At 47.1% G+C, this 142426-nt stretch overlaps 4 protein-coding genes across 6 annotated transcripts; 3 read left to right on the forward strand and 1 right to left on the reverse strand.

Moving 5' to 3' along the window:
• Positions 1-4114: 4114 nt before the first annotated feature.
• Positions 4115-11084, reverse strand: ZNF319 (zinc finger protein 319). The gene is made up of 2 exons (XM_051974563.1): positions 10892-11084; positions 4115-8115 (listed from the first exon to the last, which is right to left on the reverse strand). Exon 2 carries the CDS (start codon positions 7815-7817, stop codon positions 6111-6113), a length of 1707 nt encoding a protein of 568 aa, XP_051830523.1. The 5' UTR covers positions 7818-8115; positions 10892-11084; the 3' UTR covers positions 4115-6110.
• Positions 11085-16906: 5822 nt separating this feature from the next.
• On the forward strand, positions 16907-26955 carry USB1 (U6 snRNA biogenesis phosphodiesterase 1). 3 transcript variants are annotated; one of them, XM_051974564.1, is made up of 7 exons: positions 16913-17260; positions 18112-18272; positions 18606-18789; positions 20492-20543; positions 21108-21215; positions 22222-22305; positions 22507-26955. In XM_051974564.1, the coding sequence occupies exons 1-7, from the start codon at positions 17031-17033 to the stop codon at positions 22609-22611; spliced, it is 924 nt and encodes a 307-aa protein (XP_051830524.1). In that variant the 5' UTR covers positions 16913-17030; the 3' UTR covers positions 22612-26955. The 3 variants fall into 3 exon arrangements, with proteins under 3 accessions (XP_051830525.1, XP_051830526.1, XP_051830524.1); XM_051974565.1 differs by lacking the exons at positions 22222-22305; positions 22507-26955 and adding an exon at positions 21701-22211 and having other exon boundaries at positions 16907-17260; XM_051974566.1 differs by lacking the exons at positions 22222-22305; positions 22507-26955 and adding an exon at positions 21576-21783 and having other exon boundaries at positions 16910-17260.
• A 1312-nt stretch (positions 26956-28267) lies between these two features.
• On the forward strand, positions 28268-59877 carry MMP15 (matrix metallopeptidase 15). Its single transcript, XM_051974568.1, has 10 exons — positions 28268-29086; positions 45568-45716; positions 46237-46359; positions 47031-47338; positions 47717-47878; positions 48445-48698; positions 51539-51677; positions 53947-54097; positions 55015-55130; positions 55410-59877. The coding sequence occupies exons 1-10, from the start codon at positions 28931-28933 to the stop codon at positions 55880-55882; spliced, it is 2031 nt and encodes a 676-aa protein (XP_051830528.1). The 5' UTR covers positions 28268-28930; the 3' UTR covers positions 55883-59877.
• Positions 59878-80473: 20596 nt separating this feature from the next.
• Positions 80474-82030, forward strand: LOC127552356 (peptidyl-prolyl cis-trans isomerase-like 4). The gene has a single exon (XM_051982914.1). It carries the CDS (start codon positions 80479-80481, stop codon positions 81922-81924), a length of 1446 nt encoding a protein of 481 aa, XP_051838874.1. The 5' UTR covers positions 80474-80478; the 3' UTR covers positions 81925-82030.
• Positions 82031-142426: the final 60396 nt, after the last annotated feature.

Below are 142426 nucleotides of genomic sequence, written 5' to 3' on the forward strand. Positions count from 1 at the left end.
CCTTGGGCTTTCACAGAAAAGTCTCCTCCTGTGTAAAATGCTAAGAGCCCCGATCTCCGCGTCCTTGTGGACACCAAATCAGATAATCCTGTAGAGTGCTTTTCAAAACCTTAACATTCTTGCTGCTAGCCACGATGCCTTAGACGTGTCCCTGTTACCCACATACAGTCTGTGTGGAGAAAGTCAGCCAAAAACGAGGGGGAAGAGGCAGCCCGGCTCCCTTCTCAAGGACCTTTGTTCTAGGGACCATCTCTTCCCAGTTCTATCCCACGGCACTGGCAGATAGGCAGGGAAACTGAGGCACGGGTCACGGCTCTGCTTCCAAAGCTGAAACAGCCGCCCTTGGGGCTCCTGGCTCAGGGGCAGATTACTCAGCCTCGGGCCTACCTAGGCTTGCCTTTTTGCCCCTAAGAGGAAGGTGGAGGTGGAGCTCGCCCTTCTTCCTCCTCAGACTAATGGCTTTCCGAAGCCTCAGAACAATTCCCAACAGTCCCAGCCAGACTGAGGCACTATTGTTTGCCTTCTGCTCTGCTATTGTTCCCAACTTCCCTTTCTTATAAGCAGTCACTGAGCTGGAGAGTCCCTGACCAAAACCCCGAGAGTGGGGTGGGCAGAGGGCCCTAGCCAGCGGCAGCCTCCAGCAACCACTCCCTGGGGAGGCTGGGGGAAAGGAAGGGGCGCAGTGGGAGGAACAGGACCGGGGAGCCCCGGGGCTGGCCCGCAGGCAGTCGCTGGCTCTGTCTCAGCTTTGGCAAGCCCGTGGCCAGCAGCTGCTCGGCATCAAGTCGTCCTCCAAGGCGGGTCAAGCCGCTTAAAAGCCCCAGCGGTCCCCAAGCTCCCGGCCTCACCTCTAGTTCAGAGGAACCACGGCAACATCAGAGTATTAGCCAGCGGAAGACACGAGTCTGGGGACCAAAGGAGCCTGAAAGTCAGCTCGTCCAACCCAGCCTCGGTCAATCCTCCCTTGGCCGAGGGCACAGTGACCCAGAAATACTTAGGCTGTGTTTGCTTCAGTTTTGCCATCTATAAAATGGGAATGATAGCACCTCTCTTCCATTATATGATGTATGTGAAGCACTTGAGTCAGTGGGCACATGCCAAGTGCACTTATTAGCTGTTATTGTTGATCACTGATTCCCTACACCAATTACTTCCCTCAGTCTTGTCCCGGAACCACGAGGGGGAAGAAAAATCATAAAAAAAGAAGGGTTCCTCACCTCAGGGACTCAGGGTCACCGAGCCCCACCGTACGTGGAATCACAAATAGTCCCATTTCACCACTGCCAGTGTGTTCTGTAATGGGGGCCCAGAACCCCCCATAACTTACTGCTCAGGTGGGTCTATGACTCTGCCCTGTAAAACCATCTGTCCGGTGTTTTACCTAACCTTCCAAAGAAGAAATTAATGGCCCTAGGCAGGGCAGGCCTGTATCCAACAAGTGGAAATCAATGACTCCTAAACTGCTCCCTTAAGGGCTGAAGCGTTCTAAAGCACAATGTTCACTTGGAATGGAGTCCAGCAGGGAAGGCCTTCTTGGAGGCTGCTGGGCTTTGCACTAAGGTCTCCTCCAGATCTAGGGCACCCCCTCCCGCCCCCGAAGGCTTCAGCCTGGCAGACCAGGGGTCCGCGCCCAGCTCTGCCCACCCCCCTCCACCCGTGCCCTCGGCTCTCCGTTGGAGAAAGGACAGACAGATGACAGGTCCTCCAGGACCGGGTCACCGCTGCTTCTAAGGAAGCCAAACAATACCACACAGGACTGTTCTGAGCCCTAAGCAGGCCCAGGCAGTCTTACCTGACCACACATTGCTTGCTCTGCGTCCACATAATTTTGCACCTGATCATTTCCCAAGGAACCAGTGGAAAGAGCCCGAAAGCCAAAGGGGCTGAGTTCGAGTCGTTCCTTGGACACTTCACCCCTGTGCACCGATCTGTCTCCTCCTCTGTAAAACAGAGCTGGCCCAGACGGCCCCAGAGCTCGGTCCCGGACTATCTCCCATAGGAGCCAGCCCAGCGGAAGGCTGGTGGAGCTGGGGCTTCTTTGCCCCCAGGCCAGCCCGTGCACTCTTCCTTCTGCCAGGGACATGGGGCCAGGCGTCTCCCTCCAGCCCTCGGTCCCACAGCTGGCAGCGGAGCCAGGATTACCATTGCACTTGCCGCCTTCCAGCTCCGCAGCCCTTCCACCTCACCTGGCCCGGGTCCCAACCATGAGCCGGGACGCTTTCCCACCCCCACTAACAGCGAACCCCGAACCCTGTGCCAGACGTGGTGGCCCCAGGATCAGAGAACCCTTCCTCTGCCCCTATACTCCCCCAACTGAACCTGCCATGGACCACTAACCAGGACCGGAGCAACCTGAGACATAAGACTGTCAACACACTAACGGCTCCCAGGACACCCTGTGTTCAAACCCTCTCCGGTCACCCATAGACAACATAGCTCGTAGAAGGCTGGGAAAAAAATGAGTCACGCTAACAACATGGCGTTGCCTGGGGGCAGCCTCATCTCTTCCTCTGGGCTGAGTCCAGGGCAAGAAGCCTCTGCCGACTCCAAGTGAGGGAGGCTGCCTTGGGCAAGGGAGCTCGGGAGCACTCCCAGCTGAGAAGTGCTCTGTCACCCAGCCCGAGAGCACAGTACCACCAGGCCAAGCAAGCGGCGACGAGGGGGAGACATGCAGGAGACCACGGGATCGGGCTGCGGGTCAGAGCGCCCCTCCCTGGGCATTGGGCCACCCCCGCCCAGGGCAGGCCAGGCAGCACTCCATCTCAGACCTGGGACAAGCCCTGGGTGGGGCCTTTGCAACAGGTGTTCTTGCCGCGCATCCGAGCAAACGCCTTTGTCAGAGAAATTACCATTCGAAGCCACCCCCACAAAAACAAGTCAGCGTGGCCAAAGATGCGGGGGGCTCTCCTGCCGAGAACTGCCTGTGCTGCCTGTAAATTCTGTCAAGTCCACCCCGAGACCTTCATTCGCTTGCAAAGGCTGAGTTCCTGAGTCCAGAAGGCTTATCAATAAGGTACACACAGCCCAGGCACAGGCAATGGCTTTTGCTGGTTTTAGTTACAATAACCTTGCTCAGGCTGCTCCTCCATGCAAACGAGGCAGGCCTGGAAACCTGGGGTGTGGGACAATGCCAGGTAAGGAAACACACGGACCAAAGACCAACTGAATGGCTTCAAAATCGTGCTTAGTTCTGACTCCGATCGGAAGCTCTTTCAGTCAGTCGGCCAAGGAATCCGATGAAAGCTAGCGCTCGTATCTGAGCATGTCATAATTGAATGTGGGCTTCGTGAAATTATGTTTTATTATCAGTAAATGGGTGATTTGTATACCTATATACCTGGGGTCACATAAAACTTCTTGAGTGAAAAAAGAGGTCATGAGTGGGAAAAGTTTAAGAAGCTCTGCTTTAAACAGACTTTCCCCAATTCAGTCTCAGTTGTCATAGTAACCTTCCTAATGCAAAACCTCAACTATTCACTTCCTCCAGTAATCTACCCATTCTTTGTCTAGAAGATAAAAGTACAAACTCTCCTTGGACATATTTGAAGGTCCCTGGGTCTTTTAAAGTTGGACTACTGCACTCCAACACGGGCTCTACTACTTACAGACAGTCATGTAGACCATGTAGACCGTCTCTAAGCTCCCTTCCATTCTAATTCCAGTTTTAGGATCCTAATAGCACTTCCACCATGTTTCACAATTGGACCTATTGCATCTTATTAAGTCAGAACCTTTCCTAGTTCAGACTCTGTACTTCCCGGTATCCTCAACATGTCCAGAGAAAGTCCCTAACAAATATTTGCTGAATTTAGAAGTATTGGGACACTTATTTCCACTTGCAATTTACCCCAAATGGGGCCTGTGGGGAGGAATGATTGGATTTAAAATCATTTGGTAATCTTTCTGCGCCAGGCACAGTGCTCCAGGTAGAAGGAAATGATCTTCTGATGGGGGAGCACTGGACCTCCTCATTACTGCCAGTTTGCTTTTCTCCCCTTGTAAGAATGACTTCAATAACTTAGCTTTCTTTTGAGATGGCTGTGGTTTTACTTCTACAAGCGTACCTTAAACTAAATGATAACAACAACCAAAATGGCTACCTAAAACCAAGGAATTCTTTTTTTGTATGTCTTTTTTATAGAAGATCCAAAATGACATGAAATTAAACTATACAACTTTGTGAATATTAACAAACTGCTTTTAGAAAGCAAAATGAAAAATAGCAGACAGCAACTTTTGTAAGGTCAGGTTCTACATCTCTTGAGGCAGCTTAAAGTACAAAGAGCTTAACAGTCATGTGGAAAGGAGAAGCCCCCCCCCCCCAAGGGCTGGCCTGAAAGTGGGGTTCATGGAGAGGAAGAGGAGAACTGTTTCCTTTTACACTCCCTAAAGCTGAGCGTGAGAACAGCTCCACTGGACACCTTGATCAAAATTGCTTGCAGTCCCCTTTCAAGTGTCAGGACCACGGACAGGTAGAGTGGGAGTGAAGAGAGTGGGATGCTGATTTAAAAATAAACATTTAGTCTCTCTCCCAGTTTGCACCAAATTTCCTAGTATTTTGTTGGGGGCACAAATAGGCCCAGCTTCATTGCTAATCAGTCAGTCTGAACAAATGGTTTCTGAAGAGAAGCTGAGAGGTCTACCTTACCATTAAATATGGCAGGAAGCATGCATGGGACCGGCTCTGGCCAGGCGGTTTTCAGGTTGGTTATTTGTCTTTGTTCCATTTAAATATCCATTTCCCCTTCTTCTACTCCTGCCCCGCCTCTACCCCCTTCCCTCCCTCACCCCCTCCCCAAGACTCAAAATGCCCCACAAGCAGCCAGAGTAAACGCCAGGAATCACCTCTCTGACCCAGGAGGCGTCCAGACCCGAATGAAGCATCCTTGTCTTGTGACAAATCGGGCCACCCAGGCTGCTGGCTATGGAATGCTCCTCTTGTCACAACTCAATACAATCATTCACATGGAGAGGAAAGAAGGGGTCAAGTGACAGAAGGACTACCCAGGGACAGCACTCACTCCTGATCCCTCGACCAGACTCTCCTTCAAAAGTTTGCCCTTCCCCGTAACTCCAAACCTACAAGACCAAACCTGGTCTCGACCATGAGGACAGGTGTTGGGGGAAGCTTAGCTCCCACCCGTTCAATCTGACTAGAAGCCTCCTCACATTATTATTTAAATAAGAAAGGGGCAGGAGACCTGATGCCCCTGCTAAGAAAGAAAAACAAAAACAAAAAGTCATTGGTGACATTCTGCCCTTGGATGTCCACGTGTTCTGGTCATCATACCCAGTGGTCCTGCCCTGCAAAGGTCTGCCACTTTAAGATGGCATGTTGTGAAGTGCTAAGCAACCCCAAAGTGGCAGGAGATGAAGCTGCCCTTAAAATAGGGAAATTGATCTTTGAACCCTCACAGAAGATAGGCTTCCTCCTCCATCAGGAAAAGCTCTCAGTCCTTTTCTCCCAACGCTAAGGAAGCTTTTGTCTTGTTTCCTATTTGAACAAATGGTTAAAACAGCGTCCTTGTGACAACTCCAAAGGAAGGTCACCAGGCTCTGGTAGGACTGATCTCCACAGGCCGAGTGCTTCCTCCTTCTAGAGCTGAAGAGAGTAAGAGGCGGCCCAGCCATGGACGGGGCAGCTCTGGGACACACCCTAACCCACCGCCCAGGTGAGCAAGGGCCGTGGCGGATTTCTCATGTGCCACATAACTATTCCTCATGGCTCTGTTTCATTTCTATTTCAGGTGAAAAAAGTCAGGAAGGGCCTGGCGAGCTGATCCTCCACTTTTGGGGCCCGGGGAAGAGGGAAAAACCGGTTTCTAATCTGGTGTGGCTCTGAATTTCTCTCACAGAGAGGGGGCAAATGGACCCTCAAAGGGCCAGTGCCACTAAAAGGCTGCAAACCTCTTTCTAGGGAGGGGGGACGCTTGCTGAGGCCCCCCTGCCCAGGTCAGCTCAGGCTCTGAGCCACGGATCGGGAGGGAGCGAAGGCGGATCCTCCTGCCACAGCACAGTGGTTTAATGGACACCTCAGTGAAGACACTGTGCGCTGCAGACGACTGCGGTCACACGCAAGGCCTGGGGGGCAGCCCAGAGACAAGGGCCCCTCAGGGCAGACAGGCGGCCACCTGGTAGGCCCCCTCGGCGGTGTGCTGGGTGCTGTGCTCCTGCAGCAGCCCCAAGTCCAGGAAGCGCTCCCCGCACCACATGCACTTGTACTGCTGCTCACGGGCGTGCACGCTGTGGTGCTTGTTGAGGTGCTCGCGCTGCTTGAAAGCCTTGTCGCACGAGGGGCACTTGTAGGGCTTCTCGCCCGTGTGCACCCGCCGGTGCCGCTGCAGGTCCGAGGCGTACTTGAAGCGCTTGTCGCAGTCGGGGCACTTGAGGGGCTTCTCGCGCGCGGGGTCGCAGCGGTGCTGCACGAACTCCGAGGAGGAGAAGAAGCGGCGCTCGCAGAGCGTGCAGCGCAGGGGCTTCTCGGCGCAGTGGGCCAGCTGGTGCTTCTGCAGGGCCGAGGCGCGCTTGTAGGCCTTGGCGCAGACAGTGCACTTGAAGGGGCGCTCGGCGCTCTGGGCGCACTTGTGGCGCAGCAGCTCCGAGGACTGGTCGAAGCCCTTCTGGCAGACGCCGCACTTGAAGATGCTCTCGAGGCTGTGCACGTGCTGGTGGTAGACCAGGTGGCCGGGCTGGGAGAAGCCCTTCTCACACAGGGCGCACTTGAAGGGCTCCGTGGGGGTGCTGGGGGCCTTGTGCGTGCGCCGGTGGCGCAGCAGCGCATACTGCTGCTTAAAGCTCATCTGGCACAGGTCGCACTGGAAGGGCCGCTCCTCGCTGTGCGTGCGCTCGTGCTGCCGCAGGTCGGAGGGCCGCCGGAAGGCCTTCTGGCACTCGCCGCAGCGGAAGGGCCGCTCGCCGCTGGGAGTGCACGCGTGCTGCAGCAGCTCCGAGGACTCGCGGAAGTGCAGCTCGCAGGCCGGGCACTTGAAGAGATGCTCCCCGGAGTGCGCGTACATGTGGCGCACCAGGTGCGAGCGGTGCTTGAAGGTCTTCTCGCACACGGTGCACTTGTAGGGCCTCTCCGAGCTGTGCGTGCGCTTGTGGTGCACCAGGTGGGACGACTGGCTGAAGCTCTTGTCGCACAGCGTGCACTTGTAGGGCTTCTCGCCCGTGTGGATGCGCTCGTGCCGCGACAGTTCTGACAGGTGCTTGAAAGGCTTCTGGCAGATGGAGCAGCTGTAGGGCTTCTCCACGGGCTCGGGCGCGGGCGCCGGCTGCGCGGGCTCCGGCGGCTTGTAGGTCTTCTCGCAGATGGAGCACTTCATCACGCTCCCGCTGTGCACGTTGTGGTGCTGGGCCAAGGAGGTGAGCAGCGAGAAGCCCATCTTGCACACGCCGCAGACGAAGGGCTTCTGCTCCACCTGGATGCACTGGTGCTCCAGCAGGTCCGTGGCCTGGTGGAAGATCTTCAGGCACTGAGTGCACTGAAAGGAGCGGTCGTGGCCGGGCAGGCACTGGTGCTCGTGGGGGCTGGAGAGGTGGGTCAAGTCATGTCCGCACACGCCGCACTTGGGGGACGGCTCCGCGGGGGCCTGCAGGGGTGGGTGCTGGTGGTGCTGCAAGTTGGGGTCGGGCTGCAGGAGGATGCCGTAGACGGCGCAGCCCAGCGGGTTCTCGGCTGCGCTCGGGGGGATCGAGTGCTCCGCCAGGGCGGGCGGGGGCTCGGCATGGTGCTGCTGCTGCTGCTGCTGCGGGGGAGGCGGGGGCTGCTGCGGAGGGGCCGGCGGGGGAGGCTGCTGCTGCCAGCTCTCTGACATGCTTGGGAAAAGGAAACAGGGTTTGGACAGTAACGGCTTCAGTTTCCCGCTTGAGGTGACAACACACAGAAAGAATCGGCCACGTGGAGGCGGAGGCAGCAGCCTCGGTCAGGAGCTAAATCTCTTTTGACATCGGAGGCATAGCAAAAAGTTCTTTACTAAGCTAACTCTCAAGTCACTGACCAAAAGGACATGCAAGCACCAGACAGTGCCCTGCAGCTGACTGGCAACAATTCCTTAACCAGTGGCTGGGCCGGCAGGGAGAGCAGGGAGAACTTGGCGCCCACGACGAATACTTCTGTAGGGAAGACAGAAAACACAGTCAAATGACACAGACTGGGAAAAATCAGAATATCACAGGGCAGTCAATGGCTTAGCACTCTACCTCCTTCCATTGTCTAAATGGAAAGAAAGTCTAGCAAAAAATCACAACCTGTAGCCAGGACTAGAACAAACTCCCATCAGGGAGCAGAGAGCAGCTTATGACTAAGCGAGAGCCACTCTCCTGATTGGCCACCATAAGCAGCTGCCTTGACATATGCCCTCATTTCCCCATCCTCAAGCCAGAGGACACCGGTCTCCCAGCAGCTTCCTTTGCAATACACACATATTCCCTTTAGACTTCCCTTGTGCCTGGTAATCGGCTGTCTCACAAAGGACAGTCTGGGCTGATCTGGCTACGATTCACAAGGGCTCATCTGTCCTTCCTCTTCCTCATTCTCTACTGGGGCATACTCTGTGAGTATAAATCAAGGCCTTTTAGGGTTTGAGGAGCAGCCTAGTCTCAGTTCCATCTCCTAATGATCCTTAACAACAGTTAAGGACGAAGAAGCTCCTTCAAAGCCAGCACGCCGCCACGGACATGGTTCTGTCAGACAAGAGCCTGGAACTTGACTTCACACACTTTCCTCTCCACAGTGACTTTGTGGCCATCTAAGGTAACAACCATACCAGAGGAAATGTCCAACAGGAAGAATATCCCACGGTAACATGTAAACATTCGCCAATTCCAGGTTTTCTCTGACTTCGATGCTAACATGTATCCATTTCATAATCCTGGCGTGTTTCCTTCAAAGCCACTTTGGCTCCCACTGGGTTCTGAAGGAACAACCAGACTTCACTGTCATACACTAATATCTGTTGGGGGGGGGGGGGGAAGGACAGAGGATTGCAGGGAGAAATCGGCAACTGAATACTAGCTCGCTTTGGTGCAAGAAGGCAGCAGCAAGTCGGAAAGAGGAGAATCGAAGGAAGTCCCTTGCACAGGAAAGCCGGAGTTCTAAGCAATCTGCTCTGGTTCTCAGAGTGGCTCCAACATAAACATCTCCCCTCAACATCTTGGCTTCTGGTCTGCCCTAATCCAGAGGTTCCACACACCTTTTTTCCCTATACAGCACCAGGAGACTCCGGGTGGCAGCCTCCAGAAAAGGGAGAAGCCAGCCCCCCACACCCAGCCCTCCAGAAGCCTTTTCTCTCCCTCTGAATCCCAGTGAAAGCTGATCCGGCTCCCCAGCCCCCACCCCTGCCCTGCCCAGCTGAGCTGCCATTGGGACAGAATCGAAAACAGGGGCCGGGAGGAATTCAATAAACACAGACAGCGGCGCTCCCAGAAAGCCGGTGAGGCAGCTTCCACCGGGCCCAAGTCAACCAACGGCCACAATAAACTAGAGGAAAGGCCTGGATCCCAGTCTGGGGCTTCTCCCAGCTAAGTCCTCCCAGGGCAGCGGCCTGAGCACACCAGTCCCGGCCCCAGCGCACCGGCTCCCGCTCCCAGCTCCCTGGGCAGCAGGAAATGCCAAGAGGCAGCACCTGGGCTGGGGAAGGCTCTAGGCAGGGGACTGTGGGCGCAAGTGCAAGGACCCCTGAAAAATGAGGAGTGGGAAGCAGGGGATTAAGGAAAGGGGATGTTTGAAGATGGGATCTGGAGATAGAAAGGATTACAGGAGAGGTGAGGTAAGAGGCAGTGAAGAAGAGGAAGGCTGGTGGAATAAGGGAAATGAAGAAGACTGGGGAAGGAGGAGGAAGGGGACAGAGAGAGGAAGACTGGGGGAGTGAGGAAGAGGAGGGGGGCAGAAAGAGGAAGGCTGGGGAAGGGAGAAGAGGGAGACAGAGAGAGGAAGGTTGGAGAAGTGAGAAAGAGGAGGGGCAGAGAGGAAGACGAGAGGAACAGGGAGAAAGGCTGGGGGAGTGAGGAAAAGGGGGATGGAGAGAAGAAGGTTGTGGAAAGTGAGGAAGAGGAGGGGACAGAGAAAGGAATGTTGTGCAAAGTGAGAAAGAGGAGAGGGACAGAGAAAAGTTGGAGGAGTGAGGAAGAGGGAGAACAGAGAAAGGTTGGAAGAATAAGAGCAGGACAGAAGGAAGAAGACTGGGGAGACTGGGGGGATGAGGAAGAGGAGGGGAACAGAGAGGAAGGTAGGGAGAAGTATAGAAAAGAAGGGGACAGAGAGAGGAGTCTGGGGGGTGTGGGGGAGATAGAGAACAGGGCTGGGACATTTGGGGAGAAGAGATGGGGAGATAAGAGGACTGATAAGGGTTTCTCTGGGGCCGGAGTCTCTCTGGGGTCTGGGGTCTCACTAAAGGCTAAGAAAGTGGAGGGAGGGGGGAGGGAGGGAGGAGGGCTGAGGGGTAGGGGGTCTCCCAGGGCAGGTCACCACTGAGGCTAGAGTCTCTCTGTAAGGGGATCGGAGTGTCTTTCTGGGGAGGAGGGTCGAGATGTTTCGGGGCCGGGTGTCTCTAGGGAAGCCGCAGTCTCTCTTGGGGGTGTCTCCCTTGGAAGGGTAGGGGTCTCCCTCGGGAGGCAGAGCTCTCTCACTCTAGAGGAGCTGGGACATCTCCTTCGTGGTCGGGACGTGGGAGGGGGGATCGCGCTCTCTCTCAGGGGGTGAGTGTCTGGGCTCTCTTTCTCCCGGGGGGGAGGAGGAGGAGGGCCGAAGTCTCTCTCTGTCCTGAGGAACTGGAGGGTCCGGGTTTCCCTCGGGGCTGGGGCCTCCCCGGGCGGGGGTTCGCTCTGCAGGGAGATCGCGGCACAGCACAGGGGGAAGGGGGCGCTGAGCCCGGGTCCCCCTCGGTCTCACCTGGGCCTGCCGAGGGTCCGGGGGTCGCCTTCCCCTTTGGCTTCCTTGCTAGCTGCCCTTTACTCCGACTCCTCCCCCTGTTAGTCCTCCTCCTCCGCGGCCGGGCCAGAGCCGGGGCTGGGCCGGGCCAGGCCGGGGTCGGGGGCGCGGCCTGCGGGTCCCTCCCGATCCCCGGCCTCGCGTAGCTGCGGTGGCGGCGGCGGCGGCGGCGGGTCCCGGGCGGGGCCTGGGGGTCCGGCGGGCTCCGGGCCGGGGGGCGGCGTCGGCTGGAGCGGGGGCGGGGGGCGAGGGCGAGGGCGAGCGTGCGAGGCGAGCGTGAGTGTGAGTGAGTGTGCAAGCCAGGGTGAGTGACGGGCGCGGGGCCGGCCGGGGCCGGGAGGCGGGGCCGCGGGAGGGGGAGAAGGGGGAGGAGCGGGCTACGAGTCGCGCGCGAGGGCCCAGGAGGCGAGGCCGCCCCCTGCCGGGAACCCGGCGGCGGCACAGGCCGCGGGGAGAGGGCGTGGCTACAGTGAGAACCTCCCTCGGCCCCGCCCTCTCCGCGGAACCGACTCCTGTGGACCGAGGGAGGAAGAAGAGAGGAAGGGCCTCGTCCCGGCCCCGCCCCCTCCGCAGAGCCGACTCCTGCGGAGGGAGGGAGGACGTCGCCCCGCCCCCTCCTCCCGCACGTGGTCCCTGACCGGGTCGATCTAGGGAGGGGCTTCCCAGCCACCACTCACCCAAGTAAAGCACATTTTCCTGGCCGTCTGTTAGTGATCCCACCACATCCCCGAGGTGCTTTCCTATAAAAGGCTCCGTGAAAGCACCGAACTCTCCTTGTGGTCGTCCCTGATCCCGGGGAACTTTCCACTGTGGGTGCTCCTTTCTGCTTTTCGTACTTAGTGAACAGAAAGGCCTTGGGCTTGACCTCCAGTCCTATGGAGCCAGCAGCATCCTTCATATTTTTTAGGATCAAGATTTAGGGCAAGAAGCATCTTCCAAGGCCTCCCTCGTTTAGAGAAGCGGAAGCTGAGTTCCAGGGTGGATTTAAGTGACGGAGGATCTTGGGATCCTGACTTCATCCTAGAGCTGCCTCAGAGAGACTATCTGGTCAGCCTCCTCCTCATTTACAAGCAAGGAAACTGGAGTTGGCTAAGAAATGGCAGAGCTGGGCGCCATTGGAACTCTGCTCCTTGGCTCCAGGTCAAGCATCTTACTCTGATACTTTGTTGCCTCCCCTATAGACATTTATTAACATTGTGGTAGTTATGTAGATTGCACTTGGTAGTTAGGTGGCATAGTATATAATCAATCTCAATTTAGACTGCCTTCCTTTCTCCTCCTATAAAATTAGAATGATAATTACAGCTCCTTTGTCCCAGGCTTCTTGTGAAGATAGAATGAGATAGTACTTGGTTTTGTTTTGTTGTTTCTTTTAATAATATTTTGGGTTTTTCCCAATTACATGTAAAATACTCAGTTGTAATGTCCCGACTAGTTCTCTGGAGGACCTCGGGATCAGCCGAGTCCTTGGTCTTAGTGGAGGAGTGAAGGAAGCAGGACAGCCACCACAAGGCTGGTCAAAGATGGAGTCTAGCATCTGAAATCTGGAGCCTGAAGTTTTCTCTGTGTCTATGGCTGAGAACTGTGGCTGGGAGGCTGGTTCAGAGTCCTTCCAGCCCTTAAATACTTCGGTACCATTATGTCACTACAGCACACTGAGCATTCCCGGCCAACTGTAGCCATTACATCGTTACATTACAATAAGTATGTGCTTAACTATAAGTACTGTGCTGACCTAGATTCAAATACACCTTTTCAGAGTTATGGCGTTCTGGCTTTCTACACTTAGTAAAATGTAAATGTAAAAATACGTTTCACCAAATTTTTCTTCCTTCCTCCTTCTCAAGACAGCAAAAAATTTGATATAGGTAATATATATTTCCACATTCATTATGTTGTGAAAGAAGAATCAGAATAAAAGGGAAAAATCACAAAAAAGAAAAGACAAAAAGTGAAAAAGTGAAAAGTGAATGCATCTTATCTGCATTCAGATTCCATAGTTCTTGCTCTAGATATGAGATATTTGTAAAGTCCTTTCTAAGGGGTCCTCAAACTACGGCTCACAGGCCAGATGCGGCACCTGACGACCCCTCACCCAGGGCTATGAAGTTTCTTTATTTAAAGGCCCACAAAACAAAGTTTTTGTTTTTACTATAGTCCGGCCCTCCAACAGTCTGAGGGACCGTGAACTGGCCCCCATTTAAAAAGTTTGAGGACCCCTGCTTTAAAGCATTATACAAATATTATTAGTCTCATGACTTTCTAAAATCTTCATATTCATCATGCTTTAAAGGACAATAGTCATTTACTATAATGTTGTTGTTGCCATAATCCAAATGTTGAGGATATGATTTATTTCTAGCTTTTTATTATAGTGTTTTAGTTCTATTTGGGCACCCTTTATTGAATCTTTGGAGCATACTCAGTAGAGAGATCACTGGATTGCTTTCCAAAAGGGTTCTACGGAGTCATCCCGGAAAAGAATTATGAAACTGTAAGTGGAGAGCTACAAGGGACAGAGAGGGCAACTACTCCAATTCCATAATTTCATAATTCAGGAAACTAAGTTACTATACCTGTTTTCCTATGCAAATGGAAAACATTTTCCCCATATTTTACTATATTTGTCAATGACTTCCCCACTTAGGAAATGCACACCAACAGGGCAATAAGGGATGAGTCCCACTAGCTAAGTTACCAGTTTTGATCTCTATAATCCCAAATTTTAGGGATTCTAACAACGTCACCAATAGCAAAAAGGCTGTCACCAAAATTCCCTTAGTTTTTCTTTAGGTCAAAGAGAATTCCTATCTTGACACCTGCACTGGGAGCATAAACATAATGTAAGATTCAGGGAAAATAAAACACACACAAAAAAGGGGAAAAAAACCAAGGATTCAAAACCTAAGTTCTAAATTTCTACTCTATTATCTTAGTATTTTTCTGACTTAGCCTTCTCTTTCCTTAAGTCTCTGAAAACAATCTTTTATCAAGATTTATAGAAAACTAACATATACAGAAGACCAAAAGCAATTCCTGACTAGATAGGTAGTCAAATGTTATATACACAGTTCATAAAAAAAAGGGAATATATACTATATATAACTATATGAAAGAATACTCCAAATCACTAATAAAAAAAAATGAAACTCAAAACCTGAAATTTCATCTCATTTCCAGTAAATTAGTCAAAAATGAATAAAGTCAATGTTGGAACATTAGTGGAAAGCTGGAAATATTCATGAGTGGTTGGTGAAGCTATGAAGAATCAGTAGAATGGCTCTAGATTACATAATGTAACAAAGCAATACCACTACTAGGTCTATATCACAAAGAGATCATAAAAAAGAAGGACACACATGAACAAAAATTCCAACGGAAATAACAAAAATAAAGACCCTATAAGCACTCAAAAATATTCACAGCAGCAGTGTTAGCAAAGAACTAGAAATTAGGGAACAGCTGAATAATTGTGGTACATAAATGTAATGGAATAGTACTGTGCTATAAAAATTAATATTTAAACAATAAATATGATGAATACAGGGAAGCACAGGAGGATGCATATGTACTGATACAAAATAAAGGAAGAACAAGGCTAATAACTTACACAACTGCACAATATAAATGGAAACAGCAACAAAACAATAGAAACTGCATAGTATAAAATTATCATGGCCAAATTTGATCCTCTGAAGAGACATTAGAAGATACTTTCCTATTTCTTTGTAGAAATGGCACATTGAGGATGTGGAATGTTACATATAACAAAAGACTTTTTTGACATATCCATTAGTTTCATGAACTTTTTCCTCTTTCTTCCCTTCCTTCCCCCCCCCCCCACTATTTTTTTTTTTAACTCTGAAAGGATCAGGCAGACCAACTGTTGCAAAATTATTTTAATTTTACTTTGACATAAAAATTTTGATTTGTTGTGAACAAAGAAACTGGATGAACTCTTGTCCATTATGGGAATTTTTCTTTTGAGGCATGGATTGGAATATATGCTTCGAGATTTTTAAAAATTCTGTGATCCTGACCTCAGAGAACATCTTCACAGATGAGAAAGCTGGAATTCAAAGAAGTAAAACAATTTGTCTGTGGTCACATAGGTGGTCAATGATGGAGCCAAGATGTGAATCCAGGTCTCTCACATACAAATCTAAAATTCTGATTGGAGACTGAAGGTAAATATGAGGGAAGAGGGAAAGATAAATCTAAAGCTAGATGATATTGACAGTAAAGTCAAAAAGAGGATCCAGTCCAAACCTATCAACAAGTATTTAATGGCCACTAATTATGTGCCAAGCACTGTACTCAGTTGTGGAAGTACAAAGTCAAAAATTAAAACAAAAACTGGCCCTCCCAGCCCCCCAAAACAGGAACTTATATTCTATTGGAATAGAAGCACACATATATGCTGATGTAAAGTACATTTTTTTAAAACCAGAGTATATGGAACTTCCTCTGCCAATGAAGGTTTTTACCTGCTTTGCAACTAATAAAAATTATGAATTTATTAGGACTTCCTGAGTCCTCCCAAGTAGTGGTGCCCTTTCTCAAAATACCTCATACAACTTGGTATTTATTTGCCTTCTAGGTCTGCTATATAGATTTCTACATTTGTTTGTCTTCTCCTCCACCCCTCAGATTTCTTGAGATTAGGAATTGTTTCATTTTTTGTATTTGTATTTCACTGCCTAATGGGGAGGGAAACTAATATTTATTAGAAAGCTTACTACATGCTCAGTCGTGTGCTAAACTCAACACATAATTCTCATGTTTTTCACAATTGTTCTGCAAGGTCAGTGCTATGATTATTCTCATTTTTGTAACTGAGACTCACAGAAATCACAATTCTTACACAAAGGGGCAGCTAGTTGGTGCAGTGGATAGAGCACCAGCCCTGAAGTCAGGAGTTCCCGAGTTCAAATCTGGTCTCACACACTTAATATTTCCTAGCTGTGTGACCCTGGGCAAGTCACTTAACTTCAATTCCCTCAGAGGGGAAAAAAAAGACAAAAAAAAAAAAAAAAAAAAAAAAGACTTGCACAAGGCTACAGCTAGTAATATCTGAGGCAGGATTTGCATTCAGGTCCTCCTGAGGATCTAGTGCTTCCTCACCATTGGATCACCTGGTTGTCTCTAGCACCTACAATGTAACAGGCTTCCAAATTAATTGTTCCCGGATTTGTCTAAGGTACTGAAAGGTTTGTGAATTCATCGTGGTCACAGAACTAGTATATGTCCATTGCAGACAAACTAAAAAATTCCTGATTACACGGCCAACCTCTCACCTGTTGCACCTCTGGATAGCCCACAAGCCCCCCCCTAAAGTAAGGAAAAACAGAGAAGAGGAAAAAGAGGGAGGAGAAAGGGGGAGAGGAGTAAAAAGTAAGGAAAAGAGATATAGGAGATAAGAGAGGGATGAGGCAGGTCAGAAAGCAAAGGAGGAGAAAAGAGAGAGATTGGAGAGGAGAAAGGGTAGGCAGGAAGGAAGGGAGAAAGAAGATGGAGAGAAGGAAGAATAGAGAATGAAGGGGAAGAAGGGAGGAAAGAAGAAAAAGGGAGGAAGAGAGTAGAAATGAAGAAATAAAGGAGAAAAGAAAGAAAAAGAAAAGGAAAGGAGAAAAGGAAAGGGGGAGGAGAGAAGGAAGGGGAAGAGGGGAGAAAAAAATGAAAAAAGAAAGAGAGAAGGGGGAAGAGGGGAGAAAAGAAGGAAAAGGGGAAGAGAGAATGAAGGGGGAGGAGGGGGAAAAAGGAAAAGGGAAAGAGAAGGAAGGGGGAGAAGGGAAAAAGAAGGAAAAGGGGAAGAGAGAAGGAAGGGGGAGGAGGGGAGAAAAGAAGGAAAAGGGGAAGAGAGAATGAAGGGGGAGGAGGGGGAAAAAGGAAAAGGGAAAGAGAAGGAAGGGGGAGGAGGGAAAAAGAAGGAAAAGGGGAAGAGAGAAGGAAGGGGGAGGAGGGGAGAAAAGAAGAAAAAGGGGAGAAGGAAAGGAGAAGGAAATGAAGAGAAGAAAGAAAGAAAAGGGGAAGAGAAGGAAGGGGGCTCGAGGAAGAGCTTCCAAGCTTGGGCTCATCTAGCGGTTTCCTCCTCTAGATAATGTTGAAGGAGCAAAGGGGCGCGGCGGTGGCGCGGGCTTTGGAGGCGGAACTTCCGGGGGCGGGCCTAGGTTTCTTAGGGGAAGGGAATGAACGAGGCACCCGTCAAACCCGGGAGCAGGAAGGGCCCATGAGCGCCGCACTCCTGGTGGGCTACAGCAGCAGCAGCAGCTCAGAAGGAGAGGATGAGTCCGGGTCCGGTGCAGAGCCTAAGGAGAGCGGCAGCCGTGGGTGAGGAGCCGCCTGAGCAGGCGCTGAAATGAAGCCTTTTCGGCCCGGGAAGGGAGAAACAAACAAACGAGCGTCCCTCCGTCGGAACCGGAAGCGGCTTTTAGGCGAGGGGAGGTGCTTCGGAAGGGACCGCCCCTGCCCCTACTTTGGCGCTTCCGAGCCCCCTGGGGCGGGGGGCCGGGCGGCTAAATCCTGGTCCGCTTTGGGGGCGGGGAGGCCGAGACGTGCTTCCGTTCTCTGCTCGGTTTTTCTCCATCCTTTAAAGCCCGGCCCATTTGCCGCCTCCTCCAGGATGCACTCCCTGAATTCCCGAGATCCGGGCTTGCTCGCGCCCCCCGCCCCTCTCTGGGTCGTTTAATTTTGGCATTAGAAGGCCCCGCTTTTGAACCTCCTTCTGCAGATGGAGAAGAGGCTCCTCGAGAGCAGGGGCCTGGGCTGGTCTAGCCTTGGAATCTCCCCAGTGGGCCCGAAGGCAGGACCCTCGGGTCCCGGGCCTCGTCGCGTTCCTAAGTGTCGGGGCTTAGATTCAACATAGTCAGCACCTGTTGGGAATGTCTCCGTGTGTGTGGAAGGGGTGGGGGGCGTGGGGAGCCGCCCCCGGAGCAGCGGCGCTCGGAGGCCGCGGCGACGAACCTTCGCGGCTGGCAGCGGGCTTCTTGTTCCCCAACAGGGCCATGTACCTCAGGACACCGGAGAGGGACGTCCCCTCTTCCCAGCCTGGGCAGCCTTCTTTTCCCCAGCACGGCCTGAGCCAGTGCCCCGGAAGGAAGCCATTGTTTATTGTGGGTAGAGCTCTAGGGATCCAGGATGGGTGAAGATGGATGTGTAGAGTATGTCTCTTCATTCCGCAGGCGTCCTCCCCCTCCCCCTCGGCTGCCCCTCCCAGACAGCGTCTTGAACATGTTTCCGGATTCAGAAGATGAGCTGGTGGATGATGTTGAAAAACACGGCGGGAGAATCCGCACCTTCCCCCATGAAAGGGGGATTTGGGCCACCCACGTCTGGGTGCCCTGTAAGTGACAGCAGGGCCCCCTTCCCCACCCCCGAAGCTTTTTCAGGCCTCTAAGGTCGACTTTTCTTGAGTGAGAATGGCCCAACGTGTCTGCCTGGCAGGCCCCGAGTCCAGCTTCCCAGGCCAGGGGCCACGGCCTCCGACCTCAGTGGCTTCCCTTCTAGAGGGGACGGCTGGGTCCTCGGTGACATCCTGCACTTGATATCCTTCCGGTTAAATAAGCGTGATTCCCCCTCTAAGTGACTTCCTTCTGAAAAGGGAGAGGAAGAGTCATCTTTCACTCCCGGGCATGTGTTCCTTTGTTCAGTGCCGGTCTGCTTCCTTCCCCTCCAGATGAAGCAAAGGAAGATTTTTTTGACCTGCTTGACATCCTCATGACCCAGGCCCAAAAGGTCCTGCCCAGGCTAGTAAAGATGGAGGAGTTCCACATCAGTCTGTCACAGAGTGTGGTCCTGCGCTACCATTGGATCACTCCCTTCATGCAGTCCCTGAAGGGCCACATGGCCCCCTTCTATAGGTGCGCTTCTTTCCCCCGGACCTCCATCTCCCCTCTCTGACCTCCTTAGCTGTCTCTCTGTTTTATACTGGGTCTGCAGTCCGGGGAGTACCCTAGGAATCAGCAAAAAGCTGGAGGACTTTCAGCCTTTGGGATGCTTCTCAGTCCTTTTATTTCCCAGAGCCAAAGGATGTAGACAGAATTTCATATTTTACGACACCCCACGGAGCGTGATGGAGTTGTGTTGGCAGGTCACAAAAAGAAGGGCTGAAATTGTCTTTGGTACCTCGGCTCCTACCCCCACCCCCTCAACACATGCACACTCAGCCTGCAAACGTGCTGGCACAAATTACGGCGTTTATGTTCTCATTGGGACCTAAAGGCACCCGAAGTCTGCAGAACACGAAAGAATAAATCTCTCAGCTGAGATGAGTTAGAAGTCAAGGATCAGAGTAGAAGGGATTATTCCAAAGGTAGTACGGACTGCTTCATTTGGGAGTTATGCAGAAACAAGGGTGAGACCTTGAGGTTCTGTGCAGTCTAGGTCAGTAGATGTGGGGGAGGGAGGTGGAGGAGTGTTCTGGGCACCACCCCCAAATTGTTTCACCTAGGCTTCCCTCTTCTCAGAAGAAGAGCCCTGTATATTGACATAAGTGGAGGAGAAAGAGGTCTAGAAAAGAATCCTCACCCCGGTCCCCCAGTGTGGTTCTGTAGTAGCTGGTGTAGTTGGAAGTCTGGATGAGGATCCCAAGATTCGACTGGATTCAATGAATGACATTGGTTGGGTTTTAGAAACGGGGAGACCATATCAAGGATTCTCACCTCCTTCTCCCAGTGCGTTTCCAGTCCTCAACCCTGGCCAAGTAACATTACCTCTGGCGTTGGGGCTGCCCAAGACTCAAAGCTTGGTTACTCACAAAGGGCAGGACCCTAGCCTGTCTCTCTTAGGTTTGTCTCTTTGGACAAGTTGGACAAAGTCATGCCATGGAATGCCCTGCTTGCCTTGACCCCTTCCTCTTTCTGTGTGACTAATAATGGAGGAGTCAGGAATCCCTGGGGACTAATCCCCTGTTTACCGATCTCTGACTCCCCCTGACCTATGGTTCCTTCACTGGCCCTGCCTTTTCTTGGTCAGTGTGGAATATGTACCTACACATAGAAACACCTGTGTTCATGTGTGTAAAGACATAAACACATAATTTCATATAACTTTTTGAACTTGTTAAAATTAATTTGTCTTCCTCTATCTCTGATAATCCTTCATCCAAACTAAATCTTCATTATCTATTTCTGTTAGCCTCGAAGGAACAAATTATTCTTTTGTCAACATTATTACCCACTAACGGTAGATGGGCTGTCTCCTCCCATTGATTCACACATAAAATCCAACCTTCCACTGTTTACTGAAATCTAATTACAGAATTAGGAAGTTGTTCTCACACAGTCCTATTTCTAGGGGTCAGAACAGATGTAAATGACAGTAGCAGGATTGAGTCCTTCCTACATGCTGATAAATTTGCCCACAAATTGTCTTTTTGGGCCTTCTTTGAGCATGTGCGGAGCCGGACAGGGATCCTGAGCTGAGCCACCGAGGTAGGAAGTCGGATGACTGCCTTCCAAGTGACTCCAGAAGCCTCTGTGTTGTTATTTAATACTAGATTCATTTTTCTGCTTTTTCCTTCCCTGAGAAACTGATGTTTTCATTTTTTCTTATAAATTTCAGGTTCTTGTTCACAGCCAACCAGGTGAAGGTTTACACAAATCAAGAGAAGACAAGTGTGTGTGTGTGTGTGTGTGTGTGTGTGTGACATGTATGTACACTCTGGAGGAGGGAGGATGGGCATGCTATGTCAGGCCCCTCCTCCCGAAAGTTTGGATCATTTATCGACTCTGCTTAGGAGAGACCAGCTCAGGACAGTGGGGATGCCCAAAGCTACAAGGATGGGCCCAAGTAACTGAGCATCCTTGGGCACGTCCGTCAGCCTCTTGTGGAGCCTCCCCCAGCCTGCCAACTTCACCAGGTGCTCGGGTTTCAGAGACTCGGGAAAAGTGGAAGGTGCTAAACAGATTAGTGTCACCCAGGCTCTGAGACGCCCCCCCTCCCCCAACAAGCAGAGAGGGCAGTTTTGTGAGCCAGGATGCATTTGGGGGTGGGCGTTCCCTTTCCTTTCCCCCCAGCTCTGAGCACGTCGCCTGCTAGCAGCCGGCCCTTGCAAACGCTAGCTGCCTGCCTGTGCCAGTAGTCCAGGCCAGGCCTCCCCTCCTCGCTTTGGGCCCGGCGCTAGCCTCCCTGCGGGATGAGTGCCGGACTTCACACGCTCCACCCCTTTTCTCTGAGCAGGACCTTCCTCGGGTTAGAGGTCACCGCGGGGCATTCCCACTTCCTGGACTTGGTCTCAGAAGTCGACAGAGTCATGGAGGAATTTGACCTGGCAACTTTCTACAAGGTGAGAACATAATGTGTAAAAGTGGGCCCCTGTCAGCCAGGGAAATGAAAGTCCGTCTAGTCTTTAAGCCCTCGTGTTCTGTGAAAAGGCACCAAACAGACCCTCTGGGGCCACTTGGGATGGCAGGGCTGGGGGCGGGGTTCCTGCGACATGGCTTCAGCCAGAGTAGGGACGAGCCAGGAGGGGCTGCTCCCCAGAGCCCCTGACTCTTCGTTGTTTGAAACAAAAGGCCAGCCGTGCTTCCGTGGTGTCTCCTCGCAGCACGCACGAGCACAGGGGTCTGCAGGGGTCCATGAGTGACCGAGCTCAGGTTTCCCCCAGTTGTCGCCGCTCTCCCAACCCAGCTCTCTTCCCCCTCAGGCCTTGGTGGATGGCTGAGGGAGTAGCAGGGGCCACACAGCCAGCCCCGGGAACTGAGCCCCTCCTACTTTGACAGGCCACGCTTAGAAGCCTTTTGAGCTTGGCAGGATCTTTCCCACTCATAGGGCAAGGAATACTTTACCCATCTCCATGAGGCTTTGTCCCAGGATTTGAATTCAAATCCTCCAAGTCACTCACAGCCTCTCAGACTCAGTTTCCACATCTGTAAATTGGGATTGTTATAAAGGGAAATCAGATAAGAAGAGTGAAGTGCTTTGCAGATTGCAGTGCTGGGCAAACGGTAGCTATTACCGTCACCATAGAAGTCCGTCACAGACCTTGGAATCTGGAATGGGACTTGCTTACTCACAATATGTACAGAATTTTTTATTGAGAAAAAAAGCACATTAAAAACATTTAAAAGTTCCTGGTTGTGTGCCCACCATCACCCACATGTTGGGTCCTCACTGCCCACTGGCCTCCCCCTACTCTTGACAAACCAAGGACCCTTTGGGGTTTGGGTCATTAAACCCAGTCCATCCTTCCTGTGGCCCGGCCGCCTTCCCGGCGTGGGCAGGACGCAGCAGTGGGCCGTGACTGGCCGCTCTGCCCTCGGCCTCAGTGTGTCCTTGTCCCTCTCTCCTAGGAGCCTTCCTTCCACATCAGCCTGGCCTGGTGTGTGGGAGACGCGCGGTCCCGGCTGGACGAGGGCGTCGTCCGGGAGCTGCAGGTGGGGACCTGGGCCGGGGGGAGGGGGGGAGGCTTTGACCCTCCCCAGAGGGAGGTGGCTGGGAAACATGTGGGCCCAAAGGGTTGGGGGGAAGGCTGAGGAGGGTGAGGGCTCCCCCCCGGGGGCCACCTTCCCAGCTCCACCTGAGGGGACAGCCTGACTTGGGGCGAGCTTCAGCCAGGGGCGCTTCGTGTTTGCCAGGAAACCGTGAACAGCTTTGACGACTCTGCCCCGCTGCTGCGCGTGCGGGCCGAGCAGGTCCGCTGCAAGTCCGGGAATAAGTTCTTCTCATTCCCGTTAAAATGAGAGCCAAGCAGTGAGCGCATGACCCTCCTGCCCTGGTGGGCCGGGGACGGAGCCTTCCTCTGGAAGGATGAAGGATAGAGGAGAAACAGCATGAGCCCAGCTTCGTGGTTCCCAGCCCATCCTGATGGTGAGCCCTGGCCCGGGAGCCCCACTTAGGACCGCGAAGGGGGCCTCTGCCCAGATTGGGGGCCTCCCCACCCTCTTCTTCCCAAGTAAGGGGCCAGTTCCCCCCGATGCCCAGCAGAGGGCAGGGCAGTCCATGATTCCTGTCCTGAGTCTTCGGGCCTGGTGGGGAATTTTTTGGGGTCACTTAGTGAACCTTTCAGCTGTTTGCATTTTTGTGCCTTTGGCCTCCGAACAAAATCTGAAAAATTATTATTTCCACACCTCGCCCTGTCCTGCTCTGGTGTCCAGGTGTCTTAGAGAGGCTCTGTCCCTGCCCTTTCCCAGAAACTCCCTGCCCCAGTCCCACCCAGGCCACCCCTGAGTCAAGGGGGCGGCTCTGCCCCAGGATTCTCCAGCACATCCCCCTCACCCCCTCCCAGGAGCCCCACCAGGTGCCGGGGGAAAGCTTGAGCAGATGCTTCTTGTGGGCTGGGCTGTCTGGGAAGAGCTCTCTGGATCTCCCAAGGCTTCGGCCTCTGGCTTCCCATGTTAATTTTCCAAAAAAGAATCTTTCCCATGAAGGCCTTCCTCCTGGTGCTCCAAAACTATCCCAGGTTCTGTCTCCTTGTCCCTTTCTGCCGGATGAGCAGCAAGAGACATTTTACAAGGAAGCGTTTAGGACCAGTTGAGGCCCTCACTGCTACTAAAAGAACCTGGGTTGTCCTGAACAAATCCAGCTGCCACCTGGGTGTCTGGTACTGGCTGGTGGGACTATATCTGGATATTTAAATGATGTGAACTGAAATGTTTGTTTCTGCTTCTTGGGTTTCGGGGATAGCATTTATCATCAAGGTGAAAGGAGAGACGTTTTCCCCTTTTTCTCTCACTGTCATCACCCCCACTGCTCCCAGGTGTCAGGAGTCTGGCCGTCCAGTTTCCTCACGTCCTTTGCGTTGGCCACCTTCCAGACTAACACAGGGTTTGGCTTTTTTAGGATCTATTTAGCTATCCTGCCACAAGCATTCCCGATGACACCTTGCATTTGTATGGGGCTTTCTTGATACAGTGGAAGAGCTGAGCCTTAGAACTAAGCGGCCTTCCTTTGAAATCTGACTGCTCTTTCACTGCCTTTGTGATCTTAGGCAAGTTTGAATGACTGTCTACCTCAGTTTCCTCATCTATAGAATGAAGTGATTGAACCCTATGACCTCCAAGGCCCCCAATTCTCCCACAAGCTTGGTAAGGTGACTAGGGTAAGAAGCATTATTAATCTCCATTTTACAGATGGGAAATTTAGGGTAAATAATTTGAGATCCTTCACTTCTTTTAAATGCAAAATTTTAATTCTTTTTCTTTAAATCTCCAAATACCCTTCTAAAGATCCTTCGCTTCTTAATATCAAGTTCACTTTATCTACCATCTTGCCTCCAAGTCCTGGCCAGGTCATTTTCTTTAAACAGTATCTCAAGGAATGGGGGCCTTGCTCCCCAGTACATGCAGGAGTGAAGGGCTTTATTTCATAAATCACCCTCCTTCATCAAGACTTTTCTCACCATCATTTTGGAATCTAGCACCGTTCCTTGTGCTAATGACAGCTCAAGGTTACCTGGTTACCAACCATACTCCTGGGCTTGGGTCAGAGAGAATGAAGCTGGTCTTTTTTCGTTGACTTTTCGGGGAGCTGAGCCTGTTCAAGTTCCACGGCAACTGGTACCCGTAGAAAGCCCAGACTAAGGCAGACAAGCCGAGTCCCAATTCCCTATTCTGTTTGATCCAGACCCGTCCTGGTCTCCCCGTTGCTCCTTTACCATCTGGATGAAAACAGTGTCTGACAAGTCATTGATGCTGGTGCTTTTCCACAATCACTTGTGGGCAGTGACTGGGAACACAGAGTCTGCAGAAGACAAACAAATCCTCTTAAGAGTGTTCTAGGAAACCGGTCCCTTTGGAGAGCCCTGCCTGATGTTATTAGGCATTTCCATTAACAACCCCAAGGATGGATTTTGCTAATCAAATTTGGGAAGGATGTGGAACTGGAAGCCCAGCTGTGCTGAATAGGGAATTAGAGTGCAGCATGACTTTGAGAAATGGGCCAAAATCAATAAGATGAAATTCAATGGGAGAATGGAAAGGAGCTGATAGAGGCAGGAAATAGGAAATTCACTCGGAGATGGGGAGGCTGGCCGGGCAGAAAAATGACAGAGCATCGGTGGGGGAGCTTGGCTTGTGCCCAGCTCAGTGGTCCCCTGGAAGAGACAGGATTCAGGGCTCTGCAGCTTATGTTAGAGGATGATAAAAAGACTTGACAATCGGGGATCATTGAACACCTCCGGAAAATGGAGAAAGAGAGCACAGAGGGAAAACAATAAAAAATTCAATTTTGTGATAGCCATTTTTTGGATCCTTTTTGTCATGGTTAATTTTTTTTTTAAAAAATCATGACTCTCCTCAGATGTTCCCTGCAGAGGAGGAAAAGCATCCTGGATTGTTAGAGAGCTTGGGGGGGAGGAGGGGGAGATTGGCCCTTATACACCTGGAAAATGCCATTCTCACACCTCCCCACCCCCGCCTCCGTGCCCCACCCCCAGCCCTGTATCCAAGAGAGAAATTAACACAACTTGTTTATTCTTTCTCCAAACCGGGAGCTGAAACAAGCTCCTTGGGGCACTGGCCCTGAAAGCCCAGCAGGGGGTGCTTTGTAAACAGCACAAATCTATGCATTGGGCTGGGCCCCAAAGCTGAGAGATCACTTTTTAAGTAGTTGTTCTCAAAACTGTGGCAAACAGCTTCAGAAAGGAAATCCTAGAATCAATAGAACATGGGGTTCTGGAAGACCCTGAGAGGGTACCTTGTCCTCCACATTACAGGATGGTAAATAATGCTACAGTTTCATATGGAAGAGGGATTCGATTTTGACCTAAATGATCAGAAGGGTGAGCCATGGGTTGGAATTGGCCAAAAAACCAAATTTAAGCTTGATGTCCAGTGAGAAGAACCACTTTCTAATCAGTAAAGCTATCCAAATGGGGACTGAAGTTCCTCTGGAGGCAGTGAGGGTCCCCCCCTCTCTCTGGAGATCTTTGGGCAAAGGCTAGGTGATCACTTGGGTAAACTGTAAAAGGCTTTCCCCCCTTCCCCCAGATCCCCTTCAACTTGAAAATTCAGTGATTCTCCCAAGATATTCTTCCCAGTAGCTCCTTTTTCTGCCAACACTGTAGCTAGGCCACTTACCCTCTCAACTCATCTATGCACTTTCATATCTGAAGTGCTGTCCCAAGAATTTGCAAATCAGCTCCTGCCCCATTGAGCTAAATAGCCAGTAAGCAAGATCAAAATCCTCCAGTTGGGTGAAAGGAAGGGAAAGTACATGTAATATGGCCTTGCTTTTCCCTCCAGGCACTTTCATCCATGGATCACAGTTTTAAGCCAGAGGGGCCATCTAGCCCTTCCTATAGGCACTTATTCCTTAATAGGGCAGCTTTTGGGAAACATTAGGTACATTCAGTGCCTTCCCTGATGACAATCCCCAGAAACCCCTCCCTTTGTTGTTGATTGCTAAAAGTTGGTATTACACAAGTGTTTTGTTCCATTTCCCTTGAAAAATGATATCCCTAGATTTGGAGCTGACCTCAGAAGCCAGCACCTTTTTACAGATGGGGAAACTGAGGCCTAAAGAGAGAGCAAGCGATTTGGCCAAAATCACACAGGAAATAAGTATCAGAGTTGGGATCTGAACCAGGTTCCCCTTCTCCAAGAATAAGCTCTCCTGAATTTTGGGGGCAGAACTGAGCTGCTTACATATTGTAGCCTCCTCTGCCTAGGCGGGGCGTGGAACACTACAGAAACTCTGCTCCTCAGCATTTTCCTGCTCATTGTCAAACATTTGTGAAACTGACCTCCAAAAATTTACCTACGTGCTCCCAATCCCTAGGACCTCTATAGACTGGGCAGAATGAAAATCTGGGTGTTTTGCCGTAGTTATCCTGTTGAGAGACGTTCTGTCCCAGAAATATAAGTCATCCAGAGGAGAGTTAACTCACAGAGCAAGAATTTCATCATAAATAAGAACTTTGCAAACTTTTTTGACCCAAAGCCCTGAAGTACACTGTTTATGATATTCAAAGCCCCTCTTCAGCAGTATAAATGAATAGCTAACTTCCATCGAACCAAATATTTTTCTCAATGTGGTTGATTTTGAATAAATGTTATTGTTAAAGATTAAAACATATTTCTGTCAAACCTGGAAGCATAAGTGGTCTGTTTCAGATGGTTTTTGTGCAAATTGCAAAGGAAGGGACTGGATTTGGAAAGCTTGTTTTACCAAAGAGCTGATTCCAAAGAAATCAAGGACAACTGTCTCCTTCGTTTCTTATTCCTCTTCATTAGAAGGCCCTGGGGAGTAAAATTAGTCTATTTTTGTTATCTTGGGAGGCGTCCTAGCTAAACATGCATGCAGCATAGCTTCAGTGGTCTGTGGTCTTTTTCTTCTTTTGACAGGTTAGTTTTAAACATACTCTGGAGGGGAAGAAAAAACACAATTTCCCAAACTCTCCCAGAGCAGCTCCAGATTTAGGGAAGTGGCCGCTGCTGGGGACTGCCACATAAAAGGGGAATGCAGCTCACAGAGCAGCAAAGAGTATCTTGTGGAAACTGACACCTGATTAAAAGGTCACACTCTTATGCCAGAAGTGAGTAGCCCAGAAGATAGAGGAAGACAGTAAAAGTCTCTGCATATTGTCAAACCATCCAGAAGAAAAGGGAGAGGAGGGGCAAGGAGAGAGCTCTTTATCGGGCCAAGTTCTTTCATTGGCTACTATTGTTTGAGTTCCCTTGGCACAAGAGCCCTAGCTACCGTTGTGGGCACCATAGGGAGGATGTGGGAAGCCAGCCCCTGATTTGGGATAGCCATGACTTTGGCTGGGCAAATTCATGGCTATTCCCTTCTCTGTCTCCCTCTCCCTCTCCCACCCCCGTCTCCCCGTCTTTCCCTCCCTCGTTTTCCAATGCCAGGTGGCGCAGGGGGACGGCGCTGCACTTGAATTCGCAGCTCTAAATTCTAATTCCATCTCCGATGCTTGCTACCCGTGGTGGTCCTACACCAGTCGTGTAACCTCTGTCTGCCTCCGTTTCCTTATTTATGCCAGGACTAGCATCGTTATCTGGCCCAGTTTAAAGGGCAGGATGGGCAGCAAAGGGCGAGGTTTTTTGTTTTTTCAATCATCCCTGACATTTCTCTGCCCTGAACCACACTGAAAAGCACCAGAGGGCTGAAGGAGGTGGGGGAGGGGGCGTTTCGCTAGTTTCAAGTTGAGGCCCCGCCCCTCTCGCTGGGCTCCCTGGGGATCCGGGTCAAACTATATCACACCACACTCTCCCCGCCAGGTCTCCGGGGGAAACTTGGAGGAGTTTTAAAGGGGTAGAGGTGCGTGGGCTCCCACCAGTCCACCTGCCTTTGGGGAAGTCCCGGACGCGGGGCTGCTGCAGCTCTGGGCGCCGCCTCCCAGCCGGGCCGGCAGCCCCCTCCCCGCAGCCTGGCCGGCCGGCCGGGTGAGCGCACGGCCCCTTTAAGAGCCGCGGAGGAGAGAGAGGGGGTGGGGGAGCGGGCCCCGAGCGCAGGAGCTGGCTCAGAGCTGCGCCGATCCGGCCCCAAGGACGCGCGGCGCTCGCTCGGGCTCGGGCTGCCCCTGCCCTCCCCCGCCCCGCCGGACGCCGTGGGGGGCCCCCTCCTCCCATCCCCCTCCCGCAGACCCCGCCGCGGGGGGCGAGGTGCCCCGGGCACGGGGAGGGGGCGTGCGCGCCGCCTCCGCGGGGCCCCGGGAGCGCACGCCTCCGCCTCGCCGGCCCCGGGCATGGACAGCAGCCGCAGGCGCGCTGTGCTGAGCCCAGGGGAGCGCAGCGGCTCCGGGCAGCCCCGAGGCTGAACCCGAGACAAAGGCGGCATCCGGCGGGGAAGGAGCCGGGAGAGCCTCCCGCACCTGGCTGGCCGTCGGGCTCGGCCCCCTCGCGGTGCCCTCCGCCGGGCTCTCCACGCCGAGCCTTGGGAACTCGCAGGGGACGGGCTCCCCTAGGGAAGAGGAAGGCGGGGAGCGGAGGGGTGGTCCCGGCCCCCACGCTCTCGCTCCAAGTTTTCGAGCCCCCCAGAGAGGAAACCTCCAGCCGGAGCATCGGGGCTCTCCGAGCCCTTCCGCAGCCCAGCCCAGCCAGCACCGCGAGCATGAGCAGCGGTAGCGGGGCCGGGCGGGGCGAGCCCCGGAGGCCGGGCTGGGCCGGGACCCTCCTGGGCACCGGGGAGCTGCTGCTGCTGCTGTTCGTGTGGCTGGGCCCCCTGAGCTGCAACGGGGTGGCCGGGGACAACGAAGTCAACGCCGAGGTCAGTAAGCACGCTCCCCCTTGGGGAGCTCGCCCCTCCAGCCTCCCCATCCGTTTCCTCCTTCCTTCGCTTTGATTGTCTTCTTAGCTAAACTTTGCATCCTGCTCACCCCCCACCGCTCTTCCCTTGCTTAATAAATGTTTGGATTGGGTTGATTCACCCGACCTTGGGGGAGGGGAGAGGACCCCCCTCCCCGGCCAGAGGGAGCAGCTTTCTCTGGGTGGTGGCCGGACCCCTGCGGCTCTGCCCGCTTAGCCCAGCCCGGCCCAGCCAGCAGGGTCTCCCCGAGGGACTGGGCTGAGGGAAATCCGCTCATCCTTCCCTCTCCATTGCCTGGACCGTTCTAGCCCGGGGGATTAACCTTCAGAGCTGGGCATCCGCCTAAACCTCTCTGTGCCCCCTTTCCTGGTAGCCGGCAGCCAGTGGGTGCTGCCTCCTGCTGAAAAGGCCAAGTGCCCCGGGCTCGCCCGGCTGAGGAGGAGGCCGAGCCCCAGTGCCGAGGGGCCGGCGAGGCGGGGGCTGCTCTGGTGGGCACTGGGCTAGGGTTGGGCCAAGCTGAGCAGGGGCTGGTCTAGGCCCCTGCCAAGGCCCTCCCTCCTCAGCACGGGGCTAGGCACCTGTAGTCTGCAGGAGAGAACCCCAGGGATGGCCCAGCGTCCTTCCTAAGCAAAGGACTAGTGGTGGAGGACAGGGGCTGAAGGAAGCCCAGGGGCGGGAGGATCCCAGGGCCCCTCAAAGCCGGGGAGCTCCTGCAGGCTTGGGGGGGCTGGGGGACATGCTGAAGCCCTCCCAACCCTGCCCTTAGGCCCAGGGAACGGGCTGGGGCAGAGCCCCTTCTGCAGATGCATCTGCCAGCGTGAGCACTGCCCTAAGCAGGCTCACGTCCTCCTTTCGAAGGACTCGTCCCTCAGAGCCGGAGAATAGACCCATTCATCCACCCAATGAAATGTGGGCAACACTGGGCTCAAGCCGGCGGCACTGTGTACAAATGGGAGCCTCCGTGCAGGTCCGACAGAGCCTGCCCGAGAGAGTGGCTGAGGAGAGTAAGTCGCTCCCTGCCTTCAAGGAGCGGAAAGTCTAACAGGACATGAGAGGGGGATAAGCACCAGACAGGCTTGAAGAAGTCACTAAGTCACTCAGAAGCCGGGAGGGTCCATCCCTGCTGACCCAGGGCGCCTGAGCTGGACTGGAAGGAAGAGAAAGGTCTCAACAAGCAGAGATAGGGAGGGAGGGAGTTCAGGACCCACCGTGATCCAAAGCTGGAAAGTCTGAGAGGGGGACCCCAAATGACCCAGCTGGGCCAGAAACGGAGAGGGCGGGTGCTCTTTCTTAGCTGGCTCCCTTCCCATCAGCTACCTTGTAGCATGCTGTCATTTCCCACCCCTACGTCTTTGCAGACTTTCCCTTGTATTTGGAACCCCCCCCCTTTTTTTAACCATCCCCAGCTATCTTGGATGCTCAGGCCCGGGGCTGGTCCCATCCCTCCCTGATTTGCCCCTGGCCATTTATTCTCTTTCCTCCAGCAGCAGAATTAGCCACTTGTCTCTATGGCTCCCCTCCCCCCAGTGTAAACTCTTTAAGACGGGGACTAGCTTTTGTTGGGTTGTATCCCCTGTCCTAGCTCTGTTCCTTCCCTGTAATAGGAACATGAGTGTTTGGATTAAAGGGGAGGCCCTTGGATGTCAGGGTTTTTAACCACGTCGGCAAGCAGGGCATTTAGCAGAGCAGAGAGAAGGCGAGCGCCTACCTGCGCCTCAGAGCCTTTTGGCAGCAGACGTGCACGTACCCGCGAGGGCTGGGCTGGGCCGGGGCCGGACACTAGGGGCTTTCAGGCAGAAATAGGCCTTCACCTCCATTTGGCCCCGGCGTGGGAGGCCCGGCCAGAACTCCATGTAGGGCTCCAGTTAAGAGCAGGGAGGCCCGAGCCAACGCCTGCTGCTCCCCACGGACCTGCCCCAACTCCTCCTCTAGCGTGGGGCCCGATCTCTGACCGTAGCCCTCCCTCCTGCACCGTCCCCAACTGGGGCCCAAATGAGAGCAGACTTCCCAGTGGGAAACAGCGCCCCCGCCCCTGTCCGCTGTAGCCAGCCCGGGGCGGCGCGGGAGAAGTCTTCGAGATTTAGGAAGACCAAGAGACAAAAAAAGGAGGAATCAGGACGCTGTTCAGTGACCGACTGTCCAGATGCGGCTTTTTAGAAAGGCTCCGGCTCCCCTTCCTGACTGAATCTGAACCGACCAGGGCAGTTGAGGGGGCAGGGTCGGGCCCCCCGGGGCCGTGTGTCCGGGTCTCGCCACCCCGGCCGGGGTCAGGTGGGGAAAGGCCCTTCCTGTGCGCTTCCCTTGCCCATTGATAGCCTCCCGCTAGGTCTCTGGAGAAGAGCCCAGTCCGGGGGTTTGGAGCTCGGGCCTGGGAACTGTTTCTATTTTCAGCCTCACACAGGGCGCTCCCTTCATTCCCTACCCTGCCTAACTTCCCGTAGTTCCCCTTCGCCCGCTTCGCTGCCGCCCCAGAGATTTTTCCGAACGAAGCCAGCTGGTTCCTGACCTATTTTAATAAACTCCTCTGGGGAAGGGCAGGGAATTCCTCCTCGGCTCCAGTTACACTGGAGAGCCAGCTGAGGCTCCTGGGGGGTGGGGGAGGAGACAGCCCCCCGGTGTGTGTGCGCTCTGGTGGCGGTAACGCGGCCGAGCTCCGGACAGAGCCCCGGAAGGAGGCCCGGCTCGCGCCGAGCCCCGCCTCACTGAGCCCCGGAAGGAGGCCTGGCTCGCGCCGAGGCCCGGCTCACTGAGCCCCGGAAGGAGGCCCGGCTCGCGCCGAGGCCCGGCTCACTGAGCCCCGGAAGGAGGCCCGGCTCGCGCCGAGGCCCGGCTCACTGAGCCCCGGAAGGAGGCCCGGCTCGCTGAGCCCCGGAAGGAGGCCCGGCTCGCGCTGAGCGCCGGCTCACTGAGCCCCGGAAGGAGGCCCGGCTCGCGCCGAGGCCCGGCTCCCCCTGAGCCCCGAAGGAGGCCCGGCTCGCGCCGAGGCCCGGCTCACTGAGCCCCGGAAGGAGGCCCGGCTCGCGCTGAGCGCCGGCTCACTGAGCCCCGGAAGGAGGCCCGGCTCGCGCCGAGGCCCGGCTCCCCCTGAGCCCCGAAGGAGGCCCGGCTCGCGCTGAGCCCCGGCTCACTGAGCCCCGGAAGGAGGCCCGGCTCGCGCAGAGGCCCGGAAGGAGGCCCGGCTCGTGCTGAGCGCCGGCTCACTGAGCCCCGGAAGGAGGCCCGGCTCGCGCTGAGCCCCGGCTCACTGAGGCCCGGCTCACTGAGCCCCGGAAGGAGGCCCGGCTCGCGCTGAGCGCCGGCTCACTGAGCCCCGGAAGGAGGCCCGGCTCGCGCTGAGCGCCGGCTCACTGAGCCCCGGAAGGAGGCCTGGCTCGCGCCGAGGCCCGGCTCACTGAGCCCCGGAAGGAGGCCCGGCTCGCGCCGAGGCCCGGCTCACTGAGCCCCGGAAGGAGACCCGGCTCGCGCAGAGGCCCGGAAGGAGGCCCGGCTCGTGCCGAGGCCCGGCTCACTGAGCCCCGGAAGGAGGCCCGGCTCCCCCTGAGCCCCGGAAGGAGACCCGGCTCGCGCAGAGGCCCGGAAGGAGGCCCGGCTCGTGCCGAGGCCCGGCTCACTGAGCCCCGGAAGGAGGCCCGGCTCACGCGGAGGCCCGGCTCCCCCTGAGCCCCGGAAGGAGGCCCGGCTCGCGCTGAGCCTCCGGACACTGCGGATTCATTACAGGCCGCACCCGGATCCTGTTCTCTAAGGGCTGGGGAGGATAAAGGCTCGGAGGAGGCTCCATCTCTCTCTCCCGGGCCTGCTGGAAAAAGTGCCCGAGGGGGCGTCAGGAGAAGGGTTGGATGTGTCTCCGCCTCCTGCTGCCTCCGGGGCCTCGAGCTCACTGGGTCTCATTGCCCTAACCTGAAAGAGCGAGGGCTGTGGATCCCATCTTCACTCGGCTAGTGTGGCCTTAGCCGCCTTCGGGAGGCTGGAGGGGGAGCACTGCTCCCCTGGGCTTGTGCTAGAGTCAGGAAACGAGACTCGGACCAGGGCCGTGTGTGGGGATGTCATCCGGGCAGCTGGGAGGGGGCCGGGCCTGCAGTCAGGGGAGACCCCAAGTCAAAGCTGGCACCCGTGGCACCGGGAAAGCACAGTTTCCTCATCTGTAGAATGGGATAAGAAAAGCACCCACCTCCTGTAACCGTCAGAATGAGACTACATTGTAAAGTGCTGAGCGTACCTGCCAATAGTAAGCACTAGTCTCGTTGTCGTTATTATCATTATTACCAGAGGCCCCTTTTTGACCGTTGGATGCGCTCCCTACTGTCCCTTTTCTTTCTCCCAACCCTAACCCTCTACTCACTCCCAGTTACTGATGCTTTCCCTCCCCTCTGAGAGTCCTTTCCATTTACTCTATGTATGTTTTCCTCCTGCCTCGAGGGTAGGGGAGGAAAGAAAGAAGCACTTATTAAGCGCCTCCTGTGTATTAGGTTTTATGTAAATATCGTGTGCTAGATTTTAAATATTATTATTTCATTTGACCTTTTATAACAAACCTGGGAAGCAGATAAATCCCCATTGACAGTGGAGGAAACTGAGGATTTAAGTTTAAATGACTTGCTCAGGATCACACAAGGAGGAAACATATGCGGCTGATTTGGAATCTGGGTCTTCCCGCCTTTGAACGTGGAGTTCACCATCCACTGTCTGGCCCGGCTTCCGCTGCTCAAGGCTTTGCCCTCCTTCGTCCCCAGCTCCTGGCCCGCTGCCCGACACATAGTGTGCCCTTCATCAGTGCTTGCTCCCTGACTCCCTGGCATCGTGTTCTGTGAGAGAAGCCGTGCCCCTGGCCGGTCTTTCCCTCGCCGATGGCAGCGCCCGGTAGGCCCTGCCTTTTCCCTCACCGTCCCCTGGGCCATCGGGAGAAGGATGGGGGCTGACTGGCTGCCTTCCCTTCCCCGAGCGAGGGCACCTCTGGGCGGAGAGCGCTCGGCCGGGAGCTGGAACAGCAGCCGGATTGCTGAGGTTAGTCAGCAGTTACTGATTGAGCTCTCCCGGGGCACAGCCTCTAGGATGCCCTGATGGACGGCGTGGATGTAGTTCCATAGCAACCATCCTGCTCCTGGAGCCGCTCAGCAAACATGGATTAAGTCGTTCCGAGGCCGGTCGCTGACTGACGGCCTGGGCCCCCAGTGATGGAGAGCGCTCTCGACGAGCTGGTATCCTATTGTGGAGAGACGAGACCAGGGGATTAGGCACCGACACCGCCATTCGATATTATTGAGCATCAAGCAACACGTTCCTGGGCTTCCTCCACCAAAAATGAAGAGATGGGACTCATCCGGGCGGAGAGGCAAACGTGGCCCTCGCCAACCAAGATGGAGAGGAAGGAGAATAACCCCATGCAGCCTCTGACAAAGACAGGATCTCGGGGTGTGGGGCCTAGAGAGCAGGCCAGCCAGCGGGAAAGCGTAAACCCGGGGATTTCCATGACCCAAGATGGAGATTTCCGTTCCCAGAGCCAGAGAGCTTTAAAGAGCAAGGGCTCCCTTCCTTCCTCGCTCACCTGCTCTGTGGATGTTTAATCCTTTCCCTTACTCCCTAGAATACAATCTTTCCTGGCCACCCTCCCAACCGCTTCAAGGGGAGGCTGGGGGAAGGGGGAAGTCACCCCAAAGGACCCCGGAAGATTCGATACCTCCTCTGCTGAGCTAATGCTGCTATGCCTCCTTGCCCTCCCGGGAGGAAATAATAAACATATGCTTGACTGAACAAGAAGAAGAGCAAGCTGATCTCAGGAGTTTCATGGAGAGCTAAGAAGGGACCTTTTCTTTGGCTAGGCGGCTGAGTGGTCTGTGGAACCCCAGCACGCTCCCTCCGGGGCGGTGCTCCCTGGCCCGGGGATCCCTCAGCAGGCTAAAGCCGAAGGCTCAGAGGCTGAGCTCATGCAGAGGCCGGGAGAAGGGACAGCTGGTCTCTCGATTCTGGCCCTCCTCGTTAAGGGCTTCGGTCCAGGCGGCTCACTTTGCTTTTTGGCAAAGACATCCTGGGGTGACTTAAGCCTCTCGTGGTTTTTTCTGCCAAACCAAATATTTCCTCCGGCCCCCAGAGGGAGGGAAAGGCCCGCTCCTTTGGCTGCCCCCCACCCCGCCGCCCCCCAACCCCCAGCCAGCCTCAGCCGGTGCCACTGGCTGGGGCTGCCCTTCGATGCCTCTCTGGGTGGGGAGCCAAGAGAGCAGAAACATGAACACCCTCACCCACCTCCAGTTTACTCACCCCAATGGGAGAGTAAGCGACCTTTGAAACTGGATAACCCCGCTAAGCAACGGGCAGGTTCTGTTTGCTTTACTTCTGGTTTTGGCTGCAAATTGCAACCGGGCCTCCAAGCACGGGGCTGGCTTTTTAAAAAGACAAAAATGACTTGGAATAGGTGAGAAACGGCCGCCAGAGCTGAACGATCGCCCCACCGCAAGCTCAGTGGACCCGATAGCCCCACAGCAAGCCCCACAACCTCCTTAAGGCCCTCGGGCCCTTCTTGCTTCTCATTCCCCTCCCTCCAAGGGCGGATGAGGGCCACTGGCCAGAGATCTGCCCGCCCGCCCTGCCAGGAGGATGCTCTAGGGAGTGAGCTTTGGGGAGGAAAGTCCGCACCTGAATTTTGTTTTTCTGAAGTCCGTGTGTGAACAGTGCTGCTGACTTGGAAGCTTGGGAGCGGGCAGGACTCGTTCCTGAACACCAGTGGGAGAGGCTGTCGTTCCGACAGAACCCGTCTCACCCCGTAGCACGGTACCTGGCACTTATTGGACTCGGAATAAATGTTTCTCTCGTCGTGGAGCCCAGGATCCTCAGTGTTCCTCCCTGGCCACTACACGGCACGGAATAGTGGGGTGAGGGAGGCCCCCGCATTTGGAGTTGTGGACTTATTCCCTTCTTGCAGCTCCCCAAGCCTTGGTTTCTTCCTCTGTAAAGTGAGGAGGTTAGATCAGATCATCTCTCGGGAGCCTTCTCAGCGAATCCTGTGATCCTCGGGCCCTCGCTGCCCATTGTCCATCTGCCTCTCGTGCACAGCTGAGCTACATCGCACACTATCGGTTGGGCCCCTCGGTCAGTGGCTGCTGGCGCAAAGAACTCTGGGGTACAAACCACTAACAGATGGTCCTGCATCAGCCTGGCGGGGCGTCTCTACTTTGGGAGGCCATTCAGCAGCAGCATCCCGCTCCAGACAGGGGAAGCTGGCTATCCTAGAGCAGAAGTGGATTAAAACATGGTCTGATCGGGACCTGGCAATTGCTCTGTCTGCCTTTCTGTTCAGATTCCCATCTAGTGTTCCAAAGGGAAGTCTGGAACATACCCTCCTCCCCCGACTAAGGTATCTGAGAATGGCCCGTGGGCAACAGCCAAGAGAAAATCCACTATTTCCTTATCGATAAACCTTATCAATAAGTGTGAGTAGAATATAAGTCTCTCGGGCAGGAGCTGCATCATTTTTTATTTGTCATATGGAATATAGTAGCAATATAATGCATATTAATACCCATAAAGAAATTCGACGTCTTTTGGACCAAGAGCAGAAGACCAAGGTTCAGCCTCCAAGCTTATTTAGAACAATGCTTATTAATACCCATAAAGAAATTCGAAGTCTTTTGGACCAAGAGCAGAAGACCAAGGTTCAACCTCCAAGCTTATTTAGAACAATGCTTATTAATATCCATAAAGAAATTTGAAGTCTTTTGGACCAAAGAGCAGAAGACCAAGGTTCGACCTCCAAGCTTGTTTAGAACAATGCTTATTAATATCCATAAAGAAATTCGAAGTCTTTTGGACCAAAGAGCAGAAGACCAAGGTTCAGCCTCCAAGCTGATTAATGCATAATCCCCATGGGTGTTTCATCTTAGCCCTGTACCCCAGAGTAGATATATTTAAAAATTCTCCTACAGAGAGCCATCCTGGAACTCATACTTCTGCTTTAGACATTGTTCCAATGTAAAACCGGGCTAAGAATATACCAGCTGGTCTGTCCAAGCTTTGGAAATAGAGAAAGGTATTGAGGTTTCCCTTAAGACCATCAATGGGCTTACTTGTCTTTTCTTGGAAGGGCATCAAGTGCAAGGAAGGATTTCATTCAGACGATGGTGATCAGAGTGGGAACAAGGAATACCTAATCTAAAAGATGAGTCAAACAAATGGAGACTGGGAGGGCAGGCCGGAGCCAGAGTAAATGCCAGGGCAAGGAGATATGAGACAATGGGCGACCATGGAAGCTTCTGAGCAAAAGAGTGACAGCTTCTGCGTCAGAACAAGGTCTTCAGAATATTTCTGTGAGAGATCTATGGAGTTTGAGTGGAAGAAGGAAGAGCTAAAAACAGAAATCCATTAGGAGATGAATACCATAGATTAAGCAAGAGGCAGTTAGAGCAGTGTTTTATATGAGTGGCAAGAAGGGGAGCAGTAAGAACTTCTGGGGAGAACTGAACAAACTTGGCCGGTGATAAATGTGATGGTTAAGAGAAAAGTCAAGAACCAAGGTCACGAAATGTGAGTGACCAGGAAGTAAAAAGGGTAGGGAGGGTGCAGGCTTAACGGGCAAGATAAGGAGTCCTAGCGGGCTATCTGAGAGATATCTAGTAGTTCTTTGTGCATTTGCCCCCTCCAGATGGCTCAGGCTGGGACTTGTGGTTGGCTTATTAGAACTTTTATTCAATCAGCAAGCATTCTAAGTATCCACTACGTGTGAGTCCCTGGGCTGAGTGCCAGGAATACAAATGCAAAGAATGAAACCATCCTTTTTTCGTAGAGCTTACATTCTGAGGAGATTTTATTTATGTGTGTGTGAGTGTGTACATAAAGTCATTATATATATATATGTGTGTATATATATATATATATATATATATACACATATACATACACTGTGTATGTGTAACTACATAGAATAAATACAGGATAGTTTGAAAAGGAGGGCAATCATAGTTAGGGGGATCAAGAAGGGTTTCATGAGAATTGCACATGTTTAACCTGTATCAGGCTGCTCGCTGTCTTGGGGAGGAGAGAAAGAAAAATTTGAAACACAAGGTTTTGCAGAAGCTAATGTTGAAACCTATTTTTGCATGTATTTGGAAGAATGAAATACTGTTCCATTTTTTTTGAAAGAAAGGGAGAAAGAAAGAAGGAAGGAGGGAAGGAAGGAAAGCGTCATGGAGAAGGGACATTTTAAAGGAAGTGAGGGATTCTGTGAGGTACGAGTAAGTAAAGAAGCGCTTGGGACATTGCCTGTGCAAAGGCACGGAGGGAAGAGGTGGAGTGATGAGTGTAAGGAGCGGAGGGAGAAAGCCTTCACTGACCATCCCAGAATTTGGGAAGGGGAATGGTCAACATGGCTAGAAAGATTAGTTGGGACCAGCTCTTTTTATTTAGAGATCAAACAAAAGAGCTTCTGTGCTACACGGATCATTTTGGCTACTGTGGGGAGGATGGCTTGGGCTGGTGAGGGAATTGAGGCAAGAAGGCCCGTGAGGAGGCCATTGCAGTACTCTAGGAGAGAGGTAATGAGGGCAAGAATCAAGATGGAAGTTGAGAGAATGAAAAGAGGGGGGAATATGTGAGAGATTATTATGGAGGGAGAGACAGCAAGATTTAGCAGCTGATTGGGTACATGGTATGGAAGCAAGTGAGCAACCGGGGATGATGTTGAGATTACAGAGCTGGGTACCACAAGACTTGTGCCTTGACAGAATTAACTAATGTTTGGGAGAGGGGAGAACCCACAGGGCAAACTAATGAGTTGTTCTGGACCTGTTGGTTTTCTCTGGGACCTTGCTTTTGGAAGTCCACTTGACAACTAGTGGAGGAGAACTGGAGCTTAGGAGACAAGGGCTAGGTGTGAAGGCAGTGATCGCCAAGACAACAGGGATTAGAGCTTCCAAGCCAGAGAGACTGAGAAAGAACAGTTAGAATGGCCCAGAGAGAATGAGAGCCTTTACGGCAGGGGAAGATTGTCCAGTGTCCAATGAAGGCCAAGAAAAGGTTGCTTGTCCCTTTGGAAAAGCTGTTTCAAGGGAGGGGTGAGCTTGGAAACTAGACTGAAAAGAATGAGAGGGAAAGAAGTGGAGGCAAGGATGGTGAACAGCTTTTTCTAGGTACTAGACAGAGGGAGAAGAGGGAGAGTAGGAGAGCTTGAAGAAAGGCTTTGGGGGGTTGTTTGTTTTTAGGAACGGCTGGGAATAGGTTTGAAGTCAGTAAGAAAGGAATCATTATTTTGAGAGATATTGAAGGGAGGGAATGAAGAATATTCTGCTGAAAAGATTGGAGGGGCTGAAACTAAAAATAAATGACCTCATCAGAGAAAAGAAGCAAGCTTATTAAGCACTTACTGTATGCTAGGCGCTGTGCTAAGTGCTTCACAGGTAGTAGGGGATGGTGTTGTTTGGGGCTCATAGTGAATGGTCTACATTTTAGTAAACAGTCTAAAGTCCTCATCAGGAAAGTTGGAGGAAGGAGGGAGAAGTACGAGAGAAAAAGAATGAATTGAGGAATAAAATAAATAGCCTTGCAGCAGTGAGAGCCCAGTTGTGGTTTGATGCCATTTCTGAAGGTTTGTGACTCTTTCTAGTTCTGGTCCTTCATTGGATGCCCTCGGTAGATCTGAGTCTCTTTGTTCCTCACACCCCCATATTTCTCCCATCTTCTTCCCTCTTCAATCGTTCAGTCCTGCCTGACTTTTCACGATCCCATTTGAGGTTTTCCTGGCAGAGACCCTAAAGCTTCGTCGTTTCCTTTTCCAACTCATTTTACAGACGAGGAACCGAGGCAGACAGGAGTAAGCGACCTGCCCAGGACCACACAGCTAGGAAGCGTCCGGGGCCGCATTTGGACTCGGGAGGAGGAGCCCCGAGACCCGGCCCTCGGGCAGCATGTGCCTCGTAGCCGCTCCCCGTGACCTACTGGCCCAAGTGACCCCTTCCCCAGACTGGTTCCCGTTCTCCTTATCTCGCGGGACTCCCCCTCCCGTTCCAAAACTCGCCCCCCCAGGCCTTCTCTTGGCCCAAAGCGCTCTCTTCCTCCTTATTGCCCAGAATCTTCCCCAGCTCAGGCGGCGCCTCCAGGAGAACACAGGAAAGTGGGAGCGCTTACATTTTATCTTTTCATACCCAGGCCCAAGCAGGCCTTGCCCATGATACGCCCTTAAAAGCTTTCGTTTAATTGATGAGTCAAACGATCATAAAAGATATCTCGGCGGTAGGAAGTGCTAACAGCGGGAGGGGGGGGGGGGCAGGAGCTGGGCCGGAGCCAGGGCGATCGATAGGGAGGGCCCGTGTCCGACGGCGTCGGAGGGAGCGTCGCGGCCCGAGTGAGTCAGTGTGGGGTGCGGGGCCAGGGAGGCACCGGGGGCCGGGTGGCACTCTCGGAAGCTCCGAGGGCCGGGGTTCGCTCCCTCAGGCCCCGCTCTCTCCCTGTGGTCCTCAGTCAGCTGGGGAGGGGGCCCTTGTCAGTCTACACCGGAGCCTGAGACAGGCAGGGGCCTTCCTGCCGGCCGCTTCCCCCAGGTGGGGGTGAAGAACAAACACGGGCGGGGCCTGTGAGAAGGGGCCGGGCTGCCGCAGATGGCAACCTGTGGCGGGCCCCAGAGCCCTCGTGATCCCTGGCTGACGGCCAGCGCAGAAACTGGGCAGACAGAGGGCTCGGCCTGCCCGGGCCGCAGGCCTGTCCTGGAGAAGGCCTGGAAAGCTTTCTCCTCCAGGCCCAGGCTGCTGGGGGCGCCCGCTGGGCCTTGGCTCCGGGTGGGTGGTGAAAGTCCTCAGAGGGACAGCGTCTCCCCCAGCCCGGGTCCCTCCGCATCCCGCCCCCCACTCAGACCTCAGCTGGCCTGGGAGCTCCTCTGCTCCGACTCTCGGGGTCTCTGCTGGCACAGAGACCACGTGGGGGAATTTGGAGGGGCCGCCTTCTCCCATCCCCCACCCCTGCTCCCAGAAAGGGTCTTCCTGGCTCAGGAAAGGGACAGAAAGGCCGATAAGCCTGGCCAGCCAGACCCCCGCCTCAGCCTCAGCCTGGGGGGCCGGCCCAGGCTCAGAGCATCCTTATCAGCCGCCGCTGGGGCTCCCCGGGCAGAGCGAGCGCTCATTGTCTCACAGGAACAATGAAGCCCTGGATCCGGCTGGGAGCCGCTGAGAGGGCTCTGCCAGTCAGGATGGGGAGGGGGCCGCCTCCGGGATGTGGATTATCGATCTGGTGTCTGTCCGCCCAGACATCCCCTCCCCAGCGCTCGCTCCTCCGACTCCCAGAGCCGCGGCCCCAGACAGAGAGGAGGGCTCCAGCAGGCTGGGCCGCGTCCTGGCCCTGCACAAAGGGCCCCCCCCCGGCCGGCCCCCTCGGGCCTGGGGGAGGAAGCGGAAGGGCTGGGGGCTTCTTCCTCAGAGCTTGTGGGCCCCGAGCGCTGGGGCAGCTTCAGTCCGGAGTGACTCCGCATTACATTTGTTCCCATCAGATTGTAGGCTCCTTGAGGGCAGGAGAGAGGGGTCCTTGCCTTTCCCGGAGCCTCTCCTCTCCAGCAGCCCGTGGGGTACAGGGACGGGGAGTCCCGCTTCTTTCCCTTCCCCCCGTGCGGCTTCGGGCGCACCCTGAGCCCTAACGGAGCATTTGGGGTGAATGAACCACGGGGGCCGCAAAGGCTCCTTCACCCCCGTCCAGGGAGGAAGCTGGCCCAGGAGCTCGGGTCTGTCCCTACAGCAGAACATCGCCATCTCCCGCAGGAGGAACAGTGGGGTGGGGGAGGGAGGCCGGGAGCCTCGAGTGGGAGGATGCTGACATCAGGGAAACAGGCACTTATTAAGCCCCTACTATATGCCCGGCCTGTGTCTAGCATCCGACTTACAAAGAAAGAAACAGCTCCCGTTGTCGTCCTGATGTTGCCATAATTGATTCAGGAGGAGGAGCTGCCTCCCCCCTGCCCTCCCTGGATGGGGGTTCTCCCCCAGGCTCCCCTGGTACTGCAGGGGGGTTCTCCCCGGGCTCCCCTGGTACTGCAGGGGGGTTCTCCCCGGGCTCCCCTGGCACTGGAGGGGGGTTCTCCCCCAGGCTCCCCTGGTACTGCAGGGGGGTTCTCCCCGGGCTCCCCTGGCACTGCAGGGGGGTTCTCCCCCGGGTTCTCCCCGGGCTCCCCTGGCATTGGAGGGGGGTTCTCCCTGGGCTCTGCTGGCATTGCAGGGGGGTTCTCCCCGGGCTCCCCTGGCACTGGAGGGGGGTTCTCCCTGGGCTCCCCTGGCACTGGCTCCAGAGCCCTCCCGGCGGTTGGAAGCCACCACCTTGGTCTTTCCTTCGGCTTTCCTGGGCGGGCAGGGGGGGGTGGCTGGGGCTCGGCCCTTTCCTCCCCCTGCTCATGTGGTGGGCAGATCGTCGGCAAGCAGCCACGCTCTATCACTGAGCTGAGGCTATTTTAAGCCGCTGCCAGCCCCGCTGATGGGGGAGCCCGGATGGCAGGCCGGCCCCGCTCTGAGTGCCGCCGAAGCCCATTTGCAGGATCTCAGAACGTTCACTGTGGAGCCTCCTGAGGAGGCCCTGGGAGGGAGGGAGGGGGAGAGGCTGCGGCGGATTCCCAAGCCCCCGGCCCGGCCCCCCAGGGCCAATGGGAAGGCAGCGCCAAGCCCGGTCCCTCGGCTCTTCTCCCAGTCCCAGCCTCCGCGGGGCAGAAACGCCCCCCTGCTTTACTCCCACCTCCCCCTCCCTTTCCCCCTCTCCTGCTACCTCAGGGCCGGGCTCTCCTCTGGGGCTAATTGCCGGGGAGGGGGAGACGACCCCATTTCCTCCAACTGGGGGGGCGTGTTTTACCGTTTGACCTCTTCCGTGACCCTGCCCCTCCCCCTTGCCTTTCGGAGACTATTAACCCCGTGCATTCCCTGGCTAGGAGGCGGCCATTCACCCCTCAGAGGGAGGCCAGCCCGGCCCTGCCACTGAGCGAGCTCCACGGCCTCGGGCCCTTCACCCCGTGAGGAACAAAGGTCCATCCGGCTGTGGAGCCCCCTCCTCGAACATAGCCCGGCGCCCCGGACAACGGTGCGCACACGGCGCCCTTGGCAGCCTCACAGCTCGGGGCAATCCTGGCTTTCCTAGAAACCCGACGGTTCCTGCGATTCCCTTCGCGGCAGCGTTCGCGCTATTGGTGGCCCCGACGCTCTCTGAGGTTCTCCTCGGGTGTAAGCGAGGGGCGCACGGACGGTTACCGTCCCGGAAGGGCTGGCGGGGGATGGAGAGCACCCGTCTCCCCTCCCAGCCCAGGCGGCTCCCTCCCTGGGCCTGACGCTCCTCGGGCTTGGGGGCTTCCTCTCTGGCGGATCCCGGTCATCCGTGCTCCCCTCCAGGGGCTCCGGCCGTCTCTGCGGCTGGTTCGGGCTCTGGCCTAAGAGGAAACCGGGGGCGTCCCTGCTCGGGAAGGACGGGCCCGAGTCCGTGGGCTCAGACACTGACCTCTGCCTCTGCCTCCTGTTTGTGCAGCCCTTAGCAGAGCTTCTGTTTTTATATTGTTACACCACGGTAGTAATACTACACTACTGTATTCTGTAACAGAGCACCGGGCAAACACTCGGTGCTCACTAAACGCCCACTCCCCTCCCAGCCCCTCCCTTCCGTACGCCGGCAGGCGGGGACTCGGACGCAGGGGCCAAGCGAGAGCCAAACCCACCCTTAGGAACCGCATCCCCTCAAGCTCTCAGGCTCCTTGCTGGGAACCATCCCCTCCCCCCCGGTTCTGGAACCTTCCCAATCGGCGGCGGCCCTGGGGAATGAAATGACCGGTGCAGATGAGCCCTGCCCCCGCCGGGAGCCGCCAGTCAGCCCCTCCTCCTCCTGAGACGGAGACGCCGCTCTCTGGGGCTCAGAGGCTGGGAGCCCGAAGACCCGGATTCGAATCTGGCCTCAGACAGTGGGAGGGTGTGGGGGGAGAGAACATGGTTAAGTGACCCTGACTTCAGTTTCCTCATCTGAGACATGGGAGTGATGATCCCACCCCTCACAGGCTGTGACGCGGAGCGGGGGGCGCTCCGGGCCTCTGACGCATCCCCTAGTTCGTCCTCATTATTACCAGTGTTCTCGTCCCCGCTGTGCCCACTTCGGAGTGAGTGAGAGGCTCAAATGAAACGAGGTTTGTTTCGGGCTTCGCAAAAACCCTCAAGTTGTACAGCAGAGCCGGGGGGAGAGGCCTTGGGGGCCGCTGTGAGCCTGGAAGTGCAGGCCTTCCGCCGGGCCCGGGGACACAGCCGCTCCCTCCTTCTGTAAGGGCCCAGCGCTCTGGGGGCGGCGGCCCTGCAGTCTAGCTCCTTCCCCTGCTCTTGTCGTTAGCCCCCAGCCCCGAGAAGCAGCCTGGGCCTGAGTAAGAATGACGCTGCTAACCTCCGGGTCTTCCTCCGTTTCCTCACCTGTAAAATGGGACAATAGGAGCCCCTTCCTCCCAGGATTGTGGGATCAGTTCCCAATTGAGTGGGAATGGGAAAAGCACACCTGCCCTTCCAGCATCGCCGGTGGCTGCGGGTCACGTTGCTGTGTCTTGTTGCCCAGCCAGGCTTCCGCTCGCCCAACTGCCCCTTGGCAGCTGCCTGAGTCCTCCTCCCCAGCCCGGGCCCTCCTCCCCGCCCCAGACCCTCCTCCCCAGGCCAGGCCCTTCTCCCTGGCCCGGGCCCTCCTCCCCAGCCCGGGCCTTCCTCCCTGGCCCTCCTCCCCAGGCCGGGCCCTCCTCCCCAGCCCGGGCCCTCCTCCCTGCCCCAGACCCTCCTCCCCAGCCCGGGCCCTCCTCCCCAGGCCAGGCCCTCCTCCCCAGCCCGGGCCCTCCTCCCCGCCCCAGACCCTCCTCCCCAGCCCTGGCCCTCCTCCCTAGGCCGGGCCCTCCTCCCTAGGCTGGGCCCTCCTCCTCAGCCTGGGCCTCCTCCCCAGCCTGGCCCTCCTCCCCAGGTCCGGGCCCTCCTCCCTAGGCCGGGCCCTCCTCCCCAGCCCTGGCCCTCCTCCCCAGGCCGGGCCCTCCTCCCTGCCCCAGACCCTCCTCCCCAGCCCGGGCCCTCCTCCCCAGCCCTGGTCCTCCTCCCTGCCCCAGACCCTCCTCCCCAGCCCGGGCCCTCCTCCCCAGCCTGGGCCCACATGCGTGAGGGAGGCCGGGCAAGGTCACCCACTTTCCCCTCCTGAGCCATCTGGGTCCTGAGGCCAGATATAGGTGGGGAGATGGCCCTGGAGGCCGGGGGGCCTGTGGCCTTTATCAGGCCTTTAACAGGGCTCAGAAGGTTCCCCGGAGGGACCCAGGGCCAAGCCCCATCTTGCGCGCAGCCCAGACCCCCTTCCCTCAGAGGGCTTGCTGGGCCTGGGTCGGGGATTCCCCCAGCGGCGCGGGCCGGGTGGGCAGCATGCTGAGGCGGGGGGTGGGGAGGGCGCTCTCTGGCACCGGGACGTTGCCTTCCGTCTCTGAGCGGCCCGGCCCTCGGCTCTTCCCGCAGAACTGGCTGCGCTTCTACGGCTACCTGCCCCAGCCCAGCCGCCAGATGTCCACCATGAGGTCCGCCCAGATCCTGGCGTCGGCCATCTCCGAGATGCAGCGCTTCTACGGGATCACCGTCACGGGCGTGCTGGACGAGGAGACCAAAACGTAAGTCCTCCCTGCCGGACGCCGTCCCTCCTCCTCTCGGGATGGCGGGAAGACCCGGCCCTCGCCCCCGAGCGGGACAGCCTTCCACCCGACCCCCCGCCTCCTCTGCCCTCGCCGTGAGCAGCCGATCCGCGACAGACCCACGATAAGCGCACAGTGGCCGGCGCCTCCGGGGGGTTCTCGGGGTCCCTCGGAGCCATCTACGCCGCACCCCCCACCCTCTGTCAGGAGGCAGCCGCTGGCAAGTGCGTGGCCCAGGGTGACGTCTAGGGCCCAAGCCCTGCCCTCGGGACACACGGGCTGCGGGGGGGCCTCCTGGTCACAAGGGCACCCAAGCAGTGAGCGGGAGGGGAGGAGACGTGGGAGGGGGCAGAGAGACCCCACAATGTGGGGGGTGGCGAGGATATTAATGTAATGGCGAATAAAAGTACTAGTAAGAGAGGTAAGAAGATTGGCCTGACTGGCATGGGGGGCGGCCCCGGCCCCCGTGCCCCTCCCCAGCTTGCCGGGTTCTCTGCAGGTGGATGAAGCGGCCTCGCTGCGGGGTGCCGGACCAGTTTGGGGTACGGGTGAAAGCCAACATGCGGCGGAAGCGTTACGCTCTCACCGGGAGGAAATGGAACAGCCACCACCTGACCTTCAGGTAGCTTCCTGGCCCCGCTCTGGCTGGCGAGGGGAGAGGGCCCTCACGCCTGAGTCCGGCCCCGGCTTCTCCGTGTGGGGGACGTGCCCTGGGCCCCGGCCTGCAGCCCCCGCTGACGGGAAGGGGCCGGGCGGCAGTCTCAGGCCTGGGCCCTCCCCAAGGAGCCAGGAGCCCCATCCTCGCCTTCACGGATTTAAATGATTGGGGGCCTTTCCCCAAGCCCCAGGGCCTAGAGCACGAAGATGAAACCCTGGAAATAGAAGATGGAGTGGGAGAATAGCTAGAGCAGACCCTGACTCGTGGCTCCCTCCCCAGCCTGGTGGGGCCCCTGGGGCAGAGGGACAAAAGAACCCGAGTTCAAATCCCAGCTCTGTGTGTCTTGGAGCGATTTATTAGCTCCCTTTCCCCTCAGTTTGCTCATCCTTTAAAGGAGAGGATTAGGCCCCTCCAGCTGTAATTCCCCCTACTTAGTGTTCCCCTCTGCCCTGGGATTCTAGCCCCCCAAAAGAAACAGGGTTCCAGAAAAGAACTGGGATTGAGGCTGCCCGAGGGAAGCCGGCACAAGAACCTGTTCCCTCCAAGCCCCCCCTGCAGTGGTTGCCCATCAGGCTGTGGGAAGGGGGATCCCGCCACGGCGGGCCCCTCCTTCCCACCGTCTCCATCATCCCTAGCATCCAGAACTACACAGAGAAGCTGGGCTGGTACAACTCCTTGGAGGCCGTCCGGCTGGCCTTCCGGGTGTGGGAGCAGGCCACGCCCCTGGTCTTCCAGGAGATCCCCTACGAGGACATCCGGACCCGGCGGCAGAAGGAGGCCGACATCATGGTACTCTTTGCCTCCGGTTTCCATGGCGACAGCTCCCCCTTCGACGGCGTGGGGGGCTTTCTGGCCCACGCTTACTTCCCCGGGCCCGGCATGGGCGGAGACACCCATTTTGATGCTGATGAGCCCTGGACCTTCTCCAACACCGACCTGCACGGTGAGATCCTCGGCGGGGGAAGAAGAGGCTGGGGGGCAGCTTGGATGGTCCCCATCGCCTAGTGGGGAGGCGGCTGCCGTGGAAAGTGAGGGTCACCTCCAAAAGCAGCCTTCTTTTTGGCCCCCCTTCATTTCTCCTCAAGTCACTTCCTTCAAAGTTCCTTCCAGCAAGTCACTTTTATGTCTGTAATCTCATCTTATCCTCCGCCCACCCCCCAAAAGGGACAGCGAGACAAGGATCCATCTTCCCTTTTGGCAGCAGGGAAACCGAGGCCCTCACTGGTGACATGGCTTCCCTAAGGAGGTAGACTGGAGCCCAGGGACCTGGAACTTCCCCTGAGCCCTGATTACGAGCAAGGCTCTCCCTCCCTTTCCCCAGGAAACAACCTCTTCCTGGTGGCTGTGCACGAGCTGGGCCATGCCCTGGGGCTGGAGCACTCCAACAACCCCAGCGCCATCATGGCGCCCTTCTACCAGTGGATGGACACGGACAACTTCCAGCTGCCCGAAGATGACCTCAGGGGCATCCAGAAGCTCTACGGTGAGCTTGGAGGCTAAAATGGGGGGTAGCCTTCCTTCCTCATCCCTCGATTCCTATTTCCCTGTTTATTTCTATCATAAAGTGAATTTGTTTCTCCCGGGCCTGAGCACATCCTGCTTTGCCATTAGATTATGAGCTACCCTAAAGCAGAGGCCATGTCTGTCTTCCTTCCCCTCTCCCCGGGGCGTTTGTCTTCAGGTCCCGAGCTGATTCCCTGACGGAGACTTTAGGGTCATCCTGAGCGGGGTCCAGCTCATTTTACAGATGAGACCACTGAGGCCCCGCGGGAGGAAGAGATTGGCCCTGATTCCCAGTGCACGGGGTCTCTGCTGTGGGAGTCAGTGGCCCCCTTCTCAGACACCCCCAGATCAAGGCTCATTGAGAAGACTCCTCACGGTTCTCATGAGAAAATGGGTTCGTGGAGGTTAAATGACCTGCCAGGTTCAGGTGGCTGGTAAAGAGTAGAGCCAGGTCTTCCGAGTCCAGTCCATCCCACAAAACCGTCCCTGGGCGTCGGGTGGTACTTCTTTCACATCCCTCCTTCGATTCCTCCCCTCATTTTTTAGGTACTCCAGACGGCCAGCCTCAGCCTACCCGGCCCCTTCCTACCGTCCCACCCCGACGCCCAGGCCGGCCTGACCACCGGCCACCCAGACCGCCACCGCCGCCGCCTCCGGGGGGGAAACCAGACCGACCCCCCAAACCTGGGCCTCCTAGCCAGCCACGAGCCACAGAGAGACCGGACCAATACGGCCCCAACATCTGTGACGGCAACTTTGACACTGTGGCCATGCTGCGGGGGGAGATGTTCGTGTTCAAGGTGAAGGGCCCCTTCTTCAAGCTCCCCCTCCTCGGGGTCCTTTCCTTCGCTCATCTGGGTGTATGGGCGCTGTATCCCCTAACAATGATCACTGGTGTCCTCGGGAGTGTCCAACAGAAGCCCTTTGTTAGGGGGGCCCGAGCAAGGGCCTCTCTCTGAGGCTCACAGGGCCTGACTCTCAGCAAGGGAGAAGACCCCAGTCTTCCAAGACCAGGGATGGGGAAAGGAAGGAAGATGCAAGACACAGAGCGGGATGTGATGGTGATGCTCTTAGAACTGTCCATGACCTTAGAAATCACTGTTCCTTTCCGTTAGAAAATTCAGTCATTTTTCTGGGTCTGGGTACATCCCACTTCCTCAGCAGGCCAGGAGCTGCCTTAGAGTACAAACTCCATCCCTGCCTCAGTGTGTATGGTCAGCTGCCAGCCAAGCTGCCTTAATTCCCTGACCATATAGACCCCGGGGTCAGTTACAGGACCATGAAATACATGTGTGGCCCTTTAGTGCAGCCCTCTCATTTGTAGAAGGAACCAAGAGGGGAAGGAAATCTGTCCTGTCTCTGAAGGGTTAAAGAGAGCAAGGTCAGATTTGTACCTGAGGAAAATTATTTGCACACAGTGAAGTGTTTAAATTGTTTTTGTTTTTTTTTTTTTTTTTTTTTTTTTAATTCTAGTTATCCTTCTTGTCAGGACTCCCTCTCCTCATCTCTCTTAAGCCTGACTTAAAGCTCTCCCTACTCCCCTCTCCTTTTCTTCTCCTTACTCTCACTTCTCCCTCTGCTCTCTCCTCCCCTTTCTTCCTCCTTCTTGTCTCACTTTTCTCTCTGCTCTCCCTCCCCTTTCTTCCTCCTTTTCACTCATTTCTCCCTCTGCTCTCTCCTCCCCTTTCTTCTCCTTCTTGTCTCACTTCTCCCTCTGCTCTCCCCTGCCCTTTCTTCCTCTCACTTCTCCCTCTGCTCTCCCTCCCCTTTCTTCCTCTCACTTCTCCCTCTGCTCTCCCCTGCCCTTTCTTCCTCTCACTTCTCTCTCTGCTCTCCCCTGCCCTTTCTTCCTCTCACTTCTCCCTCTGCTCTCCCCTGCCCTTTCTTCCTCCTTTTCACTCATTTCTCCCTCTGCTCTCCCCTGCCCTTTCTTCCTCTCACTTCTCCCTCTGCTCTCCCTCCCCTTTCTTCCTCTCACTTCTCCCTCTGCTCTCCCTCCCCTTTCTTCCTCCTTTTCACTCATTTCTCCCTCTGCTCTCCCCTGCCTTTTCTTCTCTCACTTCTCCCTCTGCTCTCCCCTGCCTTTTCTTCTTCTCACTTCTCCCTCTGCTCTCCCCTGCCCTTCTTCCTCTCACTTCTCCCTCTGCTCTCCCCTGCCTTTTCTTCCTCCTTCTTGTCTCACTTTTCTCTCTGCTCTCCCCTGCCCTTTCTCCTCTCACTTCTCCCTCTGCTCTCCCCTGCCTTTTCTTCCTCTCACTTCTCCTCTGCTCTCCCCTGCCCTTTCTTCTTCCTTCTTGTCTCTCTTTTCTCTCTGCTCTCCCTCCCCTTTCTTCCTCTCACTTCTCCCTCTGCTCTCCCCTGCCCTTTCTTCCTCTCACTTCTCCCTCTGCTCTCCCCTGCCCTTTCTTCCTCTCACTTCTCCCTCTGCTCTCCCCTGCCTTTTCTTCCTCCTTTTCACTCATTTCTCCCTCTGCTCTCCCCTGCCCTTTCTTCCTCTCACTTCTCCCTCTGCTCTCCCTCCCCTTTCTTCCTCTCACTTCTCCCTCTGCTCTCCCTCCCCTTTCTTCCTCCTTTTCACTCATTTCTCCCTCTGCTCTCCCCTGCCTTTTCTTCTCTCACTTCTCCCTCTGCTCTCCCCTGCCTTTTCTTCTTCTCACTTCTCCCTCTGCTCTCCCCTGCCTTTTCTTCCTCTCACTTCTCCCTCTGCTCTCCTGCCCTTTCTTCTCCTTCTTGTCTCACTTTTCTCTCTGCTCTCCCCTGCCCTTTCTTCCTCTCACTTTCCCTCTGCTCTCCCCTGCCTTTTCTTCCTCTCACTTTCCCTCTGCTCTCCCCTGCCCTTTCTTCTCCTTCTTGTCTCTCTTTTCTCTCTGCTCTCCCCTGCCTTTTCTTCCTCTCACTTCTCCCTCTGCTCTCCCCTGCCCTTTCTTCTCTCACTTCTCTCTGCTCTCCCCTGCCCTTTCTTCCTCTCACTTCTCCCTCTGCTCTCCCCTGCCTTTTCTTCCTCTCACTTCTCCCTCTGCTCTCCCCTGCCCTTTCTTCCTCTCACTTCTCCTCTGCTCTCCCCTGCCTTTTCTTCCTCTCACTTCTCCCTCTGCTCTCCCCTGCCCTTTCTTCCTCTCACTTCTCCCTCTGCTCTCCCCTGCCTTTTCTTCCTCTCACTTCTCCCTCTGCTCTCCCCTGCCCTTTCTTCCTCTCACTTCTCCCTCTGCTCTCCCCTGCCTTTTCTTCCTCTCACTTCTCCCTCTGCTCTCCCCTGCCCTTTCTTCCTCCTTCTTGTCTCACTTTTCTCTCTGCTCTCCCTCCCCTTTCTTCCTCCTTTTCACTCATTTCTCCCTCTGCTGTCCCTCCCCCTTCTTCCTTTTCTCTGTTCTCACTTTCCCATCACCTTCTCCCCTCTAGACAGAAAGTCTCTTTCTCCTTCCACGTGACTCATACGCTCCGTGGATCCAGTTTGTCCCAAAAGCCTCACGTTCCCATTTTCTCTGCTTCCTCTGGGAAACCGGCCAAGGGGACCCCAAGGCAGGGCCCAGACTCACAGAGCTATTCCTGCCACTTTCACAGCCCCCTGACCTCCTCCCCCGTTAACCCTTGGAGGTCCTGGGGCTGGGCTGTGGGGGTCACAGTCTGCTCTCCCCACTAGGGCCGCTGGTTCTGGAGGGTCCGGCACAACCGGGTGCTGGACAACTACCCCATGCCCATCGGGCACTTCTGGCGGGGGCTGCCTAGCGACATCAGCGCTGCCTACGAGCGTCAGGATGGGCGTTTTGTGTTCTTCAAAGGTGAGCTGGATGGCCGAGGTTGGCGGCCAGGGGACGGGCCTTTTCCCCAGGCTAAGGTCTCTGTGTCTGTCCTCGGGCAGGAAGGGGAGGGGAGGGGGCCGGACAGGCTGCTGGCTGCGAGTCAGCCTGGCTCCTGAGAGTCCCTCCTCATGTTTTCCCCATTATGGGCTAGATGAGGTCATCTCCATCTGTAAATGTAAAGGGAGACAAAGAGAGGAGCCAGACTTGGAAGGGGGAGGAAGGGAAGGCTTCTGACCTGGGGCACTGAGGGGGACTGGGCAGGAGAAAGCCCGGATCTCTCCTGTTCTTCCCTGCCCCATCCCTGGATGAGCTGCTATGGAGATACCCAGGAGGAATTCCAGCCTCTCTGCCCACCAGCTGGGTGAATATAGCGTGGCTCCCCTGCCTGGGGAGACCCGAACCCAAGGCCGTCCAAAGCAGACCCCGGTCTCTGTCTACCAGCCCCTCCACCTTTTCCTCCATTTCCCCAACAGTCAATCACCAACCACTGATTAAGCACTTTTATTGAGGCAGGATTGTGTGAAACATAAGGGGTACCAAAAAAATGGAGAGCCTGCCTGTAAGGAGCTTACGTCCTATAATTCAGCAGGTCTGAGACGTCTACGTAGTAGAACGAAGGAAATCTCTGTGGGGAAAGCCATTGGGGAGGGACGTCTGAAAAGTCCCCCAGAAGTAGTGCTTAAGCTGTCCTAAGGGAAGGTGGGGAGGGAGTGTGTCTGCGGACATCCAAGGCGAAGGGGCTTTATGTAAATCAGTATGATGAGCTCGGGGGAGTCGTGTGTTCGGTGATTGGGAAGCTGGGATGGCTCCAGGTTGGGAAGAGTTTCTGTTGGCTCCCGGGTCTTGAGGAGTCACTGGAGTCTCTCGAGCCGGGCTGTGACCTTTGCAGACCTGAGCCGCAGGAAATTAATTTTGGCAACTGAGGAGGACGGTTGGAGAGGGCGGAGGAGGAAGGCCAGGGATTGGTGACAGTATGGAGGTCGTGGAGGGTAGAGAAAGGGTGATAGGTCAGAGATGGCCTCGAGGGATGAGAACAAGATTCGGACGCGTGGCTGTTGGGTATGGGCAGTGGCCACGGAGAAATTGGGGACGACTCTGGTGGCAGACCTAGGATACTGGTGGGGACGTCACCCTGGGTGGTAATAGGGAAGTTCGGACAGTGAGCAGGCTTAAGAGAAAAAATCCTCAGCTCTCTCGGACGGGTTGTTGAATTTGAGATTCCCAGAAGATACTCGTTTGAAACGGCCAAGAAATAATTGGTAATATGGGAACGGAGCTCCAGAAAGGGGCTAGGGTTGGAGAAAATTGATCATAAAGATGATTATTGAATCCACGGGACGGAGGAGATCGCCAAGTGAGAGTCTGTCCTGCTTTTACCGGCCACTGTGCTCTTCCTTGGGGCCAAAATGACACAATCTTTCTTTTAAATACACACACGTGAAAGCTGCACTAATAGCCTCCTTGCGGGTGTCCCCTTGAATTTTAGGTTAGGAAAGACGTGAGTCTCCCCTGACCCGTCCTGCGCCCTCGCCCCTCATATCCCACCTGTTGACAAGTACATTCTGTTTCCCTCAGAAGAAATAAAAGGTGGTAGGTCTAGAGCTGGAGGGAATCTCCGAAACTCGGAAATGTCATGTTACAGATGGGGAAACCGAGTCCCAGAGTGACGTGGCTAAAGTCAGTAGGCAGTAAGAACCCAGGATTTGAGAGCGCCAGTTCCCATCCCTCTGGGCCCCACTGTTCTCATAACTCCTCCATCCTGCCTGGGGACCCCGTCCTGCCTCAGGATCTCGTCCCCTTTGCCTGGACCCGCAGCCGTCTATCTGGACTTCCTTCCTCTGCCAAATCCATCTTCCTGTAGGACCGGCCGCCCGATCACTCTAGAATCTTCAGCATCACCTTATTGTTACTACTGTTATCATCCTTACCAAGGATAAAACTACGGGCTTCTCTACTAGGGTCTCCACTGACCTTCTCACACTTATGTCATGTTACCCCATTACACACGCTCTGTGTCCAAGCCAGACCAGCTCCTCTGCCCTCATGGGAAACAGCTTCCCGTCTCCAGCCTCCAAGCTTTTGCACAGGCTTAGCTCTCGCTCCCTTCCTGGCCGCGGCTTCCCTGGCTTTTTCAGAGGCCCCTTGGGGGCCACCTTCTGAGGGGCGGAGGGGAGACTCCTCGGCCTCTGCCCTGACTGACCCCATCACGAGGCGCTGCTGGCTCATGCTGCCGTCCTTCCCTCCCCAGGGGACCGCTACTGGCTCTTCCGGGAAGCCAACCTGGAGTCCGGCTACCCCCAGCCGCTCACGAGCTACGGGCTGGGCATCCCCTACGACCGCATTGACACGGCCATCTGGTGGGAGCCCACGGGACACACCTTTTTCTTCCAGGAGGACAGGTGAGTGAGCAGCCCCACAGAGGCTGGGCTGTCTCAGAGGGGAGGGGAGGGGGCTCCGGCCTTCAGCTAGCGGTCAGAGCCTGGGAAAGGGACGGAACCTCTGAGCCCTCCCACATCTGCTCCTTCCCCTCCAGGAGCCTCTGAGGGGTCCATGTTAATCTCAACTCTGACCTCCAGACCACACGGGATCTAAGTCCCCTAATGGGGGTGGGGGGCTGGGGAGGAGAGGCAGCTCGGCTTGGGCAGAATTGCAGAAGTGTTCCCTTATCGAGGGGTGTCCGCTCAGGAAGGGGGGCTGGTCTTACTTTGCAAGAGCCGGGTTCCACATCTGCTCGATTATTCCCAAAGGACTGATGGGTAACATGCCCTCCAGAGGCCCTAGGGATATCTAGCTGAGAACAACTGATGACCAGCATGACCAGAGCCATCAGGCTCCTTTGCCCTGACTCTATGCACCTTGGCCAGGCGGGCAGGGAGCCTGGAAGCCACGGGAGAACATCTGGGGGTGGGGAATGGGAGATACGTCTGGAGAGGTCTCCCACCCAAGCCCAAGGCGGCCATGCTGGGGCTCCCTGTGCAGCCCTGGGAGCTGCTCGCTGCCGGGCTCTCCCCCTTCTCTCCCCCTTCTCTCCCCCGGCTCTGTCTGCATTGGAAAGGAGCTGGGTTAGAGGGCAGCCTGTGGGGGGTCGGTCGCAGGTGGCCCCGGAAGAGTCCAGGCCACAATCCAGGGCGAGCAGACCACAGACCAAACCCAGCCCTGGCTGTTAGTGACCCAAATAACCGGCCTCCCTCCCGAGGTTCTGGAGGGAAAGGAGGCCAGGGCTGAAGGCTCGGGGTAGGGAGGAAGCTCTGTCCCGCCCCCGCCCCCCATGGTGGGAGACTGGCCCTGGGACCCACCCTCTGGGCCCTCGCCGCAGGTACTGGCGCTTCAATGAGGACACCCAGCGAGGAGACCCCGGCTACCCCAAGCCCATCAGCGTCTGGAAGGGCGTCCCGTCCTCCCCCAAGGGGGCCTTCCTGAGCAACGACGCAGGTAGGAGGAGCCTTCGTTCCTTCCTCAGCCCGAGGTCTCGGGGTGCCCGGGGCAAAGAGCGCCGGACCCCGGAGGAGCTTTCCAAAGGCTTCCTCCTCCCCCGGGGCCCGGGGGGAGCCGCGGTCGGGGGGGGGGGGGGGCGGGGAGCCGCGGTCGGGGGGGGGGGGGGAACCGCGGTCGGGGGGGGGGGGAAACCGCGGTCGGGGGGGGGCGGAGCCGCGGTCGGGGCGGGGGGTCGTCCTGCTTCACCCACCCCCGTCCTTCTCGCTCCTTCCCCAGCTTACACCTACTTCTACAAGGGCACCAAGTACTGGAAGTTTGACAACGAGCGGCTGCGGATGGAGCCCGGATACCCCAAGTCCATCCTCCGGGACTTCATGGGCTGCCAGGAGGAGGCGGCCGACCCCGACGCCGGGCGCCGCTGGCCCGACGTGCACCGGCCGCCCTTCGACCCCGACGGCGGAGGCCGGGAGGACGAGGGCGGGGAGGCCGGGGCCCGGCCGGGGGAGCAGGATCGGGACGATGAGGCGGCCGAGGAGGAGGGAGACTACGGGGAGGACGGCGGCGGCGGCAACCGCGTGGTGGTGCAGATCGACGAGTACACGCGGACCATGAACGTGGTCATGGTGCTGGTGCCGCTGGTGCTGCTGCTCTGCATCCTGGGCCTCATCTACGTCATCATCCAGATGCAGCGCAAGGGCGCCCCGCGGATGCTGCTCTACTGCAAGCGCTCCCTGCAGGAGTGGGTCTGAGGCCCGCCCCAGGTGCTACCGAGCCATTGTATGTACGGACTGTGCTGGTCGCGGCCCCGGGCGGCCGCCTCGGGGCTCCGGAGCGGGCCCGACTGAAGGCGGCGGCGGCGGCCCGGAGACCCTCCCCCACCCTCCCCGGTCTATTTATGCCGAGACCCTTCCTCCTCCTCTCCCCCCTTCCCCCCTCTCTCCCTGCTCTGCCCCTCCCCGTTAGTGAGCGGGGGCAGGAGGGGGCCAGCTCCCCCGCCCCGGGACAGACGTTACCCCCGTCCCAGCTCCCGAAGGCGGCCCCCCGAAGGGCTCGGAGCGGGAGCGGCCCGCGCTAGTTCCCGGCCCGGTGGGGAGGGAGGGAGGCCCCGCTCGAGCTCCGCTGTGACACCTCCCCGGCGCCCGCGTGAGAGTTAGGGTCTGGCTGCAGCCGGAGCCGCGGGGCCGCAAGGCCTTCTGCCGGTGGCCCGGGGGTCCCGGGCGGGGCCTCCTTCTCCTCCGGGAAGCGAGGCTGGCCAGGCCCGCGTTGGCTTTAGAGGCCCGCTGCCTGGCCAGGCGCCGAGCCCGCGGTGTGCGGGAGGAAAGCGCGGCGGGCTGAGCAGCTCCTGGGAAATCACCCGGAATTTGTCCCGCCTCGGGGCCGACTGCGCCGGGCGGGAGAACAAAGCGGTGGTTGGAGTTAGGGCCTCCCAGGGATGGAGGCTTAATCCAGAGCGTCAGAGAGGAAGAAGGGCCCGGAGTTACAGGGCTCCCCCTACAGCGGATCTCTGCCCTCCCCGCATCCCCTGGCGGCCTCCTGAGTCAGGGTCTCCCCACCGGGACCCGAGACATGGAGGCCCGGGATAGGAGAGGGAGCGACCCAGTCTTCCTGAGGGGCCGGGAGGGCGCCTCTCCAGGGACCCTGGTTCCGAAGTCATAAAATCTTTGCCTATAGGATTACAAAGGAAACCGATTCTATTGAATAGTTATCAGAATATATAATTTACAGAGTTCTCAGGCCCCAAGCTAAAGACCCCCCCTCTTTTCACCCCCATTTCCCCAGCAGCCACTCCCCCATCCCACCCCTCATGGGTAAGAATCCCCGATCCGGGCAGAATTTAGTGCCAGAAGGAGCCCTGCAAACACCTTCACCTGGCAGCAGCAAGGTGGAGGGAGGTGACTCCTACAGTTAGAGCTGGACATTCAAGCCCAGAGCTCCAGGTGCTGCAGGGCTTCTCCACAGGGATCCGTGGGGGTCCACGAATAGATTTCAGGGAGTCTGAACTCCAGTGGGGGAGAAAATGACAGCTTCCTTTCCACTAACTTTTCCTTTCCTTTGTCATACTCTGGTAACACGATTCTGACAAGGGGTCGGCCCGCGGGGGCCACAGAAGGTTGAGGGTCTCTCGCTCTGCCGCAGAGATGTGCAGATGGAGAGTGTTCGGGCCACCGGTCCGGGCTGCACCTTGGAGCTCTAGGCCACCGGCGCCCCGGAACCCTCCTGCGCCTCCGTTATTTGGCAGAAATGGTGCTCTGGAACCCTGACTGGAGCGGGAACTTGAGAGGAGCCCGAGCCAGCGGCTTGGCTCCCCGCCATGTGGGGGTGCGTTGGGGCTGAGACGGGCCAGCCCTTCCATGTAATGACTTCCAGGTTGCTTGGGCACTGAGTCTGGCTGTCCCGGGGCATCTTTCTTTATGGGTGTCCCAGCCCCCCAGTAGGATGCAGTGATCAGGGATGGAGGAGAGGTGTTGGGGTCCCCTGCCCACAGTGTTGGTCACAGTGGATGCTACCTCAGGAATGGAGGGGGAGTTGATGAGATTCTTTAAAGGGACTCTGGGTTGTGGCAGCTAGGGGGGTATCTCAGACTGACCCCCCAATGCCATCGTCACCATATCCAACCTGAGGTTGGCTCTCGGGGTCTGCCGGGAAGGTGTAGAATTGATGTCATTGGGCTGCTTCTGTTTCTGCATTTGGATCTGGGAAATGGGTCACTGGGGAAAGAAAGGGAAAGGAAACCCAAGCAGTCTTGAGAAATAGTTCTCCCAGCCAGCCAAGGAAGGCAAGGGCCAAGTGGAAATCCCCCAGGCGCTGTGGCCGCTCCCTCGGAGCTCTGCAGCCAGGGCCACACTGGGGAGGGGCCGCAATAATTGGGGCCAACTCCCAGGGGGTCCTCCCCCCATGTCTTGACCCGATTTCCATCTCCTCTCCTTCCCCTCCCTACATCCTCCTTCCAAAGCAAACAAGAGTCTCCGGCCTCTGTGGGAAACGGTACTGGGAAGCTGAGCCCGATCCCTTCTTCGGCCCTCCCCCTCCCCATCCTCCCTCCTTTGTGGGCCTGAGCCCCCACCTCCTGGGCTGTTAAGTGAGTAAGGGACGGCTCAGAAGGTTTTAGATCAGAAGCAGTCACTGAAAACCCTTTCCTGGCAATCTTGCCCCCTCCTCCCCTCTTGCTGATCTCTCACCCCTTCCATTTGGGCCAGAGCTTGTCAGAACCGGAACCCCGGCCCCCCCTTCCCTTCCCTCCTCAGCCCTCCCAAGAGTTTCCCTCTAGAGAGCCCTGACTGCATCCTCGGCCCTTGCCCCGGCTGGCAGGGGGGTCCTTCGTGGCAGGGAGTCAGTGGCCCCGTGTACATTTCTGTAAATAATACGCAGCTTATTAAATTGTACATACAGCTTCCAACAGGTGTGGCTCGCTTTGTGAAGGGGGAAGCTTCGCATTAAGCTCCAATTAGGGCCCCCCCTTAGCGGTCGGCTGGCCCGGGGCCCTTCCCTTTCGCCCCCTTCCCACCCGTTCCATACTGGGAGGGAAGCTTCAAGGAAACAATAATAGCTTAAATTGTTCCCGCACTCAGCTCTCAAGTTTACAGAGTGTTTTCCTCCCGACAGCTCTGCAGTAAAGGTGTTTCAGGCGTGTTATCACCCATTTTACAGATGGGTAAAACAAGACTCAGAATGAAGTGATATGCCAATAACGCAGGTGTCAGGGGGTTTGAACCCCAAAATTTCTGATCCCAAAATCAATATTCTCTCTCCCCCCACCCCCCGCTTTAACACCTCCTAGGTTTATTTGGATTTTCCTGTCTTCTGGTGACGTATCTTGTCAGAAGAAGGGAAGTGTCCAGACCGGAAGGGGCATTTGGCCAGGAGGGGTGTAATGGATTCAAAAGGGGCTCAAATGTGTGACTGACAGGTCGGGCTTCAGGCTGGGCCGGCCCGGAGTGAGTCTTGAGAGCTGAGAGCCCCCGAGTCTGCTCTCCGACCCTGGGGTGAGGAGGAGGAGGGGGAAAGAATGTGTGATTCTCGCTTCCTTCCCCCTTCCCCATGGGAAAGGGCAGCCTCTGGCAGCGTTCCCCGGCCTGAGCCGAGGAGTGGGAGGGAGCCTGGCTGTGGAAACAAGGCCGGAGCTGTCCCTGACCCCCTCCTCACTTCTCCAGGCCAGCCCCCGGCCCAGCTTAGCGCCTTCCCCAGGCAGTCTGGGAACCCAGCCTGTGCAAGGAGGGTGGGAGAGAGGGGCAGGACAGATGGAAAAACTGCTCCCCTTGGGATCCCGCAGGTGCAGCCTGTGGTGGGAGAAACGAGGGCTGGCTGGGGGCCAGGACCCTCCCTCCTCCCTCCACCCCAACCCTTTAATTGGCTTTCCCAGAAGGAACCTCAGTGCTCCTCCAGCCCCATCTCCGTTGGCCTCCCCTTGGAGCTACGTCCCTTTTTACTGTGAAGCCAGAATGATGACATTTGGTCGGAAAAGTCGCTGTTTATTTTTCTCCCCCATCTCCATTTCTCTGTCACTCCCCCTCTCTGCTGGATAAAGGGCTCACTTAGGGAAGAAAAATGATGCAAAAATAATAATGACGATGCATTTATCAGGTCCCTGAGGCTCCAGAAGCGTGTCCATCGTCCCCCCGGCCTCCCCTCTCCCCCAGCTCATCCCCTCCTGGGCTGAGCGTCCGTTCCTCCTGTGTCTGTTGGTCATTTTCTACAGTCCATGCTGGTCATGATTCAAGGCTCCACAATAAACTTATGAACAGCCTTGGTCCAGGACTCCTGTGTGTCCGAGTGGCATCTGCCGCTCAGGGCAGCGCGCCAAAGATGCGAGATTGGAGTGTGGGGCTGGGGACCCTGGGGTCTGGGGCTGGGGACCTTGGGGACCTTGGAGTCCAGGCTGGGGACCTTGGGGCCCAGAGCTGGGGACCTTGGACTCTGGGCTGGGGACTTTGGGGTCTGGGGCTGGGAACTTTGGGGTCTGGGGCTGGGGACCTCAGGGTCTGGGGCTGGGGACCTTGGGGCCCGGAGCTGGGGACCTTGGACTCTGGGGCTGGGGACCTTGGACTCTGGGCTGGGGACCTCAGGGTCTGGGGCTGGGGACCTCGGACTCTGGGCTGGGGACCTCAGGGTCTGGGGCTGGGGACCTTGGGGCCCGGAGCTGGGGACCTTGGACTCTGGGCTGAGGACTGCGGAGTCCAGGCTGGGGACCTTGGAGTCCAGGCTGGGGACTTTGGAGTCTGGGCTGGGAACTTTAGAGTCCAGGCTGAGGATCTCGGGGCCCAGGACTGGCAACCTCGGAGTCTGGGCTGAGGACCGTGGGGCCCCGGGGCTGGGGACCTTGGAGTCCGGACTGAGGACCGCGGGGCCCAGGGCTGGGGACCTTGGAGTCCGGGCTGGGGACCGCGGGGCCCCGGGGCTGGGGACCTTGGAGTCCGGGCTGGGGACCTCGGGGCCCAGGGCTGGGGACCTCGGAGTCCAGGCTGGGGACTGCGGGCTCCGGGCCAATGAGCTTGCCTGGTATCCACAGGCAGACCTGACGTGAGCCCCACTCTCCACTGGAGTCGGCTCCCCTGCCCAAGAGAGTTCCCTCGTGGTCTCCAGACAGTGTGGTGGCCATGGCAACAGGCTTTGCTTTGGGACCAAGCTGGGGACTCGGGATGGAGACACTTCCCTGTCTTAATGATAAACGAGTGTGAAGATCAAGCCAGAGAAACTCTAGTGCAGGGATTACAGAGCCCATAGATTTTACATGGGAGGGGAAATGGTGCTGTCTTTATTTCAGAAGGCTTTCTCTGTAATCCCATGTATTTTGTTTTAATTAATGATAATCTGTTACATAATAATATATAATTATCTTAATTATGATTATAATGTAGTGTTCACATATTATATTAATATGATATATTGTAAATATATGAAATTCTGATATAAATATAATATATAATATGTAATATACATTATAATTCATTAAAGGAGCAATCAGATGGTGCAGTGGATAGAACACTGACCCTGGAGTCAGGAGAACCTGAATTCAAATCCAGTCTCAGATATTTGACACTAGTGTGTGTCTCTGAGCAAGTCACTCCCCTCCCCCCAACACACACACACACACACACACACACACACACACACACACACATTATTCATCCGACTGTCAAAGGAGTCCAGGACCCACCATGCTGAATAAGAATCCCTTTAGCTGGCTTTTAATGGAGATTATTAAGAACGATGAATAGTAGGGCTGGGGATGGAGGCCCTCTTGGGAAAAAAAGGCCATCTGTGATTGGGAGACCCCACAGTCTAGTCAAATCTGGGGATGGGGAAACAGAGCCAGAGAAGCCCCAGATCACTTATTAAGATTCCCAGCCCATTCTAGCTCCAAACGGCTTCTTCAGGCCATCAGAGGATCCCATTTTAATACCAGTTGACATTTATATAGCACTCTGAGATTTACAAAGCACTTTACATACATTACTTCATCCTGTTGGGAAGCTTCTCTCTACTTAAATGGTAAAAGCCAGTCTCCCCCACCCACCTCCTTCCAGCCCTGAGCTTGGGTGGGGGCTGAGTGGGGAGCAGGTGGGGGCCGGTCATTTGAAAGCCTGCTGGGCTGCCCATGGCTCTTCCTCAGACCCGCCTTTGGGAGAGACTTGGCAGGAGCTGTGGCTTCTCAGGAAATCATGTAAGGAGCTTCCCCGCCACAAAGAAAGCGAGAGGTGGAGGGGAGGTCCCGCGGGAGGGCCGGCCCATTTCTCCCACTTTCAGTCCCAAGCAAAGGCTTTGTCTGCTGAGGGATGGGGGTGGGGAGGGTGGCGGGGCTGTTCCCCCCTCCCCCTCCGCCACTGCAGGAGTGAGCTGAGTGGGGGCTCCCAGAGGGAGCTGCTGAGGAGGCGAGACCTAGACTAGGAGTGGCCCCTGGCCCAGCCGCCCCTCAGCGTTCCTGTGTCCAGTTCCCTCAGCCCACTTCTTCCTATTGCTGTCCTAAGCAAGTAGGACGAGAAGCATTTCTTTCTTTCTAGAGGCTTTCCACAAGGCTTGTGGATGGGCTCCGGAGCTGGAGCCAGGAAAACCTGAGTTCAATGTGGCTTTGTTAGCGCCGACAAGTCACTTAACCCCTGTTTGCTGCAGAAGCAGCTGGGCAAGGCCTGCGGTAGCTTTGCCGAGAAAACCCCCGTAGCCAGGGCTTGCTACGGTCTGTGGGGTCCCAAGGAATCGGACACGGCTGAACAACAGCGCGCCAGACACTGCGCTAAGCCCGCTGAGACAAAATACAAGTAAAAGGCGGTTTTCACTTCAAGGAGCTTACCTTTGAATGGGGGAAGATTCAGATAAATGGGAGCTTGAGGAGGGCGGGAGATGGCGGGAAGGTAGGAAAGTCCAGGAGGGAATGAACCCCAGTCATCGGGGCCCATCCCCAAAATGAGAGCCTGGAAGGGAACTTGTCCATGGGAGGATGGACCATGGCGGAGGGACGGCTCTCCCAAGGGGAGAAGGCAGTTGAATGACGATAGCACCAGCTTCACTGGAGGTGGGCGATGGAGTGCGAAAATCTGACCATCTGGCCCAGTGAGGGTCCCAGTATCCTGAAAGGCAACTAAGGTCTCCTTCTAGGCGCAGGGGTCCTCAAACTTTTTAAATAGGGGGCCAGTTCACTGTCCCTCAGACTGTTGAAGGGCCGGACTATAGTAAAAACACAAACTTTGTTTTGTGGGCCTTTAAATGAAGAAACTTCATAGCCCTGGGTGAGGGGGATAAATGTCCTCAGCTGCTGCATCTGGCCCTCGGGCTGTAGTTTGAGGACCCCTGTTCTAGGGGATTAGGATGTGATTTCTAGTATTTAGCCATACAAATTCTTGCAAAGCTTCTGGGGTTTGCTCCAAAGTTAGCTCCTTGGGGAAAAAAAAATACCTTGTTATCTATTTGAAAAGAACCGAAGAGATCATCCAGTTTGGAGTTTGGAGATTCATCATTTTATGTGTCACCGACCCTTTTGACAGTCTGAGAAGGACTATGGACCCATTGGAAGAATCATATTTTTTAGCACCTAAAAATCCATAGGATTGCAAAGAAATCCAATTATACTGAAACAGTGATCCTTTTTATGTGTCTCAGATCCCTTTGGCAGTCTGAGGACTATGGACCCATTGGAAGAATAATATTTTTTAGCACATAAACTAAAATCCATTGGACTGCAAAGGAATCCAATTATATTGAAACGGTGATCCTTTTTATGTGCCACAGACCCCTTTGGCAGTCTGAGGACTATGGACCCATTGGAAGAATAATATTTTTAAGCACATAAAAATCCACAGGATTGCAAAGAAATCCAATTCCATTGAAATGTGATCCTTTTTTAAGTTCATAAGCCCCCAGTTAAGAACCCTTAATCTAGCCCCAACCCCTCATTTTTCTGAGAAATGGGGATCTCCAGATTCTTGCCCAAAAGTCATACGTGTATTACAAGCAGGGGCAGAACACAGGAGCCCTGGCCCTTCAGGCCGGGGTCTTCTCTCCTCCTGTGGCCAGCAACCAAGCACCTGCAGCTCTGCCAGTCCCCAGCCCGGGTGCCCGACCCTGGACTTAGTATGACAGCCACAGGGGCCCCAGCAGCTTTATCGGCCCTCCTCATCTTTCAAAGGAAGGGAGGCTGATTACTTTGAGGCTTGTTGCCAAAACAAAAGTTTCTCCCACGTCTGGACAGCTCTGACTGTTGGAAGAGGGGAGGGGACGACTGGACTTGACCTGGATGATGAAGCTGCATTTGTGGGTAGACTCCCGGCTGAGGGTCTGAGCCAGACAGGATCAGCCCTCTGGCCCTCCTCACCCTCTGCCTTGGTGGAACTCTGCTAAATATAAGACCTGATCCCGCCATTTATAGGGCATTCTCTGCCCCAAGTGACCCTTCCTGAGCTGAAATTCCTAGAGTCATGGGCCCTTCCCAGAGGAGCTGCCCCTGGGCTGGCCTGCCTTGGGAAATGGAATCAGTAGCTCCGGAAGTGGCTCAAGAATAGCTAAAGCCCTGTGACATCAGCTACGAGGGAGCATCCTCCAACTTAATTCATGGCAGCAGAAAGTCAGCTTGGTGGTTAAGCTAGAGAGCAAAGTCATGGGTTCAAATCCTCATCTCTGACAATTGATCAATTGAACGAATTCCACACAAATAAAGTCAGACTTAAATAATTGGAAAAATATTAAGTGCTCTTGGATAGGCTGAGCAAATATAATAAAGATGACAATATTCCCTAAACTAATCTATTTATTTAGTGCTATATCAATCAGACTGTCAAGAAACTATTTTAATGACCTAGAAAAAAAACAATAAAATTCATATGGAAGAACAAAATGTCGAGAATTTCAAGGGGATTAATAAAAAAAAAATCAAATGAAGGTGTCCTAGCAGTACCTGATCTAAAACTGTATTATAAAGCAGCAGTCACCAAAACCATTTGATATTGGCTAAGAAATAGATTAGTGGATCAGTGGAAAAGGTTAGGTTCACAGGACAAAATAGTCAATAACTATAGCAATCTAGTATTTGACAAACCCAAAGATCCCAACTTTTGGAACAAGAATTCATTATTTGACAAAAACTGCTGGGAAAACTGGAAATTAGTATGGCAGAAATTAGGCATGGACCCACACTTAACACCATATACCAAGATAAGATCAAAATGGGTCTGTGATTTAGGCATAAAGAATGAGATTATAAATAAATTAGAGGAACATAGGATAGTTTATCTCTCAGACTTGTGAAGGAGGAAGGAATTTGTGACCAAAGAAGAACTAGAGATCATTATTAATCACAAAATAGAAAATTTGATTATATCAAATTAAAAAGCCTTTGTACAAACAAAACTAATGCAAACAAGATTAGAAGGGAAGCAACAAACTGGGAAAACATTTTTACAGTTAAAGGTTCTGATAAAGGCCTCATTTCCAAAATATATAGAGAACTGACTCTAATTTATAAGAAATCAAGCCATTCTCCAATTGATAAATGGTCAAAAGATATGAACAGACAATTTTCAGAGGATGAAATTGAAACTATTACCACTCATATGAAAGAGTGTTCCAAATCATTATTGATCAGAGAAATGCAAATTAAGACAACTCTGAGATACCACTACACACCTGTCAGATTGGCTAAGATGACAGGAAAAAATAATGATGAATGTTGGAGGGGATGCGGGAAAACTGGGACACTGATGCATTGTTGGTGGAATGTGAACGAATCCAGCCATTCTGGAGAGCAATCTGGAATTATGCCCAAAAAGTTATCAAACTGTGCATACCCTTTGATCCAGCAGTGTTTCTATTGGGCTTATACCCCAAAGAGATACTAAAGAAGGGAAAGGGACCTGTATGTGCCAAAATGTTTGTAGCAGCCCTGTTTGTAGTGGCCAGAAACTGGAAAATGAATGGATGCCCATCAATTGGAGAATGGCTGGGTAAATTGTGGTATATGAATGTTATGGAATATTATTGCTCTGTAAGAAATGACCAGCAGGATGAATACAGAGAGGACTGGCGAGACTTACATGAACTGATGCTAAGTGAAATGAGCAGAACCAGGAGATCATTATGTACCTTAACAACGATACTGTTTGAGGATGTATTCTGATGGAAGTGGATCTCTTCGACAAAGAGATCTAACTCAGTTTCAATTGATCAATGATGGACAGAAGCAGCTACACCCAAAGAAAGAACACTGGGAAATGAATGTAAACTTTGCATTTTTGTTTTTCTTCCCGAGTTATACATACCTTCTGAATCCAATTCTTCCTGTGCAATAAGAGAACTGTTTGGTTATGCACATATATATTGTATGTAGGATATACTGTAACCTATTTAACATGTATAAGACTGCTTGCCATCTGGGGGAGGGGGTGGAGAAGGGAAGGGAAAAGTCAGAACAGAAGTTGCAAAACATATCCTGCAAGGGATAATGTTGTAAAAAAATTACTCAGGCATATGTTCTGTCAATAAAAAGTTATAAAAAAAAAAAAAAAAGCTTGTCTTTCTTCCACATCATGGTCCTTAGATATTTCGAATTAAATCCATTGACATTTATTAAGCAGATTTTTTTATTCAATCCTAACCTCTTTCCTATCTGAACTCATCTCCCATCTTCAACTATACTGGATATCTTGAAATGGATGTCCAGTGGACATCTCAAAATCAGTATGGACAAAACAGAACTCTCTGTCTTTCCCTTCCCAATCCTCCCTTCTTCTGAGCTCCCCTGTCATTGCTAAGGACACCCCCAGACTCCCAGTCACACAGGCTGGCAACCTGGATGTCCTCAGCTGCTCCCACATCCAGCCAGCTGCCAGGTCTTGCCATCTCCACCTTCGTGACATCTGTCCTGTGTATCCCTTCTTTCTGCTCACGTGACCACCACTGTTGCAGGGCAGGCCCTCATCATTGTGCGATTGCTTGCTGGGAAATCTCCCTGCCTCAGCTGTTTCCTCACTCAAGTCCATCTTACTTGGCTCGCTGGGGGTGGATGGAGCATTCAGAGAGGGCTGGCACCTCGGTGGGAACCTATGAGGGCTGCTCATCCGCCTTGTGTCCGACTCCCCCAACCCTCCCTGTGACTCTGAGAAGCTGTAGCAGAAGCTGTAGCATGGACAGCAGCCACAGCCTGGGAAGAACAGCTTAGCAGAAGGGCTGAACCAGGCCAGAGATAACCCCCCAGCACCTGAAGATCTCCCCAGCAGAGTGCACGGATGAGAACAATTTGTTCTAATGGAAGGAGGAGGAAGAGGAGGAGAAGAAAGAGGAAGAAGAAGAGGAAAAAACAGAAACAAAGAGGAAAAAGAAGCTGCAAAAGAAGCAGAAAAGGAAGAAGAAAGAGGAGGAAGAAGAGGAAAAGTGAACTCCTGGAGGTCTGCGGCTGTTTTAGCCTCTGGAGCTAATTCTTGTATCCTTGTATCAAAAGTGTCTGCTGGGATGAATACAGAGAGGACTGGCGAGACTTACATGAACTGATGCTGAGTGAAATGAGCAGAACCAGGAGATCATTATATACGTCAACAATGATACTGTCTGAGGATGTATTCTGATGGAAGTGGACCACTTTGATAAAGAGAGCCTTAATTGATCAAAGATGGACAGAAGCAGCTACACCCAGAGAAAGAACACTGGAAATGAATATAAACTGCTTGCATTTATGTTTTTCCTCCCGGGTTATTTATACCTTCTGAATCCAATTCTCCCTGTGCAACAAGAAAACTGTTTGGTTCTGCACACGTATATTGTATCTAGGATATACTGTAACCCACTCAACATGTAAAGGACTCTTGCCATCTGGGGGAGGGGGTGGAGGGAGGGAGGGGAAAAATCGGAACGGAAATGAATGCAAGGAATAATGCTGTAAAAATTACCCTGGCATGCGTTCTATCAATAAAAAATTATTTTTAAAAAAAGTGTCTGCTGATTGAAACTGGAGCTGTACTAGATGGTCTTTGAGATCCCTTCCCACCTGCGCTTCTGCAAGTTTTCCCTTCATTCTTCCCACACCCAGAAAATAATGAACAAATGTTCATGAAGTGGCTACAGAGGCCTTGGGCCCTAATGTCTGGACTTGGAGTCCAGAGACCTGAGTTTGCGGCTCTTCCTGCCGCCATGCAGCCTGCTGTGGGCAAGTATCACCTCAGATCTGAGGCTTAAACTCCTCGTTTCTGAAATGGGAGGAAAAACGAGTGTGTTGCTCACCTCATTCATTTTGTAATGCTCGAGTCACTCTTCTAGGGCTGGAAATACAAAGAAAAGGCAAAGGCAGCGCCTGTCCTCAGGTGCCCTACATTCTACCCAACAGTCCGAAAACAGGAGCTGCAAGAAAAAGCTGATGCGAGATTGCCAACCATGAAGCACAAACGTTAAGGCTCTGTGCAGAAGGGGATCAATGACATTTTAGTCTGGTTCCATTATCTTTCACACAAAATGCTCCCCTGTCACCTAAGACAGCTGGTGCCATGGATAGCACATTGCTCTGAAGTCAGAAGGATCTGAGTTCAAATTCAGCCTTAGACACTTACTAGCTGGGTGACCTTAGGCAAATCACTTTACCTTGATGGCCAACCCCCCCAAAAAAAAAGATTTGTTTTTTAAGGTTCCTCAGTAATTATGAGGCTCAAGTTTCTCTCTCCACCACAGAAAGTCCCCTAGGGAAATTCAGCAGAAGGGACCTTGTGGCTGGCTCCCAAAGGGAGTGTCTCTGATCGGGCTCCAAGAGCTTGTGCCCAGCATCCAATGCCCTCTCCTCCCTCCTGCCCGTCCCCTCTTCCCGCAGGGGCGGCCGGGGGTGCCTGGGAGGCCCCACTGTGTGCCAGAGCGAGCAGCGGTGGGTGCCAGAAGCCCGAGGCAGAGGCCGCCAACAGAACCTCCTTTCATGACGGGCAGAGGGTGTGGGGGCAGGGGGGCACCGGCCTGATTTCCATCCTCCCCATCGCTTTTGTCAGAAAAGCCTTTTTGTTGGGAAGCCACACAGCGGCTATTCTACTGCTCACGGGAAGGAATCTCGCTCTTCCTGTCCCCACCAACAGGGCCGCTCGCTTCCCTGTGTGGGTCCCCAAGACACAGACTTCCTATTCTTGGGGTGTCCCTGCCCTTCTGTCGCTGGGTCCTAGTCACCCCTCCGTCTTCCCCTTGGCTTCTGATTGCTATGTCCACTCTCCCCTCTCCATCTATGATGGACACTTAGCCATCAGTGGGCCGACAGTGGGGGACCCCAAAATGGGGCAACTCTCCGGGAATTCGCTAGTGGAGTTAAATCTCAGCTTCTCCTTCCTATCCCTCACTTCTAAAAGTAGGTCACGATCAATCAGGAGATATACCTTTATTAAGCACCTACTTTGTGCCAGGTGCAATACAAAAAGAAGGAAAAGATAGTCCCTGCCCTCAGAAAGCTTACCATCTAACGACCTGCTGTGGGAGTGGTAAGGTGGGCATTGCCCCGGTGATGGAAATGAAATCCACGGAAATCTCTCCTGAGTCCGGAAGAGCTCAGAAACTGCAAAGAAAGCCTGGAGTAGCTGCAAGAACAGGTAGCAAGGTGATATTTGTGGAAATATGTATAGAGGAATTATCGTGTTTAATATATATTGGATTACTTGCCATGGGGAGGGGGAGGGGAAGGAAAGGAAAAAATTTAAAACACAGGATTTTGTAAGGATGAATGTTGAAAATTATCCATGTATATACTTTGGGTTTTTTTTTAATTATTAAAACTTTTTATTTTCAAAACCTATGGATGGATAATTTTTCAACATTCACCCTTGCATAGCTTTATATTCTCCTTTCCCTTATCCCCTCTCCTAGATGGCAAGTAATCCAATATATGTTACATGTATATATTTTAAACATATAAATTATAATATTAATATATGTACATTATAATATATATTACATATTAATTTTTAAAAAAAGAACAGGTAGCTAAGTGGCGTAAGGCTTGGACTTGGGAAGACCTGAAATCAAATGTGACCTCAGATATTTACTTGACCCTGGGCAAGCCATTTGACTCTGTTTCCCTCAGTTTCCTCATCTGTAAAATTAGAAGATTAAGTCCCTTGCAGCTTGAAGCCCCAGAAGCCTCAGAGGCTCCCCCTGACCTTGGTTTTCACACCAGGACAAGGCAGCTGTATCGGAACCGGAAAGCCAAGCAGGCCCTGGCAAGGGGCGGGTTGACCTTCCCAGGCCTGCTGACTCTGGAGGGCCTTTCAGCCTGAGAATCTAAGGGATGATCTGTGGGGGGAAAGGGCCCAGCGGAAGAACTGGAGGCTGAGGAGCCCCGCCCTGTCCCACCCGAGGCCTCTCCCTTTCCCTCCCAGATCTCCTTGAATAGTCCAGCCCGGCCATTCTGGCCATTCTGAGTCCTGGCCAGCTGCCATGGACGTGGCTGAGGAAACTATGTGGCTCCCTCCCCCAGCCCTCGTCCACTGAGCAATGACATCACTCATTTCCTATTCCCTCTGACAGCTGACAGGTCTGGGCTCCCCTGGGGCCCTGGGTTTAATTGTGCTGATAATCAGGCATCCCTTGTGATCAGTGGAGGGGAACAGGGGAGGGGCAGGAAGCTCAGGGTCTCACAGGGAGGTGGAAAAAAATGGTCATGTAGAATCTAGAGGGATGAAAGAATGAATGAGTGAATGGATGAATGAACTCGAGGGCAAACTATTTTCCAGGCTTTTCTAGTACAGAGAAAAATGTCTAGCTCCAATCTAGACACCATGCATGTAGGGGGAGGAGGATGGGGGTGGTCTTGTAGCTCATTCCTCTTCATATGTTCCCCTCACATCTGTGAAGACCCTGCCTGAGCACTGAGTTATTACAGATGAGAAGCTCTCTTTCCATCCCTAATGTCCTCCCTTGGCTCGAAGGGGCTTCTGCAGGCCCCAAGCAGGAATTGGTGCCTCTAAATTCCCCGCCACCCACCTTCCTACCAATTTTTCAGCAGCCCCAAACTCCCACTTGGTGCCTGCTCTATTTCCAAGCCCTCCTCCTTGGCTGGGAGTGATAGCTCCTAAGAAAATGAATTCATTTCTAACTCAAAATTTATTGCAAACTTGAACTTGGCTCTAAGTGGAAAGATGGATCCCCGGGAGGTAAGAGATGAAGAAATATATTTATTTCTCCTTCTGGTCTCTCTAACTCCTCTGATGAATGATCCACAAAAAATAAATGTAGTATATTACTCTATTATCTAGTGAGATAGCTAGAGTGAGCAGAACAGCAAGGACTGATATTTATAGAATTCTTTCTAATGGGAACTCCAGTATTCCTGACTTCAGCCAGAGCACTCTCTCCAACAATTTTGTTCTGGATGGCTATTTGGAATGTACTGTTTGGTTCTAGATGCCATATTTTTAAAAGGACAAGCTAAAACATGTGATCGGCATGGTGAGGGACTACATTACGCAGGGATCAGTTAATGGACTTAAGAATATTTAGCCTAGATAAAAGACAATTGGGGTTAGGGGTCGGGAGAGCGGTATGTGATAAATATCTCTGAATATTGGAAATCTCTCATGAAGAAGAGAGATTATATTTACTATTTATATGTATTTGTTAGGCAGAGAGGTAATGCAATGGATAGAATGTTGGAGTCGGGGAGAGCCAGGTACAAATCCAGAATGTGATAATCATTAGCTGGGCAAGTTATTAACTGTCTCCTTTTCCTCATCTGTCAAATAAGGTTGGGCTAAATAATCTCTTGAGATCACTTTCAGTTCTAGAGCAACAGTCTTTTTGTGGAATGTACTAAACATACTGAGATAATCTCTTTCTACTTCCAGATAACCCCATGTGTGACTCACTGAAACCTTTTGGGGATGACCAGCTGGACTGGCTCCTTTCAACCAAAGTCTCCAAGGTTCTGGCTGATTGACTCCACGGTATCCCTTCAATTACCTCCCCATCTCTGGTCTTCCATTCCAGCTGTCCTTCCATCTCCTCATCCACTCAAAATACTCGCCGTTGCCTCTGCTGCTCCCAAAACCAACCTCCCCTGCTATTACTGCAGCAGTGTCTATTTAAAATTCCCCAAAGGGTAGAAATGAATCCCATAAATGGATACTCTGGGGGCAGTAAGACACGCCTGACATAGGCTGGTCAAGTACTTCATATTTGTTATTGAAACAGAACAGGACACTTGTGATCTATCTGGAGTTAACAAGAGGAGGCTTACTTAGCCATAGCAGGAAAAAGATTCTCAGCAAGGATGTCGCACCAACTCCATTAAGTCTAATTTCCCTGACTTTTTGTTGGCCATGATGGTCCACTAATCAGAAACCTAAGGGAGAAGGTGACTTCTAACACCCTAGCTCTTTTCTACTTGTCATTAGGAAACTGTAGTTCCATTGGTATGAGCCTTAGACCCCTGAGAGAATTAAATCTCAAGAATGGGGTCCATAACTTTTTAAGGAAAAACTGGCCTAGGTTATATGGTACAGGGACTTGGGAAAATCCAGCCCAGGCTGCATGGCAGGGCTTCTAAAGCAATAGTATCAAACTCAAATAGGAATGGGATGACTAGATCATTCCTAAGTATGACTGTGACTTGTATCAATTTAGAAAATCATATGTTAAATTAATAATATCTATGTTTTATTGTATTTTTATTTATTTTGTTAAATATTTTCCAATTATTATTCTGGTGCAGAAGTACTCAGGACATTATGGGCTATATGCAATCCAAGGGGTCATATATTTAACATCTCTGTTCTTAAGGACTCTCTACTATTTAAATGGCTTTAAGGTTATTACTGGGCAACTTACATCTTAAAGATTTAAGAAACCTGGTATAGACAACATTAGAAAAGGAAAAGAAAAACTAAATTAGCAAACGGATAGCAAAACAATTTGGAACTATGCTCAAAAAAGTTATCAAACTGTGCATACCCTTTTATCCAGCAGTGTTACTGCGGGACTTATACCCCAAAGAGATACTAAAGAAGGGAAAGGGACCTGTATGTGCCAAAATGTTTGTGGCAGCCCTCTTTGTAGTGGCCAGAAACTGGAAACTGAGTGGATGCCCATCAATTGGAGAATGGCTGAATAAATTGTGGTCTAGGAATATTGTGGAATATTATTGTTCGGTAAGAAATGACCAGCGGGAGGATTTCAGAAAGGCCTGGAGAGACTTACATGAAATGATGCTGAGTGAAATGAGCAGGACCAGAAGATTATTATACATTTCAGCAACAATACTATATGACGATCAATTCTGATGGACCTGGCTATCTTCAGCAATGAGATGAACCAAATCAGTTCCAATGGAGCAGTAATGAACTGAACCACCAACACCCAGCGAAAGAACTCTGGGAGATGACTAAGAACCACTATATAGAATTCCCAATCCCTCTATTTTTGTCTGCCTGCATTTTTGATTTCCTTCACAGGCTAATTGTACACTATTTCAGAGTCTGATTCTTTTTGTACAGCAAAATAACAGTTTGGACATGTATACTTATTTTGTATTTAATTTATACTTTAATATTTTTAACATGTATTGGTCATCCTGCCATCTAGGGGAGGGGGTGGGGGAAAGGAGGGGAAAAATTGGAACAAAAGGTTTGGCAATTGTCACTGCTGTAAAATTACCCACGCATATAACTTGTAAATAAAAAGCTATTAAAAGTTTTAAAAAAAAAAAGGATAGCAAAACAAAAATGACAGCAGCAAATAAAGTAATGGTTCCTTGGTATGGGAAAAAAAAAAAATCTAAGGTTTTACCTGCTCTCCTCAGAAGGACCATGAATAGAATATTAATGATTTGGTGCAAGTGGTGGATATCCCAAAACCTTTGCAGCTCACAGTGGACGTCCCCACGTCAAGTGATGATAATGGAATAACAAGTAACAAGAGCACTATAGTCTAGGTGAAGACATTTTCACAGGTCAGGTTAATCTATAGTAAGGTAACTAAGAGGTTAAAACTCTCCCATGTAGCCTGTCCCAGTTCCAGGGTGGCGACTGAGAAGGCCCCTATATCATCACCCCCATTCAGTGTCCCCAGTCCACCAGAGCTCATAAAAACAGCAACAGTTCCAACCAAGAGGGATAAAAAGCCATTATCTGTGACTACATCTCCCCCAAACCTCCCTGTCCCTAGGTATTCGTTGCAGAAACTCCTTACATTAATTCTCTGACCCTCTGAAGGTCAAGTGGAAGCCAGATGGCCACTTGTCAGAGATGACATAGAGAGGATTTGTTCTCAGGCCATTGATGGCTTCTGAAATTCTCTCGTTAATTCAATATTCTGTTTAACAGAGATGTCTTTGCTGCCTCCTCAGAGGGGCTAGGCTGGGAATAGCTCTCTTCAAGAGGGCGAGGATGGAAAAATCCCCAACAATCCGTTGAAGAGAGCTAAATACACTCCTCTCCTTGGTGAGACAGAGTTGATAAGAGAGATTATGTGTAACATGTCTGTAAGCGGAACTGGCGAAAAGGAGAATTTCCAGGGAGCAAGATCTGGATTGGAATGAGGGAAGCTACATCCAGATAGTGGGTGAGAAGAACCTGCCCTGCTCCAGTGCAGTGGGAGTATTTGAAGAAATAGAGACAGACATAAGAGAAATATTAAGAAGACTTGACCCCAGATTGGACATTGTGTTGGATAATGCCATTGCCGGCTCATTTTTGATCACACAGGAATAATCCACCAAAGTTTAAGGGATACCATCCACCCTTCCCTTCATTTGGCTAACTTTATGGATGCCATTTTAGCCCACCCGGGTAGAAGCTTCTCACCCGGAAAAGCCTCTGAACTTCCCTAAAGTCCTGAGGATCCAACCCTGAGGACTGAGCACAAAGTTTGAAAGAATGTCCCCCGGGATCTCCCATGAATAAGCCTCTGAGTTTCAGTATATGAAGTCATAGGAGACTCAAGCTATTCAGGAAGAAAGGTGAATGGGATTGTGCTCACCTGAATGTGGCTGGTACAACTTTCTAGCATTCTACTGCTGATTCTAGCCTGAAGAGATGCTCTCTTGTTTTAAAGCTATTCCTAGCCTGGGTTTGCAAGGAGCTCTTAGAAACTGAATCCTTTAGACATAACTTTAGAAATTTCCTGTGAAGCCCTGAAGTCAGGAGGACCTGAGTTCAAATCTGTTCTCCGACACTTAACATGTCCTAGCTGTGGGATCCTGAACAAGTCATTAACCCCAATTGCCTCAGGAAAAAAAAAAAAAAAAAAAAGGAAGAAATTCCCTGTTAATTTGGATAGAGGAAAAAACAAATCAGAGAAGTGATTTATTATTAAGAACTTTACAATGTGAACCTATCTGAGTACAGGTTATACATAAATAGATTTCCAGTTGACAAATAAGAGATAGCCTTAATGCTACTAAATTCTAATGAACCTAACTTCATATTTGATGCTCCAGAAGACACTTTAGCATCATTGTTTGGGATATTACCTTGTACTTTAGGACTGGAGATTTCAACTTTTTTGTGTTTTTGGAAGCCTGGGAAAGGAAGCCCGTGGGTCCCTTCTCAGAATTAGGATCTTAAATACATAAAATAAAATAAAAAGGATTCCAAAGGAAATCAATTCTATCAAAACAGAAGTATAAAAGTACATATACTTTTTCATATTAATTCACTATTAATTAATGTATAGATAGTAAAGTACACATAATTAATTTATGTATAGATAGATTAGAAACCAAGTTCACAGGTCCTCAAGTTAAGAACCCCTACTTATAAGCAGAATCATAGACTCTTAGGAGTAGAAGTAATTAAAAAAAATTTTATTGATGTTTTTTGTTTTCATATCATTGTTATTTCCTGATCTATTTTTCCCCTCCCCCAGAATTAACCCTCCTTTGCACAGTAAAATAATAGTTCATCAGAAGCTTCCTGGTGATCAGATCTAATCAACATGTAACACCCTGCTTCTAGAATTCCATTATTCACCTACTTTCCACGGAAGGGAGAGAGAGATGTTTTATTATCTCTTCTCCAGGACCATTATTGTTCATCACAATTTTTCAGCCTTGTCGAAGAGTTCTTCCTGCTGGACTTCAGGCTGCCATCAGCCTTTCCCTGGGCCAAAGGGTGTGGGTGCCCAGAACAGGCTCCTCCCTGTTCTCTGCTATTGGGGAAGTAGTTTGGTTTCCATAGAAAGCCATAGATCCGCGGGCTCCAGTCTCTGGCTTTCCAAGGGCCAGCCAGCTGCTGGCCCTTCACACATAATGTATTAAGAGGCTGACTTCATCTGACTGGATTGTTTCCCTGGTACAATGGAGACTTTTGTCCTGGGAACAGCTTTTTCCATCTTCCAAAAGGCACCGGGGGAGAAAATTGAAGAGAAAAAGGTCTCCCGGGAATGATTGGAGAGATAAGAAAGATGGCCTGGAGTCCCAATCTCTGATTCTTGGCAGATCTCCTTCCGTGGTTGTCCAGCCTGGTCTAGCCCAGCCTCCCTCCCCTTCTCTGTTTTTACCTCCCACTGGACCATCATGGGGATGACCTCAGGTCAGAGAGTATTGATTATTGAAGATTCTCTCTTGAGCCAGAAACCAAAACATTGTTCGGTAGCGATGAAAATTGAGTTCTGGCTGAAGAATTATCTTTTCCTTTATGGAGATGGTTAGATAGCACTTATTAAGGATCTACCACGTGCCAAGTGTTGGGAACACAAGAAAGGCACAAGAAAGGAGATTACATGTAACAGGAGGAGACATCACATAAAGGAATATTGTAGGATGAGGGAAGCAGGAAGGACCTTTATGAGGGCGAGGAGAGAAAGCTGGGGAAATAAGGTTGTGGTCTGAGCCCCAGCAAGATCAGACCAAAACCTCACCACTCAGAACCAAGGAAGGCAGAAAGAAGTCCAAGTTGGAGACTTACATGAACTGATGCTAAGTGAAATGAGCAGAACCAGGAGATCATTATATACCTCAACAACGATACTGTATGAGGATGTATTCTGATGGAAGTGGATCTCTTCGATAAAGACAGCTTTAATTGATCAAAGATGGACAGAAGAAGCTACACCCAAAGAAAGAACACTGGGAAATGAATATAAACTGTTTGCATTTTTGTTTTTCTTCCCGGGTTATTTTTACCTTCTGAATCCAATTCTCCCTGTGCAACAAGAAAACTGTTCGGTTCTGCACACGTATATTGAATCTAGGATATACTGTAACCTATTTAACATGTATGGGACTGCTTGCCATCTAGGGGAGGGGGCGGAGGGAGGGAGGGGAAAAATCGGAACAGAAGTGAGTGCAAGGGATAATGTTGTAAAAAAATTACCCTGCCATTGATTCTGTCAATAAAAAGTTATTTAAAAAATAAAGAAATAAAATTAAAAATAGCGGAAGTCCATGTTTAAATAGAAAATGTTTCTTATTCATCTTTGAACATTAGACTATTTCTACTGATATTTCTTTAATTCATAATACTACAGGAGAATTTAATTTTAAAATCTGAAAAGAGAATTAAATTACATAATTTCAGGTATCCTTTCAAGTTTTAATTTCTAAATTAAAATGGGGTTTTTAAAGAAAATTTCTCGAAAAGTTCACATCTTTAGGGTCACTCAAGTAATTACTAAAATGTGTAGAACATATAGGGTTCTATTGTGTTAATTGTTTATTGATTTGAAGAAAGCATTTAATGTGACAAGTCAAAATGCACTTTTACAGGCTGCCTTCAATAAAGTTGTCTGTCTTGTCTCTAAAAAAAAAAGAAAAAGAAAAAGAAAAAGAAAGAAGTCCAAGTTTACGGTGCTGGGATGGTGAGGAGCCAGGGCTGTAACAATGAGACTGTGGAAAGAGACAGGTGATGCAGACAGGAATGGGTGATATGATAACATGGGCATTCATCTCAACAGATCAGAATCCTGCCCCAGGACAGTAAGATGACTGCCTGCAGGGGAACTGATTTAGTAATAACTCTGGAACGATCAAATAAGGCAGTGTTGTGTAATCAATGTGTATATGTATAATGTATATGTATATAAATACACAAACAACCTCTCAGTGAACCCAGGAATACTGCAAAGCAGGTGTCCAGCTGTACTGGTAGGTAGAATTTCCTCACTGTGAATTTCCTATTTCTATGAAGTTACAATTTCAATCAAAATACACACAAACAAGCAACACGGATGATAATAATTAAATAATCATCATCATTTAATAGCTGAAATTGGTATAACTCTTTAGGGTCTACAAAACATTCTGCATACATTATCTTATTTAGATCCCACAAGAATTCTTTAACGTCGATTAAGAGGAATATTCTCATTTTGCAGATAAGGAAACTGAGCTCGAAAGGTTAAGTGTGTGAATTAATTGACACAAACAATGATTTTGATACAGTTTCATTTTGTAGCAGCAATGGCAGAACGTCTGACTCTGATCTAAAAAAACTGGATTGAGCTGATTTCCCTTCCTTTAATTAATTCACTGCTGGATTTTGTGCCATATACATGCTTTGCCGATCTCATCTGCTGTGTTTTTAATTCTATGTTTTTTTAAAGAATGCATATTACTCCAAAGGTGGTGCAATAGGTAGAGAACAGCACTTGGAATCAGGAAGACTCATCTTTATAAGTTCAAATCTGTCTTCAGACACAAAGAATTGTGTGACTGGACAGGTCATTTAACCCTCAAATGAGTTGGAGAAGAGTATAGCAAACCACTCTAGTATCTTTGCCAAGAAAATCACAAATGGAGTCATTAAGAGTCAGACATGACTGAACAACCACAAAATTACTCCAAAGAAATCTGCAAACATTATAGCTCTTGGAGAGCTTATTTCAACGACTGCTGGACGCATTTCAGTGGTGGTTGGTGTAGGGAAGTCAAGCATTTCAGGGATCACTGAAGCCCATAATTAAACAGGATTAGTCACGATTAAGAGCAAAGCAAAAGAAAGGAGATCAAAAATGAAAAATGAAGCCAAGAGTTGACAAATTATTTCTATGTGAAAGATGACAGGTCTTTCTCTACCTCCACAGTTTACAGCTTTGAGCAGGGAGGCACAGGAAACAGGGAGTCTGAGGTGCCAGGACATAGAGGGCTAGAAAATTACCTAAACTCCAGCTCTCTGTGGAACAGAATCTATTATGATTTAGCTGAGGTTAAACAAGCAAACAAACAAAAAGCAGGAGCGGCAATCATAATCTCAGACAAAGCAAAAAACAAAAGCAGACCTCATTAAAAGAGATGAGCAAGGAAACTACACTTTTTAATATTCTCTAGTGGTTTTTTTAATTAAAGTTTTATATTTTCAAAATATATACATGGATAATTTTCAATATTCACCCTTACAAAATCTTGTGTTCTAATTTTTTCCTCTCTTTCCCCATCTCTTTCCCTAAACAGCAAGTGATCCAATATATGTTAAACACATGCAATTCTTTTATACATATTTCTATAATTATCATGCTGCACAAGAAAAATAAGATCAAAAAGGGAAAAAATGAGAGACAAAACACAATACAGGCACATAATAAAATAAAAATAACAACAAAACAAAAACAATAACAAAAAGAGTGACAATACTATGTTGGGATCCACCTTCAGTTCCCACAATCTGGATATAGATGGCTCTTTTCATCACAAGACTAATGGAACTATCATCTGTCATCTCATTGTTGAGAAGAGCCACGTCCATCAGAATTGATCATCATATAGTCTTCTTGTTGCCGTATATAATGATCTCCTGGCCTTGCTCATTTCACTCAGCATCAGTTCGTGTAAGTCTCTCCAGGCCTTTCTGACATCCTCCTACTGGTCATTTCTTACCGAACAATAATATTCCATAACATTCAGATACCACAACTTATTCGGCCATTCTCCCACTGATGGGCATCCATTCAGTTTCCAGTTTCTTGCCACTACAAAAAGAGCTGCTGCAAACATTTCTGCAAACGTAGGTTCCTTAAGGAAACTACATTTTGCTAAAAGGTGCCATAAACTGTTGGAATCCTTACAAACTGCTAACTAATTAGAGTTGATCTAATCTTACAAGAAGATTTTGGCCAGAACCTGAAACAAGGTACTAAGTAGAACTAATTAGTACAATGCTTGTGTTTACACCTTTGTGTTCACACCTCCCTTAAAGCTCTTTGGGCCAGAGAGCACTATGGGAGAAAACCCATAATCCCATTCTCTCAGAAGATTCATATATAAGGCCAATGAAGAGAGAGAGCTATTCCAGAATATATTTTCCACTTGGCTGGCTGGTCGCAGAGGAGAGTTCAGCTGGACTGAAGAGGAGCAACTCTAGTGCAGACAGAGAGCACTTTGACAGATTTCAGCGGAATTACGCCAGAAGCCCTCTCTCCGAGGCAAGGCAGAATATTTTCCACTTGGCTGGCTGGTGGCAGAAGAAGAGTTTTCAGAGGATAAAGCTACGAGTGAGAGTTCAGTGGACAACCAGATTCATCTTCATCTCACACCACTGTGGTAGGTGGCTGGGCTCCTGCACGCCCCCCACTGAGACCAAGCTGGTCTGAAAGACTCACCAGAAAGCTAGCCGAGCCCCAAGTGAAGGAGACAAGAGATTCATTCCATCTCTGTGTTGGTTGGAGGCTGAAGAAAGCAGAGGCAGAGGCTGAAGGACAGAACCCTTGGACTTGGAGACATCTGGAGGGCTCTAAGCTAAACCGGCTGTGTTTTGAGAAAAACAAGAACTCCAACATTTGAACTCACAACATTTTGGTGCCCGAACAGGGACCGATTCATATCCATCTGAACTAGCTCACAACATTTTGGTGCCCAAACAGGGACCGACAAAATCCTGATTCCAGGGAAGGCACCCAGAGAGAACTTTTATAATATTTTAAAGAAGAACATTTGAACTCCCAACATTTTGGTGCCCAACGTGGGGCCAACTTTGTGAACGTCATGGCGGTGTTGTTGGAGACCACTCTGGGCGACATTGTTATCGATCTGTACACTGAGGAGCGACCGCGGGCTTGCTTAAATTTTCTGAAGTTGTGCAAAATAAAGTACTACAATTATTGTCTCATTCATAATGTACAGAGAGATTTTATTATACAAACTGGTGATCCTATGGGAACTGGCCGAGGAGGAGAATCAGTCTTTGTACAATTGTATGGTGATCAAGCAAGGTTTTTTGAAGCAGAAAAAATGCCAAGAATTAAGCATAAGAAAAAAGGCACAGTATCTATGGTGAATAATGGCAGTGATCAGCATGGATCTCAGTTTCTTATTACCACAGGAGAAAATCTAGATTATCTTGATGGTGTTCATACAGTATTTGGTGAAGTAACAGAAGGAATGGATGTAATCAAGAAAATTAATGAAACCTTTGTTGACAAAGACTTTGTACCTTATCAAGATATCAGGATAAATCATACAGTGATTTTAGATGATCCATTTGATGATCCAGCTGGCTTATCAATTCCTGATCAATCACCAGAGCCAACCAAGGAACAACTAGATAGTGGCCGAATAGGAGCAGATGAAGAAATTGATGATTTCAAAGGGAGATTAGCTGAAGAAATTGAAGAAATAATGGCTGAAAAGGAGGCAAAAACTCAGGCTATTCTTTTAGAAATGGTGGGAGATTTACCTGATGCAGATATCAAACCTCCAGAAAATGTCCTGTTTGTATGCAAATTGAATCCAGTGACCACAGATGAGGATCTAGAAATAATATTCTCAAGATTTGGACCCATAAAAAGTTGTGAAGTTATTCGTGACTGGAAGACAGGAGAATCCCTTTGTTATGCATTTATTGAATTTGAAAAGGAAGAAGATTGTGAAAAAGCCTTTTTCAAAATGGATAATGTGCTTATAGATGACCGAAGAATACATGTCGATTTTAGCCAGTCTGTTGCAAAAGTTAAATGGAGAGGGAAAGGTGGGAAATATACCAAAAGTGACTTCAAGGAATATGAAAAGGACCAGGAAAAATCTAAATTTGCTCTCAAAGATAAAGCAAAACCCAAACAGGATGCAAAATATGATCTTGTGCTGGATGAAGAAACAGAAGACTCTAAATCAAGTCACTCACACTCAAGTAAAAAACATAAGAAGAAAAGTTGTCATTGTTCTGAAGAGGATTATTCCACAGTGAAAAATTCTAAGGCTTCCAGCTGGAAATGGCATCATAGGAGACATGAAGAAGAGTATTGTAAAGAGAAGCGGAAAAGTGAAAAAAGGGAACGGCCTCAGAGCCGCAGCCGCAGCCGCAGCCGCAGCCGCAGCTGGGATAAAGATGTCTACTCTGGCAACAGTAGATCTAAACACCAAACAGAACACCGTGAAAGAGAAAGGGATAGAAAGAGAGACAGAAGCAGAAGTCAGAGACAAAGAAAGATCTAAACACAGGTGAAGGAAGACCCAGCAGAAAATGGCTTTTAAATTTTCTCTAGTGTGACTTATCATGCTAATTAAGGACTTATCCAGTCACAAGAATCAGAGACTATTCTTATCTTTTATCTGCTTAATTCTTTGTGAATTCACACTTCCCTCAAAGCCTCTTGAGCTTCTTTTGTAAGCTGGCGTGGTGAATTTAAAGCAGTGTCTCCCCTTAAAATGTCATATAGGGGTTGCAATTGATTGGTAGTTAAATCTAACACTGGACACATCCATTGGATATCTCCTATTAATTTTTGGAAATCATTTAAGGTGTTCAACCTCTCTGTTCTTAGAGACGGTTTTTGTAGTGTAAGTGCCTTAGGATATATTTCATATCCTAAATATTGAAAAGGAGCATGCCTTTGAATTTTTTCTGTAGCGATATGAAGTTTGTAGTATCTTAGTGTTTCTATGGTTTTTTGTAGACATGCTTCTAACATTCGCTCCTCAGGTGCACATCCCAATATATCATCCATATAATGTAATAGCATAACTTTTGGAAATGCTTTTCTTACTGGAGCAAGAGCAGCAGCAACATACATTTGGCATATAGTAGGGCTATTTTTCATTCCCTGTGGCAAAACTGTCCATTCATATCTTTTATAAGGCTCAGCTAAATTAACACTGGGCACTGAAAAGGCAAATCTTTTCATATCCCCCTTGTCTAGAGGAATAGAATAGAAACAATCCTTGATGTCTATAACCCAAAGCGGCCATTCTCTAGGAAGCTGAATAGGAGATGGAAGTCCAGGCTGAAGAGTTCCCATAGTTTCCATCTGTTCGTTTACCTTTCTTAAATCACTTAACATCCTCCATTTTCCAGATTTCTTTTTTATAATAAATACTGGAGAATTCCAAGGACTTAGAGAAGGTTGTAAGTGTCCTTGGTCAAGTTATTCTTGCACTATATCTACTAAGGCCTGAATTTTATCTCTTGTTAAGGGCCACTGTTCTACCCACACTGGTGTATCAGTTTTCCACTGAATAGGAACTAGTGAGAATGCTGGCAGGCCTTCAACAGCAGCCCTGCCTAAAAAGCTGAAGTACTTAATTGTAATCCTATCTGTTGCAAAATGTCTCTTCCCCACAGGTTGATGGGGATTTTTTCAACCACAAAAGGAGTAAAAACTCCTGTTTCATTTTCAAATGTCCATTTCATAGGGGCAGCACTAACTTTTGCTGCTATTGATCTTCCTACACCAGACATATAGGTGTCTGCCTTAATCTTTGGCCAGTGACTGGGCCAGCTGTCACCTCTAATTACAGTACGATCTGCACCTGTGTCTACCAATCCTTTTAGTGGTATTCCATTCACATAAATAGTGAGCATAGGTCGGTCATCTTCACAGCTGCAGTCCAAAATATTCCTGGACTCTGCTGCTTGAAGTCAGCATCTGGGCAACCATCCTCAGATTGTCTATCAGGGGTATGTAACAGTAAGCCTGATGCTACTACTTCTCCTGGTTGATAAATCACAGGTTCTCTACCTGTGTTAGTGACTGGGATATTAGCCACAAATTCCCCAGTTTCCCACATCAGTGTGTGGATGGCCACTGTTTTGTAAGCACCCTCAGGAGGTGAAATGGTCAAGCCTACTGTGTCCGGAGGCAAGGGATCCATAGGCTGGACAGGAACAGATTTCACCTCTCCAGGGGATATCTCAGTAGTCTCTATTGCATACAACTCTGTTTTTCCTAATTGCAATCCCCTTTTCCCCTCTGATTGCCTTTTGGCTAATTGATTGTGTAATCTCCTTCTTCCATCTGTTTGCCTTTTGGTTGATTGATCATATCTTACTATCGAATTTCTAAAGACTCTCTGAGTGTAACTTTGGCTGCCATCTTGCCCCACCTGGGGTCCTGAAGCTGGGCTCCGCCTCTCATTTCCCTGCAATCTACATTCAGAGGCCCAGTGAAAGCCTCGGTTACATTTTGGACATGGGGTTTTGGGTTTTCTCTCACCCTGTCTTCTCACTCTATCTCCATATCTACAATGAGCTCTCAAATGTCCAACTTTTCCGCACTGAAAACATCCCAACTGTAATCCTGATTGCTTTTCTGTTGGTTGATGACATCAGAGTCCTGAATTTCTAAAGGCTCTCTGGGTGTAACCTCAGCTGCTATCATGCCCCACCTGTCCTTTGATTGATACTTTGGAGCTGGGCCTTGCCTCTCCTTCCTCTGGGTCAATATACATTTAGAGGCCCATGAAAGCCTCTGTTACATTTTGGACACTTTTGTGCACAGTATAAGATTTTACACACTACTGGCATACCCTTTAATCCTCAAGGTCAGGCAATCGTAGAAAGAAGAAACAGGGACATTAAGACACTCCTCCAAAAACAAAAGAAAGGGGGAGCCACGGGTAACCCTAGAGAACTTCTAAATTTAGTTCTCTATACCATTAATTTTTTAATCTTTGATAAAGATGCACTGGCTCCAGCAGACAGGTTTTATAACCCACCAGAAGAGCAGTGTCCTGTGCGAGCAGCTCCATTATCTTTAGAGAATTGCCAGGTGATGTGGAGAGATCCAGAAAGTGGTGAATGGAAGGGACCAGATAGGCTAACTGCTTGGGGGAGAGAATTTGCTTGTATCTCTACATGTGGAGAAGGAATCAGATGGGTGCCGACGAGCCGCATTCGCCTTGTCCATCGCAGAAAGATGGAGCAGACCCTTGAAACAAAGGAGAAGACCCAAGAAATATCGGTGGTTCTGTTGCTGATTGTGCTCACCATTGAAAGAGCATAGCTGACAATGAGACTGTTAAAAGAACTTTTAAAAATCTTCAGGAATCATTGGATTAAGACAAGATGAGACTGTTTCAGTTCTTGAAAAAACAGCAAGAATCATTGGATTCCTTAAGATGAAAAATTGTTGATGAGACTTTCAGTTCATGCTGGCACATGAACTAATGGACAATGGATTCCTTATGAACTATTTCTAGGACTTATGGACATGTGTAAATTTTCAGGTTGATTCATGTTGTTACATTACTACTAGCCTGTGTTATATTGCTATGTGCTTATGTAAATCATGTATAATGCCTCCCATATTGATGGATTTATGTATACCATGTATATCTGTTACAAAGTTCTGGCCCATATTGATGGATTTATGTGTACCCCTTCAGAAACCCACTAATCTGATTTGATTTCCTATTTCCTTTGGTGTTTTCATCGCCCTTCCTGAGATGTCAGGGAAGGCATGATCACCTTTTAGGTGGGGTTCTCACCTCCTTGAGAAATCAGGGAGGTCATGACCATCCTATGTTCCAAAACAAAAGAAAGGGGGAGATGTTGGAATCCTTACAAACTGCTAACTAATTAGAGTTGATCTAATCTTACAAGAAGATTTTGGCCAGAACCTGAAACAAGGTACTAAGTAGAACTAATTAGTACAATGCTTGTGTTTACACCTTTGTGTTCACACCTCCCTTAAAGCTCTTTGGGCCAGAGAGCACTATGGGAGAAAACCCATAATCCCATTCTCTCAGAAGATTCATATATAAGGCCAATGAAGAGAGAGAGCTATTCCAGAATATATTCTCCACTTGGCTGGCTGGTCGCAGAGGAGAGTTCAGCTGGACTGGAGAGGAGCAACTCTGGTGCAGACAGAGAGCACTTTGACAGATTTCAGCGGAATTACGCCAGAAGCCCTCTCTCCGAGGCAAGGCAGAATATTTTCCACTTGGCTGGCTGGTGGCAGAAGAAGAGTTTTCAGAGGAAGAAGCTACGAGTCGAGAGTTCAGTGGACAACCAGATTCATCTTCATCTCACACCATTGTGGTAGGTGGCTGGGCCCCTGCACGCCCCCCACTGAGACCAAGCTGGTCTGAAAGACTCACCAGAAAGCTAGCCAAGCCCCAAGTGAAGGAGACAAGAGATTCATTCCATCTCTGTGCTGGTTGGAGGCAGAAGAAAGCAGAGGCAGAGGCTGAAGGACAAAACCCTTGGACTTGGAGACATCTGGAGGGCTCTAAGCTAAACCGGCTGTGTTTTGAGAAAAACAAGAACTCCAACATTTGAACTCACAACATTTTGGCGCCCGAACAGGGACTGACAAAATCCTGATTCCAGGGAAGGCACCCAGAGAGAACTTTTATAATATTTTAAAGAAGAACATTTGAACTCCCAACAATAAACAATGAAGGAATATAAAAAACTATGACAAGTTTCTCTGATAAAGTTTCTTTATCAAATATATAGAACACTGAGCTAACTTTATAAAAATAAAAGTCATTGCCCAACTGACAAATGGCTAAAACATATGAACAGGCAGTTTTCAGGCAAAGTAATCAAAGCTATCAATAGTCACATGAAAAAAATACTCTAAATCACTGCTGAATAGAGAAATGCAAATTAAAACAATCCTGAGACATCACCTCACATCTATTAGATTGGCTATCATGACAGAAAAGGAAAATGACAAATTCTGGAGGGAATTTGGGGAAAATAGGGACACCAATCACTATTGGTGGAGTTGTGGACTGATCCAACCATTCTGGAGAGCTATTTGGAATTATACCCAAAGGGGAATAAAACTGTGTGTACCCCTGCTAGGTTTATCTCCCAAAGAGATCAAAGAAAAGATCTTTGTACATATATGATCAAAAATATTTATTGAAGATGTTTGTGATAGCAAAGAATTCAAACCTGAAGGGACGGTCATTGATTTGGAACTGGCTGAACAAATTGTAAGTATGTGATTATGATGAAGGCTATTGTTCTCTTAGAGATGATGAACAGGATAGCTTCAGAAAAACCTGACTTATTTGTCTTAAGAGATTATTTGAACTGATATAGATTGAAATGAGAAGAAGCAGGATAACATTGTACATAGTTAACAGCAATACTGTATGATGATTTATTCTGAATAATTTAGCTATTCTCAACAATACAATGATCCAAGATGATTCTGAAGGACTTCTAATGAAAAATGCTATCTACCTCCAAAAAAAGAACAAAAAAAATTAAAGTATGCTTCAATCTGCATTCAGACTGAAGCATACTTTAATTTTTTTTAAATTTTTCTTGGTAGAGGCAATTTTTTGGTCTTTATTTTCTTTTGCAATGTGGCTAATATAAAAATATTTTGCATGATTGTACATAAATGATCTTATCAAATTGCTTGCCTTTTTAAGGAGAGAGGGAGAAAAGGAAGGAATAAGAAACTCAAAATTTAAAAATAAAAGAAACCTAAAAACTTTTGTTTATATATAATCAAGAAAAATTGCAATTAAATGTAAAAACATAAGAATGAATAAATCATTGTACAGCAATATTTTAATAACAATCCACTAGTTACATACTGTGATCCAAGAGAATTCCAAAGGACTCATGATGAAAAATTCTACTCGGAGAAGGAAGTAAGAAATTCTGAGTGCAATTGATATATAATTTTTTCACTTTCTTTATCTTTCTTGCTTTTTGATGACATGGCTAACATGAAAATGTTTTGCATGATTTCACATGTAAACTTGATAAATATTTGCCTTCTCACTGGGTGATGGAAAGGCTAGAGGGAACAAGAAAATTTGGAACTCAAAATTTTTTCTTAAAGAATATTTAAAATAAATGATGATTTTGGAGAGGTAAAAATCCACCCACACTTTTTAAAGAGTATCTATGATTTCCTGTGATAATAACAATGGCTTGTGGAACAGTATTTCCAAGAGTGTGCCAGAGTTGATTAATATTAGCTATTAAGGGATAATTATTGAATTTTCAGCATCAGCATTTATACTTTGAAAATTGGTAAATGGTATAAATCAGAGCTTAATGTACTGTCTCGTTGACTGTCTAGACTTAAAAAAATCTAGTAGAAAAAGAAGGTGAAAATATTAATAAATCGGATTGAACTTAAAAGCGTGGGGTGTATTTTTTCCTTAGAAAGCCCATTATTAAATTTTTACTAGCATACCCCTGGGACATTTCCCAATGAGTTCAGCTCTATTCTCTTTCTGCAAGATATATGTTTTGACCTTTGGGGCATGTGCAACCCATTGTGATATCTTAGGTCCCAGTGAATTCGTATGAACAGAAGCTTTTTGACTATGAGCTCAAGAGGAATAATTTGCTTCAGTAAGAACTCTAGAAAGATTCTACAGCAATTTTGTAGGTTAGAGGTCAGCAAGCTATGACCTTCAGGCCAAATCAGGCCTGTCACCTGTTTTTGTAGGGTCCACAAAGCCAAGAATGGTTTTTACGTGTTTAAATGGCTGAAAAAGATCAAAAGAAAAATGAAATTTCATGACAAATAGAAATTATGTGAAATTCAAATTTCCCTGTCCATAAAGTTTTCTTGACATATGGCCTCATTAATCCTTTTTTCGTGATGTTGATGGTTTGTTTTGAGCTGTAATAGCAGATTTGACTGGTTGTGACCCTGACTGTATATGATATTCTCATTCTGCCTCTCTGCTGCTCAGTTCCCTACAAATTGCAGTGACTCAATTATAACAGCAGCATTTCAAGTGCCACTCATACTACCTACTGTGACATTTAATTTTTATTACCAATGCATACTGATCATGTCAAAATAAGCAAAGAAAAAGGCTTTATGATGATCTTTTGAGGTCAGAAACGAGATGGAAATTTTTCTGAGCCAACACCATCCATTACTATTGAACACCAAAAGGTTTTGTGAAAGTAGTAGTCACTGCAAACTTAATGAATTTAATCTAAAATTACAAGGCAAAACAACACTAATACATGAAACTTAATTCCGTGATCAAGTCAATTCGATGACAGCTAATGTTGTTTGAATCACAAGTGATATCAAGCAATTTATACATTCTCCATGCAATAAAAAGTTAAAATAAGAAGTTAGTTATGCATTCCCACTCAAATTTGCAGTAGATTTTTTTTAATGCTACAGTTATAGCAGCATTTTTCAGACTTTGGTGTTTGTTGGAGGGGGTGGTCCTTTACTTTTGAAAAGCACCAATAACATCAAGGAATGATGTCTTGAATTGTTGGATTTAAATAAACGATAGTTGCACAAAGTTTTCAGCCTCCATCTCAAGTTCTGTCATCAAAATCCAGTGGCAATACAAAAGTCCAGACAATTGAACATGGCCTGACAAGCATTGGATGATCTTGATATCTTCTTCTTTTTTAAAAAAAATTTTTCTTGCTATTTTCATCTACATTTCTTTTTTTATTATAGCTTTTTGTCGACAAAACATACACATGGTAATTTTTCAACATTGATCCTTGCAAAACCTTCTGTGCCAAATTTTCCTCTCCTTCCCTCCACTCCCTCCCCTAGATGGAAGACAGTCTCATACATGTTAAATATGTTAAAGAATATCTTACATATAATATATGTATACATATTTATACAGTTGTCTTGCTACACAAGAAAAATCTGATTTAGAAATAAGGTAAAAATAACCTGGAAAGAAAAACAAAAATGCAAGCGGACAATAACAGAAAGAGTGTAAATGCTATGTTGTCATCCACACTCATTTCCCAGTGTTCTTTCACTGGATGTAGCTGGTTCTGTTCATTACTGATCCATTGGAACTGATTTGGATCCTCTCTTTGTTGAAGAAAGCCATGTCCATCAGAATTTGATCTTAATATCTTCTATGTTTGACCAAACTCTTAAGAGTTCCACATCGCCTGTTTCAACTGCCCTCATGGCTATTGGAACAAACTAAGCTCATCCTCCCATTCTGTCAGGGGGAAATCCTCAAATGCTTGGAGTACACACCCCATTAACTTACCAGCCTTGATTCAAATGAAAAAGAAATTCCCTATGTCAAAATCCGCTTGACTATTCAATCGAGGAGCTTCCACTTAACTTTCAATTGGAAGTGACTGATTGGCAGTGTGATAGCATATTAAAAGGCAAATTACAAGAGAAGATTCTAATAGACCTCTATGAATGTCTTTCAAACAATGAATCAGCTCAATTAAAATCACATGGTTATAACCTGAAATCAGTATTGGCTGTACCTAGCTGTGTGAAAAGACATTTTCAAAAATGAACTGTGTAAGATCTGATTGCAGATTAGCATTAACAAAGTACATTTGCAATTAAATTTGATGATAATTTTGAACCTCAATTAAACAGAATGTGACCTACCCCCAAACAAATTCCACTTTTTAAATTAGTAGAGCTGTATTACAAAAAAGTACCTAATCATTATCATTATATTTTGAATTTCATAAATAAAATTATTATGGAAATTTGTTTCCTCTCATTATATAAGTAGCCACATAATATCCTTGAATTTGTCCCTTGGCCCACAAAGCCTATAATTTTTACTATCTGGCCCTTTACAGAAAAAGTTTGCCAACTCCTGTTGTAGATAATGAAACTCAGGTTCAAAGAGATTAAGTTATTTGCCTTCAATCTCTTAGGTGGGGGAGGTGCACAAGGCAGTTTCTGCTCCTGTGTCAAGATTAACTCCAGATTCAGTACTTTATCTAATACAACAAGATTTCCTCTCCCTTTGGGGGAAAAAAAAACATAGGTTTTTTTTTTTTTGTTTTTTTTTCCTGTGAAGGTTATTGAGCACAGGTTCAACTGTTTTTGGGAGTGAGCTCTCCCCAGGCAAATTAATAGATAATCTGGAGCTTCTCTTCCAAATCCCCTCTCACACTGGAAGGCTAGCTCTTTAATAGGTGTCCAGGTTCTCTTGGAATTCTAGGAGCAAGACCTGAAGAGTTAGGGACTATTATTTTTTTCCTTTAATTTAATTCTTAAAGTTTTTTTTGATAGCATTTCACTTTCCGAATACTTATAAAGATAGTTTTCAACATTCATTTTTGTAGGACTTTGTGATCCAAATTTTTTTCTCATCTTCTCTTATCTCCCCCTCCCCAAGATGGCAAATAATCTTATCTAAGTTAAATATGTGCAATTCTTTTAGGCATATTTCTATATTTATAATTATGCAAGAAACATCAGACCAAAAAGAAAAAAAAATGAGAAAGAAAACAAAAAGTGAAAATACTATACTTCAATCCACATTCAATTCCCATAGTTCTTTCTGGATGCACATGGCTTTTTCCATTCTAACACTATTGGAATTGCCTTGAATCATCACATGATTGAGAAGACCCAAGTCCATCACAGTAGATCGTAACATAATCTTGTTGTTACTGTGGATGATGTTCTCCTGGTTCTTCTCGATTCACTCAGCATCAATTCATGTAAGTAACCATAACTTATTCAGCCATAAGGACCATCTTTCTGATATTAAAGCTCATAAGCCCCTACATAGAGACATGCTTCCTACCATGATTATCAGCTGATATCAATTAGTCATCCAGACAAGTAACTTCATAAAATGGGGAATTTATTAAGGGGGCTTAATAAGAGCAGTTAATCTAAAACATCCCCCCAAAATATGTGACAAAATCTCTCACCGATTTGTACTTGAGTATAGGAAAAAGTAGGCTTATACTTGAAGAACACAGGGCAAAGGGATAATTCCTGGTTTTTAGTTGCTAGAAGTTCTTTTTCTCCTCTTTGGGAGAATACTTATGAAGTTCCTGTTAAGAATATTGTAGTTTATAGAGACTGAATACGGATCAAAGCATAATATTTTCACGTTTTGTTTGTTTTTTTCCTTTCTCATGGTTTTTTTTTTTTTTTCCCTTTTGGTCTGATTTTTCTTGCATAACATGATAAACATGAAAATATATCTAAAAGAATTGCAATTTAACCTATATCAGATTACTTACTGTCTTGGGGAGAGGGAAGGGAAGGGAAAGAAGTAGAAAAATTTAGAACACAAAGTCTTAAAATATTAATGTTGAAAATTATCTTTACATGTATTTGGAAAATAAAAAGTACTATTAAAAAAAGAATGTTGTAGTTTTATGCCAGGCTCCTTCTAATCTCTTAAACTTCCCTTTTTTCACTGTGTCTCAGTCTTTAGTCCTTGATTCTCAGCTCAGATATTGTTGCCTTTTCTTGATTCCTCATAAATAGACAGGACCAATCAGAGAATACCTATGCATGCATGCTCTGAAATGGAGAGTTGGACTCCTTTATTTTATATTATCATGAAGGTAATGAGCTTTCTGACAGTAGGCTCACCAAACATATGTATCCTATGCAAGTGGCTCCTGAGGCAGAGTCTTCATTGGTTAGTTCCTCATTACATAGATTATTACAGAATTCTATTCTAATTGTTGTTAGAGACATTGAGATTCTTTTGTTTATCATTTCTTTCTTTACATGAATAAATGACCTGTCTGGTATCTGATTCATGCTGAACATTAAGTATTTCTTTTCCTATTGCCCCCACTTTTTGTTGAGACCATAGATTTGGCCAAAAAGTAAATTGTCTACAGAATGCCAGGATGCAAGTTAATCAAAGTGATAATGGGGAACCTAATCCTTATAATTAGAGGGCAGGTTAAATCTAGAAACAACAATGATTAGATCCAGGAAAAGGGAATGGTAAATGTCTCTAGCCCCAGTATTCTCAGTACTGGCTGTTCTTTGCTTAACTCAAATAGAGATAGAATACTGCAATATGATCTTGTACCATGCCATGACATCATGAAATATTAAGAAATTTATCTAAGAGATGGAAATAAATATGCTTCAGTGACCTGGGAACTTATCTGATTTAAAACCTTTTGAAAGAACCCAAACTTCATTTGGGTTAAATGAAGGAATTTATTTTGCTTGTCTATGCATATTTTACAATAGGGTTTTATTTTTATTTACTTTTTTATTTGAGGAGGTGAAAAAAAGAAAAATGGATTTTTGTTCATAAAAAATTTTAAAAGATAAAAAAGAAAATATGGACTGCAATATAATATACAGTATATTTTGGAAATATATATGTGTGTATATATTATATATAGTGGGAATATGAGATTTTTTAAAACATACACTTAATTGTTGGAATGCTGGGGGGGAGGTGCTGGTGCTGTCACTGCCCCCCCCCCACTACCCCTCCTCCCTCCATCCCGGAGGGTGGAGTTAATGGAGGAGAGTCAATTACCTGCTCCTCAGGTGGGGCTGAAGCTGCCTCAGATTGACCCCGCCCTTGAGCCTCACTTAAGTCTCCCTGCCCTGTGGGGATATGGCCATTAATCTGTTCTTTGTCTTCCTCCTTTATCTCAGGCTTCCCCCTTTGGCTATTCCTAGAGTTTTTTCCTTTTCTCCTAGAACTAGTACGGTATTTTAAGGCCAACTGTATCGTATTGTATAAATAGAATACTTCAATGGAAACTGAACGAGGACCGTTTTCATTGTTATATGCGGAGATCTGTTGACCAACCAATGCCCAGTTTTTTAGAGAGATTTGCTCTTCCTCTAAGAACCAAGGGGAGGTGCGTTTTAATGTAGCCAGAAGTCTAGCTGCCTGTCCCCAAGTTACAAGTAGCCCTTGATCTTCTATCAATTTAAGCAGGCTTTCTATAGCACCACTCCTGGGTGGGGCTGGGGTTGGGGGAGTTGGGATGGGGGATGGAGAATCTTTACCTAGGATAGGTGCCAATTGTGGAGAAGGAATCAGATGGGTGCCTACAAGCCGCATTCGCCTTGTCCATCGCAGAAAGATGGAGCAGACCCTTGAAACAAAGGAGAAGACTCAAGAAATATCGGGTGGTTCTGTTGCTGATTGTGCTCACCATTGAAAGAGCATAGCTGACAAGGAGACTGTTACAAAGATTTTTAAAATCTTCAGGAATCATTGGATTTCCTAACACAAGATGAAACTGTTTTAGTTCTTGAAAAACCAGCGAGAATCATTGGATTCCTTAAGATGAAAAATTGTTGATGAGACTTTTGCAGTACTTCAGGGCTTACAGGAACTATTGGATTCCTGACACATGAATTAATGGACAATGGATTCCTTATGGACTATTTCTAGGACTTATGGACATGTGTAAATTTTCAGGTTGATTCATGTTGTTACATTACTACTAGCCTGTGTTATATTGCTATGTGCTTATGTAAATTGTGTATAATGCCTCCCATATTGATGGATTTATGTATACCATGTATATCTGTTACAAAGTTCTGGCCCATATTGATGGATTTATGTGTACCCCTTCAGAAACCCACTAATCTGATTAGATTTCCTATTTCCTTTGGTGTTTTCATCTAACAAAAGAAAGGGGGAGATGTTGGAATCCTTACTAATTGCTAACTAATTAGAGTTGATCTAATCTTACAAGATGTGTACCCCTTCAGAAACCCACTAATCTGATTTGATTTTCTATTTCCTTTGGTGTTTTCATCTCCCTTCCTGAGATGTCAGGGAAGGCGTGATCACCTTTTAGGTGGGGTTCTCATTGAGAACCTTGAGAAATCAGGGAGGTCATGACCACCTTATGTTCTAAAACAAAAGAAAGGGGGAGATGTTGGAATCCTTACAAACTGCTAACTAATTAGAGTTGATCTAATCTTACAAGAAGATGTTTTGGGCAGAACCTGAAACAAGGTACTAAGTAGGACTAATTAATACAAGGCTTGTGTTTACACCTTTACTCATTGGAGTTCACAAGTATGCCAGCTTCACAAAGTAAACTTTGTACCTTTATGAGTTCACACCTCCCTTGAAGCTCTTTGGGCCAGAGAGCACTATGGGAGAAAACCCATACTTACTATCCAATCATGATGAAGAATTATAGAATATATCAACATAGAGTGTTAAATTTTAAAAGTCATTGAAACTACAGAATATGTTGCATATTAAAAGTGGATTTTTAGATTTAAAAAAATGTAAGGTTTATTATATGTCAATGCACGTACTTATTTTACTTTGTTTCAGTTAATTCACACATCACCACAGGATTTGTACCCAAAGTGTCTCCTAAATCCAATGTTCTTTCCTCTATACCAAAAATTAAGTACCTTTCTTTTACATTGTTGCCATGTGGCTAAAACACACAGTTCCACTGCTCCTCTGCCATCTCTTTCTAATTACTCCAGGGAACTAATTACTCTGTTCCTCTTTTTACTTAGCACTTCTACCATTCCCATTAAGGTGAAGAACAGAAAAAAGATTGGAACATCTAATGAAAGAGTTTCAGAATGATTCCCAGTACTGATAGAAATATATAACCATAGGCCACTTTTTCCTGGAAACCCATTCTACTTAAATAAACTTCTGCTTCACTCTAATACTCATTCAAGTACACCTACATCCACATACACAAACAAAAACAAATCGTTAGCATGTACTAAATGAAGTGACTTGCAAGAAGGGTCTAAAACTAAATCAAAACATTTTTTTTTCCTTTCTTTCCTTTCTCCCTCCTTCTTCCTTCCCACCTTCCTTCCTTCCTTCCTTCTTTCTCTTTTCCTTCCTTCCTTCCTTCCTTCCTTCCTTCCTTCCTTCCTTCCTTCCTTCCTTCCTTCCTTCTTCCTTCCTTCCTTCCTTCCTTCCTTCCTTCCTTCCTTCCTTCCTTCCTTCCTTCCTTCCTTCCTTCCTTTTCTTTCTTGCTTTTGAGTCTTCTAACAATAAAACGACTAATATGGAAGTGTTTTACATGACTGCATGTGTATAACATATCAGATTGCTTACTGTCTCAGAGAAAGGGGCAGGGGGGAAGGAGAAATAGAATTTAAAACTCAAAACTTCAAGATTAAAAACATTGTTAAAATAGTTTTTACATGTAATTTTGGGGGAAATTTTCTTTTTTAAAAAGGAGGTTCTGGAAGACAATCTCATATTGGATTGGACCAGAGCATAATAGACTAAGGGAACATCTTCCAGGGCATAACATGGTTGATCTATAAAGAGGAAAATAGGATCAAGTTCTGGGCCTGTAATAAGGAAGCTGAGTTCAAATCCAGCTTCAGTCACTTATTAACTATGTGACTCTAAACAAGTTTCTGTCAGCCTCAGTTTCTTTAACTATATACTACTTACCTCTTAGGGTTGTTGTGAAGATCAAATAAGAGAATATCTGTAAAGTATTTAATACATTGGCAGTTAACAATTATTTATTCCTTCCACTATAAAGATGAACTGATAGCAGTGATGGTAATACTTACATTTATATACAAATGGTCCTTAAGGAATATTTGTTGGATTTCATTATGTAGTACTTCAAGGATTACATACTACTCCACACATTATCCATTTGGTCCCCACAACAAATTTTTGGGACTAGTATATCATACCCCCTTCGCAAACTGAAGCTCAAAGTGGTCATATTGGGATTTAAATTTAAATTGGGGTTTCCAACTCCCCCTTAGTTCTCTTCCTGCTACACCATTACTTATGATAAGTAAAGGCATGTCCTTCTCAAAGACAGGAAAGAGCCATCCTATCTGCAATTTATACTAACATTAGGGAAGTACGGGAAGAGACGACATGGACAAAAAGAAAGAAGACAAAGATCAAGGCTAGAGGAAATTTAACTATCGTTAGCATTAACGTGCGACCTTTGTCCAGCAATCGATCTTCCCCAGGGAGGAACAGTACACACTGGCATTCCTTCTAGTAATGAAACTAATCAATAATGAAGTTGCAGCTGGGTGGAAGGATGGCTTCTAGATTTTCCTTGGAAAGGAAATAAAAGCAGGCAGAGAATTTGGTCTCATCGCCCATCTAAACATAAGAAGGAACAACACTTCATGCAATGCTTAGCTATTTCACCTTGCAATACTCATAAAGAACGTAAGCAAAGAGATTCCCATAAAGATAACTGCAGCTTATGCAAAAAAAAAAATCTGCTGCAAAAATGAAGATGTGTAAACAATCTCTGAAGTCATTCTATGTCAATATGTGCCAAACTGAGTTGACATTACCTGCTGATCACTGCAAAGGTAAACACCAACCTTAAGGGAAGAATCTTTCTCTTCCACAAGGATTGATGAGAAAACTAGAAAACAGACTTGAGAAAATAGTTTTAGATTAATGTTTTATACTCTAAGCCACCATATATTCCACATGGACAATTCTACCATCCCCCAGGCTATCTTTTTGTACCCTTCTCTCCTTTCCCTGACAAATGCTTAACAAAAGTTGTTTAAGCTTGTTGTTTCTAATTTTCTTCCCAGTTGCTTCTCATTCTCTTCTAGTCTGGCTTCCCACCTCAGCATGCAATTGAAACTTCTCTCTCCAAAGCATTGGACGGGATCCTCCAATATGTGCTGAAAAACAATGCTCAGGACTAAGTAGTGAAAGAAGTCAGGGGTGTTTAGAATACCCAGAGAACTTAGATTTGTATATGTTGAATTTGTTCCAAAAGAAGAGTCAGAGAAAGTTTTAGACATGAGGATGGGTAACATCACAAAAAGTGAAACAGAATCTATCTTAAGGGACTGAAAATGCTTTATGACTAGTGTAATTTCAGAATTAGCTTTCTGTAAAAAATCAGAACACCATGAGAGCAAAGATCAAGATCAATTCCAAATTAAATCCAAAAGCATAGAAAAAAAAACTTAGAAAAAATGCAGTACTCATTTATACTGAAGCATAAGAAATCATTGGAATTAAAATATAAAATTAAGATGATCTATCTAAAATCAGGAGCTAGCTTCAATATAAATGAGTACACTGGGGGCAGCTAATTAGTGCAGTGGATAGAGCACCAGTGCTGAATGAGTACACTAGAAATTTTCCCTGCAATATTAGAATACCTAATTTTCCAATAATATTAGAGAATTCCCAATAATATTAGGACAGTTAAACAAATATGCTCACGATAACCATTATTATTTTAAATAGTTCTAGAAATGCTAGCCATACCTAGAAGAGAAGAAAAAGAAATCAAGAGATTAAGCATGGGCAAAAAGGAAGCAAGATTATCTCTCTTTGTAGCCAATCTGATGATTTATTTAGAGAAAAAAATTACTTTAAAATGAACCACAAATTGTGATACTAGTCTCATAAAAGTAGCAGAAGGCAAAATTAGTACATAAAAATCTTTCGGTATATTATTAGCAAAATCCAAGCGGAAGAAATAGAAAGATCAATTCTCCTTAAGAAATAGTAAAATATATCTGAATGTTAACCTTCTAAGGAAGATAAATAACAAAAAAATTTTTTGCAAAAATAAAAACGGTCTTTGGAATACTTGGAAAGCTATTCAATGTGTATGACTAGACCGTATTGATATAATAAAAATGCCAACACAGCTGAAATTATTCCCCAGATCTGGTGCTTGCTTTACCGATCAAATTTCCCAAAGGAGACTTTATAGAACTAGGAAAAATAACAACAAAATTAGTTTGGAGGAATAGAGGGTCAAAACTATCAAGGGATACAGTTTCAAAAAGTAGGAGCAGTTGGTGCAACCTAATTTCAAACTGTAGTTATCTGCTACTGTATCAGAAATAAAATTAGATCAGGGAATAGACTAAATAAGCATACTAAGAGACAAATGTGTACAGGAATCCTACGCTTGATAAATCCCAAACTATAAACTTTAAAAGAAGGAATTTTCTATTTTTTTCAGAAATGTTGCGAAAACTGGGATACAAGCCTTGGGAAAATGGGTTTAGATTGACGTCTTATACGATAATACATTGATTTGACCCTGCCATCCCCTCATGCTGTGGTTTCATATCATTTTTCCCTTTCATAGCCAAATCCAGGAATAAATTGTATTTCTATGTTATCTTCTTCTCTCTTTCTATTCACCCTCTTGTGATCTGGCTTCCTACCTGACTGTTCACCTGAAATTGCTGTCTACAAAGTGACTGATGATCCCTTAATTACCGGATGCAATAGTTTCTTCTCAGATCTTATCTCTTTTGACTTCTCTGCAGCATCTCACCCTAACACTCATGAATCTGCTTTTTCTTGATTCTCCCTCAGCTTATCTGATCACTCTTCATTCACCTTTGCTGAATCATCACCCATTTTTTGCATGGATATACAAGGCTCTTTCTCTTGTCTCTCTCTACCTTTTCTCAAGGGACCTCATCAGCATTTGTGCAGGGGTTCAATTATCATCCCAAGACAGATGATTATTAGACCTCCCAGAAATAGCCCTCATCTCTCTCCTGGATTCTAGTCTCACTCGCTAGTCGTAGTTGCTGGGGGATCTTTGTTTCTCTTTTTGTGATCTTTGTGTGTTAGATCAAATCATTGTCTCCTTAACAACATGCTAAAGGAACCCAATTAGAGCCGTGACTTAATAATACTGGTAATCCATTTCTGCTACATTCATGTAGCACTTTAGGACTGACAGAGTACTTTCCCCAAACAAACAACCCCAATTTTGTGATCTTCTGTAGTGCTTTACAGATGGAAAAGTGAATCTCAGAGAAATGAAACAAATTGCTCATGTATACTGGGTACACTGATCGACTATAAGTCCAATATGGCTTTCAGTGGCACTCAATCTGGTATCTCAGGATTTGGGTTCCAGTCCTGGGTCGGTCACTATTATGGGTGAGATCTTGGATAAATCAGCTAACCTCCAATTATTTCTGAAACACAGCATCCTTTTCTGTAAAAATAAATAAGTGGAGAAATAGAGAAAGAAATGAAGAAATAGACAAATGAATGAATGAAAAGAAAGGATTGGACTACGTGACTTACCTCAAGATAGTAACTTGGGAGCCCCCATCAAGGGACTGGTAGACCCAAATTTGTCACTAGAGATGTCATTGTGAATGAGACAGATTTAGCGATAATCCACCAAGTTAGACATATGTAGGGAGACACTTCCCATTACCTCTCTCCCCAAACATGCTGACAAAGATAATTAGCAGATGGTCTCTCAAAGAGCCAACTCTTTCTCCCTAGAAGCCTGCTAAATCACCATTTCCCTGCCTCCCTCCTCCCCCAGTCCCAGCTTCCCCCGACAAGTCATAACAAAAAGGATCTTCTGTCTTCTGCCCACTTGGGTTAATACCAGGAATCCTTCCCTAGGCATAATAGTGGGCTCTGTCCTTGGCCTTCATATGCTCTCCCGCCCTCAGCTTTGCCTCCCAAGGCCCTTCCTGAGCTCTGGGCCTCCCCCAGGCCCCATATGGCTGCCATCCAAAGAGAAGATGATTATCATACTACTGTACTCTGGGTTCAAACAGACAGAAGCATCACAGACACTGGTTGTCTTCTAAGAAAGAGCCAGGGCAACAGGAAACCAGACCCCTTAAGTGATGCTGACATCTAGGAAGGGCAGAGCTCAGGCTGCCCAGAGCCTGTGGCAAAAACTCCCTCTGACTCGGGGGATGGGAAGCTGTATCACTCTACCTCTCCAGCTTCCTCCATCTCGACTTTATCTCTGTAATGTCAAGGTGGGAGGCTGCCTTACATGAAATCACTTTCCTTCTCAGACCTCAGTTTCCTTATCTGTAAAACTGAATTAAATAAGCTTTAATATTCCTTCTGGACCTCCATCTAGGATTCTATAAAATGAAACATGTTTGACCTGTAACTTGAAGAACAAATGGCTAGAAATTGATTTTGAGCCTCTAAGCATGAATTATGTCTCTATCACATTTGGAACATTATACCTAATCCCTCCATCTCCCTTATTTCTCTCTTTTTATCCCTAGTTTTTTAACATGGAATCTGACACATAGTAAGTACTTTTAAAATACTTATTGGCTACCAGGCGGTTCCAGGACTGCTTCTGAGCGCCACTCAGCCTCACTTGTATAGCTGTGCTTTCTTTCCCTCCTCCCTTGCCTATCTCTACCTCCTTGGGGGTATAGGGAGAATGATCATTTATTAAGCACTTACTGTGTGCCAGGCACTATGCTAAGCACTTTACAAATACCTCATTTGATCCTCACAACCACCCTGAGGATGAGTGCTATTGTTATCCCCACTATATACCCCTTTAGAGGAGGTGACATATCTGGATGTCAGTGTGAAGATGGATGCAGGAACAGGCTTGTTGATTCATGAGCTGGGTTAACTGAAGCTACTAATGTATTAGAGGCTTAAGGGACCGAGAGACAGATTCTTCTCCCTGTTTCCCAATCCCTTGGACAAATAATTTCTCTACCTTGTGCTTGCCATTAAATCCTATCTGTACAAGACCAAGACTTCTCTGGTTGGATCTTTGTGGAACCAGGAGAAAAAAGGAGTTAATTATCTCCCTGCCTTCCCTAACTCAGCATTTTCCTTCATTAAACTTTCACTAAGCCTTACTATGTGTGAGATACTGTGCTTAACTCTAAGGGATACAAAGAAAGGCAAAAATGGGGTCTCTCCCTCAATTAATCAATTGAGTGAGCACTGAGTAAGCATAATAAATATGTAACAATAAATATATAATATATTAATATATATTTTATATTAATTTATATTATATATAATAAATATGCAATGATAAATATAATGAATAAATTTATTTATTTAATGTATTTATTTATATGTTTATATATAATATATTTAATAACTATATTATTTATTTATTAAGTGACAGTTATGAAAGCACTCTTCAAACTTTAAAGCACCATGTAATTGAAAGTTCTTAATATCATTGTTTATGAAGTCCTAAAGTACTAGATATGTGATTAGAGCTAAAACCAACCCAGAAAGCTGGAAGCTACTTTCTACCAGTTGACACATGGAAAAAACATTCAAGGCACTTCCCATCCCCAAAGTCTGGTAGATAACATGTGGGCAGAAGGTATGCGGTGCTTCTGTATCCTGTCGGAACAACCTATCTTCTGACTCTTAAGATCACCAAGGGGAAAAGTCCATCCCTCTCCACCCTCATACACATACGCCCCATCCTTCAGATGTTGGCTAACCAGAAACAATAGTGTCCCAAGCCTGAGATTTCTGAATGAGGGACTTATCCCAGAAGAGCCCAGGAATCCAATTCCAACACCCAGCAAGACCGTGCTGTACACTATGAGGGAGCATCAAGGCTGACTCATGGTGCCATGATGAGAAGGGAGAGTTCTTTTTTTTTTTAACGTGGCAGATAAATTGATGATTCAACCTTTCCTAAGGATATTCATATCTTTCCCTTGGGGAACTGGTCTTGTCTCATGCTTTTGAGGAGCATCTCAGTGGTGAGAACTCTCCAAACTATGTCTCGAGTCCTGAACTTTCTCATTTCACTGCTATCAGCTCAAACCCAACATTAAAATAGATCTCCTCTTCCCCTGAACATATTAGCCTCCATGCTCCATTCTCACCCCATCCCCACCCCTATTTAACTATTTTTGCCAATACTATCAACAATCTTCCTCACCCAGACCCCAAATTTTGATGGCTTCCTTGATTCATTTTCCCTTCTCTAATCCTGTCTTGTCAATCCTTACTTCAGGAAGCTTCCAGCTTCTTCTCCTTCCTTTCTGTCTCCAATGTTGTCATCCTCAATGGCCTCCACTTCTGTCTTCCAATCCAATTTACAATCCTGCCAAAAGGATCTGCTTAAAGCACCATTTCCTCATACTTCTGCCCTTGCTCAAAGAACTTCTAAGGGCTGCCTATGGCCTCCAGGATAAAGCGAAGGGTCATCCATCGGTCTTCATGATTTGCCCTCCAATTTTGGAAAAAAGTCACTTTTTCTGCTCTATTTCTTCCACGTCCTTCTCCTTTCTGTGAAGTCAGCAGCTTCCAAACAAGGTCTCCAATTCCTTGTTTGTAAAGAGAAAAGGTTGTTCTGGGTCAACTCCTAGGACCTTTCTAGCATTTTTATTTATCTAGTGTCTTTCTATAATTAAGGGCCCTCCTAGAACTGACATTCAATGCTCCTCCCAATGGGTTCTCCCAATTGTGTTGTAAGGGGCTGGGGAAAAATGTGACGTCAATGAGTAATGAATAAATCAATCTTTACCAAAAGATGTTTGCTAATGGATTGAGGAAGAAGCAAAATAGTATGTTGGATAGGCCTGGAATCAGGAGGCTATACTCTAGGCCAGTAGCAGTCACAGGATTTTAGCACTAGAAGGGAATTTCAGAGAACCTCTAGTCCAGTTCCTTAGACAATGGTCAATGAGCATCTATCAAGTACCTACTATATACCAGGCACATGTGGGATACAAAAAGAAGCAAAAGACTGTCTCTGTCCTTTAGGGGTTTACAATCTAAAGGGGGAGATAACAAACAAAAGTATATGTAGAACAAGTAGGAAATCATTAAAATAAGGAAAGAACTAGAAATAAGAGGTGTTAGGGAAGGCTTCCTATACAAAGTGAGATTTTAGTTGGAACTTGAAGTCAGAGAGGTCAATAGTTGGAGGGCAGGAGAGAGATTCCAGGTGTGGGGGACAGGTAGAAAAAATGCCCAGAGCCAAGACATGGAAGATCTGGTTTGTGGAACAGTCTGGAGGCCAGGGTCATTGGACTGAAGGGTATATGTCGTGAAGTAAGATGTATGAAGAATGGAAAGGTAGGAGGGGACTAGGTGATGAAGGGCTTTGAACATTAGTTGTTCCTGGAGGCAAGAGGGAGCCACTGGAGTTTATTGAAAAGGGAAAAGACCTGTGCTCTAGGAAAATAACTTTAATGGCCAAATGGAGGAATGGAATAGATTGGGGGGAGATTGGAGGCAGGCTGACCCATCAACAGCTATTGCAATAGTTCAAGAATGAGGTGATAGGGGATTGGACCAGTGTCAGAACAGAGAAAGGGGGCTATTTGAGAGACATCACAGTACCTGGCACAACTTGGATGTGGAGGGTGATGAGATAGTGACAGGATGACTCCTAGGTCGTGGACCTGGGAGACTGGGAGGATGCTGTTGTCTTCTACAGTAATAGGAAAGATGAGGAGAAAGGGAGGGTTTAGGGGTAAAGGTAATGAGACCTGGGTTGAGTTTAATATGTCTACTGAAGGTAGAAAAAATTATGACCCCATCCTGACTGGGCCCGTTAAAAATTTAGGTTATACAACCTCAAATGAGCCCTCACAGCTGCTCGGCAATCCAGCTGTGCTTCCCTTATCAACTCACTGTCCCATTCTCCACTTCCAAATCTCTTCAAAATTCCCATGGCTCCCCTGTTCCCAACTCTCTCTCAAGGGAATCTTATAATCCAACCTTAGACACTACATCTGCCTGCCTTTATTTTTCATCTGCAAAATGAGGATAATAATAGCACCTATTCTTGGGTTGTTATAAAGATCAAATGAGGTAACATTTGTAAAGTGTTTGGCATAGAGTAGGGGCATAATAAACGCTTGTTTCCCTTCTACAATGAGTCCATCAAAGGGTCATCCTTTCCTTTTAGCCCTCCAGTAAAGGGAAATCCTTTTTCCTTCTACAGCAGTCCATTCTACTTTTGGATGGTTCTAATAGAAACTTTTCACCAACATCAAGACTAGATTTGTCTCTTGTCAACTGCCCTTCATTGTTCCTGGTTTTTCCCTTTGGGGCAAACCTCATTCATCCTCCCCATGACCAACTTGTCAGCCTTTTAGATTTTTGAAACCAGGTTCTCACATCCCCACTTCTTCTTTGCTCCAGGCTAAACATCTCCAGCTCTCTCAATGGATTCTTTGGAGTTTTTATTGCTCTCTAAAATGTAGTCTCCAGAAGTAAACCCAAGATTTCAAATATATTAATCTAATTAAAGCTGAGTAAAGAAGAGCTCTCCTCCTCTTAGTCCTGTCACTGACTCTTTTTAATTTTGTTTTTTATTTTTTGAAAGCTTTTTATTTTCAAAACACATTCATAGATAATTTTCACATTTTACCCTTGCAAAACCTTGTATTCCATATTTTTCCCTTCTTTTCCCCCACTCCCTCCCCTAGACAGCAAGTAATCTAATATATGTTAAACATGTGCATTTCCTCTATACACATTTCCACAATTATCACGCTGTATAAGAAAAAACAGATCAAAAGGAAAAAAAAAATGAGAAAGAAAACTAAATACAAGCAAACAGCAATAAAAAAGTGAAAATGCTATGTTGTGATCCACACTCAGTCCCCACAGTGCTCTTCCTGGGTGCAGATGGCTCTCTCCATCACAAGATTATTGGAACTAATCTTAATCCCCTCGCTGTTGAAAAGCACTACGTCATCAGAATTGAACATCGTATAATCTTGAGGTTGCTTCACTATGCCTTTTAATATTGATTGAAATTTGGTGTTACCACAGACTCTTGTAGATTCATATAGCGCTTGAGGATCACTAAAACATCCAGCTCTTTTTCAAATGAACTGATATCTTGCTTTGCCTCCTCTATCTTGTGCTTGTGAAGTTGATTTTTAATATACAACTGAAAGACTTTACCTTCATCTTTGTTAAATTCATTTTTTCTAGGCTAAGTCCAGCTTTCTAGCTTGTCAAGCCCTTTCTGTATCCTAATTCAATCATCAAAAGTGGTATCCAAGGGACCCACATGTGCAAAAATGTTTGTAACAGCCCTTTTTGTAGTGGCAAGGAACTGGAAACTGAGTGGATGCCCATCAGGTGGGGAATGGCGGAATGAGTTATAGTGTATGAATGTTAAGGAATATTATTGTTCTGTAAGAAATGAGCAGCAGGATGATTTCAGAGAGACCTGGAAAGACTTACATGAACTGATGCTAAATGAAATGAACAGAACCAGGAGATCATACGGCAACCACAAGACTACAGGACGATCAGTTCTGATGGACGTGGCTCTCTTCCACAATGAGATGATTCAAACCAGTTCCAATCGTTCAATAATGAAGAGAATCAGCTACACCCTGAGAGAGAAATGTGGGGAATGAGTGTGGAACACAACATTTCATTCTTGCTCATTGAAATAATCAGCAAGATTATAAGATGATCAAGTATGATGTGATGGACGAGGCTCTCTTCAACAATGAGACGATTCAGACCCGTTCCAATGGTCTTGTGATGAAAAGAATCACCCCAGAGAGAGGATTGTGGGAACTGAATGTGGATCACAACATAGCATTTTCATTCTTTCTGTTGTTGTTTGCTGGCATTTTGTTTTCTTTCTCATTTTTTTCCTGTTTGATTTGATTTTTCTTGTGCAGCAAGAGAATTGTATAAATATGTATGCATACATTAGATTTAACATGTATTTCTACAATGCTTAACATATATTGGACTATTTGCCATCTAGGGGAGGGAGTGGGGAAAGGGGAAGGAAAATTGGAGCAACATTTTGCAAGGGTTAATGTTGAAAAATTATCCATGCATTTGTTTTGAAAATAAAAAACCTTTAATTAAAAAAAGTGGTATCCATCCCTCTCAGCTTTGTGACTTTGGCAGATTTGGCTTTAGTGTAAGCAACACAGGATAAAGTACAGATCCTTAGGACCCTCCATCCTCTCCTTCCAAGATGGCATCAAACCATTAGTGACTCCTATTTAGGTTTGTCTGTTCGACCCATTCTGAAGTCAACTCATTCCATTATTAGGCTCTGCAGGAGAAAGAGAAGCTGGTTAATTAAATCTAAGTAAATTACAATGTTGTCACGATCCACCAGTCTAGTAACCCTGTCCAAAAGGGAAATAAGGTTAGCCTGGCATGATGAAAATTTCCCATCCAAATGAGCTCTTTTTTTTCTATCTTTTTTTTAGTTTATTTATTTTAATACGCATTGTTTTATGAATTATGTTGAGAGAGAAAAATCAGAGCAAATGGGAAAAACCATGAGAGAGAGAGAGAAAATAACTAAAAAAAGAAGTGAACATAGCATGTATTAACAGATTTACATTCAATTTCCTTAGTTCTTTCTCTGGTTGCAGATGGCGTTTTCTGTCCAAAGTCTATTGGGATTTCTAAATGAGCTCTTAACCATTTTTTGTTTGTTTATTTGTTTCAAGGGCCCTTTTGGCAGGCTGATAAAAATCAGAATTATATTTCTAGATGTGAAAAATAAAATACAGAGGACTATAAAAGAAACCAATTCAAGTGAAACATAATTATCAAAATATTGAAAAACCAAGGTCAGGACCCCAGGTTAAGAACCATGTTCACTAACAGTTCCTTTAAACAATCCATTCTAAATTTTTTCCAGCAATTGAAGCCAAGCCCACCAGCCTAGAGTCTTCAGATTTTTTTCTCTGCCTGAGAAAATCTTGATTCATGTAAAGCTTGTGAACCATTAAAAATGTCCAGATTTTCTCCAAATGAGCTGTTATTTAGCCATGTCTTCTCCATCTTATATTTGTGAAGTTGATTTTTAATATCCACCTGAAAGAATATATTTTATCTATTACATCATCTATTTTAATTTTTATACATTATCCTATATTATTTGTTTATATAGTTTATATATTATATTTATAATATAATATTTTGCCTTCATTTTTGTTAAATTCATTTTTTCTAGATTGAGTCCAGTTTTCTAGCCTCTCAAGCTCTTTTTATATCCTGATTTCCCCTTTCTGGACTTGAACTTTGTTCTTTGTAAAATACACAGGCTGGATTAGGACAGGGATCCCTTAAACAGAGGTTTGATGATAAATTAGAGAAAAAATAATTACGTTTTTATTTTCACTTACCCTTGGATGTCTTTTATCTTATGAATTTAAACTCATGCTTCTGGGAAGGGGGGTCTATATCTCATCAGACTGCCAGGGGTCCCTAATATAAAAAGGGGCCCCAGAAATCACAAAGTGCCCTCCAATGCTGGCAGGCTCCGTTTACCAGAAGGCCCCCCCAGTCCTTCACAAGGCCCTCGCTGTGCTCAGAGGACAGATAGAATTTTCATGGCTGGTCCTCCTCTAGCCTCTCCTATGTGACTTAATCTGCTCTCCCCTGGGGACCATTAGAAAATGTAAAGAAATCATTTCCTTAACAGCTCCTGCTTTGCCCTGAAATCTGTACCTTCTCTGAGAGGTGCTTTCCAAAGGTCAGCATCCTCTGAGTGATTCTCTCTCTCCAGCTCAGACTGAGATACTGAGCTGGACTGAGGGGGAGACGGGCTAGAGAGGAATGAGTTCCCTGTCATCTCCCCCTCCCCTGCCTCCCAGGGATTGATGGGAAGAAGTCCAGAACGGCTGAAATTCCAACTTTTGTCTTGGAGATGGGGGCCGTATCTCGGCAGCCCGGACCCCAGGTATACCTGTCTTTGGCCGTCCCCTCACCCCTTCTCTTGTACCTCAGGTTCTCACACATTAAAAGGGAAAATTGATCTATTAGCCTCTAGCTCCCCAGGGGCCTGGATGAAATAGCGTCTGGCAAGCTCGCGGGAGGAAAGTGCTTAGATCAGCAAAGCTTGACTCTTAATGGCGCTCGCTCGCTCGCTCTCAGAGACCTTGACTGTCTGTCATTTTCTGGGCTCTCTCCCCCCTTCCCTTGGTTGTCCTGGAGCCAGAAGCTATAACGCCCAAAACACTTAGGAGTTATTAGGGTCCCTTCCAGTCATCGAAGAAAAACGATAATATGAACATATACATATATACATATATACATATGTCTGTCTGTCTATTGGAAGCACGCTTTCTTACTCATGGAAACCCAAGGGGGGAATGGGAGAGGGCACGGGGTTAATGCAAGAGGCCTGTCTCAGCTCACAGAAAGTCAGCCAGGGCCATTATTTCTGGAATAGGGCAGACCTCGTCGAAGCAAATTTCAGGGAATTCTCCCAAGCTTTTTGCTGCTGTGAGTCTGTATGTAGTATTAGGAGCCATCGCCCCCAAAGTGGGAAGCTTTTCATCACACACAGGCTTAGGAGCCGATGGCAATTGTCCCGATTAAGTCTGATCCCATGACTCCTAATACTGGGCCAAGAAACCCCCCAAATGACATTTGTACTCTCTCCGACCACCCAGCACTTAGCACAGTGCCTGACTTATTAACTGACTGACTCCCCAAGAGGGGGCATTTGATCCTAAGCCACCCTAGATTTTAAAAAATAGTGCGATATAATGATTAAGAGTTCAAGTCTCTGCTAACTTTGTGTACTGGGAGTAAGTGACTCCGCTCCCCTTCTGTAGAATGGGTATTCTACAGTAACAGAGTTACTTTGAGGCTCCAATCACATAACTGCCTTGCAAAGTATCTAAAATCTTATATAAATATGGATTATTTTTATTGATTGATATTCATGGTTTTAAAATCAATCAATCAGTCAATATTGACTGACAATTGATTTCCTCAGTATTTCCTGACTCCTGACCATAGGGAAGGAGATGCATTTCCTTAAAGGATGAATAGGGTTTTGAAAAGCAAAGGGTAGAAGCATAATTATTCCAGGAGAAGGAACTGAAATGAGAAGGAGGAAGTGTGTGATTTTAATGGGGCTTTTTTTTGTTGTTGTTGTTTATTTTCACAACACTTGAAATATTTTGAGGAAGTGTTCAAAAGTTACAAAACCAGGGCACTCTTACAATATCTATAGTCCTCTTGGGGCCTACATGAGAATTAAGTAAAATAATCCTCACAAAGCATTATTAGGCCATAAAGTGATATATAAAGGGAGAGAGTCATGGATCCATGATCAAGGACTTGAGTTCAAATCCCAGCTTTGTCTATTAATTGCTGTCTGAATCTAGGCAGATCTCAGCTTCTCAGAAGTTATTTCCTCAATTGTAAAGGTGGATGACAACAATAATGAAAAATGTAGCCTCTTCCTTACTGTTGTGAGGCTAAAATTAGAATATGTATGTAAAGTGCTTTAAATAAAATTATTTTTATTATTACATATTATTTATTATACTTCTATAAATCCTATTATTACATATATAAATATATTTATCATAATATTGTATATTATTTATATAAATAAGTTATTATTAATAATATTGGTATATAATGATACATTGATTGTGCCTCTAAGGGCCTAAGACACCTTAGAAAGCCTACTTCTGTGAAATTAACATTTCTAGTATTATTATCATCCCATTTTGCAGCTATGGAAGCTAAGGCTGAGAGAACTCCAAGATCTTGCCCATATCCCCAATGCTAAAAGGGTCCCGCCACATGTCCTGCTCTCTCCCTGTGTAATTGCTTCTTGAGGGCTGTGGAGGGGGATGGGAGAGAATATGGGGTTAATGGAAGACTCTCCCTCACTGTATATTCTTAAATTTGTAAACCTGCCCTCAGGAGAGGTTGTGTCTCACACATACATGTAATACAGCAAATTCCAGCCAAAGTGCTCCTGAATTCAAAGTGGATTTTTGTCATCCAGTAGACAATGTGACATAGAAGACAGAAAGCTGTATTTGGATTCAGGAAAACGGGTTCCAATTCCCTTTCTGGCTTTGACCAGCTGAGTGACCCTGGCCCAGTCACTCATCTATATAAATTTCAGTTCAAGGCTTCCAGAATTTGGGCTTAATTGTTCTGCTTTATTACAAGGAAAGGCCATTCTGGAGAGAGGGAGGATTTAGAAATGACAATGACCTAAAAACAAAAGCATCAGCAAAACTTTTTAAAAGAAGTTTACCTCCCCTTCCCTCCAAAAATGAGATCATATATAGATAGATAGATAGATAGATAGATAGATAGATAGATAGATAGATATAGATAGATAGATAGATAGATATAAAGGCAGAACAGAAAGAGGGAAAGTACAAAAAATGTGCCAGCTTTTACAAATATTATTTCATTTGATTCCTGGGAAGTAGGCGCTATTCTGATCCCCATTTTACAGGTAAGAAAACTGAGGCAAGTAGCACTTAAATGACTTGCCTTACAGATAAGTGTCTGAGGTAGAATTTGAACTCAGCTCGATCCTGACTCTGGCTACACAACATCACATTTCAGATCATTTCATCCAGAGGTCTCAAAGTCTCTGGTCTTACTGAAAATCCTAAAGGGCTTTTGTTATGGAGTCATAACTATCAATAACGACCACACTAGGAATTAAATTTAAATTTTGATCTCAAGCACTCCCACAAGAATCCAGGGCGGAGAATTGCTCATCCAATCTCCTTATGCAGAGAGCTTGTAGGATTTGCCCACACAATTTGCCTGTAAGTTCAGTAGAGATTTGAATCCGGGTTCTCTGACTTTAAATGCATCCCACTTTCCGCTACCCAACTCTATAATTATATCCTGGAAAAAAAAAATCAAAATAAAGCCAACTGTCCTTCAAGGCCCACTCTTTTCAGGAAGCTCCTGCCCACACTCATTTCCCCCTTGTTCCTAAAGCCCTGCTGGCTTTAACATCTCACTGAGCCTTTAATTCAGAGCTGTCTCGCCCTGTGCTCTGAGCTGGTTGTTTAACAGGATCACTCTTATGTTCTCTACTAGACCAGAAGCTCCCTGAGGGCAGGGTCTGGCTTTGGGCTTTTCTCCTAGGGCAGCACCCAGGACAGAGCCCGGCACCGAGAGGAGGCTGCCTTTAACGTTTCCAGCTGGGCCCTGGGAATCACCACCATGGAAAGCACCATCCTGGATTACCGCCCTGAAAGGAAATAATTCTCTAACGCTGTAGAAACGTGAGCTATCATTCATCTTAATCGATCTTTATTATTATTATTGTAGATTGAAGTCACCTGGGAGTCTGGAAACTGACATCAAGAGATTAAGTTGCTTTCTTAAGAAACAGAGAGTAAGTGACCTTGAATCTGGGTCCTCTGCCTCCCAGTCCCAGTGTTGTTTCCTCCGCTCTATTTATTGTTGTTATTGTTCAGTCCTTCCGACTCTCATGACCCCCTCTGGGGTTTGCTTGGTGGATATCCTGCAATGGTTGGCCATTTCCTTCTCCGGCCCATTTGACAGACGGGGAAACTGAGACAAACAAGGGTAAGTGACTTGCCGAGGGTCACACAGCTAGGAAGCGTCTGAGGCTGGATTTGAACTCAGGAAGATGAGTCCTGACTCCAACACCTCTATCCCATAATGTTAATTAAACGAGCTTCCATTCGTCTCAATTTAAAAATAAATATGTGCCGCTCGCCCAGAACTCGCAGCGGGGCAGAGAGATGGCAGTTTCTGAAAGGAAAAATCGATGGTCTCTTGGCTCGCGGTTCCCCTGACGGGGGGAGAAAGTTTGGCTTCCCGAGCTTTTATCAGCGCTGTTTCTCTGCGAGGATTCTGGCTTGGGGGAGGGCTTCCTTTATCTGCCAGACGGAGGCTTAGGAAACAGTGTCCAGAAGACTCAGTGGGGCTGGCGGCTCTGACCAGAACTTTATTTCCAACTCCTCATCCATCTCCTTAATGAACTGCGAGGGTGGACAAGTCACCTCCCCTCTGCCTCTGTCTCAAAGAAGGAGGTCAAAGGTTGCTTCGGGAAGATCGGGGGCACGGGGGAGCGGAGGGGGAAGGAGCCCACTGGCCTTGGCAGAATGAAGTCTCAGGAAATCCTCTGAGACTAACATCCTTCTTCCTGCGCCCCCCGTCAGCGAGCCTGCTCTGGGAGCAAGGATAGCACGTCCCTCAGGAGCAAGAAGGTTCTTGCTGACAGAGGGAGAAGTTATTAATTTATGTAGAATAATTTATTATTCTAAATTATATTCATTATTATGTAAAATTATATAACATAAAATAATATCTAAAATTTTATTATTTATATATAGCTAATATATTTATTAAGTACCTATAGTGAGTCCAGCATTATGCTGGTGCTAGATGCAAAAGATAAAGAATGAAACATTCCCCTCTCAGAGAGAAGCTTAAGTTTTTTGCTTGTTTGTTTGTTTTTGCTGAAGCAATTGGGGTTAAATGACTTGCCCAGGGTCACCCAGCCAGGAAGTGTTAAATGTCTGAGGCCAGATTTGAACTCAGGTCCTCCTGACTTCAGGGCTGGTGCTCTCTCCACTGAGCTACCCAGCTGCCCCGAAGTGTAAGTTTTAATAAGGCAGCAGGGCCAGTCTGAAAAATGTCCAGAAGAACTGGAAAGAGATGTGCAAATGTGTGCAAATTAGTGAAAAGGTGAGTATGAGTGATGGACAGTAAGGCTAGAGGACTTCTGTTGCTTAAGGGAGAAGCATCCCTAGACCCAGGTTGGAGGAGAATCCCCTTGGGGTGATGGAGGGAGCCCATGGAAAAGGCCTCTCAGCAAAATGGGGTGAGCGCTTGGAGGGGCGGCTCTGGAAGTGGAGAGAAGGGTTTAGAAGAGAAAAGGTGGTGGAGGCAAAATGTGCCGAGTAAGGGGGAATGGAGAGCCAAGGACGGTGCTGAGATTTCAAACCCAGGAAGGGTTGGGCAGAAATAGGGAGCTTTGGGGAAGGGGTGGGTGTTGGAATCTTTACAAACTGCTAACTCATTCGAGTTGATAGATTATTGATCTGATCTTATAAGAAGATGTTTTGGGCCAGAACCTGAAACAGATATACATGGTATACATAAATCCGTCAATATGGGAGGCATTACACATAATTTACATAAGCACATAGCAAGATAACACAGGCTAGTAGGAATGTAGCAAATAACATGAATCAACATGAAAATTTAAGTACTGCGATAGTCTCATCAACAATTTTTCATCTCAAGAAATCCAGTGATTCTTGCAATTGCATAAAATACATATAAGCACATAGCAATATAACACAGGCTAGTAGGAATGTAACAAATAACATGAATCAACCTGAGAATTTACACATGTGCATAAATCCTAGAAATAGTTCAAAAGGAATCCATTGTCCATTTGTTCATGTGCCAGGAATCCAATAGTTCCTGTAAGCTCTGAAGTACTGCAATAGTCTCACCAACAATTTTTCATCTCAAGGAATCCAATGATTCTTGCTGGTTTTTCAAGAACTAAAACAGTCCCATTTTGTGTTAGGAAATCCAATAATTCCTGAAGATTTTTAAAGTCCTTTTAACAGTCTCATTGTCAGCCATGCTCTTTCAGTGTCAGATGTTTCTAAATCTCCTTTGTTTTGAAGTTTTCCTCTTTTTCTGTTTCATCTCAGGGAATCCAATGATTGTTGTTGGTTTTTCAGGAACTGAAAGCTGAAGATTTTAAAGTTCTTTTGACAGTCTCATTGTCAGCCATCTGATTCCTTCTTCACCTGTGGAAATATAAGCAGACCCTCTTCCCCACACAGTTAACCTATCGAATTCCCTTCTATTTACCAAATTTGGGATTTCTCCTCATCATCTGGTAATTACATTGGAGCTGTTTGCACTGGACACTGCCCAGTTGGGTTAAAAAAATCTGTATTCTCCCCAACTGTAATCCTGATTGCTTTTCTGTTGGTTGATGACATCAGAGTCCACTTTCGGAGTGGACAAACAAGAGCTATTGGACAAATCGGTTTTGACCAACTAGCTGGTGAAGGTCAGTATAGAGAGAGTTCAGAACAGATTTATTATCCCCTAACAGTGTATGAGCAAATTTCTAAGGCTGCAATAAAAGCTTGGAATTCTCTCCCTGGACAAAAAGATGGAAATAATGCTTTCACAAAAATAGAGCAAGGTCCCAATGAACCTTTTGCAGATTTTGTGGGACATTTACAAACAGCTGTAATAAGAACCATTGGAGACAATGCTGCCACAGAAATAATGACTAGACATTTGGCTAAGGAAAATGCCAATGAAGTTTGCAAGAGAATTATATGGGGACTAGACAAAGATGCTCCTTTAGAGGAAATCATTAGACGTTGTGCCACAGTGGGCACAAATGCTTATTATGCCCAGACTATGATGAATATGGAAAGACAAGGTCCTTCTTAGCAGAGGAATTATAGAGAAACTCGTCGATGTTTTCAGTGTGGAAAAGGTGGACATCTAAGAGCCCAATGTAGAAATGGAAATAGAGTGAGAAGACAGGGTGAGAGAATAAAACCCAAAATCCCATGTCCAAAATGTAACCGAGGCTTTCACTGGGCCTCTAAATGTATATTGACCCAGAGGAATGAGAGGCAGGATCCAGCTCCAAAGTATCAATCAAAGGACAGGTGGGGCATGATAGCAGCTGAGGTTACACCCAGAGAGACTTTAGAAATTCAGAACTCTGATGTCATCAACCAACAGAAAAGCAATCAGGATTACAGTTGGGAAGAATACAGGCCTTTTAAGACAACAAGACAATATCCAATGCAAACAGCTCCAATGTAATTACCAGATGATGAGGAGAAATCCCAAACTTGGTAAATAGAAGGGAATTAGGTTAACTGCTTGGGGAAGAGGATCTGCTTATATTTCCACAGGTGGAGAAGGAATCAGAGGGCTGACAATGAGACTGTCAAAAGAACTTTAAAATCTTCAGCTTTCAGTTCCTGAAAAACCAGCAACAATCATTGGATTCCCTGAGATGAAACAGAAAGAGAAAATCTTCAAAACAAAGGAGATTTAGAAACATCTGACACTGAAAGAGCATGTCTGACAATGAGACTGTTAAAAGGACTTTAAAAATCTTCAGGAATTATTGGATTTCCTAACACAAGATGAAACTGTTTTAATTCTTGAAAAACCTGCAAGAATGATTGGATTCCTTGAGATGAAAAATTGTTGGTGAGACTATTGCAGTACTTAAATTTTCATGTTGATTCATGTTATTTGCTACATTCCTACTAGCCTGTGTTATATTGATTATGTGCTTATGTAAATTATGTGTAATGCCTCCCATATTGATGGATTTATGTATACCATGTATATCTGTTTCAGGTTCTGGCCCAAAACATCTTCTTGTAAGATCAGATCAATAATCTATCAACTCCAATGAGTTAGCAGTTTGTAAAGATTCCAACAGGTGGGCTTGGTGGGAATGGGGAAGGGCAGCGGAGCAGCACAAGCTCAGCTGGGGGCGGGTGGGATTTGAGAGATCTCTGAGCCTCCAGTTTGAAATGTCCAAGACAGCCAAGTGGCAAGGGGAGAGAGTGGGGCTCGATGTATAGATCTGGGAGTCATAGACCAAGATGAAGACATGATAACTAGACTTGGGGGAGTTGGATTAGAAAGAGAGACAGAAAGGGGGGAGGGAGGGACAGAGAAACAGAGACAGAGGGAGAAAGAGAGAGACAGAGAGAGACAGAAAGACAGAGACAGAGAGACAGAGACAGAGAAAGAGAGACAGAGAGAGAGAGAGACAGAGAGACAGAGAGAGACAGAGAAAGAGAGACAGAGATAGAGACAGAGACAGACAGAGAGAGAGACAGAGACAGGGAGACAGAGAGACAGAGACAGAGAGAGGACAGAAATGAAGAATGAAAGAGAGATGGAGATGAAGAGAGAGTGGGAGGAAAAAAAGAAGGGAAAGAGGAGAAAACAGAGACAGAGACAAATAGAAAGAGAGGAGGGGGTCCAGAGCAAAGCCTTGGGAGGACCCACAAATTGGGGCCAAAATTGTGCTTCTTGCCCTCTGACTTACCAGAGGGCTGGAGAAAGTGCCTGGAGACTCTTTAGAAGTGGCAGGGAGGGTCAGTGTCTCAGGCATATGGTGGCACTGACCCCTTTGGGAAGGGAGGCTTAAGCTCACACCAAGCTGCAAGGAGGGGCTGCCCTGCTTCCCCCGGCCCCTCCAGAGCTCCCCCCACATCCTCTTACTCATTAGCGATTACGGGAGAGATAGTCCAGACAAAGTGAACAAGGGCCTCAGTGTCTTCCCCCCAGCCCTTTTCTCCCAGCCCACCAGGCCCAGCTCCGACTTTATCTCTCCAGAAGAATGAGCCCCAGAGAAGAAGCTTTGTTCCATGGAAGAGAGGGAGCCAATGAGCAGATTCTCCTCCTGAGGATCAGAACTAGCCAAAGCCTTTTGATTCAGCCAGTATTTAATCCCAGAGTTAGATCTGGGAAAGACACTCGAAGCCCCTAGGCCAAATCTTTCACTTTACAGATTGGGAAATTGAGGTTCAGATCAGCCCAAAATCACATAGCTAGTAAGTGGCAGAGCAGGAGTCAAAATCCAGGTCATCTAACCTCAAATCCAATCATGCTGTGTTTCCCCCCTGAATTCCTATTGCCTTCTGCACTCTCTATTAAGCAATGGGGGGAGAAGGAGGAGAATTGTAGGAGGGGAGCAGCTCTGAGGAAGCTTCCAGTTTAACTGGGGAAACAAGACTTTTATGTATGAAAAAGTTTATGAATATGATATACACTTATGAAAAACTGCGTGAGATGAATAAAAGACAACATGAGTATTCCGTACTGGGAGGACAAAAAAAGTAGGATTTGAAATGGTCCTTGTTTTATTGATATTCTTGCCCTTATTTTCTATTTGTTTGGCAAGAGTCCTTGAGCCAACCAAGGGCTTCTATTTGTCAACGTTTGATATGAAGGACTCCAATGTAGGAACTAGGTAGTGCCGTGATGCACAGAGCACTCAACCTGGAGTCAGAAAGACTCATCTCTGTGAGATGAGTTCAAATCCAGCCTCAGACAATTCCTAGCTGGGGGACGCTGGCCAAGTCACTGAATCCATTCTGCCTCCGATTCCTCATCTGTCACAAGAGCCAGAGAAGGAAATGGCGACCACTGCAATATCTCTGCCCAAAAAGCCCCAGAGGGGTCATGGAGAGTCAGGACATGACTGAAAAATGACTGAACAGGAACAGCAATGTAAGAGAATCCAGGCAGTCACTTTGGAACAGCTTTTATTGTAGGGATTTCTCCTAGATATCAAGCCTAAAAATGCCTCTTTTGAACTTTTATCTATTACTTTTAGTTCTGTTCTCAGGCCAAGTAGAAAGAGAAATCCTTATTTATTAGAAAGTCTTACAAATTCTTGAGGACAGTCAGTAACTCTGCTTCAAACGAAATGTTCTCAATTCCTTAAAAATGCACTAAGAGCCCTTTACCATTCTGGACATCTTTCTCCGGTGACTCTCCAGTTTACTTTTGTCTTTGCGATGCAGAAATCTAAACAGTCCTTTAGATAAGGTTCCCGGGACAGACATTGCATTGGAGTCATCAATCAGCTGGCCGGTCAGTCCATAACACTGTGTCCCAGGTACTGTGATGAGTCCTGGGGGCAAATAGAAGACCAAAAGACAATCCTTGTTCTTGCTTTGGAGGAGCTCTCACCAATGATGGAGAAGACATCATATAAATCACTAATATAGAAAAGATATAGATAGGATAAATTGGAAATACTCAACAGAAGGAAAACATTAGAATGAAAAGAGGTAGGGAAGGACTTCTGGAAGGAAACGAGATTTCAGGTGGACTTCAAGGAGAATTGGGAAGCCAGGAGGTAGAGAAAAGGGTGATAAGGGACAGTCACAGAGAATGCCCACCGCTGAGAGATGGGATGTCACTGACGCTGGACAGTGGGGCACCTGGGAGTGCGAGGGGGAAGTAAAGTGTAAAAATACTGGGAAAGTGGGGAGGAGAATAGCGTCTTTGTTCTTGACATCTAGATTCTCCTTTTTGTTATTCAGTTATTTCAATCATGCCTGACCCTTTGTGACTTCATTTGAAGTTTTCTTGGCAGAGATATTGGACTGGTTTGCCACTTCCTTGTTTTATTCATTTGAAAAAGAAAGAAGAAGAAGAAGAAGAAGAAGAAGAAGAAGAAGAAGAAGAAGAAGAAGAAGAGGAAGAAGAAGAAGAAGAGGAGGAGGAGGAGGAAGAAGAAGAAGAGGAAGAGGAAGAAGAAAAAGAAGAAGAAGAAGAAGAAGAAGAAGAAGAAGAAGAAGAAGAAGAAGAAGAAGAAGAAGAAGAAGAAAAGGACTAGGAGGAGGAAGAGAAGAAGGAGACAGGATTAAATGTCTTATCTAAGGTCACACAGCAAGGAAGTGTCTGAGACTGGATTTGAACTCACAAGGATGGCTTCTGTTGATTGCAGGCCAAGCACTCTCTGCACTGTGCCACCTAACTGTCTCTATTAAGCTTTTTTAAACATACTCTAAAACAAATTCATGTTTTAAGCTGACTAATCCCTTTGTTGACTCACATGGCACTTACAGCTGGATGAAACCCTTAGATTTTCTTCAGGTGAACAGCTTTCTAGACAGGCCCTCTCTATCCTGTACTAGTGAAGATAATTCAGACCCATATTGCTTTTCATTGATCTCTATTTAAAAATATAAATAATAATAATAACTGACACTTACATTGCTTTCTAAAACTTGCAGAGTTCTTCATGATCTCACTTCATTCACAGTAGCCCTGTGAGGTGGCTGGTCCACATTTGACAAAATACAACATCCATTCCTATTAAAAATACTAAAGAGCATAGGGATAAATGGAGTAATCCTTAAAATGATAAGTACCATGGCTCTAAAACCATCAGCAAGCATTATATGTATTGGAGATAAGCTAGAAGCCTTTCCAGTAAGATCAGGGGTGAAATAAGGCTGACCATTCTCACCACCATTATTCACTATTGTACTAGAAATGCTCTACCTTATTGATAGGTGTCTAGTTTCCTTCTTACAATTGAGGAAACTGAGTAAAGGACTTGACCACGTCAGCCAGTCAGTAACCATGTCAGAGGTGATTTGGACCCAGGTCTTCTTGGCTCCAAGTTTTATTAGACATTAGATTAAAACTGGCATTTGAGATTGCCGGGATCTATTCAGAGCCTGCCTTGGTCATCCAAAGCATTGCTGCATTGCCTTATCTATGTGTTCTACACACATGGAGCCTGTGCTTATATCCAAGCCTCTTTGAAATCTTGCTCTATAAAACAGAGACAAGGATTTTTAAGCTGGAACCCTGAATAGGCTGCTGACTACCATGAACCCCTTCTAAAAATCATGCTGTTATATGCATAAAATACATAGGACTGCAAAAGAAATTTAATGAATTGAATTTTTAAAAAAATAATATATGTATAGATGTGTATTATGCCTACATATATAATATATTTCTAATTGTGTAAAAATAAGTTTTAACACTCCTTTTTTGTGTCCTATTAACTTTTATTTTTAATTTTTTAAATTAGTTTTTTATTTCAAAACATATGCATAATCTCCAATATTAACCCTTGAAAAACCTTGTGTTCCAAATTTAACATTCCTTTTTTTTAATTGAAGCTTTTTATTTTCAAAATATATGCAAGGATAATTTTTCTTGCAAAACTTGTGTTCCAATTTCCCCCTCTTTCCCCACACTCCCTCTTTTAGATGGCAAGTAATCCAATATATGTTAAACATGGTAAAAATATATGTAAATCCAATATAGGAATACGTATTTATACAATTCTCTTGCTGCACAAAAAGAATCAGATCAAAAAGGGAAAAAATAAGAAAGAAAATAAAATTCAAGCAAAGAACAACAAAAGAAATGAAAATGCTGTGTTGTGATCTACACTCAGTTCCCACAGTCCTCTCTCTAGGTGTGGACGGTTCTCATCATCACAGGATTATCAGAATTGGCCTGAATCATCTCATTAACATTCCTTTTTTAAAAAAAATTTAAATTCAAAATTCTCTCCCTCCCTTCCTCTTTTCCTGAGAAGGCAAACAATTTGACACAGACTATACATGTGCAGTCACACAAAATGTTTCCATGTTAACCAAGAAAACATAGCCCAAAAGATCCAAACAAGCAAAATATCCAAGAAAAATCAAGTAAAATTAATGCCTTGATCTGCATTCAGAGCCCATCAGTTCTTTCTCTGGAGATGGATGGCATTTTTCATCATACGGGCTTTGGAATTATTTTGGATCATTGTATTACAGAGGATTGCTAAGTCATTCACAGTTGATCCTCGGAAAATATTGCTGTTACTGCGTACAATATTCTCTTGGTTCTGCTCACTTCATTTTGCATCAGTTCAAGTAAGTTTTCCCATGTTTTTCTGAAAACACTCTGCTCATCATTTCTTATAGCACAATAGTATTCCATCCCAGTCACATCCCAAAACTTGTTGAGTCATTCCCTAATTGATGAGCATCATCTCAATTTCCAATTCTTTGCCACCACAAAAGCTGCTAGAAATATTTTTACATGAGGAGATTTTTGTAAAAGTTCTTTTCCTTTTCTGTGATTTTCTTTGGGACACAGACCCCGTGGAGAGATTGCTAGGTCACAGGGTAAGCAGTTTTATAGTCCTGTGGGCAATGTTCCAGATTGCTCTCCAGAATGGTTGGGCCAGTACACAGCTCCATCATTAGTGTCCCCATTGGAAACCCACTGAATGGAAATGTTTTTCAAAAATATATATAAAAAAATCCAAGTTTTACAAAGCCCAGGCTAAAAATTTGTGGTGGGGAGAAGTCGGATCAGGAGCAGGACTTTCTGTAGGGAAGAACTCCATCAGCGCAGCAAGTTGGGGTTAGGCTTGGGAAGGGAATGGATGGGAAGAAATAACCAGGGCCCGGCCACTAAGCCTGGGGAACCAGATCACCCTGAGGGGAGTATTTCCCCTTGGCCCTTTCTTTCCCAAGAAGATGGGGAAAATGTGCCTTCCCTCCCCCCTTCAAAAAAAACCTTTGGGGTTTCCAGCTGAGCAGGGGGAGATATTCCCCAGCAGCCAGGCTGGTGGAAGCTGTTTTTCTCCGTGGCTCTGACCTTTCTTTCATTGATCTGGAGACCTGACACAGGCTGGAGTTACCCAGCAGCCGGGTCAGACCAAGGTAATCTAGAATGAGAATGCCCCTCCTCCCCTCCCTCTCCTGACCCAGGGGAAAAGGAAATAAACCCGATAAACTAGTTTGTAGCAACCTGGGAGTTTCGATCCCTCTCTTGGGATTGTTTGTGTTTCGGTTCAAGCTGTTTGTTGGCCCCTTCCCTCTTCCCCCGCCCTCTGTGCCCCCCTCCATAGGCGCCTCGGGATTGACTTAGTTCAGAGCGACACCATCAGGCGGTCAGATACCTGGGCAATTGCTCCCTACCTGTTCCAGGTATATTTTCCCAGTTGCAGAAATAGAAGGAAAATCATCCCAATCTGGGCAAAAGACTCCTGATTCAGGGGAGAGATTGCTTGATTTGGAATAAGAATTGGGAGGATAGAAAATGATAACTAATAATAGCTAAAAGTCCTGGGTTCAAAACCAACTTGGGTCCTTACTTTTGCTGTATAGAAATCACTTATACTCTCTGGGCTCAAGTTTTCAGTAGAATGCTGGTAAATGTTTAACAATCAGCTTTTTTTTTTTTTTTTTTAAGGGGGATGGATATAGGATAGATACACTTTTAAAGTTTATTTTTCATTTTTTAAATGTTTTGCATTAATTTCATAAATCTAGATAATCAACAAAGCCTTGATCTGTAGAATTTGCCAATTTCCAAGGTATAAATGATCACATACAAAATTTAACAACAGACTCTCCAATAGGACTCCAGCCCAATACTGTTTGTCCAAAATGGTGGTGTGATAGATCAGATGTAGCCAAACTCTGGGGCTCTGATTCTTCTATGACAGCAGGAGTTGGGATAGGGCTTCTCAAATCTTATGTAAGTTATTTCTAAAATGAGGGGGATGGACCAGATGGCTGCCACCCAAAGCCTTTCAACCTCAGTTCTATAAATCTGCTCCTGCTCTGCCAAAAAATTTACTGTGTAGCCTTGAGTCAGCCTCTTGCACTCTGGGAAGGAGAAGGGGGATTGTTTGCTCTTTTGTAAAATGAACTGAGCTATTAGGAGATATGTTTGCCAGCCTTAATAATATTTATTATTAACAATAACATCATTAGTTAATTATTTTATGTGATTTATATAATTACAAAGCATATATTATTAACTGATAATATTAGTATCAATATTAAAATTTATAATTATGTAAATTTATACATTTTATAATTATGCTAATATTATCAGTTAATAAATTGCCTGATAGGAAACACAGGTTAGACTATAAACTCCCTGAAGGCAGAAACTGCCTTTTGCATTTCCTTAGATCCTTAGCACTGTGCCAAATTTATAGGAGCTCCTAAATAAATGCTCCTTTCTTACTATGGTGGAAGAGGGTAAGGCACAAAAATAGATATCCATATTAGGCAATATTACAAAGTATACAGAAAGCTTTAAAACAGAGTGATCTAAGGGAAAGGTCTCTTCAGGCTCTAATATGCTGCAACTTTGATTCCCCCAGAATTTTTTTTTTTTTTTTTTTTGGCAAGGCAGTCCTGGTTAAATGACTTGCCTAAGATCACACAGTTAGTATCAAGTATATTGAGACTGAATTTAAACTCAGGTGTTCCTGGCTCCAAAGTATCACCTATCCATAGAATCACCTAGCTGCCTCCCTTCTTCATCCTTCTCACCTCTACTTATTTTTAAAAAGAGTATTTTATTTTTCCAAATACTTGAAAAGAGAGTTTTCAACATTCACTTTTGAAAAACTTTGAATTCCAAATTTTTCTTCTGCTTTTCCTCCCTCCCCTCCCTAAGCAATCTAAGTTAAACATTTGTAATTCTTCTAAATATATTTCCATATTCATCATGTTGCATAAGAAAAAACTGAACAAAAGAGAAAAAATGAGAAAAAACCAAACAAATAATAATAACAACAAAACTCCCACAGCTGTACTTCTTAAATCATATTTACATCTATGATTCTGTTGAACAAATGTTTACTTCAAAAATAAAATGTTGCACTTGGTAAAAAATCTTGCAGAGACAGCTGGGTGTACATGAGACTACAATGTACAATGGCTACATGAGACCTGGCATCAGGAAGATCTGTATTCAAATCCTACCTTAAACCTTTACTAGCTGGGTGACATTGGGCAAGTCATTTAAGCACTCTGTGCCTCAGTTTCCTCATCTGTAAAAGGAGGATAATAATAATTACCTTCCTCAGAGTTATGAGGATCAAATGAGGCAGCATATTTAAAGCATTACTTAAGTCACTAAATAAATGCTAGTTATTATTGTTCAGTATCCTTCCCTATTTTTCAAGTCTTAAAATGTTTGTGGTCTTGATGATAGTTGAAATGAGAGAGATAGACAGACAGAGAGAGACAGAGAGAGAGAGTTTCTGTGATGTTCATGGCTCTTTTCAACAATGAGGTAATTCAGGCCAGTTCCAATAGACTTGTGATGAAGAGAGCCATCTACATCCAGAGAGAGGACTATGGAGATTGAATGTGGATCACAACAGAGTGGGTTTTTAAAATTAATTTGTTTTAATTTAAATTGGAGAAAGAAAAAAAGCAAACAAACAACAACAAAAAGATGAAAATACTGTGTTGTGATTCTCATTCAGTTCCCACAGTCCTCTCTCTGGGTGCAGATGGCTCTCCCCATCACAAGTCTTTTGAAATGGCCAGAATCACCTCATTGTTGAAATCACAGTTGGTTATCATGTAATCTTGTTGGACAATGTTCTCCTGGTTCTATTCACCTCGCTTAGCATCAGTTCACGTAAATCTCTCCAGGCTTTTCTGAAATCATCCTGCTGATCATTTTTTACAGAACAATAATATTCCATAGCATTCATATACCACAATTTATTCAGCCATTCTCCAACTGATGGACATCCATTCAGTTTCCAGTTTCTCACCACTACAAAAAAGGCTGCCACAAACATTTTTACACATGTGGGCCCCTTTCCCTTTTTGATGATCTCTTTGGGATATAATCAGTATCAAAGAGTATGCACATTTTGATAGCCCTTTAAACATAGTTCCAAATTGCTCTCCAGAATAATTGAATCAGTTCACAACTCCACCAACAATGTATTAGTGTCTCAGTTTTCTCATATTCCTTCCAACATTCATCATTATCTTTTTTCTGTCATCTTAGCCAATCTGAGAGGTATCTTAGTTTGCATTTCTCTAATCAATAATAGTTTAGAACTTTTTTTATATGACTAGGTTTTATTTTTTTCATCTGAAAATTGTCTGTTCATATTCTTTGACCATTTATCAGTTGGAGAATGGTTTATATATTTTGAGTCATTTCTCAAAAACTTATAATTTTGAGTCAATTCTATATTTTAGAAATGAGGCTTTTAGCAGAACCCTTGCATATAAAATTTTTCTTTCTAATCTAATCTTGGCTGTATTGGTTTTGTTTGTACAGAAACTTTTTAATTTAATATAATCAAAAATATCCATTTAGCATTTCATAATGTTTTATATAGTTCTTCTTTGGCCATAAATTCCTTTCTTCTACACAGATCTGAGAGGGAGACTATCTGTCATTCTCCTAATTTGCTTATAATATTACTCTTTATGTCTATATCATGCACCCATTTAGACGTTATTTTGGTATAAAGACAACACAATATTTTCATTTTGTTGTTGTTTGCTTGCTTGTTTTTTTCTCTCTCATTTTTTCCTTTTTGATCTGATTTTTCTCATGCAGCCTGATGAATGTAGTAATGTGTTTAAAAGAATTGCATGTGTTTAACCTAAAAAAAAGAGAGATTTAAAAATACTTTAAGAAACAAATATTTATTAAGTACTATGGTTGCACTCCCTTAGATATGTGAATTCTTTTTATGATCCTTATAAACTTCCCAGCTTTTTCTTTGCTGGCAGTGTGAAGACTTGGTTCTAAGAGTGGTGACTGTTGTGAATACAAAGTAGGAAGTCCTGCAACGATCGCCCTTGTTCAGACCTTGGTAATGCTTCCTTGCAAAGGTGCGAATTACTTGTCTTGCCCGGCATTGCCTCAGTAGATGTATTCATTGAGATGATTAATTGATTCATGACACACCTGGACAAACACCCTTGAACTTGGCTTTTAAAAGGGATAGAAGAGACAAGGAGATGAAAAGGGAGAAAAGCATCTCTATGGACACCCAGAGAGATCTGGTCAGTCTGGCCTTCCAAGAGCCAAATGGTCCCTTTTAAGAACCAGTATCATCCCCAGGAACAATGGAAGGCAAGAAATATCTGGCAATTTTTATACTAAGCCTGGAGGTCCATAAACCTTAGTAAAGAAGTGATGAATTACTGAGAGCAACAGAGCCATGATGGCAAGAAGCAAAAAACGTCCTTGTGAGTTATAGGGACTGCGATGGTCTGGGCAAGTAAGGATTATCTCTACTGATATCTCTCACTTATATTGTTTTTATCCTATGTGTCCCAAATTGGTAGCATGTTGTCTCCCCTATTATCCTCTGAGTTTCTAGAGAGCAGGGACCATAGATTTTACTTTTTGGTTACATCCTCCAGTTCTCAGCACAGTGTCTGACACCCAGAAAACACTTAATAAATAAATAGCATCTTTCTTTGCAGAGGTGGGGGACGTGGCTATGGAGTGTCACATATACAGCCACATGTAGTTGTATTACTTACTAAACTGTTCTTTTTCCCTCCTTCATTTTTATTTTTTGTTATAGGGGTAACTCTTTGTTAAGCTCTCTGAGTAGGCGAGTGGGATGGGAAATATTTGGAAATGATTTAAAATAAAAGGGTGCAATAAAAATTTAAGACTAAATAAAATAGAATAAAATTTTTGTTGAATTTAATTTAATTGTGGGAAACTGTGTACACCTTCAATATAATCCTTTTCTCTCACCTTCATGAAGCAATAGAGACTCACACGATTCCTTTCTTTCAGTAACATTCCGGAAAACCTTTTTCTATTTTGTATTGATGTCTTCCATTTTTATGTCACCTTTATCTTTGAATCTTTTCCTCCTTCCTCGGGGAGTCATCCCTTGTCTAAAAATTTTTTTTATATAAACAGATACAGATATGCACAGTATATATGTGTATTTTTAATATGTGTATATATACACACATATGTATATAGTATGATATAATATAGCAATAAAGAAAAAAAAAGCAGTCCAGCAAAACGAACCAGCCTGACAGCTGAATCCGATGGCATTTACACTGTTCCATACCTGTAGTCCCACATCTCTGCAAGGAAAGGGGGGAGGTTAAAAGCCCTTTCTTATGGACCTTTTTGTTTTTGTTTTTTGGTATTCAGCCAGCCTCTAACAGATTTTAGCTGTGACTCTTGCCTTCTGGGAGCTAAGATAACATTAATGTGGACAAAAGGTAGGCAAGATCCAAAGAGAATCAAAGTGCTCAAATGGGTATGTAAGTGTCCCTCCGGGAACAATCTCCCACAACTAATGATCCAATTCTAATCTCCCCAGAGGGACAACTGAGACCTCCGCATTCAAAGCCCCTGTTCTACAGTTTATGAGCCCCTACCGGTGACTTTCTCTTCATAGTCAGCTAGTAGATATTAGGTCAAAGCAAGGGATTTATTAATGTCACAGAGTTATAAGAGATGCCACAAAACGTTACTCCCGTACACTTAGAGCACAATTTCTCACCATGTGAGAAGAGTGGACACAAATCTAGACGGTGAAGAAACAAGGAGGGAGCACACACGGCCAAGAGAACATATGCTTCCATTATTGTAGGGACCTGAAGTCCTCCATCTTCACCAGTTCTCACGCTGCTTCCTCCTGCTGGGTGGAATCCCTCAATCTGTTCCTTTCTGTGCTTTAATTAGAACTTGAACTTCAAGTGGGAGTTAGCTCTACAAGTCTAGAAATCTAGTTCCCTCTTGAGTCCAGTTAGCTCTCTTTTCTGCTGCCGGAGGCCTTGCTCCTTGCATCTTGCCTCTCTTTGTCTGTTGGGAAAGCCTTTGCTTCTGTTCTTGCCTGGAACTGTTTAACTTTCCAAGTCGCTCTCCTCCTGGCGAGGGGCTGGGGACCAGCCCTTCCTCCTTCCAAAGGGGAAGAACGATTCCCTTGGAGGTGCTGGTTTCTTCCTAGATGGCTGACTGTAGAATCAGTAAACTAAGTTTTTTTAAGGGTTACAAGAGATGTGGCCGATGATAAATGCCCCTTCCATTCAAACAAGTAATATTGAATTGCTTTGTAAGGGACCTTAGTTTAACATTTGATTTTTGGCCCCTTACTTTTGGTGATTGCATTCTCCAGTTGGCAATGGGGGCAGGAACCAGAATTCCCCCTTTATAGATGATTAATTATACTACATATAATTATATATTAATTAATTATGGATGGTTAATTAGGGTGAAGACCACCAGCATCTCCCACCGCCATCACTTCTGCTGCTCCTCCTCTCCCCATTTGCCTCTCAATCCGTGGCTAGCAAGAGTCGGTGAGATAATTCTGGGATCTAGGAGGACTAGGATGGCCTGGCTGCACTTGCATCATCTCCATTGCTGGACTCCATTCAGCTGGGTCAGACAAAAGCGCAAGGTCTGGATCTCCCCCCAGGGAAGCGGCTTTCTGGCCCGTGTCCTGAGCTGGCCCCTGAGCTGGCCCGGGTCCCAGGGGCCCGCCATCTGTGCAGGTGGGTGCGGGGCTGCTGGGAAGCTCTCGTGAACTGCTTCTCTCTGGCCCTGGGAAGCACTTTAGGAGACAGGCTCCGGGCAGACCCCAAGACTGGAGAGACGGCCTCGAGAGGCCAGGTGAGCAGACTGAGATTCCGGCAGGTTGGCAAAGTTTTGCTTTTCCTGGGCTTTGGGCCCAAAGAGGGCAATTCTGAATTCACCGTCTCAGCCAGGAGGAAAATCCTGAAAACCAAACCCATATTGTTTTTCAGGATTTCCTCTTCCCCTTGTCCGCAAGTCTATTTATGGGTCACAATAGCAGCTTTCCTCAGTGGGCGGCCCAATATTGTGCTCTATCCCGTCCTCCAGAGGATTCCCAAGGACCTCCTTAGCTCCACCCCAACACAGTCAGTCCGCGGCAAGCAACATTTATTAAGCACCTACTGAGTGCTCTTGGGGATACAAAGTAAGGACCCAAAAAAGTCCCCGCCCTCACGGAGTTCCCGTCCAAGTCGGGGAGGCAATGTCATCGGTAGTTATCCCTCCACCTCTGGGAAAGCGATACGCGTCTGTCCAGAAGGGTCAGCAGAGAAATCCCCCAGTCCTCGGGAAGCGTCCCTCGAAGGGGCCGAGATTTATCTCTTCTAACTGCAAACGAGATCGCTCCTGCTCGGACGTTCTCCGATACGGAGGTTCAGGGATTTCAGGCGTGTGTGGCTCGGTGACCCCATTTGGGGTTTCCTTGGCAGAGACGCCGCGATGATGGGTTTGCCATTTCCCTCTCGGCTCCTTTTATAAATGAGGAAACTGGGGCAAACGGAAGGAGGTGCTTTGTCCAGGGTCTCAGCCAGCAAGTGTCTGGGGCCGGATTTGAATTCAGGACTTCCCTCTCCAGAGGCGGCTCTCTCTCCAGCCCTCACTGCCCTACTCCGCAGCCTAGAATCTAGCTATCCGTGCTTCCGAGTCCGGCTGCTCCCGTAGCCTTTCTCTGTTGCCCATTCGGACGAAAAGGCCATCTTGCTCTGGCAAAGATCCCGCTCTGCGCCCCTTCAGTTACCCTCAAGCGGGACTTTGTGTCAGAACTTGGCCCAGCCCCAGCGGGACAGTCCGGGGCACATCTGTGGGGGGCAGGATTACAGGAGGGAGGGAGCGAGAAATAAGCCCCCCTGCATGCACGTGGATCCCGGGGGTGTCTCTGTGAGTGCGGGCACTTCACACACACACACACACACACACACACACACACACACACACACACACTCACACACACACACTCACACACACACACACACTCACACTCACATACACGCACACTCACACTCATTCACACACACACACACTCACACACACTCTCACACACTCACACACTCACATTCACACACATTCACACACACACTCACACACACTTGCACACACACATTCACTCACACACACTCACACACACTCACACTCACATTCACACACACTCTCACACACACACACTCACACACACTCACTCACACACTCACACTCATTCACACACACTCACATTCACACACACACTCACATTCACACACACTCACACACGCACTCACACTCATTCACACACACTCACACTCACTCACACACACACTCACTCACACACTCACACTCATTCACACACACACTCACACACACTCACACACACACACTCGCACACACTCGCACACACACACACTCACACACACACTCACATTCACACACACTCTCACACACACACTCACACTCATTCACACACACTCACACTCACACACACACACTCACTCACACACACTCACACACTCACACACTCTCACATACACATACGTGTTGCAGTGTGCACATGGCATAGTGTCTTGTATGTATACATGCACATGTGTTCTATTGGGCACAGAGCCGCCCTGTATGTATTGTGCACGTGTGGTATGTTGTGCGCACCAGGTGCTCCTTGCCTGCATGTGTGCACACGTGTGGGTGCATGTATGGGCCGGCAAGCTCACATTGCGGTGCCATGTATTTGATGTACGTTTTGCACGTGTGCATGTATGTTGCATGTGTACGTGAACATATTTTTACTTCAGAAGGTAGCCAGGACGTCCTAATGTTCCGTCTGTCACCTCTCCTCAGCATTTTCTCGGTCCCCTTGAGTTCTATCCCCTGGATCTCCTCTTCCTCAGCCTTGTTTCAGATATCTGCCGGACCGAGTTACCCCCTTTCCTTTCTCGGGGAGCTCAGTACCTGGTCCCTCTCCTTCCCAGCCTCTGCTCTAGCCTTGGAGCCTGGTTGACCTCCTGCCATCCCTCACATATCTGGTTCCCCTTTTCCTTTCTCCCACCTCAGCCACAGGGAGGGCGCTTGGGCCCCGGCATCCCAACTGACGTTCTGCCTCCGAGATCTGAAACTGAATTTCTCTCTGACCAATGCCCTGCCCTTCCACCTCTCCCTCCGGCCGACTCCCACTTACTTGGCAGCCGGCACACCCTGGTTCCTCTGCCTGGCTGATGCCCCGAATCCCTGCACTCTGACTCTGCTCCTTATCAGCTTGGTCCCTCATCGTCGGAGTCCTTCATCTCCGGGAGCACCTTCTGCCCTTGAACCCCAGCTTGTGCTGCTGGTACCTGGTCTTGCCCAGTTCTTGCTCCTTCTCCACTGCCACATTTGGGCAGCTGGAGGCCAGGGGGACAAATCCCCCAATCCCACCAAGCAGATCCATCAGAAATTTGTTATCTAATGTCATCTGGGCCCCCCCTCAGTCCTGCCAGTGGCGAGCCCGGATCTGGTACAGAACGGGGATTTGTTCAGGTTTGTTGACTACCTGGCTCTGTATAGTATCCACAGTAGCTATTCCAAACCTCCTCTTTCCTCCTCAAATAAGATGATATTCATCAAGTACTTAGCACCGTGTTTGGCACATAGGAATCATTTTTTCCATAACATTGTTTTAAATTATTATTATTTTAAATTCTGACATTGTTCTCAAGTAAAATGAGTACCTCCATAAATATAACAGAACAAAAAAAGAGGGTTGTACAGGAAAGTGCACAGGAAAGTATCATATAGAGCTCTGACTTTTCTTTTAAAGTGTATAATAAATTCAACATGGGGTTTTCAAAGCTGTCCTGCTTGTCTGTAACTCCTCCTGGCCTTCCTTCCATTCTCTTCTGTTCATTAAACAATAATTTTGCTTTTCATGTTTTCTTTTTCTTTCTTTTTATAGGGCAACCCTATCCCTTACTTCTTTCTCCTTCCAAAAAAAAAAAAAAAAAAAAAAGTGGAACTCTAGCTCTTCAAACGGGACTGGCAAATGCCAAAAAAAAAAAAAAAAAAAAAAAAACCTTACAACACATATGCACAGACAAGCAAAACAAATTTCCACAATAATTGTGTATCCAAATCATTCCTACCAATTTATTAAAGTAGGCCCTTTAAGTTTCTCTATTAGGCAACACTGTTAAACTAATTGTAGTTGCCATATGCACTTGAAAATAACACAGCTGCATTTCTTCCAAAATATTTTCTCATGTGTACTTTCTGCCAATTTATCTGGGCCTTGTGCCCGATTAATCCAGCCCAGTGGAGTTTAATTGTCCTGGAGCAGAAGAAAAGGGCTAACCTTCAGCTGGAGAAAAGAAATTGGTTGTTCTCTTTAGCCCATTCTCAGGGAAGGGAACTGGGTAGCCCAGTTTGGGGAGGGGGCCACTGTCCGGGGGAAGGGGCGGGGTTGAATCCCTTCCTATTGCTGGTGACAACTACCAGTTCCATGGTTGCGTTGGTCGGGGAAGTTTGGGGAAGGGAGGTGGGAACAGGCGATCTCACTCAGACTCGTCCTGAGGAGGAAAGCTGTGTTTATGTAGGAGCAGAGAGACCAGATTGGGGGTGGGGATCAATATCTCCAAACTTTCCATCTCTGGAAGGTAGTGACTCAGAGGAAGGACTCTCCCAGAGGCCAATGGGGGAGCAGGGCTGGTTAGATGGTTAGCGCAAAAAGGGCTGACTCAGGAGTGTTGCAAGGAGCCCCTGGATGGTGCAATCTGATTTTCTTGGAGTTAGAAAGGTCTGAGTTCAAATGCTACCTGAAATATTAACTGTAACCCTGAAAAAGTCATTATTTTCATGAGTAAAGCAAAGAATTTGGACTCTTCTAGCTCCAGATATAGAACCTATGGTCAGCATTGTGAGAGACCCAAAGAAGGATGGTATTCCTTGTGCCTCTCTTTTGGAACTCCAAAAAGAATTTTCAACATTTGTTTTTGTAAAACTTTGTGCTCTAAAATTTTCTCTCTCCCTCCTTTATCCCATCCCTCCACAAGACAGCAAGCAATCTGATATAGGTCAGATATGTGGGATTATTTTAAACATATTTACATATCTGAAATATTGGGTAAGAAAAATCAGACCAAAAGGAAAAAAAAAACAAGAAAGAAAACAAACAAAAAGGTGAAAATACTATGCTTTGATCCCCACTCGGTCTCCTTAGTTCTCCCTCCGGATGTGATTGGATGCCAGCTCTATGAGAAAAAGAAAGGAATCTCCTCTCTTTCCTGACTCAGGAGGGACCACGACTGTGGCAGTTGTGGTGCCCAGGAGAACTGGCAGACCTCTCACCCAGGGATACGACAGGCTCTCTGGCTAACACCAACCAGAGCAACTAAGGCTCAGGGAAGCTTTGAGTGGTACCCAGGGCAGAGCCTGGGGCCCTTTAACAGAGAGCCTTCGGGCCAGTGAAGGCTATGTGTCATAATGGACCTAGGACCCTGGATCCCCAAGTTTTAGTCCTGTCTCTTCCACTCCCTATTTGATCCATCTCAGTCCCCCTGCCCTCCCTCCCACGTTTTTGCCATGCCCACCCTGCTTGTGCTTTAGCTTCTACTCTGAGCTAGAATTAACCCACCCCTGGCATCCTGGGTTCCTTTTAGCTCTGAGAATAGAGATCAGATCAACAGCATCTTTTCTGGAAATGTCACGTCCCAGTGACTCCAACTGATCCAACACCCTCCGTCTTCCCAGAAACACCCCTTTCTGGCCAACAAGCTCCCAGATAGTGTTATCTTCCTCTTTATTCCCAACTATTTCTACCCTAATCCTATTTCACTGTCATCTCTAGCCTGCTCCATACCTTAATGCCATCACCCACAAATGCATCACTTCCATGCTCATGAGTTCCAAATCCTTCCATCTGATCCTCCCTTTTTATCATTTCATCCTTTGCTGTTCTTTGTTCTCACCAAGACCTCTACTCCTTCTACTCCTCAATATGTTCCCAGACCATCCCTCCTCCATTCCCTCTCATCTCTTCTTCAACTCAACCCTTTTGTGAACCAGTTCAACTCAACCTAGGCTTCTCTTTGTGAACTCTTTGCTCCACTGTTCCATTAGCAATAATAAACGTAACGAATACTTTGCCAAAATCTGACCCTCAGTCACTCCAATAATTTGCCTCTTTCGTGTGTTACTGAGCAAAGCTTGGGGAAATAATGAAATATTACAAATTGGGTTCACTACACATTTAAATTCTGTAGATCCACCTGGGTCCTCGCTGCAGCAAAGCAATCATTCTACTCTTTCCTAATTAATAGGTTATTTCACTCTCTACTATTAGTAAATCTTTTTTACACTATTTAAAATAAATAGGTATTTACCTATTATAACCTCCTGATCCTTCCTTCCTCCAATAGAAGTTCTATTTTACTGAAAAAAAGTTAAGACTGCTTATCAAGATCTCACTCTTCTCCCCTCTGCTTCTTCTCACATCACTGACATCTTTCTGCATCATCTTTCTCCTTCTCTACTACATTGTGGATGAAGAGGCAGCCTGTGTCCTAGCCGTGGCAAAATGCACGAAATGTACCAATCCCTCTTTGTCATCTTAACTGATTGTTCCCACTGTCAACCTCCCACTCTTATTTATCTATAGGCTTCTTCCCCACTGCCTACATATGCATTCGTGCCTCTCCCACTTGATCCCATCATCTCCACTAGCAATATAACTTTTTTCCTTGGCTAAACGTCTTCCCCTCTCATTCTCTTCTAAACCCTCAGTTATCTGGCTTCCAGTCTCATCACTCAATTGGATTTCTCTCTCAAGTTACCGATAATCTCTTACTCACCAATTCTGAGGACTTTTCTCGATCCTCATCCTCTGTATTATTCGACACCGTCAATAACCTTCTCCCCTTGGTTGGGGAGACTTTTAGTCATTCTCTTCTCTATTTCTTCCTAATTCTAATCTCTCCTGGTTCTCCTCCTGTCTATCTGACCACCCCTTTGCAATGCCCTTTACTGGATCTTTATCCATGTCAAGCCCAAAAACGATGGGTATTTTCTAAGGCTCAGTCTGGGGCACTCTTTCTTTTTCCTTGAATACAGCCTCACTTGGTGAACTCATCAGCTCCCATGGATTCAGTTTTCATCTCTCTGCACATTCCTAGATCTCTAGATTCAGTCATAATCTTTCTCTTGAGCTGTATCAACAGACCATTAACTACTTATTGGACATATCAAACCGGATGTTCCTTAAGCACCTCAAACTCAGCATCTCCAGAAGAGAAAACATTTATTGATCTCTAAACCTGTCCAGCTTCCCAATTTGAGTTCTCCATCATTCTTTCAATCCCCCAGACTTACAACTTAGTACCATCTTCGGTGCTTCACTTTCAACCATTCACAAAGCCAAACCATTGCCATATCCTTTTTTCTATCTTTATAAAATTTCTGGTATATATCTCTTTCCCGTTATTCACATAGTCACCAGCCTCGTTGGGACTTTCATTACCTTTTATTTGGATTATTACAATAGCCTTCTAATTGCCTCCATTTTCCCCCACTCCAATACACTCTTCACTCAAGCTGCCAAATTGATCTTCTTAAAGAATATGTCTGACCATATCAACCCTCTCCCCTCTTCAACAAACTTCAGTGGCTCCCTATGTCTTGCAGAATAAAATCCTGTCTCTGTCTGACATTTGAAGCTCTTCACAACCTGCCTCCTTCCTACTTTTCCTTTCTCCTTACTCTTTACTCCCCCCAGACCCTCTCTGATCCAGCTAGATGGGCTTCTTGCTGCTATTGTTCTTCATACTCACTATGACTCTGACTATGTGCATTTGTACCTCCATACCCCACATGCTCTCCCTTTCTTAATTCTGTCTGTTAGCTTCCCTGGCTTCTTCCAAGACTCATGTCAAATCTCACCCCCCACAGGAGGCTTTTCCAACTAGTACATCTCCTCCCCACCTTCCCAGTGCCTTCCCTGGGCACTTCCCTCGAGATTGTCTCCTATTTATACTTATACTTTTTATTTATACATATTTTAATGTATATTAAACATATATTAACTAATCTTAATTTATCTTAATGCATACTGTACATAGCTTCATATTATACATATATATCCCCATATATATGTTGTATATATATAATATATATGTATATACATATATACACATATATATTATGTATATAGTACTTACTATGAGCCAGACATGATTATCCCATTATATCCCCACAACAAGCCTAGGAGGTAGGTGCTATTATTCTCCCCATTTGTTGATAAGAAAACTGAAGCAAACAGTAGTTAAATGGCCTTCCAGGCTCACAGAGATTGAACTCAGGTCTCCCTGATTCCAGACCCAGCGCTCCATCTGCTGTACCACACAGCTAGGCTGCCTATAACTTGCGTGTTTCTTGTTATTACTCTGATGTGTTCCCCATTAAATGTGAGCCCCATAAGGGCAGGGACTATTTTAGCCTTTTTTTTCCTTTGGATTTCCAATGTTCAGCACAGTGTCTGGCACAGGAAACACCTAATAAATGCGTGTTAACTAACAATATAGCAACATCTCCAACTGTCTTCCCAGATATCAGATCAATTCTATGATCATCGTCATTATCTCAGTTTTTCCACCTGATAATGGGTTTCCTAGCCCTGAGCCCTTCTTTGTTGACCATGTGGCACCTGCAAACAGATCAGTGAGATTGAAGCAAAAGGCCAAGCTCTGTAGGAGTCACTTTCCCCAAATAAGGAATAAACTAGGGTGCCAAAATTGTGTGGGTCGGGGAGCTGGAAAGAGTCAATTTTCCAATCTCCATTCTGGGTCTGACTGATTTTAACATAAGGAGGAGGGCAAAGGGGGTGTTAGTTCAGTGGAAGGATAATTGTTCCCTGGAAATGATCTCGGAATTCCAGCCCCAGTTGGCCCTTGTGCCGGAATCAAGAATTTCAGGGCACACATGAATCCAAAGAGCCCCCTGGCTGAGTGGGTGGGAAGGGGCATGACAGGATAGTGCTCACCCAGTGTACAAGGGGCTGCCTGCCAGGAGCCTTCAACCACCCAGAAGCCTTTTTCACCACTGGTCCCCGACCAGCTTCTGCCCTATTATGACTCTATTCCCAGGAAAGCTCTAACTCCCTTTTATAGGTAGAAAAGCAGAGATGGGGGACAAGACAGGTAATGTCCACTAAGGTGCTGATGCAGAGAATCAGAGAGGCCCTGGAATTGGAGCCCAGAGTCTGGCACATAGAAGGCATTTAATAAAGGCTTATGGATTTGACTTGGGGAGGATGAGGAGATCCGATTCAGTCTCCTGCATTGAGCAGGTCTCCACCTCAACCCTCAAGTCAGATGGCTAACTATTCTATTTTTCAAGAATTTCCCCCTCCTTCACGTCAAATAGCTAACTCTTCTATTTTTTAACAACTTTCCCCTCTATAGTAACCAGTTTTAATATTTACTTAATCATCCTCAGAATCAAGGAACAAGCTAGGTGACATAGTAGCTACAACACTATGCTTGGAATCAGGAAGACTCATTTCCATAAGTTCAAACCCAGCCTCAGACACTTATTAGCTTAAAAGCCTCCTGTGGCATTTATTAGTGTCAGTCATTTAAGTCTGTTTGCCTCGTGTAAAATGAACTGGAGAAGGAAATAGAAAAGCACTCCAATATCTTTGCCACAAAAAGACAGACACAATTGAACAGTAAAGTCAAGAAATTGAAACACTAAATCTCCAAAAGCCTTCTTTGATGCTTTATAGTGACACAGAGTGATTCAGAGTTTTTTATTGTTATAAATTTTTGAGTTTAGCTTTTTTTTTTAACAATTCAAAAGTGTTTCTTTTTTTTCTTACTCTCCTATTCCAACTTAAAAAAAAGACATAAAAACCTAATAAATATGTATCATCAAATAAAATAAATCCCTGTGTCCGAAAATGTATGTCTCATTCTGTGATCTCTCCTCAGCATGGTTCATCATCAGGACCAATCATGGATGGTCCAAAGTCTTTCAAAGCTGTTCATCTTTGCAATATTATTATCCTATAAATTGTCTTCCTGGTTCTTCTCATTTCACTGTACCGGGCTTTTCTGAAACCATCTTCTTTATTATTTCTTATAAATTAATAGCATTCCATCACATTTATATACTATAATTTGTTCAATTATTTTCTTAATAGATGGATGCTCCTTTAGCTTCTAATTCTTCATCTCCATAAATGGAACTTCTCTAAGTATTTTTGTACATATGAGTTCTTTTCCTCTTTCTTTGGTCTCTTTTGGATAAAGGCTTAATAATTATTAAATGGAATCCAAGCTGGAGTTGTGAAATGATCCAACCATTCTGGACAGCAGTTTGGAACAATGCCCAAAGAACTATAAAAATGTGCATACTCTTTGATCCAGCAGAACCACTACTGGGTCTGTACCCCAAAGAGATCATAAAGGAGGGAAAAGGACCCACATGTGCTAAAATGTCTGTGGCAGCCCTTTTTGTGGTAGCAAAAAATTGGAAAAGGAATAGATGCCTGTCAGTTGGGGAATGGCTGAAAAAGTTGTGGTATATGAAGGTAATGGAATATTATTATTCTATAAAAAATTATGAACAAGCTGATTTTAGAAAGGCCTGGAAAGATTTACATGAACCAATGCTAAGAAATACATCGCACATAATAACTGCAAGATTGTGCGATGATCAACTATGAAAGACTTGGTTCTTTTCAGTGATTCAGTGATCCAAGGCAATCCCTAATAAACTTTAGATAGAAAACACCATATGTATCCAGAAAAAGAACTATGGAGACTGAATGTAAATCAATACATGCTATGTTTACTTCTTGCTTCTATTTTTTTTTTCCTCCCCTGTGGTTTTTCCCTTTTGTTCTGATTTTTCTCTTCCAACATTTTTCTCTTCAGATATACATGTATAGCCAGAAAAAAAAAACAACAAATAAAGAAAAAAATTTAAAAAAAAATAAAGTCACTTTGGCAATTGATTTTAAGGATGGATAGAATGGGAAGAGACTTGAGACCAATGAGGAAGCTATTAATGAACTAGACAAGAGATAATGAAGAAGCAAACTAAGATGATGGCTATGAGGAGAGAGAAATAGGAGGCAAGAGATTTTTGGAGACAGAAATGATAAGATTTGGCAACTGATTTATATACAGGATGTCGGGGCGGGTAAGGAATAAAAAATAATGTCAAGGTTATGAACCTGAAAAATTGGAAGAATGGCGAATCCTTCTATAGAAATACGGAAGTTTAAAAAAGGGGAGGGAGAGATAATGAGTTCACTTTTGGAAGTGTCATCCAAGAATCAGTCTTCCTAAGTATAGCAGCTCATCATCAGACGGTTTGTGTATTGGTGACAAGCATTTTAGCTACAAGAACTGGAGCAATAATTTTGTATTCAAAGCCAAAAACCAGCACAAAGAACATCCCGGGGCAGGGGAAAAGTCTGGCAGCTTCTTTTTTGAACTCTTTTCTTGAACTTGTTAATACAAAATGGAGACCGAGAGGACATCAGTAACCACCAACTGAAATGACTACTTTCTTATCTAAGCAAGATCATTATGAAGGTCATAAATTCATTATTTTGTTAGGGATGGAAAGGCATTGGATTACTTATACAAAATTCTACTTTACAGGCTTCTATCCAAACACTAAAATCATTCAAGAATGCCTAGAAGACACAACAAGAGAAATAACCCTATGTATTATTTTGATTACATTAAATTAAAATTTTTTTTGCACAAACAAAACCAATGCAGCCAAGATCAAAAGGAAAGCAAGAAATTGTGGGGGGAAATTTGTAGCAATTTTCTATAATTAAAGGTATCATTTTAAAAAAATATACAGAACTGAGTCAAATTTATTAAAATGTAAGTAATTTCTGATTGATAAAAGGTCAAAGGATATGAACAGAAGAAACCAAAATGATCTATAATCATATAGAAATACTCTTTAAATCACTACTGATTAGAGAAATGCATATTAAAACAGCTTGATGTACCATCCCATATCTATCAGATTGACTAATATGACAGAAAAAGAAAATGACAAATGTTGGAGGATATATGGGAAAATCAAGACATTAATGCATTAATATGCATTGTTGGTAGAGTTGTGAAGTGATCCAACCGTTCTAGAGAACAATTTGGAACCATCCCCAAAGGGCTGTAAAACTGCATACCCTTTGACCCAGGAATACCACTACTAGGTCAAGAGATCAAAGGAAAAGGACATGGAGTTATATGTACAAAAATATTTATAGCAGCTCTTTTTTTTTGTGGTAACAAAGAATTGGAAATTGAGTAGATGCCCATCAATTAAGGGTTGTCATTGCATATGAATGCATTGAAATACTATTGTCCCATAAGAAATGAGTATTGCTATACTTTCAGAAAAACCTGGGAAGACTTACATGAACTGATGTTATATGAAATGAGCAGAACCAGGAGAACACTGTACACAATAACAACAATGTTATACAATGATCAACAGTAAACAATTTAGCGATTTTCAATATTCCAAAGGACTGATGGTAAAAAATGTTCAATTAAAAAGAACTAATGGCATATTAATGCAGAGTGAAGCATATTTTTTAAACTTTATTATTTTTGGGGTTTTTTTGTGTGTGTTTTCTTTTGCAACACAGCTAATACAGAAATGTTCTGCATGACTATACGTGGCATAATCTATATCAAATTGCTTGTCTTCTCTAGGAGGGGGCAAGGAAAGGAGAAAAATTTTTTTCATTTATTTTATTTTTAAAAAACAGAGGGAGCAGCTAGGTGGTACAGTGGATAGAGCATCAATCTGAATTTAGGAGGACCTAAGTTCAGAGAGGGACTCAAGACACTTAACACTTCTAGTTGTATGACCCTGGGCAAGTTACTTAATCTCCAATTGCCTGAAAATAAAACAAAACAAAAAATTAAAAACAGAATAGAAAAGAACATTGTCATGTAGGAAGGGAGAGAATTTCAAACTCAACATTGAAAAAGAATCTTTAAAATATTGTTTACATGTAATTGAGAAGAAAAATAAAAAGGAAATGAAAAAGGAAATAACCCTGTTCCATGACCCTCTATAATAATATCCTAAAAGAATAAAACAGGGAGATATAAACTGGGTAAAGGATTTATCTTTATGATGGAAGATCATAAAGGTCCATGAGGGATTTCCTTCAGATAGGGAGGTACTTCAGATGCTTTGGTATGTGTAAGGCATTGTATTGATTGCAACAAGTCCCACCCAAGACACTGAAGAACCATCTGAAAAAGATCTATAAGCATTCAAAGTTTATTTTAACCATTCACACAGGAAATATCAAATGGATGAAGAATGACCCAGATTTCAACATAAATGTGAATGAACACCTATAGAGTTTGTCCAAGAATGACAAATGTGAGTATCTGGGAGAAATGGTAGAAATAGTGAGCTGGGTACAGAGTTACAAAGAAAGAGAAGAATAACTCAGGTTGCTTTCAGAAAATTAAAAGCTCTTTTACTGATCTCATAAAATTAAAGTCCATCTTTTAAAATAAAATGTTTTTGTCAATATTCAGAATGGACTCTGATGAGCATATCACAAAGGGCAATGGAGAGGTACATACACGGCAGGTATAAGCCAGCTGCCACGAATAACCAACCAGGAATCACAGAACAAAAGTAAAGGAGATCACCAGGGAATTTTTTGATGGAAAGAGATTATGGAATGGTCTTGTAGCAAGAGCAAGGGATGATAGGAGACTGGTCTGAATGCTCAACTGGTACTCTCCTAGGTTAAGAAAAAACAAGAAAACCAAATTCCTGTGTTAAAATTTGGGAAAGATGAGTTTGAGGATCACAAAGGATGAGCAGGTATGGATCAACTATTGGAAGGAATTCTCAAATCAAATAGATCCCAGGTCCATTTGAGACTTCTTGCTAACAAGGTATTAAGTTCTATTGTTTCTGTCTCACTGAAAGTCTGCAAGTGCAGCCAGCACTATCTAAATTTAGCATCATTGGGCAAAGGCCATATCACCCTGCCTTAGTTATAGCTCCAACAGGACCACATTAAACTGTTTACTAAATTGCAGAAGAGCTGAAAAGTGGAAGGAATAAGTATTGAGACATCAATAAAGTTTTTCCTTCTGTCCAAGAAAGGGTTAGAATTTCAGGGAAGTAGAGAAAACACTAGATTTGGAATTTTGCCTCTTATCACCTGTGTGTTCCTGGGTAAATTACATCATTTGTTTGGGCCTCAGTTATCTTGATTGTAAAATGAAGGGATAGACAAGATTTCTAATACCCTTCTCAATTAAACCTAGAACTCTCTCAGAGCTGTCAAACTTACAGGAACCAAATTGGGAAATACTTAACAAAATAAACAAAACTACAATAGAACATAGATAATGTTAATATGTGGTTTCCAAGTCAATCTGTGACCTGCAGAGATCCTCACATATGGCTTAGCAGCCTTTCTATTTGAATCTGACATCACAACTCTAAGATATCAGGAGGGAGAGCTTTGTGTCCACTGGGTTTCCTCACTGGGACCTCCTCTCCTTTTTGCTGGTTTCCCTTACTATCTTGGAAGGAAAGGCAGGAGAAGGAGGGGGTACGGAGGAGATGCTATTGGCTGCAGTGGGGGATGCCCTGGCTGCCCCAATCCCAATGCCATTCATACTGGAGCAGAATCTGGAGCTTGGCCCCGACAGAGCAGAGACTGTAAATCACAGCTGTTATTTGGGCCTGGCTGGAGAGTCACTAATTACTTTAAAAGGGAAGGACAACTTCTCTCTCCCTCTCTCTACCACTCCTCCTCCTCTCCGACCAACATGAGAACCCAAAAGGAAAAAAGCATCTTTATAATAGTAGATTTTCTTCAGTGACATCTCTCCTCACCAAAATGCTCTCTTGGATTAAAAAAAAATGGCTTGTTTTCCAGCTTTCAAGACCCTGTTTCAATCCATAGCAGAGATCTGTCTTCCTCCTGCTGACTCCTCAGCTCCCTTTCCTTCCTTTCCTCCTCCCACTCCCATCCCATAGAGATGAGGAACCGTGAAGGTTCTAATCTAAGGTTAGGGAAGGGAAGTAGAAAGCATCCAGCCTCAAAATGAGTTAGGAATGGAGAAATGTGGAAGGGACTGAAGAAGAGACTGGGTCAGACTGTGCTATCATGGACTCAGGTTAGAAGTGAAGAATAATTTCCTTAACTGTGAGGGCGGTTAAACACTGCAATGGAGAAAAGCAGATAAATGTCTCTCTGGACTCTTGTGAGTCCTGCTTTAGGCAAAGACTGGACCTAGATAGGTTATCTTCTTCAAATTTCCTGAAAACTAATTTGGGGCTAATGGTCCCATTCAAAGGACTAGCTGATTTCCCCTTGGATTTAAAGAAGATTCTAATAAAAAGAAATTGAATGTTACATATTCAATTTAAAAACCAAAAGGAAGACATTTAA

This window comes from Antechinus flavipes, chromosome 2 (genome assembly GCF_016432865.1).
Source record: "Antechinus flavipes isolate AdamAnt ecotype Samford, QLD, Australia chromosome 2, AdamAnt_v2, whole genome shotgun sequence".
NCBI classification, from domain to species: domain Eukaryota; kingdom Metazoa; phylum Chordata; class Mammalia; order Dasyuromorphia; family Dasyuridae; genus Antechinus; species Antechinus flavipes.

Bases quoted from the DNA above. Each gene is read 5' to 3' on its own strand.
- ZNF319 (XM_051974563.1), bottom strand. From the start codon at position 7,817: ATGTCAGAGAGCTGGCAGCAGCAGCCTCCCCCGCCGGCCCCTCCGCAG.
- USB1 (XM_051974564.1), top strand. From the start codon at position 17,031: ATGTTGAAGGAGCAAAGGGGCGCGGCGGTGGCGCGGGCTTTGGAGGCG. The intron at 18,790-20,491 runs GTGCGCTTCTTT...TATAAATTTCAG, and splicing joins CACATGGCCCCCTTCTATAG to GTTCTTGTTCACAGCCAACC. The intron at 22,306-22,506 runs GTGGGGACCTGG...CGTGTTTGCCAG, and splicing joins GCGTCGTCCGGGAGCTGCAG to GAAACCGTGAACAGCTTTGA.
- MMP15 (XM_051974568.1), top strand. From the start codon at position 28,931: ATGAGCAGCGGTAGCGGGGCCGGGCGGGGCGAGCCCCGGAGGCCGGGC. The intron at 29,087-45,567 runs GTCAGTAAGCAC...CTCTTCCCGCAG, and splicing joins ACAACGAAGTCAACGCCGAG to AACTGGCTGCGCTTCTACGG. The intron at 47,879-48,444 runs GTGAGCTTGGAG...CTCATTTTTTAG, and splicing joins GGGCATCCAGAAGCTCTACG to GTACTCCAGACGGCCAGCCT.
- LOC127552356 (XM_051982914.1), top strand. From the start codon at position 80,479: ATGGCGGTGTTGTTGGAGACCACTCTGGGCGACATTGTTATCGATCTG.